We start from the raw sequence: 121,896 nt of genomic DNA, 5'->3' as shown, positions 1-121,896 counted from the left end.
TTCCATTTTTGGGCTATGATCTTTTTTCAACGATCTATAAATGCCTGGAGTTAATCTTGTGTCACGTCATAGCAAAAAAGCAAAACAAACAAACAAAAACCCCCACAAAGCATTCAGTGTTTTAGTTGAGCCATACAATATCGCCTCCCCTTCATACACTACATGAAGGGCAACGCACAGCCGACAGCATCACGACAGGTCTTCTGGGATTCATCTTGGGCATCTTTGGAGACTCCAAATCAGCTGCGAGTTCTTGGCGTGCGTCATTGCGCAGCAGCGCGTCCAGCCCATAGTTGGGAATCCGCTGACAGAGCACTACCAGTTGTTTGTGCGGGCATATGTACGCGCGGATCAGCAGGTGTTGTCTTTAAAAAAAAAAGAAAAGAAAGAAATCTGGATGGAAGTCGCTGTTACAGCAACGCCAGTCTGAGGGGAAACTCGACCATTGCGGACCCTTATTCCCAGGATGCGCGGACATGCGTGAAATGCTCGCGGCCATCGGCAGGTGCAGGTAAAGTTCGAGCTGAACAATTTTTGTGTTTCTTTTCCTTAAAATGTTGTGGTTTAAAAAAAAATAAATCTTTGTCTCGCCTGCATTTCGGGTGACGTCTCTTGTTTCGTTCCGTGCGTTTTTTCCCCTCACCAGCGCACCTCTGAATGGAGCGCGCCGAATAAAAGGCAGGCTGAGCACCAAAGTATGCTGACGATTTAAACTTTGATGTGCCGAGCGACCTCTTTACGCTCAGATGATATCTTAAACTATAAAGAAATTTCATCGATTCCACGCTTATCTCCATTTGTGTGTGAGTGTGTGTGTGCGCGCGTCTATATTCGTGCGCCTCTGGGCGTGTGTGCGTCTCCTTCCTAAATTCTGGCGCTTTAAATTAATTCCGTCTGTATGCGCTCCTGGTGCACCAGTGCGCAAAGGATTCTCTTCCTTGATGTGGATGAGGGTTGAGAGGTTAACAAGTTTTTGTTTAACCACACGAACCTCTTAATCGTTCATTGATTTTTTTTGTTTGTTTATTTACCCCCCTCCCCCCTTTAATTGTGTTCTGTTTTTTATTAATAGAACAAACTGTAATCAAGCTCAACAGCCAAATGAGTTGAAGTTATCACAGTGACAAGAAGGTGAAGGGCCAGAAACATGAATGAATAACAGACACCTCAGGTAATGTAACTGTGTCCTTAAATAAAGAGAGAGATGCTGGTAAATAGAAATGGTAAGAATTTATCAGCCACAGTGTACATCCATATCCCGGACGCACATTAGACACATCTTATCGAAAGGGGTGTCTAATTTGGCCAGTCCTTAGCCAACAGCCTTCTGTTAGACAGAAACACTTAAGCTGTCAAGTCAAAAAAAAAAAGAAAAAGAAAAAAGCTTCCAGCAATGATATGATTCCACTGCGATAAAAACTGTAATTAAAATCATGCTAATGCTCCATGAAGCCTTATGGTGAGTTTCCTCAAGTCCGCCTCTTAATTTCTCAAACTATATTTACCACAGTGATAATGCCTGTAATCAGAGGAACAAGCACAGATTGTACGGCACACTTAATTGGTATTTTTATTTATTTATTTTATTTTCTTTGTCTATAAACTGCCAGCTGCCTTTTAGATTCAGCACTCACGTTGAAGGCCGGCCATCACAGCAAGGCAGGGAAGGGAATGAGAGAGGAATGAGATTTACATAAACAGACTTGTGTAGAGATAATGGAAAGGCTCTCTGTTATCAACAAAACTCCAGAGCAGTGAAGTGGTATTTTCATTCCCTCTCAGATGGACAACTTGGATGATTTTTTTTTAAACTGCAGTCTCAAAACAGCAGTTTGAAGTGCTGGAGCTGATGTGCCTTATTGAGCATGTGACAGCAGGGTTTTTGTTTTCAGTTCTCTTTCTCTGTATTGATTTCCCCCGGCCTCTAGTTTTTTCTTTTACCTGATTATTGACTTCTTTCTGTGCTCTAGCAAGCTAAATGAGAGCATTACTGCAACTGGCGTGCTGTGATTCATCTCAATCATTTGGAGTACATCTCTCATACCAGGTGCAGACCCGATGATCCCATTTTTTCTTTTTTCCTCCTTTTTTTGGCACTGAATTCAAAGCAACACTTTAGATTTTCCAGGTTCATTTGCACCGCAGCTGTGGCACTCTCTGGTTCTCGTCTTATGGGAGTTTGCTTTGTGTCATCGTGTGTCATAAGTAATGTCATTAGTACTACAATAGACTTTCATGGCGTGCGTCACTCTGGTATTCTTGTGCTGTCACATTGTCTCGATGAGTCGTCAGATCAGTTGGTTTCTTTCCTTCAGGGTTTTCTTTGTCTACACTTGATAGAAACAGGAGTAAACACCAGAGGTGGGGTCTGGGTAGAGCAGAAGCTCTCCAGCACGCAGCACGTTTCAGTGGACTGTGACAGAGTCCAGCTCATTATTACTTGTTGGCATATCTTAGATTTAATCCATTGCTCTCTGTGCTCAACGTCAGCTGAAGGTTGTCTGCAGGTACCTGCATTCTGAAATATATTCTTTAAAACAGCTCATCCTTCAAATGAACTTTTAAACACTTATCTCAGGAGCCTGCTGTAAAAGAAGCACAAAAGACACGAGTTGATAGAGGATGTAGAATATACAATTTACTAAACACAACTGAGAGTCTTAAGTCTGATTTTAACTTTGAAGAAAAGATTTTTGTTTTTTAAAAAACAGCTCATACATTCTACCATCAGCATTAGGGATTATATTACCTACAGATGTACTTGATACAGTGTGGACAGTGGCTCTGTTTTAAATTGTGTACTCACATACTTTCAGCTCCTATTATGAGTGCATAAGTGCAGTCGCTCTATCAAGTACGACTACATGAAGTGCCTTAGGAGTACCAGGATGGTGTACTCACAATGGCAAAGAAATGAAGTGTGAAACACGCCCTCAGTGTTTGCTATATTGGTTATGTAGTGGAAAGGGAGGGGCCACCAACCAGTTTTTAGCCAGTGGAAGCAGTACGTGATTACTCGCTAGGTAGCTAATAGCTAGCACTGACATGTTTTTCAGGATTTGCAGACTAAAATCACACGTTCTGGTGTTTTCTATGTGTTAAATTGTCACTTTTTCTATTGATGGATTTACTATGTGCATTAGAGGCACCAGTGTCATCCATCCTCTCTCTGCTGCTTATCTGCTCAGTGCAGAAATCACAGATACTCTGCAGTAAGTGCTCACCTCACCACTATGATTAATCAGGCGGTGAAATTCATATGCAGTGTACTAATGAAAGTATGTACATATATGTATGGTCTTTGTGTACTAGTATATTGTGTTGAAAGTGGATGGTGTTCTTTTGAAAAACATCTTATTTAATTTTGTTTGTTTTAATTTTGTGAATGCAGGCAGAGGCGTTTGAAAGCTCTTCTTCTTTTCATCAGAAGAAAACATTTTGTATTTAATTTTATCTCAAAAGTTTAGTTCTGGGAAGGAAGTTTTATGAGTTTTTATAGTTAGATTTCAGTATTTCCAAATCAGTTCATATAGGTTTTTTTCATATAGCTTCATTGCTGGTTCTCTTTCCAAAAACACTTTTAGCAATACACACTCACCTCACATTTTATTAGGTACCCCTTGCTAGTGCTGGCTCGGACCCTCGTTAACCTTCAGTCACTAGTTGCTGGAGATTTGTTGGCTGCACATCCATGACATGACTCCCCCATCCCACCATGTCCCAAAGGTGCTCTATTGCATTGCATCTAGCAAATTTGGAGGTGATTTTAGGGCAGCGAACTCACTGTCATGTTCGAGAAACCAGTTTGAGATGATTTGAGCTTTGATATATGTGATACTCAGGTAGGCTGTGTCATATCAACAATGCTCAGCTGGACGTAAGGGCTTTAAAGTGTGCTAAGAAAATATCCCCCACACCATAACACCACCAGTAGCATATCAGAGCAGGCATTAGCAGCATTTTAGCTGTCCTTAGCTGACAGGAGTTGCACCTGGTGTGGTCTTCTGCTGCTTCAAAGTTTGATACAGTATGTTCTGCATTCAGAGAAGCTTTTCTGATTGTTGTTATTAAGTTACTTTTGCCTTCCTATGAACTTAAAGCAATCTGACCATTGTTCTGTGACCTCTGACATCAGCAAGGCTTTTTTGCTCATAAAACTGCCACACACGAGATATTTTCTCTTTTTCAGACCGTTCTCTGTACAACCTGGATCAGCATGTCTACTTGTTAAATGCACTGAGTTGATTCCATGTGATTAGTTGATCAGCTATTTGCATCAGTTGGATGGGTGTACATAATAAAGTAGTTGTTGAACGTATATTGAACAGCACTTTGTATTTTTTGAGTGTATAGCATGTTTTTGGTGAAGACCTCTATCATTAACGGTTGGATATCTCTCCACTTGTTCTGTTTATGGACTAAAGATGGTGTTACTCAGTCACTGGCTGGAAACCAAACTTAGCCTAACTGTTTATGAATACCTAATTGCTTATGCCCATGTATACGATTGGTGTACTACATTTTGGTTTCGTACTTATTCAAATATTCTTTTTCATTTTTTTTAATGATGATCATACAAGTTTAAACCACACATTATTTATCACGTTTTTGTTCAACATCAACTTCCATTTTTAATGACTTCATCGTCTCTTCCCACTCTTCCTCATCATCCACACCTCTGTCATCACTGCTGTATTTCCAAGCCTGCACATTTCTCTCCATAGTGTGTGTTTAAGCAGCAATGTTGCTAGCTCAGCCTAATAATAATGCAGATTTAAGGACACAAGAGACCTCTACTGTATGATGAGAAGTAGAAGTCAAAACTTCTAAACCTGCAGATGAAAGGGGGGAGGAGAAGCTTCCACCTGGATAAAGTCCAAAGTCCCTAATGTTTCTCTGCGACATTGCCTTTCTGCATTTGAAATAGACAGAGGAGAAAATGAGACTGAGGGAATATCTTTAAGGAGGTCAGAAGTCCCTTTTTATGTAATGAAAGATGTTAGTTAAATTGTGGTAGGCACCTTAAATAACCTACAGTGACAACATCACTAAGACACTTTGATGAGAGATGAAACTGTTCCACCACACAGTGAAATGTTTTATCACTCTGCTCCATCACTCAGACATTAGCGATTCTTTTAGAGCTATTTTTGTTTTAATGTACTTGTGGAATCTGATTTTAAAAAGTGAGGCTCTGAAAAACATGGAGCTGGAGTCTGTGTGAGGACAGCACACTCTTTATTAGACTTTTGTTTCTAGAGTCGTAACGTAAGAGCTTGACGTGCCCAGCACATTGGATTCATGTTGGAGCAGTTTTACATACATTTGACTTTAAATGTTCTCTTTTTTGCACCTAATCTTATGTATCATCTTGAAAGCTGTTGTTGTAGAGATAAAGCAGAAGTCCTTGATCTCTAGGGTACTGCCTATTGGCAACTTAAGGTGCTCTTAAGCTGCCAAATTCATGAAGATTTTTGACCTTTTTGTATTTCTTAGCAAATATATGTATGGTTATTGCAGGTTGAGATGTATATCTGTCTGAACCTGTGATGAACTTTGCAGTTTGGGCATTTTGTCCTGCTTTTTTCAGCAGCGACTCATACTGAAATGAAAAATGTGCCTGGCTATAACCTTCTCTGCAGCTTCTGTGAACTTGTCTTCTAAAAACTTGGTTTGTTTTCTTCTGGTACATTGCTATTCCTGCATGAACCCCAACTTGCTCTGTCATATGAAATTGCAAAGCAGGTGCTGTACCCAGGTGCTTAAGCAGGTCTGAGATTTATAAAACACATGTGCTTAAGCTACAAATGGGATTCTTGGAAAATGCATAAGCATGTATTTTATTTTTAATGTGTCTTAATAAATAGCTAGAGGAGCAAGTGTGATTGTATATTGGAAATTATTACAAATTTCCTACAACCCTGGTTTCAAAAATGTTGGGACGCTGTGCAAAATGTATATAAAACATTGACTTTTATTGATTTCTATGTGTAATTAGCATTGACAGGTGTAATGAATTGAGTTATTTGGATACATGTCAACACATAAAACAGCCAGTGACAAAAAAGGAGCATAAACACAGCATGACTTTTTAATTTTATAACCCTGTACGGTACACATACTCTCCATCATTTTTTAGGGGAATGAAATCAAGTTATTTTTTCAGAATTTTTATACTGGTTACTGCACTGTGTAAAATAAAATGGAGAATAAGGAAATATATATCCATGTAACTTAACATAGCCCACGACTTTATTTTTACTGTGTATATTGGTCTTTTTATAGGAAAAGAGTCTGAATCGTCATAGTAAAAAGGTACATGGCTACATTGTTTATTGTCTTTGGACTTAGCAACCCCCTTGATAACCAGTAACCAGTCAAGTTTTATAATAGTTACTTCAAATGCTTAGTGTCTTTGCCCCAGAAACGGTTTTCAAAGCTCATAAAGAGGTCACAATCCTGCTGTTCTTGACCAAAGTTAAACAAGACATTACAGCTTCCCTGTCAACAGCTTGTCCCACCAGAGCACTAAAGAAATACCGTGCTAATTAATGTTGTAGATGCAGTAATGAGTAGAAATGCCTGTCACCACACAGTTAAAGTTGTACATTCATGACCCTGACCTTAACCCTAACCCAGTCCACTGATGCAGTGAACAACCAGTAAAATGTATTTTATTAAATGAATTGTTGGTAAGTTTCCTCAATAATGTGAAGAGCACTGCAAGAATTAAAAAGTGGGATTTCCTATATAGAGCAGTGCGCTATGAAAAGTTTGACATGTGACAGTAAAAATCAGTCGTATCAGTTCTTCTCACTGTCTCCTACTAAAGCACAGAAGTGATTTTAATACGCTTGCTGCTGTGCTTAGCTTTTTGTATAGTTGTCATGCTCACTACATTTCAGAAAGCTTTTAGATCATCAAGTACACTTCAATACATCCTAAATCAACTTATTGAGCTTTCAGTCATTATAGTCCCAACCTAGAAACTGCCGTCTGCTGCGCTGCCTTCCTCTTTTTTGAAGAACTTTCTGTGGGTGTCTTGAAGTGTGATACACATACAATAAACACAATAAACACAAAGCCTGCTCACATCCTAATAATGGCACTGTACCAAAATTGGCTATTCACATAGAGAGTGCTTGCAGAACGGTCCACAGTGAATAAGAGTGAGTAATCAGTTTGCCGTTTAAAGATATCTGATAGGATAGACTACCTTGTTGGCGTAGATTTTTAATTCTCAACCAACACCATCACGTGCTTCACACACTTATAGTTAAGTTTTGTGAGCCAGCTTTCTTGTTTTGATGCACGTGTAGCATTTGCTCCATCCACAGTGAACAAGAAAGTGACGACTAGTTAGTGCAACATTATTTATACCAGTTAGTGACTCTTTTATACTCTTGCAACTTTGATATTTATTGCAATTTAGTGCAACAACGAGGTGAAGCAAAATGTAAAATTAGAAGAAGCAACACTGCCATGATTCACTAAATCACAGCTTTGAAGGATATAAATGTGAATAACTGGAGGAAGAGGAGAATTCGATATAGACTAACCGCTTGGAGGCCACAAAGGTTGACATGCTATTGACTCATTCACTATGCCTGGAATAAGTACCTTGAAGAGCAACAAAGGAGAGAAAACCCTTGAATTAGATAAAGTGACTCAGTTCTGCCTGACTTATCTTCTTTATTTGCTGCTGCCCTTTTCAAGTCGGCTCAAAATCAAATTGCAAACAGTCGGAGTCAGAGATGAAAGACAGGCATCACTTTGGGAAGCTGTTACCCATCATCCCACGTTAGGGTATCCTTTTTGTAGTGACTGAGTTAAGGCCGATGTCAGACCAGTCTGACGGACAAACAGGCTGAAGAATTGCCATAACTGATTTGAGATGTGGGGCCAGGTCTACCTAACTTAAGACATCAAGAACTCATTGTCTTGTCTCTTAAAATAACAGGTAGGGAGATCTTTAGTACTTAAAGTGGCAGCCCTGTATGTTCACAGTTCCACATCTGTATGTGTTTTGGTACGAGGTTTTGTACTGTGTTGTTGCTGTGAAATAAGACTACAAACAGCCTGTCTGACAGTGTTGTGTCATTTGTTTACATTTGCCCAAAGATAAAAAAGTTATCCCCAGACAGTGACAGATGAGTCCAAATACACCTGCTGAGAAAACCAAAACAAATCATTCTGCAGTCTTATCATTTTCTGTCTGACCCAATACTTCTCCTCACTGGGTAAGTGTGTGTGTAGAGCCACAGACAAAGTAAATCTCAGAAACATTTCATGATACACAAGTATAAACATTTGACATGACTGCTGTCGAAAATCTGACATTCATTTATTGTAATTCTTAAATCTGTTCTGGTAATAGGGAATGATCCTCATATTGTTAGATGATTAGAAATGATGTCATTACATTAAACCACAGTCATTTCTACAGCAAAAAAGCTATTTTGTAACATTTTTAAATCTTTTATATAATAATGTGATTATCCTTTTATTGTAAGCTGAAATATTCAAAACCTCCAAGGCACTCTCTTTTCATATATATTTAAAATGCCTTTATTCTCATGACATAACTATATTTAACCTATAAGTCCAACGTGTTCATCCGAAGCCTTCATCAGGGACAAGACAGGCGTCCATGAACATATTGAATTCTTTTCTATAGGTGTTTCACCAATAGAGGTAAATCCACCTTCAACTTCCACACAGGATGTGAGGGTTTTTTTTTTTGTTTTGTTTTTTACCAGTAAAGGGTCTTTATAAACAGGGGTGCACATAAGTGGTCATTCGCTGTCAAAATAAAAGACGCGTACCAGATAAGAAGTTGCAACGTTTGTGTACATATAGAGTGGGATTTTCACGGCATATTCTGCACCACAACTCTGTGCATTCATCATTTGTTTGAAGCCAGCTCACCTCCTGCAACCTCTTTTCCGAGAATACGCACTTCTTTTGCGGTTCGGACTCCTTCTGACATTTCTTTGAAGGTGGAGGAACACCAAGTAATTGCTTAAAGGAGCTTGCTTCTTCGACACCTTTAAGAGTTCTAAACAAATGTCTGTCCTCCTCCAGAAAAGCTTATGTACGCAAAAGTGTGTTGCAACTTCTTATCTGGTCTTTTATTTTGACAGCAAATGTGCACCTTATGTGCACCCCTGTTTATAAAGGTCATTTCTACTGTAGGCCCTTTACCTTACAAGGTCATCACCTGTTGTTGTTGTTTGGTTATTTAAAGAAATGAAATGTGAATGAATTGAATTAAAACGCCACCAGCAAGAGGACTCGTCCACAAACCTGGACAAATTCAGTCAAAATCAGACAAGAAAATGATTTCATTTACTGACCTATAATTTATAAATCCAAATTTCTTCCCTTTGGCTAAAGCTCTTTTGTATTTCTTTGTAGTCAGGGCTGGACTGGTAATCTGGCATTTTCAAGATGTAACGACGCACTTTGGGGCAATGAGCCGTCTTGAAGGGCTTCTGTACAAGCACTTACAGCGGCCCATTTTAATTACTGACACTGGATTACCCAAATCAGACCTCTTAACTCAACCGCCCGCACCTTTTGGAAAAAGTTTAGTGAGGAAGAAGTGGCTAAAAGGTGGAGCTGAAAAGCTGAGAGAAAACAATAAAAAACAAACTAATAATAGAATCCTCTCAAATTAGCTGACACGTTAACTGTCGGTGCTGCTGCACCAACAGTAGCACCAGCATCCAGAGGTGGGAAGTAAGTACAAATGCTTTGTTACTGTACTTAAGTAGAATTTTCAGCTATCTGTACTTTACTTATTTTTTATGTTTCTTCACGACATAACGTTTCAACAACATTTCTATCATCTCAACAAACATCAGCACACACACAAACCCATCGTGTGTAGTTACAGCTGCTGTGTTACTCAGGCAGAGAAACAAAAGAGAGGTAACTGCACTCAGAGATGGAGAAAGACAGGACAGGAAAGGAAGAAGAGAGGTTAAATTTAAAGGTAATGACTGCTCAGTGATACCTGATAAACTGCAGATTTAAATGTGTGATGTCATAATTTATATAAATACATTTTTGTGTCATATTAATATAGCAGAAGGTCCAGTTACCTGTGCATAAAAATGGATGGTAGAATTGTCCTTCAGGGAGCTACTTTTTACTTTGAGTGCATTTCAGAGCCTGTACTTTTTCACTTTTACTTTTTTTTTTTTTTTCTTTTTTTTTTTTCTAAATGACATCAGAAACAGCAGTATGCGACATTACGTGATGGCAGAGCTTCAGTTCATCCTTTGTCTTTTTTTTTTTTTTTTTTTTTTTTTTTAATAAATAGGACAGGGGGAATGAATGAGAGAAAGAGGGGGAGAGAAAGAAAGAAAACCAAAGGGGAGAAGAGACGGTGAGAAGGGGGGGGGAAGAGAGAGAAAAAAAAAAAGAACTCCTGGGTCACCTGTATGGAGAAAAAAAAAACAAACAAACAAAAAAAACAAACAGAGGAGACAGCAAACAACAAAGAGCAACATAATAATAGAGAAAACAAAGCACCATCACAATAAACTAGCTAGTCATAGATATCAATATTTACTAAATAATAAACGATATTGTGCAGCACGCAAGATAGACAGCGCACAGTGTGCTTTGAGGCAGCAGCCAAGAAAGCTTTAGTCCGCGTCTGTGAATACCCATGTGTGCATACCTGTGTGGATCAGCATGCTTGCATTCCAAAGGTTTCTCCATGTAATGATCTGCTAGGGAGTGTGGGGGGGCCACAGCCCCGTCCTCCAGGGTGTGAAGCGGGTATGGAGGAGATCAAAACTCCAGACATCCAGAGGCCCCCAGAACACAAGAGACCATGGAAGACCAACAGAGGGGCAGCCGCGCCACTGTTCCAGTAAGAGCTGAGGAGAGTCCCAGGTGAGGGCTCGCCCAGCAGTCGCGGAGCAGAAGTCAGGGGGAGGTACAGTGACGCGCCCGTGAGCTCCGCCGGCCCCCAGCTGTGCCTGAGTGACCGAGCCCCAGGCCGAGAGGCCGGGGGCACCCCACCTCCAAAGGGGCCCGAGCGAGCCCCAGGCCCCAGGCCCCGACAAGCGGCCGCCAAGGAGTGAGCCGGTGTGTACCCGGACGCCCACCCCCAGACACAAAGAACCACCAACACACCGACACCTGAGGGAGTCCGCCACCGGCAGGGGAAGTGGTGGTGGGTGGAGATAGGCCTCCAAACCTTGGAGGGCCTGAGGTGTCCCCAGAGAGGTGGCGTCTGATACCCAACCTGACATATAGACACAGACATACAGGCACACACAGATACAAACATCCATTCCCACCCTCATGCTCTCATGCACTCACTCCACACTCAACCAACGTGGAGACAGACATAAAGAGACGCTGTACACACAATCACACTCCCCAAGCGTACTCTACAAACCGGGTCTAGGTACCCTTGCCCCTGGAGGGGGGAATTGCACCCAGACCCAGGTGGTGTTACCCTTTTCCCTGCGGTGGGGAGAGGCAGACCACCCCGACTCCGCAGCAGCAGGGAGGCCCCACACCCCAGACCGCAGTCGGACGGCCAACTCCTCCTACTAGCCCTCCCGCTCCAGCAGGCCGCAGAGAATGGGGGTGGGAGAAGACTCCAAACCTCCCTCCACCCGCTCATTGTAGTGTTGATGCATATGTGTTCTAAGGTGCAATTAAAACCCAGGAGGGCATGGAGTTACCCGCCAAGGAGCAGCAGGTAAGCGCATAGTCCCTCCTGCTAGCCCTCAATGACTAAGTGTATTTAAAATTGAGAGGTGGGCAACGACGTCAGGGGTGAGGTATACACCCTGATGGTAATTTGGACTCCGTGATTGTGCCCACCCCCAAGATCCTATATGTATGTGTAATGAGAGTGTGAATAATGTGAATGTCTAAGTTGTGGGATAAAATTGAGGCAGAGGCAGCCAGAAGGGGACGGGGGGGGGGGGGGGGGGGGGGGTAGCCTCCTCTGCACCCTGGTGACATACCCCCACTCCAAGGCCCTGCATGTGTGGGTGGCTGTGGAGGAGCGGGAAGAGGGAGGCAGCTGGAGATGGGGAGGGAAGGAAGGGAGGGGCAGGTAACCCCTCCCTGGGGCCAGCTCCCCCGCTGACCCCAGTAGGCACTCCCACCCTTCGCGACCCGCCAGGGAAGGGGGGCCCAGGCCCATCAGTGCAGTAGCGCCCTCTGGCTCCACAGAGCCCTGGACAGTCCACCCAACCCCACCACAGAGAAAACTGCACCCACCCCACCATCCACACATCTTCCAGACTACATAAGACGGTAAACGCCCAGGCTGAGATCTTCCTCCACCTCTCCTGTATCCCCCCCTCCTGCAGAGAGTTCCTAAAGAGAAGAAAGCTCCTGCAAGATGTGACCATCCCCCCCACCAGTTGAAGAGCCCCCCAGGCGGCTCGACGCACCGGCGGCACCCTGCTCCAGGGCCGGGCCCCCATGCACCCACCCGCCCACAACCCCGGCAACACACCAACCAGGACCCAAGCCCCCGAGGCCCGGCCCGGGCCCCAGCCCAGAGACGGAGCGCCCCCATAACCTCACGCCCATCCTGGACCCACCCAGGGGCAGCCAGGTTGCCAGGTCAGTAACCCACGTCCGTCAGCACAGACCCTCCCCTAGCCCCGCTGCACGCAGCCGCGAGGAAACAGTCACCTGAGAGCCAACAGAGCCCCCAACCGGACGTGACCGCTACCCCGGGTTGAGCCCCCCAAGGAAGATGCCTCCGGGGAACCCCCCGACGCCCTAAGCCTGTCCCTACCCCCTCACCAATCACAACAGTGAAGGCGGGACCAAACTATGACCCCCCACCCCCACTAGGTGATGGAGCTGATAAAAGGGGCCCAGAGCAATTGATCTAATGTGGTGGCAGAGGCTGTGTCAAGACTAATGTAATCTAATAGATAATTTCTATATTGGTTAGAATTAAGATTATTTTTATTTTTCCAGTTCATGAGGACTGTTTTCTTGGCTATGCATAGGGCAGTGAAGATCATATGGGCTATATTCTTTTCTGAAGTGACATTATCTAAGCTGCCCAGTAGACACACTAAGGGGGAAGTTGGAATGTTACATTTCAGACACTTTGATAAGTCTTCACATATCTCGCGCCAAAACTTTTGCACTGGTGGACAGAACCAAAGAGCGTGGATGTAATTGTCTGGTGTATTGCCTTGACAGTGTGAGCAGTTGTTGGAAGATGTAAAGCCCATCTTGAACATCCGATGACCTGTATAGTGCACTCTATGAAGTATTTTGTATTGTATTAATTGCAGACTGGGATTTTTAATTAATTTAAAAGTTTTTAAGCAAATCTGAGACCAGAAGTTTTGGTCTAGGTTGACTGATAAATCTGCTTCCCACTTTGCAGTAGGAAGGGATATTGATTCATCTAATTTAGAAAGTGTTCTGTATATTTTAGATAATAATTTGGGGGATTTAAGAGTAAGAAAATGTGCCGCACTTAGTGGTGTTTGTAATTCAACTTGACTGAGGTTAAATTTCTTTTTTACTATGGATTTAATTTGTTGATATTCTAAAAACCTTGTCTTGTTGATCCCATATTGTTCAACTAGTCTGTCAAATGGAATAAATTCTGTTCCCTCTAATATATGTTCTAAGTATTTAATTCCTTTACAACTCCATTCTGGGAAATTAATCATATTATTGTTTTGTAATATGTCAGGGTTATTCCAGATAGGTGTACGTTTGCATGGGATTAATGAAGACTCCGTTATTTTTAGAAACTCCCACCATGCTGTTAGAGAAAAGCTGATGTTGATACTTTTAAAGCATTCATGTCTTTTGATGTTTGAGCTAATAAATGGTAGGTCTGAAATCTCTAGATCCTTGCATAGTGCCTGTTCAACATCTAGCCAGGGCTCAACTAAGAAGGTATGTTTTAACCATTCTGAGATGAACTGAAGCCTGTTGGCTAAGAAGTATTGGTGAAAATTAGGCAGATCTAATCCTCCTCTATCCTTGGTTCTTTGTAGCGTTTTTAAGCTAATACGCGGGGGTTTATCTTTCCAAAGGAATTTGGAAATATATGAATCCAGAGATCTGAACCAATCTTGTGATGGTTTGTTAGGGATCATCAAAAATAAGTAATTTATTTTTGGCAAGATCATCATTTTTATAGTGGCGACCCTTCCCATGAGTGATATGGGTAAAGATTTCCATCTAGTCAGATCGCCTTCTACTTTCTTTAGAAGTGGGATGTGGTTTAATTTAGTTAAGTCTGAAAGCTTAGGAGAGACATTAATACCTAAATATTTAATATTTCCGGATTGCAGTGGGGCAGAGGAAGAATTATGGAAGGAGCAGTTAATGGGGAGAACTGTAGATTTTGGCCAGTTAATTGAATAATCTGAAACTCTTGAAAACCAGTTTATTAAAGTAATTACCTCAGAGAGGTTTTCACTTTTACTTGAGTAAAGAAATTGATCAACACTTTTACTGGATTTTTTTAACACACGTATCTGTACTTGTATCCTTTCCAAAGAGTACATCAAATGGAAGCGCTTCTTAAAACAACTTGAAGTGATCCTCTTTTGAAACAGTCCTATTTTTATAGAGTTCACTGCAAACAGGTTTCAAATAGGTATTCCTGGTTGGCTGAATAGCTTTCCAGGGTACAGTAAAGTACTCTAAGGTACAGGCTGAACTGCTGTCAGGTGAGTGGGTATAATTTTGTATTTCAGTCTTCTATTATGTTGAAATTACTCTCCCACTAAGTCCACAAACTCTAATGGGCAGTAACTTAGTTTGATTTGCAGTAATGTATATATTGTTTATTGCTGTGTAACAGTACACTGGTCCAAAACCGAGACACTCATATATCTACGTATTATTTTTCTTTTAGCATAAATAAAAACTGAAATGATTTGACTTTATTATTATTGAATGGTGTTTCATAACTACCACATATAGAAAAAAAATCATTACATTAAAATAATTGGTAAATTAAGATAATGTTTAACCTACTAATATATGGGAGAGAGAGAGAGATAGACCAGAACAGAATGTGATAATTTAGCCCTTAAGCCATGACACATGCATAACATATAACTATAAAATATGAAAACCAGCTCGAGGCAGATGGCTATCCCTCCCTGAGCCCTGTTTTACCAGAGATCTCTTACCTTGAAAAGAAGTTCTTCTTTCCTACCCTCCCTTCATAATGCTTGCTCATAGGGGATCATTTGGTTTTTTCTGTAATATTGTACTGCACTGGTGCTCTGTAAATAAATACAACCAAGACATCAAAAATATATCTGCAGACAGTAACAGACGAATCCAGCTACTCTACACCTGGTGACAAAACAAAAACAAGTGATTCTACTATTTAATCTTTTACTTTATGACCCTATTGTGTATATTTCTGTGTATTTATTGTTCATCTGCGATAGAACTTGGATAAATGGCAGTCTGTCAGAATCAGAAACCAAAAAACATTGAATGCTGAACGGGAATAGTAGGGGATAGGTGTAAAAAGCACCTTTACAGTTCTGGACTGGAAATAGGGGGAAAGTTAACAGAATTTTTCTGTCATTTTTTTGTTCTTTAATAGAAAAAATGTTTTAATCATAAATATACTTTGATTGGTATGCAATTATGTTTTTCAACAAATTGATGCATTCTCATGAACTTCGAGTTAATCCATTAAAAATACACAGGAGCAGCACCGGTTTGTCCCGTCATCTTGAATACAGATGGACTGCCATTCTGTGTGTGTGTGGCTAGAGATAGTCTGCATATGAAGTACACCTCATGTTACACATGAAAATGTGCATAAACATAATTACACACAATATTATTCTATTTTTTTCATATTTATATCCTGTTCATAGCCTGTACATAGCTTGTGCTCACAGCCTGTACATACTTATAGTTATAGCATATTCATAACATACTTCATACCGTGTACATATTACATACCGTAATCGACCCATTTCTGTAATATACTTACATATCTATATTATTGCTAATATATATTGTAATATATCTATATCACTAAAGCACTTCTGGATGGATGCAAACTGCATTTCGTTGCCCTGTACCTGTGACATGTGCAATGACAATAAAGTTGAATTCTATTCTATTCTATGCTATTACTCATTGTCAGCAAATTAGATATGTTTTCACACAGCTGACAATAAGCTGGTTAAACAACAACAGCTGGTTATAAGCTATTATTATGCCAGCTAATGGCTGAGAAGCAGCTTGAATATATTTTCACATCATATGAGACTTTATTCGATAAGAGTTCAACAATACTCGATCCACTTCCAAGAAGGTTTCACGAACAGCAGCTAACAGTTGCTAACAGCAACAAAAACAGCAGCTCTTACCAACAGAAAAGTTCACGGGTATCAGACAGAAGTGAGCTTCACTGACTCGTTGACTCGTATTGAACTTTCACAAAGTTTTACAGCTTCCTCCTGAATAAATAAATGTGAACAGATAAAAACGTTGGACAACGCGCTTTTAGTCATTTTAAAGCAAAAATCGAACTTGTTTTAATCATCACAATGACAATCAAATCTCAGTTTAATATTGCAAGATAGTTTAACTGCGTGCAAAGACAAGAAAGAAGATTTAAGTTCTAAAAATATATGTATGCCCACTTCAGAGCACATGCATTTTTACATCAACAGACCAGACTTATGTATGAGTCATAATGGAAAGAAGTGAGAGAGAATTTTAAACTTCACTGCATTTCTGTCAGCTTCAGTCGTGTCATCGAGAGCAGAGACAGGAAGTCGGCCATACTGTGTCTTCACCATTCTTTCTGCATTTATGACCAAAATGGCTGAATAAGTACACATGTCCTCAGTGTCACTATGTGCGCAGAGAATAGGAGAAACCTAGTCCTCAATAATGTATCTCTGGATTCCCAGTTTCATATATTCATGTAGTATTCCCTTACTGTGTATGCATTATACATGTTTCACTGTAAAGCCTGTTGGGATTGAGGCATTTCTTACCTGCTTTAGAACTGTGTACCCTCTGCTATGCAATCCCTTACCTAAAAATGTAATGTTACCATCAACAGGATTTACTGTAGTTCAAGCTTGGACCAAAGTAAAGACACTTTTAACACCATAGCCACAGAAGTTTGCTTTCAACTTTACATTAAATATTTCCTTAGACCAACTTGCCATCTATGGCACGTTGGGTCTCGGTTTTTTCTGGTCTCTGAAGGGTTTCTGTGCGCTTTTATCTTAAAAGAGAGAGAGAGGGAGTGCAGGAGGATATAAGAAATGAGAGGACATTGGAAATTGCTTTATTACTTTTCACCCAAGCTCAGTGCCAGACTTGGAGGTGAGGTGAAATCATTAACAGGAGGCCATTATGCTGCCAAGAGAATATCCCTAAGGCAGACCAGCACAGTCATTCACTACTGTGTGATTTAGAAATACATCAGGAAAGAGTGTCTTACATTTCAGTGTTTGAGGGAATCTATTAAAGATAACCAAGTGGCACAGAGAAACCACCGTTACCTGGGTGATAAAAATCATGTGAGTAAAGAGAAAATATGTATTTTTGGAACCTCAGACTTTAAACACTTGGAACAGGAAAAAGGGGCCACACATGTGCCCCTCTGTGCTGCCTGCCAGCTGGAAAGCAAAGCTCCAGAAGTCACTGATCCTGCGCAAGTCCTGCCCTGCATCCTCGTTGAAATGCATAAAACTGTTTGGTCTTCAAAGCACAGCACAATCTATATTTCCTGACTGCTATCATTACTTGCATCCCATTAAACGGCATGTTATTCTCCATTGTGTGCCCCTTTTCCAGATAAACTCCACTTGGCATCTTCACTCCTCCAGCAGCCATGGCTCTCTCTGTATCTGGAGGAACCGTGTTCACTGTACTCCTCATTAGCAGGTAAGAAAGGACAACCACTGGGATCTACAGCCGCAAAGTCATCAGCCATGTCAGATTCTAATTTCTAACAACACCAAAGCTTTGTAGTCAATGAGCTCAGGAGGAGATACTTAGTCGCATCATTTTTGTGTAAACCATCAATACTCAATAACAACTCTTCATGCATCAGGCAAAAAGCATTGAAACTCCATGCCTACACTGATGACACTGCTGAGCAGAATCGATGAGGCAGCATCCAGCACCACATGGATGCAATTGGTGTTAAAATCCCTGCAGAGGTCGTATGGTGAGAATGATGGGATGCTTTGGTGCACATTTGTATGCTGTTGGGAACCAAAGCCTCTGCTCTTCTTGCAGTTTATTCTCAAATTATAGAGTGCACTATGCACATTCTAGATAAGACAAACCCTCTGGCTCATACTGAAAACAGCTATAAGATATGCTCTGTATAGTGCAGCACTTCTTTTCACAAAAAGCTATGGGATTTTTGTGTTGTGGCAGGTTCCTGCCACCTAAGGGCCTCATTTATTAAGCACTTCTAAAATATACATTTATATTAAAAATATAAGTCTGCTCAAAAGTCATAAATGGTGCACACAAAAGAAAATAAATCAGCTTTATACTATAAGAACACGAAGGCACTTTTCACTTTAGAAATCCCAGTATACCTGGAAGTGAAGTCCAGCTTTCTACATAACCTATCTAACCATAAAGAGCCAATGACAAGCCTATGTCATAGACTGTATATAAAAGATTTTTTTTTTTTTTTGATTTTGATTTTATTGACTTGACTATGCTGAAATCACTGACTGGATTTGGATTGTTAGCATACTATGTTTATTTATTTGTGTATTTGTAAGAGTAGTCAAAGTGCTAAGTTATAAGCTAATGCTAGTGTAAGCTAATGCTAGCAAACAAACTTCTTTTTAATAAGGTACTATGAGCTCTGCATAGGGTTGCCAACCGTCCCTTAAAAAACGGAATCGTCCCGTATTTCGAAACAAAAGTACACGTCTCGTATTGAGCTAATAAGGGACGCACTTTGTCCCGTAATACAGTGAGAATCAAAAGTAGTCTATAACTTTTAATGGAATTAACGCTTTGTTGGAAAACATAATTCCCAGCCCCTCTCCTGCTTTGTGACCAATGAGCTGACAGCACACTTATGACAATTCGAGTATGACAATTCAGATTATCTCATTGGTCGAGGAAAGGTCGCTTGCGGAGAAAATACCGGAAGACAACAGATGACCACAACAACAAGCATGGCCAACAGGGAAACAAACGCCGACACTGCGGTGCACGTCTCGGATGACAGTACACCTAAAGCTGGGCAAACACTGCGATTTTTTTCAGTCACGTTATTCAGCTCTTGCTCAAACTGCACGATTGACTCGCAGGGATTAGAAGTTTGCAGGTCACGATGCAGGGTCTCACACTATACGGCCCGATGCTCTGATGCGACCTGAGTGCTCACACTGTGCCAACATAACATGAAGGTTATAACAGAAAATCTGTCGCTCGCTCCGTCTTTCACTCACACAGACACACCACCATCAACTTTGCTAAATTGCTAATGAAAAACATGATCAGGCAGCTGTGATTAGGGTTGCCAACTCCCTGAAAAATAAATAAGGGACACCTCGTGGCCAGGGCCGGGCAACCCAGTTGTCTTCACCCTTCCCAGTGTGGTAGCTCTTTTTTTGTGTGTGAAATTATTTTTTAACCATTTGACTTGAACTTGATTTAAGCAGATGCATATTCTTTGTGATATGACCATATGGGAAACAAATGATCATTTAGCCATTTATTTTTAGCTCACAATGACAACATTAACACAGTAAAACAGGTCTCTTTCTTAAACAGAAGCCAGTCATGCTTAACTTTTGAGAATATAAGTAAATCTTTCTTTAAAAGAACTCTGTCCTGCTTAACTTAAAATTATATAAATTAATAGAAAGCAATAGAACGAAAAACATTCTTGTGCACATTTAGTGCATTTAGTACAATTGGCTTCAGTTGAGGTATTATTTCAGCTTTTCTAATGCTAATCAGCTGCTCCTGTTTGTAAACCCACTTGTTCCCATGATTACGCATCTTAACTCATCATCATTATTCATCTATGTATTACTTTTATGTATTAGTGATCTATTTGTTGTAATCATCTATCCTTGCAGTTGTTTATTACACAAAATAAATTATATTATTACACTTCTGGCCACATAGCCCTGATATTCACTGCACATGCCCATATTAACCTTAACCAGAGGGTTTAAAAAAAACAAACCAGTGTTTACATACCATATCTGCTTCTGCCGTGGCCTGGCGGACAAAAAATTGGTAAAGGGTTCCCCGAGCTTTCATGCCCCTCATGTTCTTCATGTGCCCACCAATAGAAGCATGCCTATGGAAAAAGTGCGCCGGCACACAGTGCAGTGCGCTTTATAGTGCACTTTTCCAGCCAGGTGTTTTCCTTTTCCCATTCCTCCCTGTACTTTTGCAGCCTTTTTTTTCTTTCTCTGAGCGAACAAACATTGCTGCTCTAATGCTGGGCTCACACTGTGCGATTTTTGGCCCATTTTGAGCCGATTTTTGAGTCGTGCGACCGATTTGGTGATCAGCCCGATTTTGGCCTTCATCGTGCGTCGTGTAGTATACGTGGGGTAACGAGAAGCGATTAACACCTCACGATCAGCTCCCGATCATCAATCGCTCGTGAGGGTGTCACCGCAGCTGCTCACGCGCAAACACGTAAACGTCGGTGAAAAAGACGTTGCAGCACAGCTGTGCAGCGTGTGATCTGGACACAAGCGATGGAGGCACAACTTGTAGAACTTTGGAAAGCTCATCCGAGCCTTTTCCATGTGGCATCACAAAATTATCACGACCACAACAACCGTGAAAATAGTTGGATTTACATTGCTGCTCAATCACAGCTGCCTGATCAATGTTTTTCATTAGCAATTTAGCAAAGTTGATGTGGTGGTGTGTCTGTGTGAGTGAAAGACAGAGAGAGCGAGCGACAGATTTTCTGTTATAACCTTCATTTTATGGACGCACAGTGTGTCGTCCGAGACTTGCACCGCAGTGTCGGCGTTTGTTTCCCTGTTGGCCATGCTTGTTGTTGTGGTCATCGGTTGTCTTCCGGTATTTTCTCCGTAAGCGACCTTTCCTCAACCAATGAGATGAGCGGTAATCTGACTTGTCATACTCGAATTGTCATAAGTGTGCTGTCAGCGCATTGGTCACAAAGCAGGAGAGGGGCTGGGAATTATGTTTTCAAACAAAGTGTTAATTCCATTAACATTTATAGACTACTTTTGATTCTCACTGTATTACGGGACAAAGTGCGTCCCTTATTAGCTCAATACGGGACGTGTACTTTTGTTTCTAAATACGGGACGATTCCGTTTTTTAAGGGACGGTTGGCAACCCTAGCTGTGATTGAGCAGCAGTGTAAATCCAACTATTTTCACGGTTGTTGTGGTCGTGATAATTTTGTGATGCCACATCGAAAAGGCTCGGATGAGCTTTCCAAAGTTCTACAAGTGCCTCCATCACTTGTGTCCAGATCACACGCTGCACAGCCGTGCTGCGCCGTCTTTTTCACCGATGTTTACGTGTTTGCGCATGAGCAGTGTGAGCGGCTGTGGTGAGACCCTCACGAGCGATTGATGATTGGGAGCTGATCGTGAGGTGTTAATCGCTTCTCGTTACCCCACGTATACTACACGATGCACGATGAAGGCCAAAATCGGGCCGATCACCAAATCGGTCGCACGACTCAAAAATCGGCTCAAAATGGGCCAAAAATCGCACAGTGTAAGCCCAGCGTTAGAGCAGCAATGTTTGTTCCCCTCAGAGAAAGAAAAGAAAAAAGGCTGCAAAAGTACAGGGAGGACTGGGAAAAGGAAAACACCTGGCTGGGAAAGTGCACGATAACACCTATAAAGCGCACTGCACTGTGTGCCGGCGCACTTTTTCCATAGGCATGCTTCTAGTGGTGGGCACAAGAAGAACATGAGGGGCGTGAAAGCTCGGGGAACCCTTTACCAATTTTTTGTCCACCAGGCCACGGCAGAAGCAGATATGGTATGTAAACACTGGTTTGTTGTTTAAACCCTCTGGTTAAGGTTAATATGGGCATGTGCAGTGAATATCAGCGCTATGTGGCCAGAAGTGTGATAATATCATTTATTTTGTGTAATAAACAACTGCAAGGATAGATGATTACAACAAATAGATGACTAATACATAAAAGTAATACATAGATGAATAATGATGATGAGTTAAGATGCGTAATTATGGGAACAAGCGGGTTTACAAACAGGAGCAGCTGATTAGCATTAGAAAAGCTGAAATAAAACCTCAACTGAAGCCAATTGTACTAAATGCACTAAATGTGCACTGTTACAAGAATATTTTTCGTTCTATTGCTTTCTATTAATTTATATAATTTTAAGTTAAGCAGGACAGAGTTCTTTTAAAGAAAGATTTACTTATATTCTCAAAAGTTAAGCATGACAGGCTTCTGTTTAAGAAAGAGACCTGTTTTATTGTGTTAATGTTGTCATTTTGAGCTAAAAATAAATGGCTAAATGATCATTTGTTTCCCATGTGTTCATATCACAAAGAATAGAATATGCATCTGCTTAAATCAAGTTCAAGTCAAATGGTTAAAAAATAATTTCACACACACAAAAAAAGAGCTACCACACTGGGAAGGGTGAAGACAACTGGGTTGCCCGGCCCTGGCCACGAGGTGTCCCTTATTTATTTTTCAGGGAGTTGGCAACCCTAGCTCTGCACATGCACATACAGATACCTGCTAATTCATTTCAAGTAACACACTAGAACAATAGTAGAATTTCACTCACCAAAATGATCCAACATCATCAGAACGCAGGTTGAGAGGTCCAGTTCAATAACTCAACAGAAGTGAGGCCTAGCAGACAGCTGCTGGCTACATGTCAGTCTCCACCCTGTTTTTATGCAGAGGGAAATTACCAACTGATACTAAAATAACTCTTCCAGGTTGTAAATATGTCGGTTTAGTGGTGTGCAGATCGGATTCTTCTGCCTGTCATAGTGGTACAAAATACGGCTGTATAAATGGCTCGCTCACTCGTGGAGTCATGTGTGGAGCTATTTCAGCTCCACAAACAGCCAAGACATGGTTTGCAAGGCCACAAATCTTGTGAAAAACAAACAAAAGTCAATTATAACACAGAATTTGGTGATGACTTGAGGAGGAGAGGGACAGGTACTGCTAGGGTGAGATTAGCATACACTATGGTGATGCACACTACTTTTTAGTATGATTTTCCAAACACATTAAGTTTTTCTACAAAGTATCGGTATCGGATCAGTATTGCTGATTCAAAGCTGAAATGTACTTGGTATTGGATGAGAAAAGAAATCAGTGGTATCACACATCACTAGTTTCTTAGTTTAAGTTTGGCCTTTTAAGATGGCATTTCCACAGTGGCTTCATTTTAAGCCTTGGTGGGTGCCGGCTGATATGCGCAGAAATGAGCTTATCAATGGTTCTTATAATCATTACTTTTTCTGGCAGTATCTGCGCATTAATCATGCAGCGTTATGCACAGTTGGCATTGCAACATTTACACATTCACAGCAATGAGGCTGATTGATTCACAATTTGACCAAATGATCTCTATAGTTAATGGTAGCCTGCTGGAATCTGCAAGTAAAAGTCTTGAGAGACTCTCAGAATAAGAATAAGCCCGTTCGGTTTACATGAAAAGGAGGAACCTATATTCATCTATACACTTCGATATTGATACAGTCGATGTCAAAGAAAGAGTTTCTTGAATCCACTTCGCTCATCCTGGATTTCAACAGCTGGACTGTGGACCCCCTCTACTCTCCTCTCTGGGGGTTGTGAATGGGATGGTGAGACACCACTGGAAACTGGAAACTGTGCTACTGTTGGCTTAAGACAAAAAGAATAGGAAAGAGTGAAGACGTGTTAGGAGGCAGCGGGAGAAAAGGAAAAGCAGATGTGGAAATGAGAGTAGTGATTTTTAATGTAGTATAGTAGTAATATAACTGGTAAACGGAGAGAGGAGGCTGGTATTATGGCAAAAAGGAAAGTAGAAATAATGTGTGCAGGGGATGTGGAAAAGGAAGCAAGGCCAGGAGCACTCGAGGTGGATCGAAGCTGTTCTACCATGGTGTAGATAAAAAGAGAAATGGAGTAGGAGGGATCTTGCAGAAAGAGTATATAAACAGTGCTGTGGAGGTGGAGAGTGTCAGACAGGATCACGAGTTTGAAGCTGGAAATCGAAGGGGTGATGTTAAATGCTGGCAGTATGTATGCCCAACAGGTTGGATGTCAGTTAGAAGAGAAAGAGGAATTTTGGAGGAAGTTAGGTGAAGTGTCGAGAGTGTCCCCAGGGGGGAAAGAGTGGCAATTGGAGGTGATTTCAATGGACATGTAGGTGAAAGGAACAGAGGTGACGATGACTGAGCGGCAGTATGGCTTCATGCCAGAGAATGAGCGCTACAGATGTGATCTTTGTTTTGAAAATGTTGATGGAGAAGTACAGGGGAGGTCAGGAGGAGCTTCAATGTATATGATAGGGTGCCAAAAGAGGATCTGTGATCATGTATATATGAGTCAGGAGTGGCTGAGAAGTATATGAGGTTGGCGTAGGACATGTATGATGACAGTGGTGAGGTGTGCAGTACCAGTGACAGATGGCTTTAAGGTGGGGCTGGGATTACATCAGGGATCAGCTTTGAGCATCTTCTTGTTTGCAGTGGTGATGGACAGGCTGGCAGATGAGGTCTGGCAGGAGTCTCTAAGGACTAAGGTGTAAGCAGATGATGTGATCTGTAATGCAAGTAGGGAGCAGGTGGGAGAAAGCCTGGAGAGGTGGAGGTATGCAGTGGAAAGAATAATGAAAATCAGAATGCATGCGAGGCAGGTGGAAAAGGAAACGTAGAAGCAGAAATATTGAAGGTTAATGAGTTTAAATAACTGGGGTTAACCATCCAGAGCAGTGTTGTTGGACATGAGAGGTGAAGAAAAGTGTGCAGGGTGGAGCGGGTGGAAACAAGTGTCAGGGGTGATTTGTGACAGAAGGATAGTGGCAAGAGTGAAATGGATTTAGATGAAGGATGGTAGTAAGTCCTGCTATGATGGTTTGTAGATAGTGGCACTGACAAAAACACAGGAGGCAGAACTGAAGGTGGCAGAGGTGAAGGGAGGAAGAAAGTGACAAGATGTTTTACCAGGAGTGACTAAAATGGACAGGATTAGAAATGAGTATATCAGAGGGGCAGCTCAGGTTGAGCAGCTTGGAGACAAAGTTGGAGCCCTGAGATGGTTTGGACATGTGCAGAGGAGGGATAGTGCATATATTGGACACAGGATGCTGAAGAGGAAGGCCTCAGAGATGATTCACTGATGTAAAGAGGATGCTAGGGATAAGGTGAGATGGAGCAAGGTGATCAGCTCTGAAGACCCTTAAAGGGAGCAGAAATTCAACAGGTGGGACAACTCTAAGTACAGTTGCAGTGGCTCAGTGTGGGGAAAAGAATCCCAACTCCAAAATTCCTAGCGTGAGCTCCAGTAGACTTTATAGTGTACAGGCTGTGATCAGCTGACCTGCTGCTCTTTGTGGATTTACAAAACTTAATGAACAACATGTCAACAATTTCACAAGCTGTCTTGGCTGGCTTCCATTTCCTACACTAGTAGTATACTGTATATTGTCTCATACTAGACCTACAGCTGGTATAAAGGTTGAATTCAGTGAATTAATCTATCCGTAAGTACTAAAGCCACTATGCACCAGTCCGACGCAGTGCTTTATTATATATTCGTCACAGTACAGCAATCTAATCTCTTTATTCCATCCAACTACTGTATATTTTCTTGGAACATTTAAATAACACAATTATTAAATAATTATTAAATAATATTAAATAACACACTGGAAATACAGCAGCTGGATCTTAGACTAACAACACACTGTGCGACAAACTGCACTCAAACAGTCTGTGTGTTTGTGTTTGCTGATAGAAATGCTACATTTGAAATTACCTGATGGTTAAAAAAACTTCCTTTATGCTCACACCTCTTCTGTAGTGCTAGCTAAATGCTAAATGACCTGTATTTGTATAGCGCTTTACTTAGTCCCTAAGGACCCCAAAGCGCTTTACATATTCAGTCATCCACACATTCACACACTGGTGATGGCAGCTACATTGTAGCCACAGCCACCTTGGGGCATACTGACAGAGGCGAGGCTGCTGGACACTGGTGCCACCGGACCCTCTGACCACCACCAGTAGGGAACGGGTTAAGTGTCTTGCCCAAGGACACAACGACCAAGACTGTCGGAGCCGGGGCTCGAACCGGCAACCTTACGATTACAAGATGAACTGCCAACTCTTGAGCCACGATCGCCAAGTACTGAAGCAACAACTTACAGACACCTGCACTCGTTCCTGCTTACTTTAACCGCTGAGTACTATAAATGATACAGATGAGTCAGAAGTAATAAGCCTGTATTAAAAATGTGAGGGGTAGAAAGTGCAGATATTTATGGAGTAATATATGGAGTAAAAGTAAAAAGTTGTCAGAAAAATAAATACTCAAGTAAAGTCCAGATACCTGAAAATTCTACTTTAGTACAGTAACAAAGTGTTTTTACTCACTTTCAGATCAGGTTTTATTTATTTTTTACGTTAACATAGCTAAACAAAGACAGTGACCATGTAAAATTAATGTGGTATCATGGCCACTGTGAACATGTAAACATGTGAACCAAAGTACAGTCTCAACTTGGCTAACACTGAGTATACCAGAAGAAGGCAGCTGCTGTAGCCTGACCTCTAGTGCAGAGCTTTGATGTTGAAACACACTATAAAAAGAGTCAGCCATCACTGACACCCATCCGAAACAATGAGAACGAGCTTAGCAAGCAGCTTTGTCCTGCTTTGGCTTGTGTTTGTGTTTGCAGAGGTGTTTCAGTGGAACAATGTGCATCCCAAAATGAAACGATGGGCTGAAATTTCAGGCGTTTGATTTGTGTTTTGCAGCATTGTGTTTGCAAGGCATATATGTAGGCCAGTCGGCTCAGAGTACCAAAATGACGAACGATTCTTGTGTGTTAGTGTGGCTCTTGCTTTTAGAGGGAAAGTGCTGTGGGTCTGTTAGGTTGTTGCAGTTCCATCTCTTCTTTTTGATCATTTGGCAGACCTTTGCATTACTCGAGTGACAAATCCAACCTCTTTTTTTGTTTTTAACTGCATTCATCTTGTGCTTCAGAGGCAAAGTTGTGTGAGTAATTTAACGATGAATAAAATTAATTTTGTTAAGAAAAGTACAAAATAAATACATCAGATAATATACATTTACTTGATTATTATTTATTATTAAAACAATCAAATATGTTCGCATGTCAGCTTATCTGCTAGCAATGGGTGCTTATGGGTGGGATGGTATGCCGATCAACTGGTTGTCTCGTTGTCGCAAAAACCTGATCCAACTTTCAGGATCTAAACAAGATCCAGTCCAAATTTTAGATTGATGTTTTCCTAGTATGAACAACATGGAAGCTCAGCGTCCCATCAGCAAATCCTTTTAGTGCTCAGCTCTCACGCTTTAATAGACAAAGCAAAACCTCTTAAGACCCACAACTGACGGCAAACCTTTATTACAGGTAACAAGCTGAAGCAGTTTGAGTCATGTAGGTCACACCGTCAGTTGGAATGATCTGTTTAGAGTCTGGAACATTTGGTGTTTTGCTTGTTGTTGAGGATGTGGTACACCACCAATGTAGCTGAGCCATAAGAGACATGCTTATTAATGCTTTACTGTCAGTCATGCCTCCTTTCATGTCCGTGTGGCACTTGGTGAAAATCCCGGCAGCACTGGAGCATCGTTTTTCTCCTGAAGTAAAAAGAACAAAAGGAGGAATTGAAGAGGAGAGACTGAAGATCACAGCTGAGTAGAAATAAATACAGTCATCTGTAGCTTTGTTTGGCAAATTTACTGACTGTTAGTTAACTGTTGCAATGCTGCAGACAGCACATACATATGTAGAAGATGATCAGCATGCTACGTATAACATAGCCACCCCAGTTGAAAACAATTGTTTTCTTTTAAATTGCAGTTATTAGAGGGCTTAAGTTAAGTTAAGCACAAGAAACAAAACATTATCTTTTTAAGTTAAGCTTCTGAAGTGGTTTACCCAACAGAATGCCAAGCTCTTTAACTGAAACGAGTTTTTAAATGCAGAAATCTAATTTTTGTTGTTATCAACAAATTTTTAAATTACCTGTTTTAAAAAACACCCTAGGAAAAACTGTAAAGCTAATCATGATGTTTTGATTAAGATGTCAAATTACAGTGATAGTTTTAGTGGTTGAGGTTGATTCATTTTTGTCTTCTCAGGCAAACCTGAGAGCTTAAAATAGTATGAGCACAATGGTATAAAACAAGTGTTCATTTCGTTATATAATGAATGAAAAAACTATAATTCTTAGTTTTAAACAGATTTTAAGACAGATTTCTGACTTCTTGTTTTGTTTATAAGTAAAATACATAAAATTGTTAACCACTGTAAATAACAATGGGCGAAGCGTGACGTGCATAGAATAGTCAGGTCAGCTATGACTGAGCAGTTGCTATTCATGTGGAAGGGTTTAGTCTAATAAGGACTGCAATCCACGGTAAAGCCAGTCCTTTATTCGATGAAGCAGCTTTAGATTAAAGGTTATATTTTTGATTTTGTAACCAGACGTAAATGTATTCCTCTGCAAGTCATTCAGCAACCCACATGTGCAAACACGAGCTCCAGCATCAAAGCGGCCAGGCTTGATTTCTCATTTAATCTGTTTCAATAGAGGCTTAATAATTTAAAGTAGCACCATAATACTGCATATAGGCACCAATGGTTTCTGTGCAATGGTTACAGAAAGGATGGCTAGAATTTTACTGAAACCTATTACAAGCAGATTAAAGGCTTACACTATGCTTTTCTTGATTTAACTGGAGAGACATGACTTACTCCTGTATAGAAATCCATTCTATGTCAGCTTTATTGATTATTACTTGAGAGATTAGTGTGTCCCTATGCTTGGATAATTACAGCACTGGACTGTCTCAAGGAAGACGCCACAAAAAGATACAGTTGTGAAGAAGTAATTGGCTTAAAGGAACATTGTATCATATATTTTGTTTTTCATTCACTGGAGAAACAAAGTATCATCCATTGAAAGGACTATATCATGTCTACTGTAAGAGGAGCTTTTGAGGTTGTGGATTAGAAGAAAAGAGAATTGCAAAGGTAGGACTTGAGATTATCTCAGATCCAGGGACTGGACCTCAACAAGTGGGAAGAGTGATCTGTAGCTGTGCTGCCTCTGACAAGTTGATGCTCGAGGCTGCTCACTGATGTCACTTCATTGATGTCAAGAGTTACCAAAATATAACACCACTGATGTTTCAGAGCTGATGCCACGGCCGATTAGAGCTTGACTGAAAGACAACAAACACATATGGGCAGACCTTAGCTTTTATACCAAGTGTCTTAAAACTACAAGCAGAATGCTTAAACCTGAGCTGTTTCCTTGTTTTGTAATCAAAGAATTGGTAAAAGCAATTAGTGCAAACATTTCTTGTCCACAAATAAAAGGTGGCAGGTTTTCAAATAATAGGCTCATTTGTTAAATGGTGAGATTGCATGGCTTTGAAATATGCTAACTGATGTGAATTCTTTGCTCTATTTCAACTATGTAAGTAAGGGTGTACTCACACTAGGTAATCTGTACCACGCCTGAGCACATTTGACCCCCAAGGGCCATTCGCTTTTACTAGTGCGATCTCAGCGTACCGTACAGTTAGGAAAAGCTTGTCTACTTGGACAGGCCAGCCCAGGCGTGGTGGTTCAGTTGTACTCGAGCGTAGTACACAGTGTGTGACAGATAACCATGCCCAAGCAAGGAGCTCATGCACTTCCTCGACAGCTGCCTACAAGAAAATCACTGTGTTAAGTAATTAACAAATCTATAAAGCATGTGAGAGGACAGCATGTTGCCGTTTCCAAAAGTGGCCCTATTTAAGCAACAAAATTCATAAAATGAACCCCATTGTGCCCTCCAGAGAGCTTTTCAGAAGTAAGTGTGTGTGTGTGTGTGTGTGTGTGTGTGTGTGCGTGACAGTGAGAGAGAGGAGTTGAAACCCTGAGACAAACTGAAGCATATTCAGGACTGGATCGTTAAGCACAGCGTTAGTGCAGGTCAGCAGGGAAGTGGAGAGGAGGGACAGTCATGGCAACTATTATTTTTGTGTGTGTGCATGTATATGTGTGTGTGTGTATGTGTGTGTGTGTGTGTGTGTTTGAGAGGGAGACAAAGAGGGGGAGAAACAGATTAACAAAGAAGGTGCTAACAGAGAATATACAGGGAATATTAAAAAAAACTCAGCTTCCTCTGAGTTAACTAATGAGGCTATTGAGTTCCACAAATATCACAAAATCCACTTTTCCTTTTCTTTTTTTAATAACAACAGCTGTTAGTAATTGTCTTGCCATGCAGAAGATGTTCTTTGAAATCCGTCATTTATCATCTTCTGCAGAAAAGCTGAACTTTAAACCAGTCTCTAAGTTTAACTATAGGTCCTCTATCTTAAACAAGATATTCTCTCTGTGCCATTTCCATTTTCAGAGTGCTTTGTCATAAGCTGTTTTCATATACTCACTACAACCCTTAACTCAGATATCAGCAGAGTGGCTGCATATGAGAATGCAACTATGTCAGGTGTTTCAGTCACACCTGACACTAAACTGACTTTAACCTACCTAGTACAAAGGGCTGATGTCCGTTTGGGCTCATGTGAGACCTGAGCAGGTAACTTTGTGGATGATTCACGTATCCTTCTTCATGCTATATACCTCTCGCCTAAACCAGAGTATTTCCAGGGATGAGAACAGGACAGTTTCCTGTGCTACGTGTGACAAAGGGCAGCTTTAAAAACAACACCTGATCTTTATTGTTCCAACATTATTCCAGAGCTAATATGCGAAACGGCAGACACCATCAGTACTGTTTTCTACTTCCTTTCATACATTTTGCTAATTTTTGCTTTTTAAAAAAAAAAAAAAAATTATCACTTCAGGTTCAAGAATACTGTTTAAACCCCTCAGCAGCACATATGTACTTGCCTGCACTGTAGCAGACATCGGGGAGTGATGTACAAAAATTAATGAAACCACCTCTACTATGACTAAGGATATGAAAAGCTGCTTTGTGCTTTTGGTTGTTTCTACCACTGGTGCTTTCTCCAAGAAACAAAAATGTTTTGATGAGCGATTTCAACTCTGCTCAGAATATTAATGCTACGCTGTGTGTTTTATTTTAGTTAATATATCCTCCTGGTAAAGCTCCAGATTCATTTAAAAGATGCAGTATGATGAAGTTTAATAAAATTGCTGTGGTGGTTCTCTCGTGCATATAGAAAATCCAAATCGCCAGAGAGGCTTTTAACTGTAAATCATTAAACTCCATACATTTAGTTAGATCACTTATACCTGCCAGAAGCAACGATCTCTTTGCACAAATGACCCCTATACAATGTTTAGTGGACATAATTGGTGGCAACGCACAACCACAACAATTTAAAACATTAAAATGTCAAAATAGATATACACTGAATAGCCAATGGCCACCAGGCACATCTGTTTAGCTACTCATTAAGCTAAATATCTGATGAGCCAGGTACATGGCAGCAGCTCGGTGTATTTATGTGTGTGGACATGGTCAAGGTGACCTGCTGAAGTTCAACCTTAGCATTAAAATGGGGGAGATATGATTTAAGTGACTTTGAACATGGTATGGTTGTTGGTCCCAAACAGTCTGGTCTGAGTATTTCAGAAACTGCTGATCTGCTTAGATTTTCCTGCATAACCCTCTCCAGGCTTCATGGACAATGGCTCAAAAGTGAGAAAATATCCAGTGAGCTGCAACTTTCTGGGTGAAAATGATGCCACAGATCAGAGAACAATGGTCAGACTGCTTCATGCTAATAGAAAGGCTACAGTTAGAACAGGTTCACCAAAATTGGACATGAGAAGACTGGAAAAAAAACTTTACCTGGTCTGATTTCTGCTGCAACACTGGATGATCAGAATTTAGCATAAAGAACACAAAAGCATGGATCCAAACTGCCCTGTATCAGTGGCTCAGGTTTTTGATGGTTCATTTGTTTTGGCATATTTTGGGTTCCTTTGTACCAACTGAACGTATTTGAAACACTGCAGATGCCTGAGTATTGTTGGTGACTATAACCATTCCCTTTTGGCCATCTTGTGATGACTGCTTCTAACGGGATAAAATATTGCATGTGTCTATAGGGAAAATAACATATTATCTAAAGTTTCTAAAAGTTGAAAAGTTACTGCATTTTCCAAGAGTCTATCGCATAAAAGAAGCATATTCCCTGCCTTGAGAGGGATAGTACTCTAGCTGATAGCTTATCCCATCGCACAACAGCTCGAAACTGAAGATCACAGAGGTTTTCTTTGGATCTCCCTCACCAACAAAATTTCTCCTCCTTTTTAAAAGCCTTTTGAAAATTGAATGCTTTGGTGGGTGTCTCATACAAAATAGGTTTATAGGTCTTACTTTCTGATGATCCTAGGATAACATTGAGAAGTAGCAGTGTAATTGAATCATTTGAGGGCTCAGAAGGTTCAAGACGAGGAGCTTCAAAATATTTTTCTGGGTTTTTACAAGCTGGCAGAAGAACACATTACTCATAAAATATAACAAAATAATCAATTATTCACCAGCAACACTAAAAAAAATCAAATAAATATTGAGTAAATATTAATGTAATAAATACTTTAAAAACCACCCTTTAAACTAGTGTTGCATATTTTGTGAAAGCTAAAATGCAGACACAGAGTACACTCAGTATTTACCACAGTGTTGCTGCCTCCATGTGAATTAGGAAGGCAAGAGATCGCCTGATGGTCAGATATAGTTGATTAACTGATCATCAGCAAATGTGAACACCAGTGAGAAAAACTGAACAAGTATGGCTTGTTTGGAATGGCCTCTTCTCTCTAAAAAGAACATGGCAGCACCACTTAGGTTTGGCCAGTTGCATCTGCACAAACTCTAAGACATCTGGAACAATTTCCTTTGGACAGATGAGACTGCAGTGGAGATGTTTGGCCATAATGCATAGCACCACATCTAACCATATAGAGCATAGCATTACAAACACCTAATACCAATTGTCAAACACGGTGGTGGAAGGGTGATGATTTCGGCTTGTTTTGCAGCAACAGGGCCTGGTCACTTTGCTGAGTCGACCATCAACTCCTTTGTATCCCAAAGTATTTTAATGTGAGGCCATCTCTCCAACAGCTTGGGACAAAACTGGGTGATGCAGCAGGACAGTGATCCTAAGCACAGCAGCAAATCTACAACAGAACCACTTAAAATGAAAAATGACCCATACGAAGTTCAAACTTCAGTGCACTTGAAATGTTGGGGGCCCTAGAAGAGCTGTGCATAACAAATGCCAGCCAATATCAGTGAATGAATGAGTGGGCCAAAATTCCTGTGAGAGACTGATAATCATACAGAAAATAATTACTCTGATCTACTTCAAAGTTATTGTTGATTAAAGTGGGTCTACATGATACCGGTTGGGATTCACATGCTGCTTTTGCATTCTGCCTTAGATTTTGTTAAGTAAATAATGACACAGGGCAATATGTCTTTAACGACTGTGAGAAAACACCCAGGAACTGTCAGCTATAGATAGGGACTTTACTTTTTTGGTTTTATGCTCCTGAGAAAGCAGTCCAAAATGAACAATAAAAAAAAGAAAGAAAAAGATTTGAATGTGATGTTTAAAAATGAATTATAAAGTCAGTCTGCAGCTTCCACTGAATTTTTGCAGTATTAGTGGGGACTTTCTAGTTTTTCAGCATATTCTTATATCCTAATTTCACAAACAATTTTCATTAGCCGAAATATCTAAAACGAACTGTGTAATAACTGCCTAGCACTAATCACCGAACACACAAAGTTAGCATCGAACTACTGTACATAATAGAGCATTTAGCTGCTTAAGAGCCAGATATTTCCCTTGGGTGTTGGCAGAGGACGATATTAAAGCGAAAACAATCCTTTTGCCTTCAAAAAGTCTTTAGAAATGTGACCGCAAATGAATGCCACTCTTTGTTATTCACTGTAATTATTATTATTTAGCTTTGAAACAAATTGCAATTGGTTTATGCTCACAACAAAAATCAATTATAAATAAATCTTAAAATAATTTAGTGAGAGAAATACAGCGGCTATATTTTCTGAACTGCAGAGGGTGAGCTGCCCTTGATGGAAAAGAAACTGCTCCAGCGTGCGGTGGAATAGCCAGCACAGGGTTGAATATTCATTTTTTTCTGGGTGTTTTAATGAATGATCTGCAGGGTCTTTGAGTGCATTTAGAATCCTTAATATTGTTGCTGCTCTCTAGAAACTAACATAAATGGTATTGTTCAGTTTTTTATCAAAATTTGTTGAGCTTCTTTTTGTTTATTTGTTTATTTGTTTGTTTGTTTTTTACCAGCGTAGAGATCTTGACAGGGTCACTGTGATATTGATTTCTAGGATGCCTTTGCCTCCCTTCTTCCCCTAATAATTATATTGTTAGTGTTAATACTGTTAACATTTAGCATACAATGTATGTTTGAAGTCTGGCTCAACAGTGGTGCTATGGCTCTCTGCCCCATCCTGCATGAATCCTCAGCAAATCCCATACTAATTCATTTTATGGTTATAGTAAGTTGGAAATAAGTTGGTTCTCAGGCCAGGCAACAGACGCAATCTCTCCTCCCCAATAGGACATGCATGGAGCAACTTTCCCAGGAGGCACCTTGGAGGAATCGTATGTCCAAGCCATCTCAACTGGCCCCTTTCAATGTGGAAGAGTAAACTCATTTCTGCCGATTTTAACTGCACTCTCATTATTCAATCATTACCCAGAGTTTATGACCATAGCTGAGGTGGGTACAGACTGATCCGTAAACTGGCAGCTTTGCTTTTCACCACAGCAAGTTAGTACAGAATCTGCAGCATTGCTGACGCTGAGGTTGACTGAAAGTTTTGCTCCATGGCCTCCCCAAACTCCTCCTACACCCTACTTTTTTGCTGCAGCAACTACCAGAGCAACACTCCTGGCCTGGCAGTATCTGGTCATCTCTGGAGTCCTACAGGCTAACCAAGCCCAGTATAACTGTTCAGCACGATGGATCCCTTTACCTCGGATGTCCACTCAGTGTTTTGGGAATCATCACCATGACAGGCACCAACCACCTTGGAGCCACAGCTTGGTTCAGCTGCCTCAAGGATGGAGATGTGGAACATTGTCCATTCGAATTTGATGTCACCAGCCTCTATTGTATTCTTTCGAAGTTCTGCATGTTCTCACAGACGTTCAATTCAATTCAATTTTATTTATATAGCGCCAAATCACGACAAAAGTCACCTCAAGGTGCTTTATATTGTACAGTAGATACAGAGAAAAACCCAACAATCACATGACCCCCTATGAGCAAGCACTTTGGTAACAGTGGGAAGGAAAAACTCCCTTTTAACAGGAAGAAACCTCCAGAAGAACCAGGCTCAGGGAGGGGCGGGGCCACCTGCTGCGACCGGTTGGGGTGAGAGAAGGAAGACAGGATAAAGACATGCTGTGGAAGAGAGACAGAGATTAATAACAAGTGTGATTCAATGGAGAGAGGTCTATTAAAACATAGTGAGTGAGAAAGGTGACTGGAAAGGAGAATCCCCGGCAGCCTACATCTATTGCAGCATAACTAAGGGAGAATTCAGGGTCACCTGGTCCAGCCCTAACTATATGCTTTAGAAAAAAGGAAAGTTTTAAGCCTAATCTTGAAAGTCTCCCGAATCCAAACTGGAAGCTGGTTCCACAGAAGAGGGGCCTGAAAACTGAAGGCTCTCCCTCTCTTTCTACTTTTAAATACCCTAGGAACAACAAGTAGTTCTGCAGAGCGAGAGCGAAGTGCTCTAATAGGGTGATATGGTACAAGGTCATTAAGATAAGATGGGGCCTGATTATTTAAGACCTTGTATGTGAGGAGCAGGATTTTGAATTCAATTCTGGACTTAACAGGACGCCAATGAAGGGAAGCCAAAACAGGAGAAATATGCTCTCTCTTTCTAGTCCCTGTCAGGACTCTTGCTGCAGCATTTTGGATCAGCTGAAGGCTTTTCAGCAAGTTTTTTGGACATCCTGATAATAATGAATTGCAGTAGTCCAATCTGGAAGTAATAAATGCATGAACTAGTTTGGCCTCTGCCACACTTCCGGTGAGCCCTCACCATATGCTTGGGTGCAAAAAGCCTGTCCAGCATCCCCTGCCATACTTACACAACCCCTGTTCGCAGCTTGACTTTTAAGCAGCTTTTAATTTGAGAGTTAGCCATTGTGATGGGGGAGATTTAAATAGCTATGTGTGATAGAGCTTCAATTATTTTTCTTTTTGTCTTGATATGAGCAACGTTTTGCTCTGAAATACAATCAAAAACTTAATATACTAAATATACTTTTACTTGTGGTTTATTCTTTCATAGTTTTGATGCCCTACACACAAACAGAAACCCCTATTAGAGAATGATTGATTGATTGATTGATCTGAACATACATTCTTACATTAGATTAATTATTTGCCCTTCTATGAGACTGGATAAAAATATGAACTAGACTTCTCTATCCCTAGTTTGTGCATTGTTAACTGTACAGTGATGTTACTGTTTTACTGCAAAACCACTAATAATATCTTATAAATTTGCATGACTCCCCCTGACTTATATAAGCTGACACTTTTGGTAGGAATTCATTAGCATGCTTATTACTCTCTTTCATCTGGTGTTAAAAAGAAAACACAACTAATTATACTGGTGATAGGATTTTTCAGGATGGTGTAATTTCCCACCTTTTTTCTTTTTTCTTTTTTAAACTCAGTAATGGCGTAACTCTGAAATGTCCAAGAAAATTTTCAGAGAATAATTAAAGTGTCACGGCGAGTGAGAAGAGCCGTGTAGAAAAGGAAAAGGAGGATCCACACGCAGGCAGTCGTGAAGGTGTAAAAGGTGATTTATTGGACACAAAAGGAGAGGCAAACGGCAACACGGAGAACTAAACTATACTGGGAAACAACTAAAACTACAAAGCACAAACCTGAATGAGAATGAGCAGAGGAGAATGATGATGGACAGCAGGGAGAACACACGGGTGAGACATGGTAGATACACAGACGGACCAGCAACTACAATGACGGCAGACATGACTTAAATACACAGAGAATCACAGGGGAATTACACACAGGTGGTGGACACAGCTGGGAATAATCAACAAGACGAGACAAAGGTAAAACTGAACACACTCACATGAGACGCAGACCATTACAATAAAACAGGAACAAGAAACCATCACACTAAGACACAGACTCGACATAGAGAGACAGACAGAAAATGGCACATGGAGCTAGACAAATACTAAGCAGACACAACCGAAGAACAAATCCTAAACACCACAGAAACATGAAACTCAAATAATAAACATCATCATCAACACTACAAGAGAACAAGAAAACAATCCCTGATGCAAACTAAAACCAAAACATAAAACTCAAACTACTGGGTCCAACGGACCCAGAACCGTGACATAAAGACTACCCATGGAGGGAGAAAATGTATCTGTGATTAGTTCCCATAATGAAAATCCAACTCGCTGAATGCAGTCTTGGCAGGATGGTGCCTAAAATTTCTGTCAGCAACACATTTCAGTCCATTTGATCCAATTTAATTTAGCCTCTTAGCAGCAGCAAAGATTTCACATCATTACATTTCACATTCTGCTCGCAGTTCAGCCTTTTGGAAGAATGTCATTTGTCTTCATGGCTAGTAGTTTTAAAAACACCTTTATGAAATTGCGTTTAGTTCAATTCAAAGTTAGTTCAGCTGGCTTTTAAAACTTATAACAGTACATTGTGATGCAAAAAGTACTCTATTTGCACGTACTTTATGTTTCTTGATGTTGTTACCTGCTGATTTCTTAGAGAAACCTATTAATCTTTTTCTCAGTAGGGAAGCTAAAAAATATGTAGAAGCATATGAAACTCTTCCCTTCAACAGATGGTTAATAGATGAAATCAAAAAGACAAGACTGCATATTTGGTTTTCTAATGTAAGTTCAAAACAGACTTTAAAGTGCCTTCTCCCATCTAGTTGACATTTCAAACAGTATGTTCACAGAATGCTCTTCCAAATCGGTAAATACAGAAATCAGAAAGACTTGATGCATCATATTTAATTTCGAACCTGCAATCATTTGACTCATCCTCAAGTCATAAGCATACCAAGTAAACACTAATCCTCTGTGTGCATATGCTGCACAATGGCTTCTTCCTGCCTACTATGAAGGGATAATAAAAGCACAGGTAAAGATGTTCCAGGTTTACTTTCTTTCATAGTAAACCTATCAAAACTATGTTCACATACATAAATATTTGCTAAGCTGTTGTGCAGAACTGGAAAGTATTTCCCTTGCTCTTTTTCCTTGCATACGTCAAGCAAGGCACCTGTCATTCAGAAGGTAGAGCAGGTTGTCAACTAACTGGAAGGTTCTTGGTCTGTATTGAGCAAGATGGTGAACCCTGAGTTGCTCTTGATACAGTGTAAGATAGAAAGCACTTAGATATACACAAATGTGCTTGTGTGAATGGGTGAAAAAGGCTTTTAGTATAAAGTTCTTTGAAAAGTGCTTTAGAACAACTAGTTCATTAACCAAGTTGTGAAAAACAGGAAGCTCAGCTTGGTTTCAGTCTGTTGTGCTGTCTCTTGGTTAGAAATCCAGAAATTTATATTCTTGTATTCTAACACAGTGACAATCCAAGAGGGAAAGAAAATGGTGTCAATCCCACAGTTTCATTGAGCAGACAAAGCACTTCTGGTGAGTCACTATGTTGCTAGTATGGTTCTGACCAATCAGAACATGAACACAGGACCTCTGAAGTTGTCTGTGTAGGTTCTTAATCATCCAAGTCATGGTAGTCTAAGGAGCTTGGAAAGAAAGCATCAGGACTTCTTTAAGTTTCTTGAAGAAATTTTATCACTCATCTGAGAAGCTTCTTCAATTCTAAAACCAAATGGTGGAGAGTCACTCTAGTAACTAATTACTATTTTCAAGTAACTTGACCAAAACTGGTTATTTCGCTATGCAGAAAATGTTCAGGTTGGACTTATGAACATGAGACTAACAGCAAAGCATCAGCGTTCCCTAAAGCTTGGTAGATTTGAGTCACATCAGGCTGTTTAATTACTCAAAAAATTCAAATGAAGACTGAAGTCCACTTCATTCAAATTTTTTAGTTTACTATTTAAATAGCCATGCAGGTAATTACCCCTTTAGGGAAAAACTTTGCTATCGGTAATAAAATATGGGTGATACATTCCTTCTAGGCCACAGCTTGTACGTTAGAAGTAGGAAAAAAAATCCACTGATTAAATACTGGATCATTTTTGACAGTGGTGGTGCTGTAAGCAATTAAATTCTGAATTTAAATATGTCAGAGGGCATTCAAAGGTGATATGGAAAAGTCTGACATGACACGTCTATTGTTGAAAATAAGAGCTTCTTTATATATATATATATATATATATATATATATATATATATATATATATATATATATATATATATATATATATTAAATCCTGACTTTGAACATGTTAAAAAATGTTAGGACAGGACTATGTTTGCCACTGTGTTGCATCAGTATTTCTTTTAACAGCACTCTCATGAATATAGGAATTGAGGAGACCTTTAGCTGCAGTTTTGAAAGCATCTTTGCTTCAGAATTTTAGCTGTTTAATAGTTCAGGGTCTACCTTGTCATCTCTTGGTTTTATGATGTGCCAATTAGTGATTAATGACAAATTGGATTATACGCTTGCATGTTTAGTACAGGAATGAGTTTGTTACATTGAAAGCAGAAATATTCAAAAATATTTAGCTAATATAATAATTAATAAATAATAAAAATAATAAATAATAAAATAATTAGCTAAATATTTAGCTTTTTCTCCAGTTGCAATTTTTTTTGTGGTGTTCGAGAATCCACAGTCTATGAGAGATAGCTGTCAGATTTTCAGGCTGCAGTGTGAAGCAAATTTCTTCAGGTAAAATTTGAAATATTGACTGGTTAGAACACAGAACAGTTTTTCTACATCCTCTTAATTTAAGTTTTCATAACAGCTCAGCTGATCACTGTGCCAGACTATATCAGCATCATTTGACAAATCTTATATAGGGTGCTGCAATTTACCCAGCCCACAGCTGCACATCTGCAAGCTGCTTTCCAACCCACCTGCACCCAGACTCCTCTTTTTCCTTTTATTTTTGAGGTAATTACTGCTAAATCTGTTTTCACTAATGCCGGCTTTGTTCTGCCTGAGGTCTCTCTGCTCTGTGCCTTATGCTTTCACATATGTGTGTTGACGTCCCAGAACAGGCAGATGCTGCAAAGCATAAATGACAACAGATGGAATTAGTCATTTTTTGATGATCTTATTTAAATTATATTATGTACCAAAGATAATGCAGTCACCAAATTATTCAAATTAACACGTTAAAATATAAAATAAACAAATAAATTGAATTTCTTTTATATTTTGATGTAGTTCTTAAATTGTTCAATGAAACAGAGTGATAAAGTGATTTACAAGTCATTACATTGTTTTTTGTTGTCTTTTTTTGACAACTTATACAGCACACCAGGTTTTCAAAAACCTGATTAATATAATTGAATGAGCAAAGGAATTATCTTTTGGAATTAAAAATGTGCTACACGTTGGATCCAAATGCTAGACACAAAGAAAGGATTGTTAAGAGGGGTTAAAATGGGATTTTGTAGGTGGTGGAACGTAGCAGTGCAGCAAAGGGCTGCAAAAAAATTACTTAGAGCTCTAGATGTCTGTGATTCATAATCTAACTTAACAGTGAGCCTGGAAACCATGCTCTGCACCAGTGCAGCACCATGCATTACTGTAAACTTAACAACAAAGATGCAAAGTAATCATTCTAACTAGACTGTTTTGGAATAGTTTTGGAAAACTATTTCTCTCCCTTCTCTTTTTCCATCTACGTGAGTTATTGCACAGTAACATTTTTTTTCGACCAGAAAATCCAGCTAGCTAGTTGCTGAAGTACCACAACTATATTGATTCCGCATGCAGAATCAAAAGAAAAATAAAAGGATACTTCAAGGGTAAAATTGGGAATGTGGGATGACAGCACCTGGAAGCAATACCAAGAAAAATTAACTTGCTTGATTATTTTTTCAATAGCAATCAGATTTAATTAATGCTGGAAGACAGTTTTGTATCGTTCTGGCACACCCTGGTCTTTAGTCATTGCAATTCATGATTAGGGGAGAGGCTGAAGGCAAAGTTGGAGAATCCAGTAGTAACAGAAATAAGGAGGGTTATAGAGGCTGGAGTTGGTGTGGGTGAGGAGTGAGGTAAAAAAAAAAAAAACCCACTTCAGGCTGTGGAAGCTTAAAGTGGTTTGCAGGTGGGCATGGAAACACCACAGAGGCAGGTGAGGATCCTGGAGCATGAGAGAGAGGTTAGAAATAACTAACACTAGGACTGGAAAATCAATAGAAGCAATATATGCCTTGAGTTTGTTACCACTGTGGTTTAAGCTAAAATCTGGCAGAGAGTAGATGGAGGATCTGGGCACATATACCCCTCGCAGATGAGTGGGTAAGCTGAGCGGGTAAGCTGAGCAGCTCAGTGGGCTGATTATGGTGTACAACATGGGCAGAGCTAGGACAAGACTAACGGGACCATAATCACACTGGGAAGAAGAAAACACAAGGATATACTAGGGCATCTTCCAGGACAGGCTGTGGGATAAGGTCACATGATGACATGATGATGAGCAGATAGCAGAGCTGTGAAGAATATAAAGCCAAAAAACTGACCAAATGTATCATAGAAATTTTGTTTTTTCTTCCAGTAGTTAATACGAAACTTGTAAACTAGATTGTTTCATAGGTTTCCTGTTTTTAAGGTTTGAGGCTACAAAACTATTTAAGGCAGTAAAAAGAGTATACATACATAAGTCATGCACTTAAATAAAGTCACGTGTTTCTGATGTCACATTTTTTTCTGAGATTCATATGACTTCAGTAGGCTTATGAAGACAGTAAGTGTTCTGCATTCGGCACCAGGGAGTTCTTCTATGCTCCCATGTGGAGAGGCTTAGGGAGCTGCCTAGGATAGCATGAAAGACAGAAACAGCTGCTTTTATCCACACAAGGCTGCGACATGAACTCAGGAGGGCTTTTTTTTCTTCTTCGTGCCTCATTGCCTGCCTCTGCATCTCCAAGTCTGTAGTGGCTGAAGGGTCTGAGGAGGCCCAGAAAGTCCCTGATGAGCGAGGGAATAATCTCTGTATATGAAAGCAGCAGCTACTTTCCTCAAATCCCATTTCACAGTGCAAAAAAATGAATATTCTCTGCAAAAGAAGAAAAGACACTTAATGCAGCTCGACAGGCGTAGCATCCAGCGTGAGTCTAACATTGCGAGCACACCTTGAGGATTCGGATAAGGCCACATGTTTTACCTGTTTCCCCCAGCAGCATGTCAGAAGACAATGGATGCCTCTTTTCACTCAGAGCCTACTGTCAGCTCTTTATGTAGAGAATTTGAACCAGTTTTTATGGTTTTCCGATTTAGTCTGGTGCTATGAATTAAGGCGCAAATGCCATTAGCTGTCATTTGAATATGAATATGTTTAATTCTCTGACCCTGAAGGTCAGCTGAGGACCTGCTTTTTCTATGTGCCGAAAGATTTGAAGCAATCCATCAGTGGCGACATTCTGCCATGTTTTTTCAAGCTTTTAATCACCAAGTGTGATGAAATGCTTTGTAGTATTGGCTTGATTAATAGTACGAGAAAAGAAACTACGTAGTAACATGACATTGAGTCTGTGGTACTGAATGACAAATGGATAAAGTCGTCCCATGAAAATGTATTAAAGAAATCATTTCAATGGAGCTGCATCCTCGCCTCGTCAAATCCCACTTAGCGCAGCCGATTTGTAGATAAATGAGGAATGAAGAATCCAATTGCTCCCTCTGCAAGTACAGAACACACATGTTGTTCTTCTTTGTGAGGCCTGAGCGATGTGGCACACCGATGGCCTTAGGGATTTCGGCAGCAGAGACGATGCCAACTGAGGGAGTCTGGGGAACAAGGAAGGGCATGAATCAATGAAATAAGAGTGAGACGCGTGTTTTTGAGTTGAGCATACTGCGGAGTGGGTGGGAGGATGGGAAAAAAAAGAATGAGAGGGGGGTCCACAGTGTATGTTACTCAGCTCTCTGCAGGGGTTATGTTCAACTGAATTAATCTGTTGTGAAATGTGCAAGTACTGCCTGGACTGATGCCTTGTGTGCCGCAGAGATGGGGAAGAAGAGAAAGAGGATAGGTGGGGAGAACTGTGGGGAGGCTCACTCATGAAACAGGATCTGAAAAGATGAAATCACCCACAGGGTGGAAGAGGCCCTCATTCCAAACCACCCTGCTATCCATGCATTACTGAATCCATACCACTGGCACACATTAATAAGAAAATATGTCATGGTGGTGGCAACAGGAACAAATCAGGAACCTACTAAAAATGAATTAACCAGCTATCTTGAGGACATTTTGGGTGGTATAGTATTAACACTAAGCAAGTCCAACGTTTACTGTAACGACTGCAAGTGGATAGGTAGGCGGGGTGGGCGTTCCCTGAAATGAATTGCCAATGCCAAGCTGCAGCAATCTGTAAGATACAGTAGTGGCTCTGTCATGATTTAGGGTAACATTTTAGCCACTGGTGTTGGTTATCTTGTAAAAATTGATGGAATTATGAACGCATAGAAGTAGTGTCACATTTTTAACCACGATACAATACCATCTGGACAATATGTGGTTGGAGGCAGGTGACGATATTCTGAAACACACTGACAGCGCAGTAAAAGCGTACCTGGACAGAAAAACAGCCCGGGCCTCAACATTGTTGAGGTAGTGTGGGATCATCTTGACAGAGAGCAGATCAAAAGGAAGCCAACATTCAAAGAAGAGCATTGAATGTCCTTCAAGGAACTTTCAAAACTAAGAACTGAGGGTCTATGAGCTACAGATACAGGGAGGGTGAGGATTGTCAGTGCCACAATCCACGATGAAACATGAAGCATCCGTGAATACATCAGGAAGAGGCCCTCTGAGATAAGCTGCTCCAAGAATGCCTCAGGCGATGAAGATAGATGAGTGATGAGGAGCAGGAGACACTATTATGGACAACCAAGCCGGCATGGGATGTATCATTGACAAATAGAGGAATTGGCTGACACCAAGCAATCCTACTGGTAGGAAAGACCATTTTAAAGGACAGTAAAGAGGCTCTGAACATAACAGTGCAAAAACAGGCCCTATAAGCACCGGATTCATAAAGGCAGAAATCTACCACAGCTAACAGGACCGGAGACACATTGTAGCTGGATGTAACATGCAAGCTGGGAGCATGAACACTAATTTGTGCCCCATATGAACAACATGTCCCCAAGTTCTGATAGAAGACGCCCCCAAAGGTGGTTGAGAACAACAGGGCTAAAGGTTAGGTCTGAGTTCCAGACAGATAAGGAGCTGCTGGCCAACCAACCAGACATAGTGGTTGCAAAGAGCAGAAGACAGTAGTTGTGATAGATGTAATCTATGCAATCTATACAATCTCAGTGGATAGTAACATCAGGAAGAAGGTGCATGAGATAATAGAGAAGTATTAGGGACTGGAGCAGATGTGGAAGGTAAAGTCCAAAGTGGACTCAGTGGTAGTAGGAGCATTAGGAGCTATAACCCTGAAACTGGAATTGTGACTCCAGCAGACATAAAGCACAACAATCGGAGGTCTCTGCCCAGAAGAAACTCGCTGGCCTCTGGTGATGCACTGACTTGCTTAAGTCATAAAGATACAGTTAGGTCCATAAACATTGGGACAGGGACAGCTTTTTTCTAATTTTGTTCTCTACATTACCACAATTAATTTTAAATGACACACCTCACATGCAGATGAAGTGCAGACTTTCAGCTTAATTCAGGGGGTTGAACAAAATAATTGCATAAAACTAAGGAACTAAAGCATTTTTAAACACAATGTCTTCATTTAAGGGGCTCAAAAGTAAGTGGATACATTAAATAACGGAAATTAAAATGTTCATTTCTAATACTTGGTTGAAAACCCTTTTGCTGCTAATGACAGCCTGTTTTGAACTCATGGATATCACCAGATGCTGGGTTTCCTCCTTTTTAATGCTCTGCCAGGCCTTTGCTGCTTCTGTCCAAAGTTTAGTCTTCGGCAGCTGAAATGCTCAATTGGGTTAAGATCAGGTGTCTGGCTTGGCCGTTCAAAGATATTCCACTTCTTTGCTTTAGTAAACTCCTGGGTTGCTTTGGCTGTATGTTTTGGGCCATTGTGCATCTGTATTTTGAAACACCACCAGTATGTCTCTGAACACCTCAGAATTCATTCGGCTCCTTCTGTCCTGTGTCGCATCATTCGGCTAGAGGTTGAGCTTGGTTTCATCTGTCCAAAGAATGTTGTTCAAGAGCTTTGCAGGCTTGTTTTTGATGTTTTTTAGTGAAGTCCAATCTAGCCTTTCTGTTCTTGAGGCTTATGGGTGGCTTGGACCTTGCAGTCAACACTCTATATTTACTGTCATTATGTCTTCTTGTAGACTTGGATATCGATACGCCCATCCTACTGGAGAGGGTTGTTTACTTGGTTACATGTTGTGAAGGGGTTTCTCTTCACCATGAAAACGATTCTGTGATTAATCCAACACTGTTGTCTTCCGTGGACGTCCAGGTCTTTGTGCATTGCTCAGTTCACCAGTGCTTTCTTTTTTCTTTGTCAGGATGTACCAAACTGTAGATTTTGCCACTCCTATTGGCAGTATTGTAGTAATTTCTCAAATGGTTTTTCACTGAATGATAATGTCACAATAATATCACTGAATAATCATAAAAACCCTTTTAATACTATATAAGCACAGTTTCCAGTTTTTGCTTTTTCCCACAGAAATGCCATGAAAATGTCATGCTCACTTTGTCGTTACTTTCACTTGATATCTGACCAGCAGTTAGTTTAAGGAGGCGACACATTTTGAAAGCAATTTTCTGTTTGGAACTTGATTTTTTTTTTTTTTTTTGAAACATTAGAAGGTCATATTGTGGTTGCAATATGTAGGTTAATTGTGTTCTTCATGGTGTGACTCAGTCAGATTTGTTAATGTTGTGAGAGGGAGATAGGCAGAGAGATGAGGAGGGGAATAAAGAAATACGACTGAGAGAATAAGCAAACCAAAGCTGCTCTCATTACTGAGAACAGCAGCAGATTTTGATCATGACAAACAAGGACGGACTGAACATTGCTTCCTCCTCTCGCTTTCCTTTCCACCAACTTCACAGAGGCAAGACATGATCATTTGTGACTGGCCAATTAGCACATTAGAAGGTGTTGTTTAGATTCATAGTGTCATGTGTCGGTGCTGATAATGTCGTCGCTAGGTGTGTCATGACAGATAAAGCCCTCAGAAATCAGCTGCTCACATGCAGTATTGATACTCATGTTGACATCCCTGAGTGAGCAGCTGAAGCGGTAACCTGCTTTTAGATACCACTGTCAGTGTCCATTACTTTTCCATAAAGCACTTCTCCGTCGAACAGTGTTCTTTGAAATTCTCCATTCTTTTCTTGCTCTAACATTTATTCACTATGCTGAGTAATTTAATACCTTTTTATGAAGGAGTTTGTATCAACTTTGAAATAGCACATTTCGACTAGTCGGGATTCAGTTTATCATGATATTGATAGGGCCAGATAGCACAAGAAAATTACTTTGAATCTGTGCATATTAGAAACCATGAGGTGTGTGGTGCTTACCCCCGCATACCCTGGACAATACAGAGATGATTACGCCAGGACATTGTAAGCCACTTACTTTCTTCTAATGTAGGACATAGCCAGAAAAAGGTTACATTGGATGTCCAAGCAATGGAGGTGCCTAAGTGAAGGCAGGATACAGGCCACTTGCTAGCTACACTTTTACTGATAGCAACTGAATATTGCTATTTTTACAGTGATGCAGCTCAGCTCAACTGGACATCACCTGGCCTTTGAAGTGGAGCAGTAGCAAGTTTAAGCTCACACTGCCTTAGATATTTACCCTCTTACATGCACCTCTACCAGTTAATGTCCTGAAAAGTGGGAAGAGCTGCGATACACATGTGGCTCCTAAAACTCAACCAACAAAACAAATGTAACCGCCCAAAAAAACAACAACTTGTGTGTGTGTTTTTTTTTCCAAAATGGCCAAAAGGGCCACCATAGAAAATGGCTATAGACAGAAAAACAGATCCACACGTGCAGCCACCTCAAATAAAACCTGAAAGTGTTTAGCTTGATGGAAGAAGCTCTGCTGGTACGTTCACCGTGACATATTAAGTGTTGGTGCTTCTGGGCTAATGTAGCAGCTCTACTTTTTTTTTTACTTTGCCAGATCACCAAAGATGGGCTAATGGATGCACAACACTTATATGCAAAATATGTTGTTTTAAATTTATATCGCTGTATATACATATATATTAAAGCAAAGCTTAAAATTACTACTTAGTATGGCAGACCCTCCTCTTCTTAGTTCTGGGTATTCAACATGTCATCCTGTTATTCTTGATAGGCAGCCCGGTCGGCAGGTGTGTTTGGTCTGTCAGCATGCGTTCTGGGAAAATGTGCATTCCACACACTGTGTTTTCATCTTGGGAGAGAGAAACCCTACAGTACATAATGATGAGCGATGTTTGCTTGTTTGTTGGTGTGCGCACACATGCATCTGTGTGTGTGGTTGGTACTGCAACACACAGGCTCCTGTTTATATGATAATGCTGCCTTGTACATAAAAACACAAAGATTATTTGTAACCATTACTGGCCTTGGTCATTCCTGAAGCATTCTAAAGATCTACCTTTGTTTTTTTTCACTGTCAGGGCTCAGTGGATAGCGACTGTTTGGCAGGCTGGAGACCTCAGGTCTCATCCCCGCCTGCAGATGAAGGTTTTAGACAGCCAAAAGTTAGAGTCTGGGGATTTATAGAGATGGATGGAGTGAAAGGAGCTGAGAGCTCTTAGCACACGTTCTGGTCAAAGAAGCTGCGTTTCATTCTTAGACTGTAAAACCCTGACGAACATCAAAGCTGGATAGCTCTGTCACTATCAGTAAGTGCAGTGCTATGGGACTCAGTATAATATATAATATAAAGGACTAGAAGTCTTATATTTTTTGTGTTTGGTGCATTTTTTAAACAATACAATTTTAAAAGATTTTCTTTAACAAACACACACAGACACACTTGAGTAGATGAAAAGCCATTTGTAAAGATAACGAGGGACACACTGGGTGATACAGACTGATAATGCTGCATGCCAAAGGCAGAGTGCTGTCTCTACTGTCAGTGACGTGGCTTTCTCATGCAAGGATGTTTTAACCTTCCTCTCGTGTTAGCTTTCTGTTATCATCTCTTATGTTAGCGGGTCGGTTTTGACCCGTGAATTAAATCAGCTATAAAATATACTAAAAACAATAAGTTATCATCCAATTTGTTTCTCATCTCTTGGTTACCTTGTTAGGCTTCCTTATCCATGAAAATGTTGGTTTTAATACTTTTGGTGTGGGCATCTGGGTCTTTTTTTGTCACTATACCCCTCGATTTCAATTAAAAAAAATTGTAAAATTAACCTCAAGAGAATCATATTAATAAATAAAAGGTTTCTGTGTTACCTGAGTATTACTGAGGGGTATAGGACACATCTCTTAAATAAATCTGTTTTATTGATTTTTTTCATTTTAAGATTAATAACTAAAATGACATCGATGGTGTTACGGGTCAATTTCGACCCATAGACATTTACATCAAGAAAAGACAAAAAAAGTGTTTTTTTCAGCAGTAGACCTTTAATATAAACTGAAAAAAAGAAAAAGTCCTCTCCTCCTTTGTTTTGGTTATAGCCGTGGGTAATTGTGGGCTTTTTATCACTTCCCAATGATACAGCTTCACCTCAGTTTCCTTTGTGAAGTTCTTGTCCGAGGTCATATCTGGTAAAAAATAAAATAAAATATCACAGCTGATATTGTGATCCTGCAGTCCAGTGGTCATATGGAGGACCACACATTTTCATTGTTTCTTCTCAGGGGTGCCACTCGCAGCTTTGACTGTGAAAATCTGTACATTCCAGGCATAGTTGGTTTTTGCATCACAGGCTTCCCAGATTTTTCTGCCGTTTTTCCCTGGCTTACTGGGTATATATTGCCGGTAGGGGCATTTTCCTCAAAAAGTGGACAAGACGTTCATCCACTGTCACCTCTGGCCCTGGGATGAACATCAGTGGAAGAAGCTGCACCCATCTCTCCCAGACATCCCTGATGGGAGCAAGCTTGTCAGACCTCGGTCTGGTCTCTCTGTTGTCAAATCTGAGGACTCTTGAATCAAAATGATATCAAATGTGTGAAGTGACATCGTTGCCCAGAAAATGTTTCTGCCTGTCGATGCATCCCATAGACGATCAGTGGCCTCATTGCAGCATCTGTACACTCCAGCAAGAACAATGAAAGCATCCAGGTATTCCTCATCATGTCGCCATGGACTTTTTTTTCCTTCAAGGTTTATCATAGTAATGATGATTCTTTCTAGTGACAATGGCATAAATATCTCAAAACATCTCTTGATGTCACTGACTTTGGTCAGAGCAAACCTTGTGATTCCAGGGGTCATTTTGATGACATTTGCAGCAGCTGCCCTGCCATGTACATCATGAGGTACTGAGCTCCAAAAGATCTTACCATTTTTGGACTTGAATCTTTCAGCAGGAGTAGCTTCAGCACCAGCGACCTCCACCTCTGATCAGATGTGTCTGTGTCTTCTGGATGATAGTCCACATTGTCTTCCTCCTTAGAAACCTGCCCATCTGAATCGCTATGCTGCTCTGTGTCCTCTCCTTCATTTTCACCAAAAATATGATCCAGAACTTAGCTCACTGTGAATCTTCTTCTCATTTTTTGTATGCTGCAAATTGTAAATGTGCACTCTGGAAGTCAAATGGCCACTCAAATAGTGAATTCACCTCACATGCCCGTGTTTATTTTGTTCTGTTTTTGTGCAGGTATAATGCAAAAAACATGCAAAATAAGAATACCCTAAAGCTCATATGATTAGGAGAGGTGCTTGCTGTAAGTGTTTTAGCTGACAGTGCACTTATGATTTCAGTTTTGGCTTTAATTATTGCTTTATACTCATAATATTATACCTGGGTCGAAGCCGACCCTAACAACACAAAGGTCATAATTTCAACTAGGGCATTTTATAATTTTGTGAAAATATTTTTTTTGGTTTTATTTTGTAGAAATAGAGGTTCCTGACAAAGTCAAAAAGCCTTGAAACAATAAACAAATGTATGTGATTTTTTTATGCATTTGAAATTTAAAATGGGTCGGTGCCGACCCTAACACGAGAGGAGGGTTAAGCTGAAACAACAGGGTACACGTCACAAGAGTGAGACATTATGCAGCATAGCAACAGTGTGCTGGGAGCGAGTTACCTCGCTGTCTAAGCTGATTTGACACAGTCAGGTGAAGCAAGTTCTAAGTTTTCTGGGGAAGACTTTTTCTTGGCTATACAACAGTTGTAGCAAACCATCTTGCTCTTAAGCCATAAGGTGGACTCTAGTAAAAAAACAAAAACAAAAACAAACTATTCTCTCAAAGGGGAAAAGGGTGATGACAAACAGTTTCTTTAGATAAGGATCTGGACACAGAGACAGGACACACTGTCACAAAATAGTAAGTTACTCTATCTTTGTGAGACAGTGATGAGCTGTGCTGTTGGTCTACGACATTGGTCCAGATTAAATTATTCCTACAAACAATGAATGGATTAGACATATGTACGAAGGAGGATTAGGGCCACTGAAAAAAAAACGTGGGCACGTCTTTTTTTTTTCTTCTTTTCCAGAATTCTGAGAAAAAAGTCAGAATTCTGACTTTTTCAACAGAATTATTTTTTCTCAGAATTCTGACTTTAATCTCAGAATTTTGAGAAAAAAGTCAGAATTCTGACTTTAATTTCAGAATTCTGATTTTTTTCATCAGAATAATTTTTTCTTAGATTTCTGAGATTAATTTCATCAGAATTATATTTTCTCAGAATTCTGACATTTTTCTCAGAATTCTGGAAAAGAAGAAGAAGAAAAAAAAGACGTGCCCACGTTTTTTTCCCCCAGTGGCCCTAATCCTCTTCCGTACATATGATTACACCCTGACTTTTATTTTTATATTTATTTGCAATTTGTGTAGTGGAATTCTTTGAGGTCAAGCAAGGCAAGCACTGATCGTTCCAGTGAAATCTAAAAATAAATGTCTATTTAAACCCAAGTGAAGCAATCTCTCCTTGTACACATCAATTAGCATTCTGTCCCATAATCTTCTTGCATTGCCTGTTTGAGCCTTCCTTTAAATTACTGCCATCTTGTCGCCATAGCCGGCTTTTGTCTATGGAAGCAGGCTTGATTCTGCTTGGCTACCATGTGGTGGCCACATGGTTGCCACCACATGCTATTGTATTTGTACATAGATACGGTCCTGCTAAAAATATTTCTTAATATTTTAATATTTTAATAATTCTTGCATTGAATAACTCAAAGTCAAGATTTGGATGATTTGCAGTTCAAAGTAACCCTTATTTATCTTATACTAGGTCTTGAGGAAGCACTTTAATTCAGCTTCTGTCTGAAACAAGCTATTTTAGCCTCTTTCACCCTTCCTTAAGTTAATATTCTCCTGATTGGTTGCCCCTTGCAAACAGAAGATCTTCCGCTCTCACAGCCAGAGCTGTGTGTCTGAGATAACCACATTAGGGCTATCAGCCCTCAATAATGTCAAAGACAGCCAAGAGGAGAAATAACAGATAGAAATTGAGTGGTTTCGAGCAGTCTGAGTCTGAGCTTTTGCCTCACTGGAATTACTTGTACATAGACTGATTTTTTTTTTTTTTTACCATTTTAGTGGTTCACAGTATATACAACAGGGAAAACACAATTAACCTAAAGCTACCACTTATTGCATTTCTCATTCATTCACATAAAATATACCATATTACCTCAGATTCTGTCCTTCACTTAACATCAGCTACCAAAGGTAGCCGACTTGTTATAATTTCCTCCCTGTAATTAATTGTACCCTGTTAAAGATACTGGATTATGCTGTTTATACAAACTCAACCTCTTGCATTTCTCATAAATTAAAACCTTCAAGTTTTTTTCGTGGATACAAACCCTGCTTAATGCAACTTTTAGATGAAACATTGACCATATTTGTTGTGGAAAACAACAAACACGGTAAATGTTTTAAATGGCTGTTTTATTATTTGAACAATTGTTAAAGAGGTGGATTTGAGGCAGAAAAGAGATAACAGTTAATCACATTATTACTTGCACCTGGTTAATGTATGTAAACACATCATTTTAGCAGCAGGGGCTAATAACTTTAGAGACGAGGCACTACTGAACAGCCCTTCAGTTGTGGTTTTATGTAAAAGTTTTAACAAATATTTAATGGTTTTCCAGAAATTGGATACAGATAATTAAGCCCACAAGAGGATTAAGCTCTCCACTGCCTCCATGACTTTTCATCATTATGGTTCAGAGTGTATGGAAGTATTGGATGAATTGCTTAAGGTCTGCATATTCCCCACAGGCTTTCATCTGGCCAAAATACCATTTTCAATTTAGCCTGACTGAATACATGCAAAAATGACACTGACATCAACTGCGGCTGGACTTTTGTGTTGAATGCAGATTTGGTGTGCTAGCATGAGCCGTGTTAAATTGCCCTTTGATAACAAGTTAAAATGATAATAAAGGCTTTTAACTCATGGTGCTGTCTCACAGAGATCTCATTCTCTTATCGCATGAAATACAATGATTAAGTCTCCTTACGCCTTACTTACAAGTAAATTAAGCTATAGTAGGTTTCATGTAGCGCTGCACTGCAAACAAGTTACACACATCTTGAGATGTTTTGATGATTTATATTCAAACCAATTCACAAACCTTATCAGAGGAGGGCTACAAGGTGGTGTACAGTACACCTGGTGCTGGGAGTGTAGTGTCAAGATGGGCATCTGGTGTGAAATGTTTGTCAAATATCTCTAAGAATGAAATGTCCACACTGGATCAGCGGGAGCTGGGCTACTTTTGAAAGGTTCATGGATGCAGTAAAAGAAGATATGCGGAGCACTGACAGAAGAGATGCAAGGGACAGGGCAGATGATCCGCTGTGGCCACCTCTAAAGTGAGCAACCAAAAGAAGATTAAACAAAGATTTAAACAAAGACACCACATAAACTGTGCCCAAAAGGGTTAGATATTGCTGGAAAAGCACACTTCTTTTTAGGGGTCTGAATAGTATGGGACCAGTTTCACTGCAAACACGGATCATTTTGATCCTAGTTCACTAAATTGTTTAGAGTAAGAATACCAAGGTATAAGGATTTATTTACACTGTATTTTTAATACAGTGCCTCATGAATGTGCTGATAGTGTAAGAAATGGAGCTCATTTTGCTTCACTATTGTATCGCTTCTTGTCACACGTTTGACTACCGCAGCGCACAAGTGACAGAGGGAACTCTGAAATGCTGCCAGGGCATGGAGATGAATGTTTTCTGCCTCTGCACATGGTCTGATCTGTCTTGCTTCAGTCCCTCTTACATCATTGCACATGCCCTGGGGCTTTCTCTCTACAGAGCAGGCGTTCTGTATTTAGAGCCTGATTTATACACAAACACACATACCACTAGGGAAAGCGCAATGAGTGCCCCCCGCATCCCCCATCCCTGCTGCCACAATTGCCAGCAATATAATCATCTTCCCACACTTCACTGTGCGTTTAAGGATAGCATAAAAAAAGAAAGGGAAAAAAACAACAACCTATGAAAGCAAATAGTAATTTCAAATTCGTAGGTGGATGGAAAAGCAGATATGGCTGGTTTAACATTTTCTTGACCCATTCAATTTAAAGAATTTTTTGTTTGTTTATTCATTTCTTGCATTTTTTTTTAAACTTCCAAATCTCCATTTAAATCTTCTTTCTTTTACTCCCTCCCTGCATGGCTGGTAAGACTTGCTGTGGAACTCAATCGATACCCTGCAGACTCTGTGAACGCCAAAGAAGAATCCATCTGGTAAATGCACAACGGGAAGAGAAACGAAAAATAACTCTTATTTCTGCTTTTTTTCCCCTCTCCCCCCCTCTGTCTGTCTTTGTTCTCAGGTTGTTAGAGAGCTCGTTGCTCAACGCAGAAGTGAAGGAAGGAGAGATTCTGCCTCCTACCATCCAGAGGCTGATGAAAGGATACAACAAGTACCTCAGGCCTTTCTTTGACAGTAAGGGAACTGCAGACACAGGCAGCCATGGAAATGACAGAACACCCAGGGGAAATCTGCGTTTGACAGAGAACGAGATGGGTTCATAATGCAATTTTGTGCTTGCGTGTCCCATCTCAGATAATATATGCTGACATACATACATTAAAATTTACGCCAGTTTAATTTAGCTTTGAAATTGGTGTACTCCATTACTTTCTGCGTACAGGCATGGAGGTTTAACCATGTTATGAAGCCCTGAACGCGCATACACAAGACTTACTTTAACACATACAATACATGGTCTTATTTAGATTCCAGTTTCCACCAGGTGACCAATTTGTTTGCAATAGAGGAACAAAGTCTGCCACAATGTGTGCTTTCAGAAGAAGAACAATGTTATGTCATTCCCCGCAAATCCCTCGCTACAGTTATTGTTCTGAGCTCCGGGAATCCATCACAATGTGATTATGGTTTGTTTACTCGCTGTTTGATCTGTAATAACACCTTGGACTTTACCAAGGCGAATGCTATTCAGCGTAATCACCAGTCCTCCCGCCTGGAAGCACAAGCTTGGCACACGGTAATGGTAAAAGCGCTAGCAAAGAGACATATTCACACACCCACACGCGCATATGCCTTTGCATTTCAGGCACTGCTGGAACCTCCATTAATTTTATTCATTCTTTTACATTTGCATTTTCTTTGCCACAAAAACAGTTAAATTTGGTTAAACTTTGCAATGATTCACTTCTCATCTGGGCCAGATAACCTCAAGCACAGCCAGCAGGTCTGCACAATGCCGTCTGAGCGCTTATTTTTGGCGTTTGAAGTGGATTGCCTCCTTACTCAAAAACTAATAATCATCATTTCTAGCACATAAACACCCTTAAAGGAATAACTGAGCATTTTGGATAATCACTTTCTTGCCTGGATTTAAAGGAGAGCCACACTCTCACACTCTGTTCCTTTAATACTAAACTCCACAAGAAACACTTTTATACAGTAGATTTACATGCATCTCATTGGCACATACAGTATCTGCAGTATGACACCAGACTCATTTGTGTGTCTCTGAGGAAAAAAAATGACTGATAAGTAAAAGGGAAGGAGAATAGAAAGATGAAACACGGGAGAGCAGCAAAGTTACCCTGTCTTTGATGGTGAATCAGGAAGAATTAATTCCCTCAAGGAGGTTCACACTCGACAGACTGCAGCTGGTGGATAGAAGTGGGGGTCTTTAGCATTTTTAAATATGCTGTCCTCCAATAACCTTACATTATATAACACAATGTTTTATTATGCAACACTATATATATGCCTGTGTCCTCAAAATACCCTTTTATGTCATCACACTCAGACACAATCTAGAAAAAGGTCAGAGAGAGAAATTTTTTAGCCCCACTTTTGCGTTCCACAACAGTTCAATATAAAGCAGAGAGGGTGTGACACGTTACTTATTTTTGAAGGCAGCTCTCAAGCAGTAGCAAGCTGCCGGTTCTGAGCGCAGCTGCTCCCGCCTTGCCTGGCTATGACGGATGAAGCTGTGGTCGATTATTTAGTTATCGTTTCAAGTTCAGCTGCTGTTGTCGTATGATAGCTACTGCTTGAAGTTAGGGTGCTTCCAAGACAGATGTGCTGCTAGTACAGCATAAAAATTAAGGAATACAGACCATTTTAATACAATTCTTAGTCAGCACCAATACACACACAATAACTTACAATTGCAGAAAAAAGTTCATGATTTTATATATTTATCTATAACCCTAATCAGTTAAATGGTTTCAAGGGAAAAAAAGCTATCCAAAACATATGCGCATATGTATACAGGGAGTGCAGAATTATTAGGCAAGTTGTATTTTTGAGGAATAATTTTATTATTGAACAACAACCATGTTCTCAATGAACCCAAAAAACTCATTAATATCAAAGCTGAATGTTTTTGGAAGTAGTTTTTAGTTTGTTTTTAGTTTTAGCTATTTTAGGGGGATGTCTGTGTGTGCAGGTGACTATTACTGTGCATAATTATTAGGCAACTTAACAAAAAACAAATATATACCCATTTCAATTATTTATTTTTACCAGTGAAACCAATATAACATCTCCACATTCACAAATATACATTTCTGACATTCAAAAACAAATCAGTGACCAATATAGCCACCTTTCTTTGCAAGGACACTCAAAAGCCTGCCATCCATGGATTCTGTCAGTGTTTTGATCTGTTCACCATCAACATTGCGCGCAGCAGCAACCACAGCCTCCCAGACACTGTTCAGAGAGGTGTACTGTTTTCCCTCCTTGTAAATCTCACATTTGATGATGGACCACAGGTTTTCAATGGGGTTCAGATCAGGTGAACAAGGAGGCCATGTCATTAGTTTTTCTTCTTTTATACCCTTTCTTGCCAGCCACGCTGTGGAGTACTTGGACGCGTGTGATGGAGCATTGTCCTGCATGAAAATCATGTTTTTCTTGAAGGATGCAGACTTCTTCCTGTACCACTGCTTGAAGAAGGTGTCTTCCAGAAACTGGCAGTATGACTGGGAGTTGAGCTTGACTCCATCCTCAACCCGAAAAGGCCCCACAAGCTCATCTTTGATGATACCAGTCCAAACCAGTACTCCACCTCCACCTTGCTGGCGTCTGAGTCGGACTGGAGCTCTCTGCCCTTTACCAATCCAGCCACGGGCCCATCCATCTGGCCCATCAAGACTCACTCTCATTTCATCAGTCCATAAAACCTTAGAAAAATCAGTCTTGAGATATTTCTTGGCCCAGTCTTGACGTTTTAGCTTGTGTGTCTTGTTCAGTGGTGGTCGTCTTTCAGCCTTTCTTACCTTGGCCATGTCTCTGAGTATTGCACACCTTGTGCTTTTGGGCACTCCAGTGATGTTGCAGCTCTGAAATATGGCCAAACTGGTGGCAAGTGGCATCTTGGCAGCTGCACGCTTGACTTTTCTCAGTTCATGGGCAGTTATTTTGCACCTTGGTTTTTCCACACGCTTCTTGCGACCCTGTTGACTATTTTGAATGAAACGCTTGATTGTTCGATGATCACGCTTCAGAAGCTTTGCAATTTTGAGACTGCTGCATCCCTCTGCAAGATATCTCACTATTTTTGACTTTTCTGAGCCCGTCAAGTCCTTCTTTTGACCCATTTTGCCAAAGGAAAGGACGTTGCCTAATAATTATGCACACCTGATATAGGGTGTTGATGTCATTAGACCACACCCCTTCTCATTACAGAGATGCACATCACCTAATATGCTTAATTGGTAGTAGGCTTTCGAGCCTATACAGCTTGGAGTAAGACAACATGCATGAAGAGGATGATGTGGACAAAATACTCATTTGCCTAATAATTCTGCATTCCCTGTATATATATACATATACACACAGCCACTGCCACTTCGAATACACTTTGTTTTTGCTTTGCAGATCATTGTATTTGAAATTTTGAATGTTTTCCCTTTCCCGTGTTTGTTTTGTTGATATTCTAATAGTTTTAAATTAAAGAAAGGTTATAAGAAAAAATAACTGGCCGTAAGTTAAAAAGTGATTATTCTCCCCCCCCCGAGGACACTTTCACTAGCCAAACCCAGGTGTGATTACCTGTTGAATCAAGAAAACACTTAAATAGCACCTGTCTGACAAAGTGAAGCAGGCTAAAGGATCTGAACAAAACATGACAGAAACACAGCATGGCACGGTCTTAAGAAACTCAAGGACTGATGAGAAACAGTCCCTCACATCTATCAGTCTGGAAAGGATTACAAAGCCATTTCTAAAGCTTTGGGACTGGCTTTGGGAATTACGTTGAAAGCCATTCTCCACAAAAGGAGAAGACTTGGAACAGGTGAGAATCTTCGCTGGAGTGTGGGCCTCCAAAAAAATGACTCCAGGAATCATTCAGATCTCATAAAAGAACCCTGGGTAGCATTTACAGAACTGCAGGCCTTACTTGTTTCAGTTATGGTAAGTGTTCATCATTCAGAAAAAAGAAAGTGACTCTGCAAAAATGACATCCATGGGAGAGTTCGAAGGCAAAACCACTGCTGACCAAAAATATCCCAACGGATTGGTTGGTCAAGATGTTTTTGGCAAATGTGGCAAAAACATCTCGACCACTCTCAAGACTTTTGGCAAAATATTCTCTTGACTGATGAGACAAAAGATGAACTTGTTAGAAAGCTTGAATCCTGTTACAGCTGTCGTAAAAGTAACTGTAAATGATAGAAACATCAATTCTGCTCTCTACCATAAAATCCCGACAGTAAATGTCCAGCCATCAGTCATGGCCTGAAGGTCAAGCCCATTTGGGCAGGATAATGATTTGAAACACACTAGCAAGTCTATCGTGAATGGCTCAAAAACTTCCAAAACAAAGTTTTTAGAGTGTCCTAGTCAGAGTCTAGCCTTAAATCCATGCTCAAAACCTCTCAAATGTGGTTAAAATTAAATAAGTCTGTGAAGAAGAGTGGGCCAAAATTCCTCTACAGTGACATGAAAGACTCATTGCCAGTTGATAGCAAATGCTTGGTTGCAGACTTGCTGCCAATAGTGGCACAAGCAGTTACCAGGTTTAGGGGGCATTTAGTTTCTCACATAGGGCCAGATAGGCTTGAATAGCATTATTCCCTTATTAAATGAAATCATCTTTTGAAATCTGCGTTTTGTATTTATTTTCGTCGTCTTTGTCAAATGTCTTAGGCTAAAAGTAAAAAAACATCATCAAATCAAATTCGACCTGATAAAATGTGAGCCTTTGATTTTATCTCACAAATAAACATTTCTGGTTAATATTGATCAGGCCTCTAACACATCACCTTAGAACAATTTTAAAGCAATACATTCAAGTTTGGGTTTCCTCACATGACTGGTTTGCGTCAGGCCTCTTGTCCAACTCCTGTTGGATTTAAGTGATTCTGGAGCTTCGAATCTTTGGTCTTCTTTAGCTGTATTTTGGTAGAACATCTTGTGTTCTGTGCACTGTTTTCTTGTCGCATTACCCACACTCTCTTAAAACTGAGATCATTTGTTTCCTGACATAATTTGATCTGATTCAAAATGCTTTGCTTCATCAGTGATGGTAGCCTTCTTGCCCTTGAGGCAGCCAAACAGCCCTGAAAAAATTATCCTCCCATCCCCGTGTTTTAGAGATGAGATGCTGTAAGGGTTTGATGATTTAATACAGTGAAATCCATTACAACAAACAGTTGTAGAATGGTCTGCCCAAAAGCTGGCTGGATGTCTGCATGATGACAGCAAACTGCATGGTTAGAGATGGTTTTTTAATATTTACAGTTTTTTTGTTTGCAACAGTATCCACAATTCTTTTTCTGAAGACCTGAGAAATCTATTTTGTTAATGCCATGATCACTACCTTAAAACTTGATAACCTTGCAAGCTTTTGCCACACTACTGTACCTTTGTATGATAAAGTGTTGCTAAACTGCCTTGGTCATATAAAACAGGTGCCGTGGGACCCTCCTCCACCTGGATTCTGTGTGCCGTGTGCGTGAAAATTACAACTGGCACCAAAAACTCTACTTAACATTCTGCTGCAGTGAGGCTCCAGCATTGCCTTTAGATTTGCATCTCTTATGCCATGTTGCTGCTGTAACCCTTTAACATAAAACATAAGAACTTTTTAAATTGTCACATGAAAATAAGATAAGAAGCGTGGCCTTAAATGTGAATGTTTCACAGCCAAAATTGTGAGAACTAAAGCCCAACTGTGGCTACAGCCACACTCCCAGTGGCAGCTGTGTCATCCCAAGGCTGCACTCATAATGAGATCTTCAGTCTGTTTTGGCAGCGGTCAGTGGGAGAGGTGCTAAACTCGGTCCTCTGGTTTTCTTTCTAAATTACTTGTGTCTGTGTAGACACAGCTGAGTGGGCAGTGACACTCACAGCACTCATAACCAGCTGAGGTCAACCTGAATATATAATAATGTGTCATGATACAGCTCAGCCTTTCTCCATGTGCCACAGAAAAAGTTATTTTCAAGCAAAACATAGACTTTAGTTTGTCTGTCAGTCTGCCAGATAGACTATTAACAAAGATTAATGTAGACTAAAAGTGAAGGGAGTAAGCAGTGTGTGAACATAGAGCAGTATGTTTTTGAATGGTTTCTTCTTTTTTTCTAGATGGTCCGGTAACAGTGGGTATGAGTTTGGACATTGCCAGCATTGACACCATTTCAGAGATCAACATGGTAAGAGTATCACACTACTGAGTTCTGAAATTAAACAATGAAAACATGCACTACCAATCAAAGTTTCTTAATTAATGGTCTTTCCTTTAGTTTCACTACTTTCTACAATGTAGATAAATACTGAAGACATTAAATATATAGAGCAACATATATGGAATTATGTAGCAAAGAAAAAATTGAAAGAAAAGTCTAAATATGTCTTATATTTTAGATTCCTCAAAGTAGCCACCCTTTGCTTTGCTGGCAGCGCTGCAAACCCTTGGCCTTCTCTCAGTAAGCTTCATGATGTAGTCACCTGAAATGGTTTTCACTTCACAGGTGTGTCTTGTCAGGGTTCATTTGTGGAGTTTCTTGCCTTCTTAATGGGCAAGTCAGGTTGGCACAGCTGACAGCCCTATTTGACAACTGAATTCTTCTTATGGCAAGAACCAATCAGCTAAGTAAAGAGAAACCACAGTCCATCATTGCTTTAAGAACTAAAGGTCAGTCAGTCCAGAAATTTGCTAAAACTTTGAACGTGTCCCCAAGTGACATATTCAGTCAAAGTCAAAACATCAAGCACTACAACAAAACTGGCTGACACGAAGACTGGAAAGGAAGACCAAGAGTGCTGGAAAATGGACTGGTTCTTATATAGCGCTTTTCTACTCTTCTGAGCACTCAAAGTGCTTTACACAACTTGTGCATTCACACAAGCACATTTTTCCTAGGTGCTTTCTAACTGACATTCACACTCCGATGGATGCATCAGAGAGCAATTTGGGGTTAATATCTTGCCCAAGGATATTTGGCATGCAGACTAGGGGAAGCCAGGAATCGAACCACCAACCTTCCAATCAGTAGATGACCTCCTCTACCACCTGAGCTACAGCCACCCCCAAGTCACCTCTGCTTCTGAGGATAAATTCATCCAAGTCACCAGCCTCAGAAATTGCATCTCAGATTAGAGCCATGCAGAGCTCCAGTAGCAGACACATCAACTGTTCAGAGGAGAATCAGGCCTTTATGGTCAAATAACTGCTAAGACACTACGACTAAGGAAAAGCAACAAGCAGAAGAGATTTGTTTGGGCCAAGCAGTACTAGGAATGGATCAGACAAGTGAAAATCTGTGCTTTGGTCTGATGAGTCCAGGTTTTAGATCTTTGGTTCCACCCACAGAAAAGATGATTGGATGGTCTCTACAAGCATGATTTTTTTTTTTTTTGGCCTGTCCCGTTTGGCTCTTTTGCCATCAGAATTGTTGTCTAAAGGCAAAGAAAGATGCCCAACGGATTTACTTTACCAAACTGACCATCCCAGCCTTGCCGTAATGGTCCATTTGATTCACCTTTTATTGTTTATTTTATTTTCACTTACTGAATACGGGACAGACTCTACAAGCATGATTACCACCGTGAAGCATGCAGGAGGAGGTGTGATGGTGTGGGGTGTTGACACTGTTGGGGATTTATTCAAAACTGAAGGCACAATGAACCAGCATGTCTACCACAGCATCCTGCAGCGACATGCCATCCCATCCTGTTTGCGTTTAGTTGGACCATCATTAATTTTACAACAGGGCAATGACCCCAAACACATCTCCAGGCTGTGTAAGGGCTCTTTGACCACGAAGGAGAGTGATGGTGTGCTGCACCAGATGGCCTGGCCTCCACAGTCACCTGACCTAAACTCAGTCGAGATGGTTTGGGATGAGATGGATTGCAGGGTGAAGGCAAAAGGGTCAACAAGTGCTCAGCATCTCTGGGAACTCCTTCAAGACTGTTGGAAAACCATTTCAGGTGACGACCTCATGAAGCTTATCACAAGAATACCAAGAATGTGCAAAACAGTAATGAAAGCGAAGGGTGGCTATTTTGAAGAATCTAAAATCTAAAATATGTTTTCAGTTTCACACTTTTTTGTTTACTACATAATTCCATATGTGTTCATTTATAGTTTTATAGTTGCCTTCAGTGAGAATCTACAATGTAAATAGTCATGAAAATAAAGAAAAACCATTACCAAACTTTTGACTGGTAGTATCGATACATTTCATGGGTCCCTAACTAATAAACCACAAAGGTTAAAACTGATTAAATGCAACAAGAAACTGTGCAATGCAGGTCAGAACACATCATTTTTCCGAGTTTATTGATCAGTCTGTCTGTATTGTGAAATGTTTGAAAAAGCATCATACCTGTTAGCAGTTATGAAAAGTTTATTGCCTTTTTCCTCACTTCTTTTAACCTGATGTGTACACGTTTTTTTGGTATGACCACCTTTATTCTTCAAAGCTGTCTGAACTTTCAAGCTTTCTCAAAATTTCTACAAGTAGTCTTCTCCAATAGTTCTCCAAGCTTCCTGAACTACATTCAAAGCTTTTCTTTGGATGTCAGCTGCCTTTTATTCTGTTCGTTGTTAAGATGATCCCACACCGCTTCAATAATGTTGAGGTCCAGGATCTCTGGAGGCCAGTCCATGACTGATAGCTTTCCACTGTGTATTTTCTATACAAATATACTGTGCTGCATTGGCCTTGAGTTTGGGATCATCGCACCGCTGAAAAATTAAGCTGTTGCCAATCAGATGCTTTCCAGATGGTATTACATGGTGGATCAAAATCTGATGGTATTTTTCTGCATTTACAATTCCAATAATTTGAAAAGATAGGGTTAAGTAGAGACCCACTCTTGTATCCCTCTTCTAAACTCCTCCATACATATTGATGAAACTTTGAATTTGTATTCATCACTCTATTAGACCTGTTGTCACTTATTTTCAGCTCAGTTCTTGTATAATTGGCATACCTCAGCTTTGTCTCTCATGTTATCCTCCCTAAGAATTGCTTCTTGATGCCACTATTCTGTTAAGATAATTTATTTCGCTTCAGCAAATAGTGTGGTGGAATAACTCTGAGGCCCTGTGTCAGGTCATTGCTGGACCTTTTTTTTTACTGCTTCTTAAGGACACGGCTTTCAGTAAATGAAAAAAGAAGCCAAAACCCAGAAAACAACTTTGAAATACCTTTAGGAAGCCTAGTAAACTATTGCTTAAGACCACTTTAAAAAATTACCAGAAAGTCTAGCTCCTTGGAAGAAAAACTTAAAGAATTTTATGCACTTTATATTTTTGGATTGCATTTTGGAACTTACATATCTGAGGACATGTAAGGTCAACAGACATAGATAATCATCCCCATGCTGGACCTTCAATGAAGCAACTTAAAATTAAAAGTAGGGAAGACAGAATTTAAAACATATTTTCAAGAGTTAATCCATGTTTAAAAGAAAAAATCTTTATCAAAAAACTAAGCTACAAAAGTTTCAGTATACTGGAAGTGCATACTCGTTTTGCTCATATGAGATTGGACTTTCTTGACTAAGAGTGGTCGACCAGCCTTAATTAAATAGTGAGTGCAACAATGACTTTCCTTTGGGAATGGTTCATTCCTGCAATGCTTGCTTTGTGAGAAAATTCTGCTTACAGCTAGCATGCAACACATGAAAATGGTTACATTGTCTCACATGATGCAACAGTAAGACTTTGAAAAATAATGTCATGAAGAAAAAAATAAGTTCAGTGTGCTAAAAGAACAGAACAAACTTGAACAGAACTTGCTGATTTGAAGCAATGTTTTGAATTACTGCTGTTTGAGGCACATAAGGGCTTTGGGCTATGTAAAAATTGCAAAAATTGTAAAAATACAACAACACTGAGCTCGGTTTGCAAAAACATGACTTGTCTGTCAGCACATTACTGACATGCTTTGTAAAAACAGTGTATCAGCTCTGCTAATGACCTGTTCGGGCCTCATTACTGCAGGACTACACGGCTACCATATTCCTCCGCCAGCGATGGACTGATGAGCGCTTGGTGTTTGAAGGCAACAAGAGCCTGAGCCTTGACGGGCGACTAGTTGAGCTCCTCTGGGTCCCAGACACGTTTATTGTTGACTCCAAGAAATCCTTCCTCCATGACATCACTGTGGAGAACAGGCTGATCCGCATCTTCCCCAACGGGACTGTCCTTTACGCACTAAGGTGGGGTAACAAATAAAGATTGTGCGTTGATGGGCTTGTTCTGTTTATTGTTTTCTGCTTTGACAGACAATGAAAAGTAGTCCGGGGAATGGATAGGAACATTGGCTGAGGGAAGAAGCGTGGGTTGAATATGAGATAATGTGATTGCGAAGCAGGGAGTTTTGTCAATTCTATTACTTGTGTATTGGATTGTATGAGTATAGGACCATGTGATTTGGCAATACAAAGAGCTGTGGGCTATCAATGCAACATAAGTCCTGTTAGGATCTGGGAAACAGATATTGTACTGTGTGCAAGGCTTAAGATCTGATGGGATCTTGGCAGGCTTCTCAAATTTGTATTACCTTTGCACTCATAGATACTGAGTCAAGCAGGCAGCTTTTTTAAAACTGTGGTGAGAGGGATTTAAACAGCCTACTGTGTTACTGTCACATGCTGTAACCTCAACTCATCAACAGATTGAGGAGCTGTCCATGATCTGGATTTGACTTCATTGACTCAATTCTTTTGTTTTTTTTAATTATTCTTCGATATACAGTTTGTGCGGAAAGTATTCAGTGCTTAACTCCTTCCAGATTTGGTCATTTTACAGCCTTATTCCAAAATGGATTGAATGTATTTTTCACCTCACAATTCTACACACAATGCCCCATAATGTCAAAGTGGAAATAAATTCCTTCAAACTCATGCAAATTTATTAAAATAAATAAATAAAACATGTACATAAATATTCACAGCCTTTGCTCAGTACTCTGTTGACCTCTGACAACAATAGCCTCAAGTCTTTTTTCAGTATGACACTACAAGCTTTGAACACTTACTTTTAGGCAGATTCATTCTTCTTTGCAGAACCTTGCAAACAGTGGATGGGGAGTTGGGGAGGTTGTTCAACAGGCGTTCAATTCTAGGCTCTGGCTGGGGCATTCGACAAGATTCACAGAGTGGTCCAGAAGCCATTCCTTTGTTATCTTGGCTGTGTGCTTACGGTCATTGTCCTGTTGGAAGATAAACCCTCATCCCAGTCCGAGGTCCGGAGTGCTCTAAAGCAAGTTGCCATCGAGGATATCTCCGTACATTGCTGCATTCATCTTTCCCTCAACCCTGACTAGTCTCTCAGTTCCTGATGCTGAAAAACATTTCTGCAGCATGATGCTTCCACCATCGTGCTTAAGTGTAGGGATGGTATTGGCTAGGTGATGATCGCTGCCTGGTTTCCTCCAGAAATGATGTTTGGCATTCAGGCCAAAGAGTTCAGTATTGGTTTCAGCAGACCAGAGCATTTTGTTTCTCATGGTCTGAGAGTCCTTCAGGTACCTTTTGCAGACTCCAGGCTGGATTGTGCTCTGAAATGCACTGTCAACCATAGGACCTTATATGGACAGGTGTGTGCCTTTCCAAATCATGTGCAGTCAACTAAATCGACCACTGGTGGGGTATGTGGGTGTTATGTTATAGTAACCTGAGTTAGGTAGTCTCTCTTCACAGTCCATCCGTATATAGTACAGTATTTTAAACGTGAACATGAGTTGTGTTTCTTTTTAAAAAAAAAAACAAGACGTGTCATCCTTAAGTACAGCGAAATTCAATTTCTTGACTTATTGTTGGGAATAAATAAGAGTTTCTCCAGTCTTCATGGACCTTTGCTTTCAATACAAAGAAGTGCTTACCGTCTACGCTTCAGTGTGGCAGAAAAATGTGGAGGAGGATGGTGCTTCACAGTCAGAGAACACGACTAGTGAGAGTAAAACAAGCCAGAAAAGATAGTCAGGAGAGAAATGACCACCTTGGGGAATTGGAGCTGTGAAAAATGACAGAGTGAAGTGAGAAATATGAGGTGCTGGAGGAAAGGGACAGCTGTGGTAAATGTTTCAGTGCTGTGCCTGGAGGGAATACATGAGAAAGCACTGAGATGATTGTAGCCAAAGGTTAAGCAATTAAAGGAAAAGCTAATTTGAAAAGGATATTGTATGCCACTTTCATGCTTTCAAAGTCTCCAGGAATAACAAATATCATTTGCCGTTGGTAACCTTTTTCATGGACTTAAATAACATTTCTGTTGTCTAGGATTACCACCACTGTGGCTTGCAACATGGACCTGACCAAGTATCCCATGGACAAGCAGACCTGCACGCTACAACTGGAGAGCTGTAAGGCCACTTTATATTTAAAGAAAATCTGATCTTTGCTACCTGAAGCTGTGGCAGAGTTGTTGGTGGGTGGGCATAATTTCAAGTAAATCCGATCAAAACAAAGGATGAAATGGATCACTTTCATGTTCTGCATTGGTTGTGTGTGTGTGTGTGTGTGTGTGTGTTTGTAAAACTGCACGAATGTCACACATCATACATAAACTGGATTTACTTCAGTCTTGATGAAATGTTTCATAAAGGACATAACTGCTGCTGTGAAAAAAAAAGAAAAATACAGCTAGTGCCTCGGGTTACAACTGAACCACCTATAAAAACACTGCACAATGAAAGTCAAGAAAATGAAAATTTAAAAAAAATGCAACGAGAGGAAAAACAGCCAGTGGTTGAGGTAGGGAGGATGCTATGGTCTGCAACAATGATTGCCTGAAGGTGCTTTTTATTTGTACGGTAAAAACTCTGCAATATTAGAGCGAAAACCATAACAATGAGATTATCCCTTATGAGCAAGCACTTGTTGAAAGTAGGGAGAAGAAACTCCCTATTAACAAGAAGAAACCCCCAAAGGGTTAGAGCAGTGGTTCTTAACCTTGTTGGAGGTACCGAACCCCACCAGTTTCATATGTGCAGTCACTGAATCCCTCTTTAGTGAAAAATAAAATGTGATTTTTTTTTTTTCTTTATGCTTTATCCACCATCAGGCCGGGGTCTTTCTGTGTGGAGTTTGCATGTTCTCCCCGTGTCTGCGTGGGTTCCCTCCGGGTACTCCGGCTTCCTCCCACCGTCCAAAGACATGCAGTTTGTGGGGATAGGTTAATTGGATAATCCAAATTGCCACTAGGTGTGAATGTGAGTATGAATGGTTGTCTGTCCTTGTGTGTTAGCCCTGCGACAGACTGGCGACCTGTCCATGGTGTACCCCGCCTCTCGCCCTATGACAGCTGGGATTGGCTCCAGCACCCCCCGCGACCCTGAAAAGGATAAGCGGTAGCGAATGGATGGATGGATGGATTTTTTTTTCCAAATTCAAGACATAGATATGTTTTTTACTGGTGCACAAAATGAGCCGCGCATGTCAAGGCGGAGGCTCTGCCGAACCCCTGAGACTGACTCACCGAACCCCTAGGGTTTGATCGAACCCAGGTTAAGAACCACTGGGTTAGAGGATTAGAACTGTCCAAACTAGTCTTATTGTTACGATGTCAGATACAGTGCTCCCGTAAATGCCGCTGCTTTTTTCATGGTGCTCTTTCGTAAAGATACACCAAAATAAATTACTAAATTTTTGTGCAAATTCAACACGGAAGATCTGTAATCACTCATTTTGCTGCTTTCTTGGATATTCGGCTGCTAATCTGTTCTTTACATCACTACCACTCAAAACACTCAAACTCAAAACTGACATCATTACACTAGTCCAGTTTCTTTGAGCCAGTCAGCCTCTACTCCATGTGGTTTAAATTTCACTGCTTTACCATCATTCTCCCTTTCAGACTCGTTCATGCACCTCAGGTCCATCTAAGCCTTCATCTTCATCTTGACCATCACCAATGTCTAGACCCTGAGGGATACAACCTTAAATTTTGTCACTGCTGGGATCCCATTCTGGCATGATGGCATCGTCGGAGTCTAATCATGTTTTGCTTTAGGCACCTAAGTGCTTGGTTATATTAGGAAAAGGCTTGTGGCTTGGGTTGATATACAGCCATATTTCAACAACATCAGTTGCACTTTGTGGGCTAGGGTTTGGTCAAATGTACCATAAGAGAATGGTAAGAAAAATAGTAATAATAGGTGACATGAAAATAAAAATAACCCTCACCCAGCTGTTGTTTAAGACCTACTTTTGGCTACTCATTGGCAGATTTGTACACCAGATGCCTTTCCTTATTGGTATAGTGACTTAGACAAGTAAAACCTTTCTGGTTCAACCCAGAGAGGAGAGGCATACAGTATAATCCAAGCCAGTGGTAACATTGCTGTAAGTGCATGAAGTCTATTACAGCTAACAACATTACAAATACTTTACTTGTGGTTGAAACATACTAAAGTTAGCAGAAGCATTGTAATGAGCAAAAATGGCAGACTGGGGCAGCTGTGCATTCTTTGTTTGAAAAGATAGCAATGGAAAAATATTTTCCATGGTGACATCAGTAATGTAAGAAAAGCCTGGACAGCTAAGACAGTATTTCATAGAGGAGCACTGTTTTAATAGGGGTCCATGTCCACATAAAGCACTTTTTGCACTGGAAATGCCTGTCACCTCATTTTTATAGCACTTCTCTTAAGCTCTCATTGTTGCTAGGTTACAAAATCCTTCTTTCTAAAAGTTTTCTTTTTCCACCATGAATTACTCTGTTGATATTGTAATTCGTGCCCTCCTTTTCAGCACTGTCAATGCTCAGCTTGATATGATTTGTATAGAAAATCTATGCCATCTTTGCACACAGACCCTAACGTACTTTGGCAAAAAAAAAGAGCTAAAAGAAAGCAAAAATTACAAAAACATGGCATGACAACAGTTTGGTAGACAGATCCACATACTATCAGGGTTTCTCATTTAATTCATTTTTTGCACACTGTATTGTGCTATGAACTAAATGTTAAATGGAAAAATCATTTTCTGCATTTGTCTACCCTTAATAATGAAAAAGTAAAAACATCCCATTTCTTTACAGCATTTCCAATTCAGAATCTCAGGGCGGGGCTGGATACAGTCCCAACTATGGTTAGCTCTTAATCAGTGTTCCCTCTAATTTTTCATGTGTCTGAGCAAACACACAAACTCCCTGAGCGGTCCCTTGGACCACTGTGAGCAACAGCAGACGTGTGCACTGTGGTCACGCTAGCATCGACTCCATCCAAGTCACATGGTTTATTAAAATAATCAAATTAAAGCATTTACATTTATGTTAGACTACTTTTAATTAAGTGCTTTAGCCCACTTACAATGAAAATTAATAAATAAATCTTGTTCATGACCTGTGTGGTATGTTAACACTATTGGAAGTAAAAACAACTTGAACTCCAATTTTGAAAACACAACTTTCTTTCTTTTCTTTTTTTTAAATAAAGCTCTGACTTGTATTATGAGTATGAGTCTGTGGTCTGGGAGAGAGTCTGTAACTCTCTGTCTGCAAAATACAGTATATGATGACCAATGTTGGGCAATTAATTATATAGTTACTTCTTCAAAAAAAGTTTTTTGCAGCTGTTTACCTAAAAATGCTGCCAAGGCGGTTTTTTTAAAATAAACATTTCAAACTATTTACAGAACAATCAGCTGTTCTGCATCAAATCTGATGCCACACAAATTATTTGTGCCACTCCAAAACATAATTTCTGTCCACTATGAGATAAAGGAGAACAACAGCCTGCAGGCCTGACAACAGGAGATGTATCACTCCTGTAACATTCAGCAGTCGCCTCATTGTTCTGACACACACAACCAAACTATTGACTACACTACACACTAACTACACAAGATTTGAGCTAAACATCTCTTGCATCTCAAAACACTGCAGTCACTCCTAAAACTTCCCCCCCTTCCTAAACAATAAATGCCATGTTGGCATATCATTTTTTGATTGGTCGACATGGTACATTTTTCGACCAATAGGAAAGGGTGGAGGTTTTTGTGTTGTCATTGCTCACAGGCTTTCGAGCGTTTTCCTTATAAAACGCAGTTTTTTACCGTTTCTTCCCGCAGTAAATATAAACAACGACAGTATTCAGGAAGAAAACCAAACGTTGCATATATTTTTTATCATAACTCTGGTTTTACTTGGCCTATGAACACAATTTAAAAACTGGTATAAAGTCCACACTTTTTCCCTCAATTGTTCCGTCTGTCCTGCTCACATCTCCAATGGTTGTACACGTTGTCACTAACATGGCTTCACTCCACATCAGCCACGCCGCTTTGCTAACTAAAACACCGGTAAGGACGCTGCCATAGCCTGTCAACGATGTTGATTAGCGGCGTATATACGAATGTGAATCGCATCATTGGCTGGAGCACCCAGTCACCGGTCACTTACTGACTCACAATGCAGAATGAATTGTTAACGTATTTATTTTAATTGCAATTCAGGTTAGGTTAGATTTTTTGTGCGCAGACACCGTGCCTGCAGTGCGCGATTGCGCTTAGTGGCAGGGTACACCTGCCCTTTATCACAGTCTATCACAGAGCTAAAACGCACAGACAATCATTCACACATATCATCAATTCAGAATCACCAGTTACTGGGGATTTTTTTCCCAGACAACATTTAAAATATAAAACATAAAAATAAAAACAGGTGATGGTGCTGAAGATGTTAAATTATATCACTGGGAGTGACCAGAATAGACGAGATAAGAAATAATATATATGAGGGACAGTCCAGGCTGAGTGGTTTGGGAACAAAATTAGAGAGGCAAGACTGAGATAGTTTGTAAATGTGCAAAGGAGGAATAGTGGATATATTTGAGAAAGGATGTTGAAGATGGAGCTGTCAGGCAGGACTAAAATAGGAAGACCACAGAGAGATTCATGGATGCAGTGAAGGAGGACACACAGAGGGTTGATGTGACAGAGGTACCTAAATCATCAGCTCTCCTCCACCGTGCTCCACAGCTGGTATCAGGTGTTTGTGCTGATATATTGCATTTGGAAAGACAATACCAAAGTGAAGGCGCTTGATCGTAATGCACACCGACACATTTGTAGAAAACTAAAGGATATGGTTGTGATGTTGATGTGATGTTGCAAAGCATGCGCTGTCAAGTTCTTTTTATCGAGAAGACGCTTTCTTCTGCCAACCCTTCCTAACAAGCCAGACTTGTTCGGTCTTTTTCTAATTATGCTGTCATGAACTTTAACATTTAACATGCCCATTGAGGCTTGTTAGTCTGGGCTATATTTGCTGATATGTCCGCTCCTGGGAAGATTGAAAGCTGTCCTGAATGTTTTCCACATGTGGATACATTTTCCCAGTGTAGAATGATGGACTTTAATTTTTTTGGAAATGGCCTTGTGGCCATTCCCAGACTGATGGGCAGCATGAATTGCTTTTTAAGATCACTGCAGATATCGTTCCTCCTTTGCATTGCATAACCCACAACTGACTGCTTCAGACCAGTGAACTGACAAAACTTTTACTATTATAGATGTGGTGTTACTTGCTGAAGATCAGTTTGATCATGAACACCTGGCTGCTACTTTCCCTCTTAATTCTTGTGGAAACAGTACAGCTGTACTTAATTTTTCATGCCCTGCTTCTGCACTTGAACTTAGCTTTTGTTAAATCATGACTCGGTGTAATATGTCGGGCTTTGTACTTCGTCTGAGGTTGCTAAGGACCAGATTTGTATTTATTATGGCCTGATACATAAAAAGCTGACAGGGGGTATACTTTCTTTTTCACCACGCATGTCCATTCAGGAGAATTATTAAAGCAAACAGAATGAATCTAACAATAGCTGGCGTGCCACAGCAAAATTCATATAAATTCAAAGGGGCTTTTAATGCACAGTTTCAAGTTTATTCCTAAAATGTCAAACTATTCAGTTAGACTTTGAATAATCTTAAAGCCACAGTCATTATACTGCAGGGTCAGTTAGGGTCCCTCGAACCAAAACCATCTAATCCTACAAATCCTTTAAATGTACCCTAATAACTGTGGAATGAAAACCTCTGCCACAACACTGCAAAAATTCCTCGCTTTTTAAAAAGTGTACATTTTTCGTGACACGTTGCTGAAAATGGGAGACCATTTTTCCTAATTATGACACATTTTCATTGCCTTGTGCAGTAAATGGTTGGAAGAAAAAGCCTTCCTCACACCTCTCCACTATTTCCACCTGCTCATCTACTGTCTTTGCTTCCCAGCTTGCTTTTGCTCCATGCTATTAAATGACGGCAGCTGGGCTAAGCTAAGTCAGATCCCTGCCAGAAGCCCACCAGGACCTCAGTGCCAAATAAAACATTTAGCTGGAGCTCCAGTGCCACTTGACAGCAGGCATAAAGGCATCTGGAGGTTAACGTTAGGTAACTGAGAGGATGATGGATCCTTCCTTCACCGCTTTAATAATTCCAGGCTAAATATCTGCATCTGTTTCCTTCTGTCTCTCTCTGTGTCTGTATGCCCCCCCCCCCCCCTCCCCCTTTGCCATTTCGCTCTCATCGTGCTTCTCTATCTCTGCTGCTTTCTCTCCATCTCTCTCGCTCTCTCTCTCCCCTCCTGTCCTCCTCTCCTTCAATCTCTATTTCCCGCTTGCTTGGTCTCTGTGTCTCTTTATGAAGATGTATATTCAAGGATTTATTTCTTTTAATGCTGTGCCAAAAGTGGATCCTCTGCACAGGAGGAGGCTTTAAAGAGAGCGTCGTCGTGGGAGGGTGAGGGGCATTTAAATTAAGATTGCGGTAAATATTTTCCGCATTCTGACAGCAAAAAGAGTCAAAAGAAAGTGACGGCCTTTTGTAATCATGGCTGTAAGTCAAATTTTTGTGGGGACGCTTTCAAAAAAATACAACACTCTTGGCTGCTTGCTACAGGGCACTGAATGTAACTCTTTCCATGCTATTGCACAGCTTGCCACTGACCATCTGTGTCTCTTAATTTGTACAGTAACGATAGGGCTTTAGGTCAGAAGAATAATGAATTCCTCTACCAAGAGAATTACAATGAAATATAAAAAGGTGAATTTATTGGACCTTTCAGGTTCAAAGTCACCACTGCCCTTCATTAGGAAAGCTATGCTTCTAGTATTGTGGCTCTGGTCAATAATACATGACTCCATATGGGTTTAAACAGAGAGAATTAATGAGCGTTTCATGCAAGGCAGATTACTGAGGTGCACACCAGCTTCTGCCAACAGCGTGTCTTCACGCTTTTGTTATTCTCTTGCTCCCTCTGCAGATAAATGAGAAAAATACACCTAAGAAGTTAAGCCTTATTAATCACACTTTATCCTTATTTTTTTCTTTTTTACACGAGAAACACTAGTTATTACTAACTGATACGATTACACATTGTTACATTGCTCTGTCAAAGGCGCAACCACACTTAACCGTGGCATCTTTGATCATATTAATTTTGCATGTCTTCTTTTTCCAAGCTTTATTTGGGTTATCTAGGCTCTCTAGGGCCCAGTGCAATATGCATGATTAGTCTGTTATGGTAAGAGGCAAGAGTTAAGCTCTTCAGCAGGACCCTCCCCTCCACACACACACACACACACACACACACACACACACACACACACACACACACACACACACACACACACACACACACACTCACACTCATTTCAGCATAAGTGGCATCAGAGCTCATCAACCAGTTATTGCACAAATCATTAAACCGCTAACTGTTCCAGAGAAAAAAATTGTTTGTGTGTGTTTTTTACAACACTGATATTTAAAAAATTAAATTTCAATTCTGCCTAATTTATTATGATAATATCATAATAAATTGTGTAGCTGTTCTTGTTATATGCTTTTTGCTTGCAGACTCTCCCACTGCTTCCATGCACACAATCATTAAAGTTACAGATAAATTTCACTGATCAAATTAATTATTTTATCCTGTATAGTAATTAGAGCAGCTTTCTTCATTGTCATCTTTTCTTCTCTTTAGGGGGTTACAACATAAATGATGTTATGTTCTACTGGACCAGAGGAAATGAGTCTGTCAGTGGTTTAGACAGTCTCCAGCTGGCTCAGTATACAGTAGAAGGCCACTACACATCTGTCTCAGAGGCCATCTATGAAACTGGTAACAATGATAACCAAAACCATTGTTTAATTCTTTAAAAAGCAGTGTTTTGTTACTAAAGACTATTGTGCATTACATCAATACATGTAAATGTACTAAATTTTAGTGTATTTATTGTCTTTCTTCTTACAGGCAATTATCCCAGGCTTGTCTTCCACTTTGAGCTGAAGAGGAGCATTCTGTACTTCATCCTGGAGACCTATGTCCCCTCTAGCCTGCTGGTGGTCCTCTCATGGGTTTCATTTTGGATTTCCTTGTCTTCTGTTCCAGCACGTATTTGCATAGGTATGGGATAATCCATTTTTCTGTTCATTCAATCATCAGAATCAGATTTAGAACATTTCTTTTTGAGCAAATGTCATATATTTTTGCACTGCAACTTAAGCGTTATTATTGCTGCTGTGTCCTGCTCTCTGTCAGTCATCATAGTAAACCTAAAGTGACTGAGATGCAATCAAAGTGTAGACTTTCATCTTTAGTTAAGAAGTTAAATGCACCATCTGCAATTTCTGATGGGCTCAGATGTAACCGGACAAATTAAAATGCTTATTTTTAACACTGTGTTGAGTATTGTTTTGTAATGGTTGCCAACTGATGGACCTCACCAGAGGATTCACAAAGGGATTTCTCCTTTGTGATAGTTTTGACTTTTGGAATTTTCAGCTTTTACTCAGTGAAGCTGAGATCAGGGACTTACTGGTAGGTAGTGTTGATTTTCAGTTTGTGATTTTAGATGATCATTTCTTGAAGTTGTATCTAGTGGAAACATCTAAGCATGTAAATTTTCACAGTAAGTGAACCTGGACTGGTTTAGTCTCACCCGGACCTTACTCCCCCCCCCCAAGCCTTGCCTCCACCTGTAAAATGACTCTGTGAGCGTAGCTCCGTAATCCTCCACCTTAGGGTGCCTGCTCTGGAACCTGGTGTCGGGTTCCCTGGCTGCTCCCCCATCTGGCTAAAGAGACTTTTTCCTTTTGGACTCTGCTGCCGCACTCGTAGTGTGACTCTTGTTTTATGTTTTCATGTCTTGTGACTATTGCTGAGATAGTTCTAGCCTAGTTAGTGCTTCGTAGTTCTGCTTTTGTTCATAGTGTCCAAATATTCTAGTATTGTATCTAGTAACACTGAAGTTTTTGCCTGCCATAGAGTGAGTTCATTCAGTTTCTTAGCCCCCTGAGTTTGTACCTCCGAGCCTCCATGTGGTGTCTGAGTCCTCTTCCCTGTATTGGCCGCCCAGTCGTGACAATCATTTGCTGTTACATTCATTGCACACTAAGGTCAGCAGTGAGATTACAAGGTGCAACTCAGTGCAGGGTTCGACTTGGATAATACTTATGGATTGTGTTGTCCATTCAAATATCCCGCCTCGTTTCATTTTCTTTACAAAGTATGTCAGCATATTGCCAGGAAACACGAAAACCATCACCTGAGTTTCCATTGGTAAAACTGGTGCTATGAAGAGCAAAAGCTGGATTATTTTTGTATTTTTATTTTTTTGTTGAAATGCATTGGGTTATCAACATTTAGCTTTTTATTGGCATTTCTGCATTTACAACCAATAACTCCCGTTCAAAGCTGACCTTGGCCTGAGGCTAAGTTAAAAAAAAAAACAAAAAAAAAACGTGGTTTTCTTTTTAGGTCTTTAGTGGTTCATCAAAGAATCCTACTTGACCACTGTCTGTGTTCTGTGCCAGGAGTGACCACAGTACTGACCATGACAACTCTGATGATGGGAGCCCGGACATCACTACCCAATGCCAACTGCTTCATCAAGGCCATCGATGTGTATTTGGGGATCTGCTTCAGCTTTATCTTCGGAGCACTTATTGAGTACGCTGTGGCCCACTTCTGCACCCTCACTCACGCTGATGCACACATGCTCATGGTGAGATACTCCTGGATGTACTTACATTAACTGTTGATTGTTGTGGTCATTACTGTTGTCACAGTCATTGTGTTCATCATGGTGGTCGCTGTCATTATCATCGTCATCATCATGTCACCATGAGCATTTTGGGGTAAGTTGGATTTCTCGGATGTAAACGCATTGTGTTTTTGTTTTAATTCAAACCTAATCTTTCTTCTCTATCTTGCAGTACGGCCACCGAATGTACGACTTTGATGATGAAATGAACGGCATCGTCACCACCATCTCCACTCACTCCAACAGGGCCAAGAGGCGCAAGGAGCCCGCTGCAACTTCTCCTTCAGTTCCCGCCTCAACAGAACTCGCTGTCAGGCCCTCTAGCCCCTCGGGCAGTGAGCCCAAGCCTGAGGCGGCACCTCCAGAGCACACCAACTGGTGCCTCACTGTTCTGGCCACCCTCCGCAAGATTCTGCGCGCCATACACTGTTGTCATGTGGAGAACCCCCACCATATAGACAACTACTCCAGAGTCACCTTTCCACTGTCTTTTGTCATTGTTAACCTACTCTACTGGACATATTATCTGTACTTTTAGCATTTGTTTAAGTGCTGCATATGTCCAGGAGAGTTTAAGATGGAGAGTGTTAGTAGACAATAAGTGTACCTTACTGTACATACGTACAGTAAGTGTAATTCAGGTGTGTTTTGGGTTGAATGTGTAAAACTTCTACATTTGGACTCATGAGCGAGGTCGCATTGTCATATGGGATTGTTCTGGTGGAAAAAGGGAATGCTCATAATTGCAGCTCCATTTTAAATATTAATAAGTATTCAAACTATGACATTGCTTAAAATTTGATGGAATTGGTTTTGATAAAAATTGGCCTACCTGACTATGACATGGTGATATTTTATAAATTCTGTCACGCTTTAATATTTATTTTAGGATGGAGCTGTAATTGAAGGCTTTATGACAGAATTCACCTGTGCTATTGAGTGTGAACAAATTCACATTCCACTTTGAGTCTCTTTTATGATGGATTGATCATTGATATTTTACAACTCCTGTTTCTGCCTGCAGGCACAACATTTAGAGTGAAATAGCAAAAGTAACAGATGGCAGAAGAGGGCTGAAAACGACAGGCAAGGGAGGTGGAAAAATCACTACAATGGAGCATGTGTTGAGAAATATAAACCTCCAAAGGACGAGCTTTCTACTCATTGTTGAAAGCTCTCATTCTTCTGTGTCCTTGTGTGAGTTATTTTTAATTCACTGCAGTACTGTTTCTCCCAGCCTGCATATGACCCTTTTTTCATTTCTATAAATGTAGTGGCCTTGGATACCTTCAGTTGTATTCTGGAAATCTGGCTATCGTGAACAGTTTAATGGCACTTGTCACGGTATGAATCTGTTCTGCTATTTCATAAAGGGAAGCACACCTGCACACTCCAAGATATGGAAGTCCAAAGGGATCCATGTTAAATAAATAAATATCAAATTACAAATGAAAATTCATGTTAATAAATAGAGTGAGATTTTATATATATATGTGCTCGGCCTTTAGATGTAGAAATACTCTTTACTTTTGTTAAATCCCAGCCTAGAGTATGCTAGCCAGCCAACCAGCTAGATTAGCTTCTCAGTCTTCTCAGTCCAGATTGTTATTTTCTTTTTCATCAAATTGCTAGATTTTAGAGCGCTGACTAATCTTGTGAGTTCAAAAATAAAATAGGCTTTTAAACATATAACTGCCAGCTAGCAAGACTGTTGTAGGAACATAATTTCTATAGTCATGTGAAAAAAAGAAAAAAAAGAAACGTTCACAGGAGTCTTTACACAAAAGTGTTCTAGAGATAAATTCAAGGCCACCTGGAAGCTAAAGCTTGGCTGGAATTGGGTCATTGAACAGGACAATGATCACAAGATCACCAGCAAGTCTCCAGCAGAATGGCTGGAAAAGAAAAGAACCAAGGTGTTTTGACTGCACAACATTCAAACTTGACTGAAATGCAGTAGTGGCACCTTAAGAGAGCTGTAACGGAACTAAATCAATATTGTACAGAAGAGTGGGTCAAAATTTCTCTGTAAGAGGCTGAAAAAAGTTCATACTGAAAATTATTATTTAATTTTTCACATGAATAATATGTTGTCTTCTTCCACAGCAGTTTTAGTAAGAAAAAGTATTAATATCTAATGAAAAACTTAACATGAAATAAAGCGTCATTGAAAATGGCATCCTGTAAATCACGTTGTAGAACAAAACATTTCTTATAAATTATAGTAGCTTAATTTTAATAGTGTCTGAAATAATCTCATTAGATCATCTGTATACTTCAGTTTATTTGTATTATTATTTATTTATATTGGAGCTTTTGGGTTTCCATACTAACTGGCAGGCATAATGGAAAACACAGGTGTAAATATAAAGGACAGCAGACATATACCAATACAGACAGGTACTATGTTACAGTGATAAATATATGCAGTATTTCTCTCTCTATGGGTTGGCTGGTAGTGTTTTCACTGTGGTTTTTCAATGGATCGGACAGTTAAAGTGTTAAAATTTTTAAGATGGATTTAAATATGAAATGGATAAAATATTTAAATAGGATGTTGTCATCTGAAAGTTATCTAAATGGAAAATACATAGAAATGTTTGAGGTACTGTTGGGTCAGAAGTTTATATACACTCAACGTTGGCATGGATGTCAAGGTAAGTTTGGGGTTTTAATCATTTGTTTGAACTGCTCTTTTTCCAGGGTGGAATGATTGTGTATATGATACATCTTTAATAACTTTAAAAAGCAAGACTTTTGTGCAGTAGCGTAAACCACAAATTTTCAATGGGGCTGAGATCAGAGTTTTTGGGAAGCTCATTCCAGATGTTCAGTGTTAGCCTGCTTTGTCCCATCCAAAACCTGTTTTGATGTGTGTTTGGGATCATTGTATTTCTGTTGTACATCCAGTTGTATCCAAGTTATAATCATCTCCTCCTTTCTTTTTTGTTCTATCCACTTTATGGAATGTATTAAGACCCTTGGCAGCACAACAGCCCAAGAGCATGATGCTAGCACCACCGTGCTTGGCTAGTAGTATAGTGTTCTTAGCTTTAAAAGTCTCACATTTTTTTATTGTGGCTAAATAGCTCATTTTTTGTCTCACTAGACCATAAAACCTTTCTCTAGAAAGCATTTGTATGTGGGCAGCTGGAAAATTGGATGTGAGCTTTTGAGGCAGAGGCGTTTTTTTTTTTTTCAGATAGCACCCTCTTAGTCCATGGTGATATCAAACTCACTTTACTGTCGATAGTAACGCTGGTGTCCCAGCGTTTCCAGTTCATTGCAAGCTTCTTTCTTAGTGGTTTATTAGTTGTTCCTAAACATCCTAACTAATTTACTCTCATTTAAAGGTGAAACTTTGGGCCTTCTTTCTGACCTTGGCAAATTAGTGAAACATTTGAACCTCCACTGATATAAAGTTGATTGACCTGACAATCTTGGAATCTGCAGTTTATAGAAATGGTGCCAAGAGACCTTCTTGACCAACTTGTGTGAATCTACAATTCTCTTTCTCAGATCTTCTCTGAGTTTCTTGGACTTCCCCATTTTCATGAGTACTGGTCAATTGAATGAGGGCTGTCAAAAAAAAAAACTTTTTGTCAATGATGATCACGAACGAGAAGTTAATAGGCCTTGGCCATGTCAAGTTAAAAGACATCGGAGAACCTTGAGCGGCACTTTGAATATTTGAATGCATGCTTTATATTTGAGCCTTTATGTATAGGTTTGAGGCTGTGCAGATTTGCAAATATCTAAAGAAATTCAAACACCCAATTCTTGTTTTTTTTTTCTTTACAATCATTAAAGATGTTGTACAATCATCCCACCTTGGAAAAGACAAGTTTAAAGAAAACCTTAAAAACACAAAATGACCCTCATGAACATTATGAGTGCATGTAAACGACTGTACTCAACTGTGGAACTCTTCAGTTTTGTAAACTGTTAACTCTCAACTGTTTCAGTTGAGATGATACAGCACATTCTCTGTCAGCGTTGTGAACCAAAGAACCAAAGACTTCAATTTAATTCAAACATTCCTCTTCGTTTCCCTTTAGTTCCCAAGAGATTTTTCAAGTTATGTCATGTTTGTTATTCATTGAAGAACTCTGAAATAGCATGAAGTTCATATTTCAGATAGAAAACAGGATTCAGTTGAATATCAGAGGTGCATGTTTATTTATTGCTCAGTACTCAGTATTGCTATGACATAATATCACTCATTTAATATGAAAACTGGTACAAGTTTCACCATGATACAAGTCTCAGAGGTTCCATTTCTAAGAACTACTTCTCAGTGTGCAGTGACGAGCTAAATTGTTCATATTTGAATGTGCTTCATTTTAGCTTCTACTTCTCCTTTTAACCATTTTTGAATATACCATCAACTACCAAACATTTTGATTGATCTTTGTCTGATTATAATACAAAAGTAGGATATTTTTTTGTTTATGCTCTTCCTGCATGATTGTCAATCGTATCTTTTGTTTTTTGTTGGGGTTTTTCCGTTGCTTGATTTGTTTTGGTTCAACATGATAGAGAGGAATCATCACTAAAGAGTAAGAAAAGACTGTTTCATGAACAAGATGTATATTTTCATTTGATTTGGGCTCTCATCTGAGTTTAAAGTAAGAATCTGCTCAAACTTCTGTTTTCTTTTTCACTTTTTTTCAAAACTTTGAAAGAAATGAATGATCTGTGACTGTGTTCTCTGGACGCACTGATCTGGGGGAAAGGTTAACGTGATAAAACATAGACTGCCGGGTTTTATATAATATGGCACCACAGTCATAGTTCTGATAGTAATCTTCTCAGTGAAAAGTACAAGAAATGAATGCCAATATGGAGCCAAAGAACCACAAAAGCAACCACTGAAGCATCTTGTCAGTGTGGACGCACAGAGTCGTAAGGTTGTCCTAAGGTATGGCTCCACAGTTGCAACTACAATGTAAATGCCTGTTTGCTCTAAATGGACAGCATTGTTGACGGTGAAGGTGCAAACAAGATCGTTTGGACATGTTTGGAGCAACAGTTGGACTGCCCCCCCCCCCCCTTCTGTCCTTTTGTGGGACCTGTCAATCTTCCAGGAGACACTGGCTATTATAACAGCCTCACAGTTCTTGGGACATCTTCATGTACAATCTATTTATACACTATAGTACCATGTTAATATAGACTTCAGTTTCCTTATTGTAAATAAATAGTAACACTATGCATGTTTAGTCTGTGTATGAATATGAATGATAGCAATAAAAAAAAGAGGTTTAACGTGTTCATTGTTGACACTCTTTATACAGCTATAGTATAGTAACTATAGTAACTATAGTGTTGTGTATGACTATGGCATCATCAACCAACACAGCAGTCTGAAAGTCGCATCATTTTCCAGAATCAAAATTACAAATGCAGAATCAGAGACCAGCTAGCCTTCAGACATGCAAATGTGTTTGTGTTGCAGATGTTTGGAATGCCCTCCAGCTCCCTTAGCTCTGACTCAGCAGAATACCGAGTGAGGTCGTCTCTCTCTCTCTCTCACACACACAAACACACATTTCTTTAAAGGGGCGAATTCAGTAGGTTGCTTTTCTTTAAAGACATACCAAGCCACTTTGCTGTTTGGTGCTTCCAATTGGAAATTAACTGAATTTTTAAAACATTTTCATCATCTAGAGTAGAGAATTTGGGCAAACTATTAAATAAGTCTTCAACCAACTTTTTAAAAAAAAGTCCAGATGCTTTTCTTTCCAAGCTCCTTATACTATTAAATAAATTATTTTTTATTAAAAGGGTGAAGAAAAAAAGTATTTCTGCAGCAGAGTCCAGCTTTGGAGGACTGAGTGTATATGTTTGTGTTCTTTGTAAATCTAAAGACTTTTTCATACATGCATTACGCTGCACTGCTTGTACCACAACAAATCTATTAGAAGTTAGAACTACAGTTGATGTAGATGTACACAGTTACTCACAAAAAATAAACATAAATGAGATCTAAACAGGGTCGAACCGGGCAAAAGTCTTTCATATACTGTTACAGTAATATTAAAATGAAAATTGGTGGATATTTTAAATATTTAACTTTATTTTCCTCAGGGCATGAATGATAGGATTGAATGTCTGACCTCAATTTTTTATCTCTGTGCTGGCAGGTGTAAAATGCTCTAATGTTTCCAATATAAGTGTTCATAATCCTCACACTGTAAATCCTGATCCTCTACTGGATCAATCTCCCAGAATCTAGAAATCCCTTTAAAAGAGATCATGATGTGACGCGTATCAAAGGTGCAGATTTGGGCCTCTCCGTGGCAGATGTTTTATGTTCTCTGATCGGGAATGACCTGCTCAGTGATGAGAGGGAGCTTGAATGCCTTGATGATACCCTCTAAGCAAAATTTTGTGTCGTAGCCCTGTGGTGCTCACATGGTTGCTAAATGAAGCTGATAATATCCTTGATATTGTTTACACCATGTAAATAATGCAGTCTTCTTAAATAACCATGAACAATGCAGACTTGAGGCAGCTTGCATGTCCCCGTGTAGCATTCATCATGAATAGCATCGCTTGCAGAGATAAAACTGATTGGATTTGACCTATCTGTGGCCCTGAAGATGAAAATCTGATCCAATCAAAGCTGACATGGCTTTGCAGTTGCACTTCAGCACTCAAGACTCATGGTTGCCAGTTTGACTCTGTTAGGCATTTTCTGCAGCTTCAGGTTCTCCTCCACCATTTATATATCGTGGGTTTCCACAGTGACACAGACTACATATCTTCAGCAGGAAGTTCTCTAGAACATTTACAAGAAAAAAAGTCACGTCTTGGCTTTGACATATCCAGCAAAACATTATCACAACCTTTTAGCATGTACTGAGAATACTGAAAGATGTCAGAACAAGTGTGCTCCAAGCAGCATTCAGTCAACTAGCACCAACTAACAACACGAAGCATGCGGTCATATAACTACATGCAGCACCATAATGCATTCACAAGAGCTGGTAAACAGCATGTTATAGTGAAGATGTGGAAACAGTAACTGGCTCTTATGATCCACTGTTTGATTCTCAGGAGACTGAGATGTTGTTTGAGCGTGAGCTAGCTAAAATAGTACAAGTCTATCAGTTTAATTGCATTTAAGTAGTGACTAATCACAACAGCAGTCACCTCATGGTCTACAGAGAAACCCCAACAATCAAACAACCACCTTTGAGCAAGCACTTGGAGACAGTGGGAAGGACAAACTCCCTTTAAACAGGAAGAATCCTCCAGCAGAACCAGGGTGGAGCAGCCTAACCAACCAATTAGGTTGATGACAGCAACATAAAAAACAAACAAACAGAGCACACAAAGAAATACTAGAAACAAGGATTTTACAACCCTTACTCATCAAAGGGTTTTTCTATATTGCTCCTTTTATAGGCAAAAAGAAGCGCATAGTGGTCGATCAAAAATAATGTTTAAATTAAAGGTTTTCTGATGAGAGTTCAGTTCCAGGTATTTGTTTTAATGCATCATACAAAAGGTAAAATTAAGTTCATTTTATAAGTTAAGATCCATATCAGAGCTGAATAAGGATGCAAAGCGGGGGCTTATTTTGTGATCAACAAGTTATCAAAGTTATGTTAAAGTGAAGTGATCCACCCACTGTTACATCCAATTTCAAAACAGCGTTGGGTGTAACAGTTCCATAGTAAAGTATTTTTGTCATCACATTATATTTTTCACTTTTCTACAGTAGATTGTATTTTAATACTGTGGATGAAGTAATTACATTACAGTTACAATTATGTTGTTACTTGTGTTAAACCAGTTTCTCAACTGGACAACAATCTCTGTAAAAATAACATCTTTCCTTACAGTCAGTGCATCCTTTTTTTAGGGTGGCTGTATGCCTCTCGGAACTATCGCTTATATCAGTTTAAAAACTGATAAGATGAGTCATAGTGTGAAGCCTGTTACCCTCCCCACAGGACTTGGAGCCTGAATCTGGACTGAATGAGGCTGAGAAGTGGAAGGTTATCACAACATCAAAACACATCTCAGGGTGGTAGATTCGAGGATGTAGCAGCCTGAGTGAGAGCAATACAGCATTTGTCTCGACAGAAAACTCCCACGGGAATATAAAATAATGTGTGCAATTGTTTTTCCTCACAGTCTGTGGAATATCAATAGTGGTCCAATCAGATGGAGTGTAGCAGGAGATAGAGGCTGCGAGTAATTGCAATCTAGCTGAGCAGATAAATGTCGTTTGGGTTTACTGACAGACAATTGAGCATGCATTTTAGAAGAATGCAGCGAATTGATGTGAACATTTTTGATGCAACAAGAATTCCTGCTTTGTCTTTAAGTCCAGCCACACTGGCCACTTTGTGTCTCTGCATCCAAAACCCTTTAAAGATCCTTGAACGAGAAAGGTGTGACATGTCCGTCATTAACTAATTCTGTAAACAGTCACACTCTTTAACCTCCTCAAACCATGGCGTGTTCCTTTCTCCTGCCACCAGGGCGTGGTGCTCAATGTCGCCACGAGATGGCGGTATAGAACCACGATTAACCATCACACACATCCACTGCAGTGCGAGAAGAGCTGCACTGTGCAGCAAACCATAAAAAGATTGACTCGCATGTTGGTGCACTGAGAAATCGCTATTATAAAAATGTACTGACCCGCTCCCCTCTAATATTTTAAGCCAATTACATGTGTGGAACTTTGTTGTTTTGCTGTTGTGCAGGTTTAGTGTTTGTGTCTTCAGGGAGCCGCAGGTTACAGTGACAAGAGAAGACATGATGCTCATTAAAATGGGGTTCAGCTTGTGTGACGGAATGGTTTAAGCAAATTATGAAGCTGAAAATATGACTGCAGCGTTAATAAGAATCTTAATGAATTGACAAGATTGATTGGTTTGAAGTTGCTCGTTTATATTTTTTGATGTATAAAACTGAAATGAATCCTTCATAGAAAGAAAAGAACTGTCAAAATGCTGCTCCTGCTGCTGCAGTATTTACCCTTTATAAGAATTTCTTACTATGTTTATGAAATGAATAAGCTTGCATCCAGTTAATGAACTGATCACCATAATAAGCATCCTCATTGGTGTGATTGCTGATTGCTATGCAGTCGCAATTACGCTCATGTTGTCTTTTTGATTTTTTTTTTTTTGCTAACCTGCAGCTCAAAATTTTTCATTTTATTGATATGCATGCAATTTGATGCTGTTTGCTTCGTTTTCATGCATAAATCTGCATTTTTCATGAGATATCCTGAAAATCACGAAGGCACTTTGCTGCTAATTCATATGCTAAACTGTGCACAGTCCTTTGCACGGTTCTTTTTTCAAATGATTTAATTAAATTCCCTGACACTCATGCATTAGTCACTGTATACTGCATGACTAATTTTAATAGTATCGCATACTGATTTGTACCTGGGCTTTCTATGATAACATATACAGTTTATTTAGAGTTAGATAATGCATTAAGGTCTTTGGAGGATCATTCAGTCTACTTAAAACACAAAAGACAAGTTTGAACCTTTGACGTCTATAGTGAAGGAATCTGAACCCATTATGGTTTTTGCTGAGATTGTTTACGACTGTTTCCCTTAGAGGGAAAGGTCACTGCAAATCATCACACACTTGTTTTGAGTGATCACTTTTATCCTGTGATGAAACATTTGTATCCTGTTGTGTGTGCTGGCTATAGATCAACATGTTAAACCCTTCTCTCTCCATCAACATTATCAAAACAACAAATGACTGAATATATTTTAGAAAAATGGTCTTTCATCCCTTCAAGAGAATTACAGCGACTTGAAGACTGGCCAACACTTCACTAAGACATGTTCAAGGGGAACAGTAACCCTTCGTCACCCATATTATTATCTTTTTAAATGCCCATAACTGGAACAAAATTATGCAAAGTTCCACTGACCACAATTGTAACTCACCACTGGCATTCAGTAAAAATCCAGTCTGAACCTGCTTATTACTGCACAGTGACGAGGTCTGGATGAGCTAATTATTAAGACGTATGGGTTATTATTATCATTATGTCTATAATATGCTGTCTAAGGTTCACTTTCTAAGGTGGCCCCATCATTCTCACTGTACTGTACAAGAATATAGGCTAGCACACACCAGTGGAATTTTTAAATGATCACCACTCCACACTCATTGAAGTATTTGATGATACAACCGTGTGTAAAATAAAGTTTTCCCAGGACTCTCTGCAGTCTCATAAAAAACACACAGCTTATGATTCATCAGCTTGTAGAACAACCTTTAGCAGTAATAACTTGAAGTTCTTTATGACTTTAACCGTCTCCTACATCATTATTTACAACATTGATTTAGTTCATGGAGGTTTTGAAAAATTAGTTGACATCTGGGCTTTGACTGGATCATTGCAGGACCTTGATTGTTCTCTTTTTCAACCATTCTGTTGAAGATTTGATGTTATGATTGGGATCACTGTCCTTGTTGCATCACCCAATGCGGGCCAAGCTGAATCTTTTGAACAGTTGGCCTCAAATTGGTTTTTGGTTCATGGTCAACTCAGTGACTGCAAGGCACCCAAATCACCTCATGGGGACCCCTGCTTTTCAGAAAGAAGAGGTTTTCTCCTAGTAATCCTTCTAAGCATAACATTTACTTACTTAAGGCCTGTATAGTCTGAGATGTAGCTGAGATGTTGATGCTTTATCTTTTTAAAAATATATCTATAAACATTTCTTAAGAATTCCTGAGCGTGCCAAGAGTGTAGCATTGTGTTAACATACACCTGAATGCTTCAGCAAAACGCTGCTTTTACAGGGGCAGTCACACATGCCGATGATCACTTAATTCAAGTGCATTAATTTGATTACTGCTACATATCCTTCTTAATTCATATAGAAGCAGTGAGGATATAGCCTGCTTAGTTTTTTAGAGTAAAGTATATACATGTTTTCTTGTGTGCTTTTACTGTAATGCATTGCAATCTATTGTAGAAATCAACTTCAGCTGCATCTGCAACTCAGTCAGTACCAAAAATCAGGTAAAGCATTATATAAAAAATAAATAAATCATAAATCAGCTTCTCAGTAAATACCTCATTAGACGCAGTTTACCTGAAACGATTAAAAAATGCAAAACCAGAATCAATAATTCTTGCTGAGCAATCAATCAGTGAAAACTGCAATTTAAATATTACTGACTATATACAACCAAGTGCCTGACAATTAAGCTGAATTATAACGATAAGGAAATTATACAAGAATATAAGGATTTTGACAGCGAGAGGGGGGAAAACCAGCACGTTAGAATATAAATATAATTAAAGCTGCAAGCAGCGTTATGAGGGCCCTCGCACCCCCGGCGTGTCGAGCCATGCCCAACACCTGAAACCAGCACGTCCGATCTGATGTCACATTGATGGAATTCATGCATTTAACCACCAGCTAACATTTCAACTCATTCATTCATGATTAGTTAGTCGTTCCACTAGGTGGCGCTCTAACCATTATGTACAAATGGCATAACAAACATTTCCGAGCTCGAGTCTCATCACGCCTATGAGCTTTGGGAGAGATTGGACATTGTGTTTTTGAGTGACAGCAGATTAGTGCTTTTTGGCGAGTGATTGAAACTCTACGTGCCGCCATGACCACCCCGTTTCCCTGAACGGAAAAAGCTTCGCAATTTAACATCACAAAGGTCTTTAGATTCTACACACTGAAGAATGCTTCAATATGATGAAATCCCTTGGAGGAGTTCGTCAAAGTATGAAGCCTGAAAAGAGGGGAAAATGTCGCCAAAATTACACATTAATTTTAAAATGGCTGACTTCCTGTTGGATTTGGGCTATTGCTCCAAGAGACTTTTTTGTACATCTTGATATTTTCCATAAGCTTACCAGGTTTCAGACTCATAGATGAAACACAGAGCAGGGGCTGTTGTTTTGAAATTTTGTAGGGGGCGCTGTGGAGCAATTTCGCGCTATTCAATGAAAATGATCACATGACAACAAAGCCTTCATCCATTTGGAGGTGTGGGCCAAATTTCAAGCCTCTATAAACTTGCAAGCCCCTCAAAAGCCACTTCATCTTTCATGTTGAACAGCGTTGCCACCAGGGTGCACCGTTCAGTTTAAAGTCACAATTTTTGCACTGAAGCATCACGAGGGACTGATGGTGATATTCACCGCTTTTGAGGTGGCCACGATGAACCTGTGAAAATCAGTACAACAAAATTAAAGCCATGACATTTCCTGTTGCCACTAGGTGGCGCTGTACGTATTCCCGACAATGGGCACATCAATCTGTTCAGGGCGGGTCTGACATCATGCCTGTAAAGTCTGGTACTGAACAGACTGGATTTCATTGAGTTATACTAATTTGTTTCTTCATGGCGTGACATCAAAGTTCGCCATGCTGCTGGGGTCACACCCTTTTGCGAAAAGTCACAGTTTTCACTGTAACCCAAGACCAACTCCTTAAGGCTTTCCTGGAGAAATTTGAGGCTGCAGATGTCACCCATCACAATACTGTACCCCAAAGTGTAAAACATGACATTTCCTGTTCCCACTAGGTGGCGCTGTCCCTGGTGTCAAATATGGCAGTTGAAATATGTTCAGGGGTGGAGCCTTATCATATGTGTTCACTTTGGTCAAGGTCAGAAAATGTATGACAAAATGAGAGGCAATAAGATTTTCATGGCGAGTCATCGAAATTCGCCATGGCGCCACGGCCTCATAGTATTGTGAAAACTCAAAAGCTCCGCAATTTAACATGGCCCAGGTGTGTAGTTGACACTGACCAAAGATGAAGCTTATACAACCAAATCCCAAGGAGGAGTTCGCAAAAGTTCGAGGCATGGAAATGGCAAAATTAGAGCCAAAATGTCACCTTCTCTTCCAAATGGCGGACTTCCTGTTGGGTTTGCATCAATGGGCCCACAGACTTTTTTGTTCGACTCGGCATGATACACATGTGTGCCAAATTTCATACATGTAGCTCAAACCATGTGGTCGTAGGGCTGCATTTAACAAGGCATAGGTGGCGCTGTAGAGCCATTTCCCAGTGCTCATATGTAAAACCATTAAAATACAAAATTTTTCACCAGACCTGGCATGTGTGCAAAATTTCATGAGTTTTTGAGCATGTTTAGGCCCTCAAAAAGGCCCTTGTTTGGGGTGAATAATAATAATAATTAAAGCTGCAAGCAGCGTTATGAGGGCCCTCGCACCCCCGGCACGTCGAACCACTGCCAACACCTCAAACCGGCACGTCCGATGTGATGTCACATTGATGGATTTCATGCTTTTAATCACCAGCTAACATTTCATCTTATTCAACCAGGATTATAGTCATGCCACTAGGTGGCGCTCTAACCATTATTGACAAATAGCATAACAAACATTTCCAAGCTCGAGTCTCATCACACCTGCGACCTTTGGGAGAGATTGGACATTGTGTTTTTTAGTGACAGCAGATTACTGCTTTTTGCGAGTGATTGAAACTCTACGTGCCGCCATGACCACCCCGTTTCCCTGAACGGAAAAAGCTTCGCAATTTAACATCACAAAGGTCTTTAGATTCCACACACTGGAGAATGGTTCAATATGATGAAATCCCTTGGAGGAGTTCGTCAAAGTATGAGGCCTGAAAAGGGGGGAAAATGTCATCAAAATTACACATTAATTTTAAAATGGCTGACTTCCTGTTGGATTTGGGATATTGCTCCAAGAGACTTTTTTGTACACCTTGATATCTTACACAAGCTTACCAAGTGTCAGACTCATAGATGAAACACAGAGCAGGGGCTGATGTTTTGAAATATTGTAGGGGGCGCTGTGGAGCCATTTTGCGCTATTCAAGGAAAATGGTTACATAACAACAATGCCTTCATCCATTTGGAGGTGTGTGCCAAATTTCAAGCCTCTATAAACTTTCCAAGCCCCTCAAAAGCCACTTCATCTTTCATGATGAACCGCGTTGCCACCAGGGTGCGCCGTTCAGTTTAAAGTCACAATTTTTGCACTGAAGCATCACGAGGGACTGATGGTGATATTCACCGCTTTTGAGGTGGCCACGATGAACCTGTGAAAATCAGTACAACAAAGTTAAAGCCATGACATTTCCTGTTGCCACTAGGTGGCGCTGTCCGTATTTCCGACAATGGGCACATCAATCTGTTCAGGGCGGGTCTGACATCATGCCTGTAAAGTCTGGTACTGATCAGACTGGATTTCATTGAGTTATACTAATTTGTTTCTTCATGGCGTGACATCAAAGTTCGCCATGCTGCTGGGGTCACACCCTTTCGTGAAAAGTCACAGTTTTCACTGTAACCCAAGACCAACTCCTTAAGGCTTTCCTGGAGAAATTTGAGGCTGCAGATGTCACCCATCACAATACTGTACCCCAAAGTGTAAAACATGACATTTCCTGTTCCCACTAGGTGGCGCTGTCCTTGATGTCAAATATGGCAGTTGAAATATGTTCAGGGGTGGAGCCTTATCATATGTGTGCTCTTTGGTCCAGATCGGAACATGTATGACAGAATGAGAGGCAATAAGATTTTCATGGCGAGTCATCAAAATTCGCCATGGCGCCACGGCCTCATACTATTGTGAAAACTCAAAAGCTCCGCAATTTAACATGGCACAAGGGTGTAGTTGACACTGTCCAAATTTGAAGCTTATAGGACCAAATCCCAAGGAGGAGTTCGTTAAAGTTCGAGGCATGGAAATGGCAAAATTAGAGCCAAAATGTCACCTTCTCTTCCAAATGGCGGACTTCCTGTTGGGTTTGCGTCAATGGGCCCACAGACTTTTTTGTTCGACTCGGCATGATACACATGTGTGCCAAATTTCATACATGTAGCTCAAACGATGTGGTCGTAGGGCTGCATTTAACAAGGCATAGGTGGCGCTGTAGAGCCATTTCCCAGTGCTCATATGTAAAACCATTAAAATACAAAATTTTTCACCAAACCTGGCATGTGTGCAAAATTTCATGAGTTTTTGAGCATGTTTAGGCCCTCAAAAAGGCCCTTGTTTGGGGTGAATAATAATAATAATAATAAGAAACGGAGCAGATACAATAGGGCCTTCGCACTCTCAGTGCTCGGGCCCTAATAATAATTAAAGCTGCAAGCAGCGTTATGAGGGCCCTCGCACCCTGGCGTGTCGAGCCACGCCCAACACCTAAAACCAGCACGTCCAATGTGATGTCACATTGATGGAATTCATGCATTTAACCACCAGCTAACATTTCATCTCATTGAACCATGATTATAGTCGTTCCACTAGGTGGCGGTCTAACTATTACTGACAAATGGCATAACAAACATTTCCGAGCTCGAGTCTCATCACACCTGCGACGTTTGGGAGAGATTGGATATTGTATTTTTGAGTGACAGCAGATTACTGCTTTTTGGCGAGTGATTGAAACTCCACGTGCCGCCATGACAACCCCGTTTCCCTGAACGTAAAAAGCTTCGCAATTTAACATCACAAAGGTCTTTAGATTCCACAAACTTCAGATCGGTCCAATCTGATGAAATCCCTTGGAGGAGTTCGTCAAAGTATGAAGCCTGAAAAGAGGGGAAAATGTCGCCAAAATTACACATGAATTTTAAAATGGCTGACTTCCTGTTGGATTTGGGATATTGCTCCAAGAGACTTTTTTGTACATCTTAATATCTTCCATGAGCTTACCAAGTTTCAGACTCATAGATAAAACACAGAGCAGGGGCTGATATTTTGAATCTTTGTAGGTGGCGCTGTGGAGCAATTTCGCGCTATTCAATGAAAATGATCACATGACAACAAAGCCTTCATCCATTTGGGGGTGTGTGCCAAATTTCAAGCCTCTATAAACTTTCCAAGCCCCTCAAAAGCCACTTCATCTTTCATGTTGAACCGCGTTGCCACCAGGGTGCGCCGTTCAGTGTAAAGTCACAATTTTTGCACTGAAGCATCACGAGGGACTGATTGTGATATTCACCGCTTTTGAGGTGGCCACGATGAACCTGTGAAAATCAGTACAACAAAGTGTAAGACATGACATGTCCTGTTGCCACTAGGTGGCGCTGTCCGTATTCCCGACAATGGGCACATCAATCTGTTCAGGGCGGGTCTGACATCATGCCTGTAAAGTCTGGTACTGATCAGACTGGATTTCATTGAGTTATACTAATTTGTTTCTTCATGGCGAGACATCAAAGTTCGCCATGCTGCTGGGGTCACACCCTTTTGCGAAAAGTCACAGTTTTCACTGTAACCCAAGACCAACTCCTTAAGGCTTTTCTGGAGAAATATGAGGCTGCAGATGTCACCCATCACAATACTGTACCCCAAAGTGTAAAACATGACATTTCCTGTTCCCACTAGGTGGCGCTGGCCCTTATGTCAAATATGGCAGTTGAAATATGTTCAGGGGTGGAGCCTTATCATATGTGTTCACTTTGGTCAAGGTCAGAAAATGTATGACAAAATGAGAGGCAATAAGATTTTCATGGCGAGTCATCGAAATTCGCCATGGCGCCACGGCCTCATAGTATTGTGAAAACTCAAAAGCTCCGCAATTTAACATGGCACAAGGGTGTAGTTGACACTGTCCAAATTTGAAGCTTATACGCCCAAATCCCAAGGAGGAGTTCGCAAAAGTTCGAGGCATGGAAATGGCAAAATTAGAGCCAAAATGTCACCTTCTCTTCCAAATGGCGGACTTCCTGTTGGGTTTGCGTCAATGGGCCCACAGACTTTTTTGTTCGTCTTGGCATGATACACATGTGTGCCAAATTTCATACATGTAGCTCAAACGATGTGGTCGTAGGGCTGCATTTAACAAGGCATAGGTGGCGCTCTAGAGCCATTTCCCAGTGCTCATATGTAAAACCATTAAAATACAAAATTTTTCACCAGACCTGGCATGTGTGCAAAATTTCATGAGTTTTTGAGCATGTTTAGGCCCTCAAAAAGGCCCTTGTTTTGCCTGAATAATAATAATAATAATAATAATAATAATAAGAAACAGAGCAGATACAATAGGGCCTTCGCACAGTCAGTGCTCGGGCCCTAATTAAAGCTGCAAGCAGCGTTATGAGGGCCCTCGCACCCTGGCGTGTCGAGCCACGCCCAACACCTAAAACCAGCACGTCCAATGTGATGTCACATTGATGGAATTCATGCATTTAACCACCAGCTAACATTTCATCTCATTGAACCATGATTATAGTCGTCCCACTAGGTGGCGCTCTAACTATTACTGACAAATGGCATAACAAACATTTCCGAGCTCGAGTCTCATCACACCTGCGACGTTTGGGAGAGATTGGATATTGTGTTTTTGAGTGACAGCAGATTACTGCTTTTTGGCGAGTGATTGAAACTCTAAGTGCCGCCATGACCACCCCGTTTCCCTGAACGTAAAAAGCTTCGCAATTTAACATCACAAAGGTCTTTAGATTCCACAAACTTCAGATCGGTCCAATCTGATGAAATCCCTTGGAGGAGTTCGTCAAAGTATGAAGCCTGAAAAGAGGGGAAAATGTCGCCAAAATTACACATGAATTTTAAAATGGCTGACTTCCTGTTGGATTTGGGATATTGCTCCAAGAGACTTTTTTGTACATCTTAATATCTTCCATGAGCTTACCAAGTTTCAGACTCATAGATAAAACACAGAGCAGGGGCTGATATTTTGAAACTTTGTAGGGGGCGCTGTGGAGCAATTTCGCGCTATTCAATGAAAATGATCATATGACAACAAAGCCTTCATCCATTTGGGGGTGTGTGCCAAATTTCAAGCCTCTATAAACTTTCCAAGCCCCTCAAAAGCCACTTCATCTTTCATGTTGAACCGCGTTGCCACCAGGGTGCGCCGTTCAGTGTAAAGTCACAATTTTTGCACTGAAGCATCACGAGGGACTGATGGTGATATTCACCACTTTTGAGGTGGCCACGATGAACCTGTGAAAATCAGTACAACAAAATTAAAGCCATGACATTTCCTGTGGCCACTAGGTGGCGCTGTCCGTATTTCCGACAATGGGCACGTCAATCTGTTCAGGGCGGGTCTGACATCATGCCTGTAAAGTCTGGTACTGATCAGACTGGATTTCATTGAGTTATACTAATTTGTTTCTTCATGGCGTGACATCAAAGTTCGCCATGCTGCTGGGGTCACACCCTTTTGCGAAAAGTCACAGTTTTCACTGTAACCCAAGACCAACTCCTTAAGGCTTTCCTGGAGAAATTTGAGGCTGCAGGTGTCACCCATCACTATACTGTACCCCAAAGTGTAAAACATGACATTTCCTGTTCCCACTAGGTGGCGCTGTCCCTGGTGTCAAATATGGCAGTTGAAATATGTTCAGGGGTGGAGCCTTATCATATGTGTTCACTTTGGTCAAGGTCAGAAAATGTATGACAAAATGAGAGGCAATAAGATTTTCATGGCGAGTCATCGAAATTCGCCATGGCGCCACGGCCTCATAGTATTGTGAAAACTCAAAAGCTCCGCAATTTAACATGGCCCAGGTGTGTAGTTGACACTGACCAAAGATGAAGCTTATACAACCAAATCCCAAGGAGGAGTTCGCAAAAGTTCGAGGCATGGAAATGGCAAAATTAGAGCCAAAATGTCACCTTCTCTTCCAAATGGCGGACTTCCTGTTGGGTTTGCATCAATGGGCCCACAGACTTTTTTGTTCGACTCGGCATGATACACATGTGTGCCAAATTTCATACATGTAGCTGAAACGATGTGGTCGTAGGGCTGCATTTAACAAGGCATAGGTGGCGCTGTAGAGCCATTTCCCAGTGCTCATATGTAAAACCATTAAAATACAAAATTTTTCACCAGACCTGGCATGTGTGCAAAATTTCATGAGTTTTTGAGCATGTTTAGGCCCTCAAAAAGGCCCTTGTTTGGGGTGAATAATAATAATAATAATAATTAAAGCTGCAAGCAGCGTTATGAGGGCCCTCGCACCCCATCGCGTCGAGCCACGCCCAACACCTACAACCAGCACCTCCGATCTGATGTCACATTGATGGAATTCATGCATTTAACCACCAGCTAAATTTTCATCTCATTCAATCATCATTATAGTCGTCCCACTAGGTGGCGCTCTAACCATTACTGACAAATGGCATAACAAACATTTCCAAGCTCGAGTCTCATCACACCTGAGACGTTTGGGAGAGATTGGACATTGTGTTTTTGAGTGACAGCAGATTACTGCTTTTTGGCGAGTGATTCAAACTCTAAGTGCCGCCATAACCACCCCGTTTCCCTGGACGTAAAAAGCTTCGCAATTTAACATCACAAAGGTCTTTAGATTCCACACACTGGAGAATGGTTCAATATGATGAAATCCCTTGGAGGAGTTCGTCAAAGTATGAAGCCTGAAAAGAGGAGAAAATGTCGCCAAAATTGCACATTAATTTTAAAATGGCTGACTTCCTGTTGGATTTGGGATATTGCTCCAAGAGACTTTTTTGTACATCTTGATATCTCCTATAAGCCTACCAGGTTTCAGATTCATACATAAAACACAGAGCTGGGGCTGTGGTTTTGAAATTTTGTAGGGGGCGCTGTGGAGCCATTTTGGGATATTCAATGAAAATGATCACATAACAACAAAGCCTTCGTGACATTGGAGGTGTGTGCCAAATTTCAAGCCTCTATAAACTTGCCAAGACCCTCAAAAGCCACTTCATCTTTCATCGTGAACAGCGTTGCCACCAGGGTGCGCCGTTCAGTTTAAAGTCACAATTTTTGCACTGAAGCATCACGAGGGACTGATGGTGATATTCACCGCTTTTGAGGTGGCCACGATCAACCTGTGAAAATCAGTACAACAAAATTAAAGCCATGACATTTCCTGTTGCCACTAGGTGGCGCTGTCCGTATTTCTGACAATGGGCACATCAATCTGTTCAGGGCGGGTCTGACATCATGCCTGTAAAGTCTGGTACTGATCAGACTGGATTTCATTGAGTTATACTAATTTGTTTCTTCATGGCGTGACATCAAAGTTCGCCATGCTGCTGGGGTCACACCCTTTCGCGAAAACTCACAGTTTTCACTGTAACCCAAGACCAACTCCTTAAGGCTTTCCTGGAGAAATTTGAGGCTGCAGATGTCACCCATTACTATACTGTACCCCAAAGTGTAAAACATGACATTTCCTGTTCCCACTAGGTGGCGCTGTCCTTGAGGTCAAATATGGCAGTTGAAATATGTTCAGGGGTGGAGCCTTATCATATGTGTTCACTTTGGTCAAGGTCAGAAAATGTATGACAAAATGAGAGGCAATAAGATTTTCATGGCGAGTCATCGAAATTCGCCATGGCGCCACGGCCTCATAGTATTGTGAAAACTCAAAAGCTCCGCAATTTAACATGGCACAAGGGTGTAGTTGACACTGTCCAAATTTGAAGGTTAAGAAATGAAACCCCAAGGAGGAGTTCGCAAAAGTTCGAGGCATGGAAATGGCAAAATTAGAGCCAAAATGTCACCTTCTCTTCCAAATGGCGGACTTCCTGTTGGGTTTGCGTCAATGGGCCCACAGACTTTTTTGTTCGTCTTGGCATGATACACATGTGTGCCAAATTTCATACATGTAGCTGAAACGATGTGGTCGTAGGGCTGCATTTAACAAGGCATAGGTGGCGCTGTAGAGCCATTTCCCAGTGCTCATATGTAAAACCATTAAAATACAAAATTTTTCACCAGACCTGGCATGTGTGCAAAATTTCATGAGTTTTTGAGCATGTTTAGGCCCTCAAAAAGGCCCTTGTTTGGGGTGAATAATAATAATAATAATAATAATAATAATAATTAAAGCTGCAAGCAGCGTTATGAGGGCCCTCGCACCCCCGGCGCGTCGAACCACGCCCAACACCTAAAACCAGCACCTCCGATCTGATGTCACATTGATGGAATTCATGCATTTAACCACCAGCTAACAATTCATCTCATTCAATCATGATTATAGTTGTCCCACTAGGTGCACCACCTAGTGGGACAACTATAATGCACCTCTAACCATTACTGACAAATGGCATAACAAACATTTCCTAGCTCGAGTCTCATCACGCCTATGAGCTTTGGGAGAGATTGGACATTGTGTTTTTGAGTGACAGCAGATTACTGCTTTTTGGCGAGTGATTGAAACTCTACGTGCCGCCATGACCACCCCGTTTCCCTGAATGTAAAAAGCTTCGCAATTTAACATCACAAAGGTCTTTAGATTCCACACACAGGAGATTGCATCAATCTGATGAAATCCCTTGCAGGAGTACGTCAAAGCACGGTGCCTGAAAAGAGGGGAAAATGTTGCCAAAATTGCACATTAATTTTAAAATGGCTGACTTCCTGTTGGATTTGGGATATTGCTCCAAGAGACTTTTTTGTACATCTTGATATCTCCTATAAGCCTACCAGGTTTCAGATTCATACATAAAACACAGAGCTGGGGCTGTGGTTTTGAAATTTTGTAGGGGGCGCTGTGGAGCCATTTTGGGATATTCAATGAAGATGATCAGATGACAACAAAGCCTTCGTCACATTGGAGGTGTGTGCCAAATTTCAAGCCTCTATAAACTTGCCAAGACCCTCAAAAGCCACTTCATCTTTCATGGTGAACAGCGTTGCCACCAGGGTGCGCCGTTCAGTTTAAAGTCACATTTTTTGCACTGAAGCATCACGAGGGACTGATGGTGATATTCACCGCTTTTGAGGTGGCCACGATGAACCTGTGAAAATCAGTACAACAAAATTAAAGCCATGACATTTCCTGTTGCCACTAGGTGGCGCTGTCCGTATTTCCGACAATGGGCACATCAATCTGTTCAGGGCGGGTCTGACATCATGCCTGTAAAGTCTGGTACTGATCAGACTGGATTTCATTGAGTTATACTAATTTGTTTCTTCATGGCGTGACATCAAAGTTCGCCATGCTGCTGGGGTCACACCCTTTCGCAAAAACTCACAGTTTTCACTGTAACCCAAGACCAACTCCTTAAGGCTTTCCTGGAGAAATTTGAGGCTGCAGATGTCACCCATCACTATACTGTACCCCAAAGTGTAAAACATGACATTTCCTGTTCCCACTAGGTGGCGCTGTCCTTGATGTCAAATATGGCAGTTGAAATATGTTCAGGGGTGGAGCCTTATCATATGTGTGCTCTTTGGTCCAGATCGGAACATGTATGACAGAATGAGAGGCAATAAGATTTTCATGGCGAGTCATCGAAATTCGCCATGGCGCCACGGCCTCATAGTATTGTGAAAACTCAAAAGCTCCGCAATTTAACATGGCACAAGGGTGTAGTTGACACTGTCCAAATTTGAAGTTTATAGGACCAAATCCCAAGGAGGAGTTTGTTAAAGTACAAGGCATGGAAACGGTAAAATCAGACCCAAAATGTCACCTTCAATCCAAAATGGCGGACTTCCTGTTGGGTTTGCATCAATGGGCCCACTGACTTTTTTGTTCGACTCGGCATGATACACATGTGTGCCAAATTTCATACAAGTAGCTCAAACTATGTGGTCGTAGGGCTGCATTTAACAAGGCATAGGTGGCGCTGTAGAGCCATTTCCCAGTGCTCATATGTAAAACCATTAAAATACAAAATTTTTCACCAAACCTGGCATGTGTGCAAAATTTCATGAGTTTTTGAGCATGTTTAGGCCCTCAAAAAGGCCCTTGTTTGGGGTGAATAATAATAATAATAAGAAACGGAGCAGATACAATAGGGCCTTCGCACTCTCGGTGCTCGGGCCCTAATAATAATAAGAAACGGAGCAGATACAATAGGGCCTTCGCACTCTCAGTGCTCGGGCCCTAATTAAAGCTGCAAGCAGCGTTATGAGGGCCCTCGCACCCCCGGCACGTCGAGCCAATGCCAACACCTCAAACCGGCACGTCCGATGTGATGTCACATTGATGGATTTCATGCTTTTAATCACCAGCTAACATTTCATCTTATTCAACCAGGATTATAGTCATGCCACTAGGTGGCGCTCTAACCATTATTGACAAATAGCATAACAAACATTTCCAAGCTCGAGTCTCATCACACCTGCGACCTTTGGGAGAGATTGGACATTGTGTTTTTTAGTGACAGCAGATTACTGCTTTTTGCGAGTGATTGAAACTCTACGTGCCGCCATGACCACCCCGTTTCCCTGAACGGAAAAAGCTTCGCAATTTAACATCACAAAGGTCTTTAGATTCTACACACTGAAGAACGCTTCAATATGATGAAATCCCTTGGAGGAGTTCGTCAAAGTATGAGGCCTGAAAAGGGGGGAAAATGTCATCAAAATTACACATTAATTTTAAAATGGCTGACTTCCTGTTGGATTTGGGATATTGCTCCAAGAGACTTTTTTGTACATCTTGATATCTTACACAAGCTTACCAAGTGTCAGACTCATAGATGAAACACAGAGCAGGGGCTGATGTTTTGAAATATTGTAGGGGGCGCTGTGGAGCCATTTTGCGCTATTCAAGGAAAATGGTTACATAACAACAATGCCTTCATCCATTTGGAGGTGTGTGCCAAATTTCAAGCCTCTATAAACTTTCCAAGCCCCTCAAAAGCCACTTCATCTTTCATGATGAACCGCGTTGCCACCAGGGTGCGCCGTTCAGTTTAAAGTCACAATTTTTGCACTGAAGCATCACGAGGGACTGATGGTGATATTCACCGCTTTTGAGGTGGCCACGATCAACCTGTGAAAATCAGTACAACAAAGTTAAAGCCATGACATTTCCTGTTCCCACTAGGTGGCGCTGTCCGTATTTCCGACAATGGGCACGTCAATCTGTTCAGGGCGGGTCTGACATCATGCCTGTAAAGTCTGGTACTGATCAGACTGGATTTCATTGAGTTATACTAATTTGTTTCTTCATGGCGTGACATCAAAGTTCGCCATGCTGCTGGGGTCACACCCTTTCGTGAAAAGTCACAGTTTTCACTGTAACCCAAGACCAACTCCTTAAGGCTTTCCTGGAGAAATTTGAGGCTGCAGATGTCACCCATCACAATACTGTACCCCAAAGTGTAAAACATGACATTTCCTGTTCCCACTAGGTGGCGGTGTCCTTGATGTCAAATATGGCAGTTGAAATATGTTCAGGGGTGGAGCCTTATCATATGTGTGCTCTTTGGTCCAGATCGGAACATGTATGACAGAATGAGAGGCAATAAGATTTTCATGGCGAGTCATCAAAATTCGCCATGGCGCCACGGCCTCATACTATTGTGAAAACTCAAAAGCTCCGCAATTTAACATGGCACAAGGGTGTAGTTGACACTGTCCAAATTTGAAGCTTATAGGACCAAATCCCAAGGAGGAGTTCGTTAAAGTTCGAGGCATGGAAATGGCAAAATTAGAGCCAAAATGTCACCTTCTCTTCCAAATGGCGGACTTCCTGTTGGGTTTGCGTCAATGGGCCCACAGACTTTTTTGTTCGTCTTGGCATGATACACATGTGTGCCAAATTTCATACATGTAGCTGAAACGATGTGGTCGTAGGGCTGCATTTAACAAGGCATAGGTGGCGCTGTAGAGCCATTTCCCAGTGCTCATATGTAAAACCATTAAAATACAAAATTTTTCACCAAACCTGGCATGTGTGCAAAATTTCATGAGTTTTTGAGCATGTTTAGGCCCTCAAAAAGGCCCTTGTTTGGGGTGAATAATAATAATAATAATAAGAAACGGAGCAGATACAATAGGGCCTTCGCACTCTCAGTGCTCGGGCCCTAATTAAAGCTGCAAGCAGCGTTATGAGGGCCCTCGCACCCCCGGCACGTCGAGCCACTGCCAACACCTCAAACCGGCACGTCCGATGTGATGTCACATTGATGGATTTCATGCTTTTAATCACCAGCTAACATTTCATCTTATTCAACCAGGATTATAGTCATGCCACTAGGTGGCGCTCTAACCATTATTGACAAATAGCATAACAAACATTTCCAAGCTCGAGTCTCATCACACCTGCGACCTTTGGGAGAGATTGGACATTGTGTTTTTTAGTGACAGCAGATTACTGCTTTTTGCGAGTGATTGAAACTCTACGTGCCGCCATGACCACCCCGTTTCCCTGAACGGAAAAAGCTTCGCAATTTAACATCACAAAGGTCTTTAGATTCTACACACTGAAGAATGCTTCAATATGATGAAATCCCTTGGAGGAGTTCGTCAAAGTATGAGGCCTGAAAAGGGGGGAAAATGTCATCAAAATTACACATTAATTTTAAAATGGCTGACTTCCTGTTGGATTTGGGATATTGCTCCAAGAGACTTTTTTGTACATCTTGATATCTTACACAAGCTTACCAAGTGTCAGACTCATAGATGAAACACAGAGCAGGGGCTGATGTTTTGAAATATTGTAGGGGGCGCTGTGGAGCCATTTTGCGCTATTCAAGGAAAATGGTTACATAACAACAATGCCTTCATCCATTTGGAGGTGTGTGCCAAATTTCAAGCCTCTATAAACTTTCCAAGCCCCTCAAAAGCCACTTCATCTTTCATGATGAACCGCGTTGCCACCAGGGTGCGCCGTTCAGTTTAAAGTCACAATTTTTGCACTGAAGCATCACGAGGGACTGATGGTGATATTCACCGCTTTTGAGGTGGCCACGATCAACCTGTGAAAATCAGTACAACAAAGTTAAAGCCATGACATTTCCTGTTGCCACTAGGTGGCGCTGTCCGTATTTCCGACAATGGGCACATCAATCTGTTCAGGGCGGGTCTGACATCATGCCTGTAAAGTCTGGTACTGATCAGACTGGATTTCATTGAGTTATACTAATTTGTTTCTTCATGGCGTGACATCAAAGTTCGCCATGCTGCTGGGGTCACACCCTTTTGCGAAAAGTCACAGTTTTCACTGTAAACCAAGACCAACTCCTTAAGGCTTTCCTGGAGAAATTTGAGGCTGCAGATGTCACCCATCACTATACTGTACCCCAAAGTGTAAAACATGACATTTCCTGTTCCCACTAGGTGGCGCTGTCCCTGGTGTCAAATATGGCAGTTGAAATATGTTAAGGGGTGGAGCCTTATCATATGTGTTCACTTTGGTCAAGGTCAGAAAATGTATGACAAAATGAGAGGCAATAAGATTTTCATGGCGAGTCATCGAAATTCGCCATGGCGCCACGGCCTCATACTATTGTGAAAACTCAAAAGCTCCGCAATTTAACATGGCACAAGGGTGTAGTTGACACTGTCCAAATTTGAAGCTTATAGGACCAAATCCCAAGGAGGAGTTCGTTAAAGTTCGAGGCATGGAAATGGCAAAATTAGAGCCAAAATGTCACCTTCTCTTCCAAATGGCGGACTTCCTGTTGGGTTTGCGTCAATGGGCCCCCAGACTTTTTTGTTCGTCTTGGCATGATACACATGTGTGCCAAATTTCATACATGTAGCTCAAACAATGTGGTCGTAGGGCTGCATTTAACAAGGCATAGGTGGCGCTGTAGAGCCATTTCCCAGTGCTCATATGTAAAACCATTAAAATACAAAATTTTTCACCAAACCTGGCATGTGTGCAAAATTTCATGAGTTTTTGAGCATGTTTAGGCCCTCAAAAAGGCCCTTGTTTGGGGTGAATAATAATAATAATAATAAGAAACGGAGCAGATACAATAGGGCCTTCGCACTCTCAGTGCTCGGGCCCTAATTAAAGCTGCAAGCAGCGTTATGAGGGCCCTCGCACCCCCGGCGTGTCGAGCCATGCCCAACACCTGAAACCAGCACGTCCGATCTGATGTCACATTGATGGAATTCATGCATTTAACCACCAGTTAACATTTCATTTGGTTCAACCATGAGTATAGTCGTCCCACTAGGTGGCGCTCTAACCATTATAGACAAAGGGCATAACAAACATTTCCGAGCTCGAGTCTCATCACGCCTGCGACCTTTGGGAAAGATTGGACTTTGTGTCTTTGAGTGACAGCATATTACTGCTTTTTGGCGAGTGATTGAAACTCCACGTGCCGCCATGACCACCCCGTTTCCTTGAACGTAAAAAGCTTCGCAATTTAACATCACAAAGGTCTTTAGATTCCACACACTGGAGAATGGTTCAATATGATGAAATCCCTTGGAGGAGTTCGTCAAAGTATGAAGCCTGAAAAGAGGGGAAAATGTCGCCAAAATTACACATTAATTTTAAAATGGCTGACTTCCTGTTGGATTTGGGATATTGCTCCAAGAGACTTTTTTGTACATCTTGATATTTTCCATAAGCTTACCAGGTTTCAGACTCATAGATGAAACACAGAGCTGGGGCTGACTTTTTGAAATTTTGTAGGGGGCGCTGTTGAGCCATTTTGCGCTATTCAATGAAAATGATCACATACCAACAAAGCCTTCATAGATTTGGAGGTGTGTGCCAACTTTCAAGCCTCTATAAACTTTCCAAGCCCCTCAAAAGCCACTTCATCTTTCATGGTGGACCGCGTTGCCACCAGGGTGCGCCGTTCAGTTTAAAGTCACAATTTTTGCACTGAAGCATCACGAGGGACTGATGGTGATATTCACCGCTTTTGAGGTGGCCACGATGAACCTGTAAAAATCAGTACAACAAAATTAAAGCCATGACATTTCCTGTTGCCAGTAGGTGGCGCTGTGCGTATTTCCGACAATGGGCACATCAATCTGTTCAGGGCGGGTCTGACATCATGCCTGTAAAGTCTGGTACTGATCAGACTGGATTTCATTGAGTTATACTAATTTGTTTCTTCATGGCGTGACATCAAAGTTTGCCATGCCGCTGGGGTCACACCCTTTTGCGAAAACTCACAGTTTTCACTGTAACCCAAGACCAACTCCTTAAGGCTTTTCTGGAGAAATTTGAGGCTGCAGATGTCACCCATCACAATACTGTACCCCAAAGTGTAAAACATGACATTTCCTGTTCCCACTAGGTGGCGCTGTCCCTGGTGTCAAATATGGCAGTTGAAATATGTTCAGGGGTGGAGCCTTATCATATGTGTTCACTTTGGTCAAGGTCAGAAAATGTATGACAAAATGAGAGGCAATAAGATTTTCATGGCGAGTCATCGAAATTCGCCGTGGCACCACGGCCTCATGGTATTGTGAAAACTCAAAAGCTCCGCAATTTAACATGGCCCAGGTGTGTAGTTGACACTGACCAAAGATGAAGCTTATACGACCAAATCCCAAGGAGGAGTTCGAAAAAGTTCGAGGCATGGAAATGGCAAAATTAGAGCCAAAATGTCACCTTCACGTCCAAATGGCGGACTTCCTGTTGGGTTTGCGTCAATGGGCCCACAGACTTTTTTGTTCGTCTTGGCATGATACACATGTGTGCCAAATTTCATACATGTAGCTGAAACGATGTGGTCGTAGGGCTGCATTTAACAAGGCATAGGTGGCGCTGTAGAGCCATTTCCCAGTGCTCATATGTAAAACCATTAAAATACAAAATTTTTCACCAGACCTGGCATGTGTGCAAAATTTCATGAGTTTTTGAGCATGTTTAGGCCCTCAAAAAGGCCCTTGTTTGGGGTGAATAATAATAATAATTAAAGCTGCAAGCAGCGTTATGAGGGCCCTCGCACCCCCGGCGCGTCGAGCCACGCCCAACACCTACAACCAGCATGTCCGATCTGATGTCACATTGATGGAATTCATGCATTTAACCACCAGCTAACATTTCAACTCATTCATTCATGATTAGTTAGTCGTTCCACTAGGTGGCGCTCTAACCATTATGTACAAATGGCATAACAAACACTTCCAAGCTCGAATCTCATCACACCTGAGACGTTTGGGAGAGATTGGACATTGTGTTTTTGAGTGACAGCAGATTACTGCTTTTTGGCGAGTGATTGAAACTCCACGTGCCGCCATAACCACCCCGTTTCCCTGAACGTAAAAAGCTTCGCAATTTAACATCACAAAGGTCTTTAGATTCCACAAACTGCAGATCGGTCCAATCTGATGAAATCCCTTGGAGGAGTTCGTCAAAGAACGATGCCTGAAAAGAGGGGAAAATGTTGCCAAAATTGCACATTAATTTTAAAATGGCTGACTTCCTGTTGGATTTGGGATATTGCTCCAAGAGACTTTTTTGTACATCTTGATATCTCCTATAAGCTTACCAGGTTTCAGACTCATACATAAAACACAGAGCAGGGGCTGTGATTTTGAAATTTTGTAGGGGGCGCTGTGGAGCCATTTTGGGATATTCAATGAAAATGATCACATAACAACAAAGCCTTAAACACATTGGAGGTGTGCGCCAAATTTCAAGACTTTTTAAACTTTCCAAGCCCCTCAAAAGCCACTTCATCTTTCATGGTGAACCGCGTTGCCACCAGGGTGCGGCGTTCAGTTTAAAGTCACAATTTTTGCACTGAAGCATCACAAGGGACTGATGGTGATATTCACCGCTTTTGAGGTGGCCACGATGAACCTGTGAAAATCAGTACAACAAAATTAAAGCCATGACATTTCCTGTTCCCACTAGGTGGCGCTGTCCGTATTCCCGACAATGGGCACATCAATCTGTTCAGGGCGGGTCTGTCATCATGCCTGTAAAGTCTGGTACTGATCAGACTGGATTTCATTGAGTTATACTAATTTGTTTCTTCATGGCGTGACATCAAAGTTCGCCATGCCGCTGGTGTCACACCCTTTTGCGAAAAGTCACAGTTTTCACTGTAACCCAAGACCAACTCCTTAAGGCTTTCCTGGAGAAATTTGAGGCTGCAGATGTCACCCATCACAATACTGTACCCCAAAGTGTAAAACATGACATTTCCTGTTCCCACTAGGTGGCGCTGTCCCTGGTGTCAAATATGGCAGTTGAAATATGTTCAGGGGTGGAGCCTTATCATATGTGTTCACTTTGGTCAAGGTCAGAAAATGTATGACAAAATGAGAGGCAATAAGATTTTCATGGCGAGTCATCGAAATTCGCCATGGCGCCACGGCCTCATAGTATTGTGAAAACTCAAAAGCTCCGCAATTTAACATGGCACAAGGGTGTAGTTGACACTGACCAAATATGAAGGTTATGAAATCAAACCCCAAGGAGGAGTTCGCAAAAGTTCGAGACATGGAAATGGCAAAATTAGAGCCAAAATGTCACCTTCTCTTCCAAATGGCGGACTTCCTGTTGGGTTTGCGTCAATGGGCCCACTGACTTTTTTGTTCGTCTTGGCATGATACACATGTGTGCCAAATTTCATACATGTAGCTCAAACGATGTGGTCGTAGGGCTGCATTTAACAAGGCATAGGTGGCGCTCTAGAGCCATTTCCCAGTGCTCATATGTAAAACCATTAAAATACAAAATTTTTCACCAGACATGGCATGTGTGCAAAATTTCATGAGTTTTTGAGCATGTTTAGGCCCTCAAAAAGGCCCTTGTTTCGCCTGAATAATAATAATAATAATAATTAAAGCTGCAAGCAGCGTTATGAGGGCCCTCGCACCCCCGGCGTGTCGAGCCACGCCCAACACCTAAAACCAGCACGTCCGATGTGATGTCACATTGATGGAATTCATGCATTTAACCACCAGCTAACATTTCATCTCATTGAACCATGATTATAGTCGTCCCAATAGGTGGCGCTCTAACTATTACCGACAAATGGCATACCAAACATTTCCGAGCTCGAGTCTCATCACACCTGAGACGTTTGGGAGAGATTGGACATTGTGTTTTTGAGTGACAGCAGATTACTGCTTTTTGGAGAGTGATTCAAACTCCACGTGCCGCCATGACCACCCCGTTTCCCTGAACGTAAAAAGCTTCGCAATTTAACATCACAAAGGTCTTTAGATTCCACACACAGGAGATTGGTTCAATATGATGAAATCCCTTGGAGGAGTTCGTCAAAGAACAATGCCTGGAAAGAGGGGAAAATGTCTCCAAAATTACACATTAATTTTAAAATGGCTGAGTTCCTGTTGGATTTGGGATATTGCTCCAAGAGACTTTTTTGTACATCCTGATATCTCCTATAAGCTTAACAGGTTTCAGACTCATACATAAAACACAGAGCTGGGGCTGATGTTTTGAAATTTTGTAGGGGGCGCTGTGGAGCCATTTTGCGCTATTCAATGAAAATGGTTACATAACAACAATGCCTTCATCCATTTGGAGGTGTGTGCCAAATTTCAAGCCTCTATAAACTTGCCAAGACCCTCAAAAGCCACTTCATTTTTCATGGTGAACAGCGTTGCCACCAGGGTGCACCGTTCAGTATAAAGTCACAATTTTCGCACTGCAGCATCATGAAGGACTGACGGTGACATTCACCGCTTTTGAGGTATCCACAATGAACCTGTGAAAATCAGTACAACAAAGTGTAAGACATGACATTTCCTGTTCCCACTAGGTGGCGCTCTTCATATTCCTGACAATGGGCACATCAATTTGTTCAGGGCGGGTCTGATATCATGCCTGTAAAGTCTGGTACTAATCAGACTGGATTTCATGGAGTTATACTAATTTGTTTCTTCATGGCGTGACATCAAAGTTCGCCATGCCGCTGGTGTCACACCCTTTTGCGAAAAGTCACAGTTTTCACTGTAACCCAAGACCAACTCCTTAAGGCTTTCCTGGAGAAATTTGAGGCTGCAGATGTCACCCATCACAATACTGTACCCCAAAGTGTAAAACATGACATTTCCTGTTCCCACTAGGTGGCGCTGTCCCTGATGTAAAATATGGCAGTTGAAATATGTTCAGGGGTGGAGCCTTATCATATGTGTTCACTTTGGTCAAGGTCAGAAAATCTATGACAGAATGAGAGGCAATAAGATTTTCATGGCGAGTCATCGAAATTCGCCATGGCGCCACGGCCTCATAGTATTGTGAAAACTCAAAAGCTCCGCAATTTCACATGGCATAAGGGTGTAGTTGGCACTGACCAAATATGAAGGTTATGAAATCAAACCCCAAGGAGGAGTTCGTCAACGTTCGAGGCATGGAAATGGTAAAATCAGAGCCAAAATGTCACCTTCAATCCAAAATGGCGGACTTCCTGTTGGGTTTAGGACATTGCCATAATAGACTTTTTTGTTCGACTCTGAACATTATATAGGTCTACCGACTTTCAAACATGTAGGTCATACCCATACCGGGGGCTCGCGTTTTTCATTTTTCTAGGTGGCGCTACTGAGCTAATTTTCCCTGGCCATATCTGAGAACATTAAAATACGTAAATTTTCACCAGACCTGACGCGTGTGCAAAATTTCATGAGTTTTCGAGCATGTTTAGGCCCTCAAACGGCCAATTCATTTGCCGAAATAATAATAATAATAATAATAATAATAATAATAATAATAAACAGAGCAATTACAATAGGGCCTTCGCACTGTCAGTGCTCGGGCCCTAATAATAATAATAATAATAATAAGAAACGGAGCAGATACAATAGGGCCTTCGCACTCTCGGTGCTCGGGCCCTAATAATTAAAGCTGCAAGCAGCGTTATGAGGGCCCTCGCACCCCCGGCGTGTCGAGCCACGCCCAACACCTAAAACCAGCACGTCCGATGTGATGTCACATTGATGGAATTCATGCATTTAACCACCAGCTAACATTTCAACTCATTCATTCATGATTTGTTAGTCTTTCCACTAGGTGGCGCTCTAACCCTTATGCACAAATGGCATAACAAACATTTCCGAGCTCGAGTCTCATCACGCCTGCGACCTTTGGGAGAGATTGGACTTTGTGTCTTTGAGTGACAGCATATTACTGCTTTTTGGCGAGTGATTGAAACTCCACGTGCCGCCATGACCACCCCGTTTCCTTGAACGTAAAAAGCTTCGCAATTTAACATCACAAAGGTCTTTAGATTCCACACACTGGAGAATGGTTCAATATGATGAAATCCCTTGGAGGAGTTCGTCAAAGTATGAAGCCTGAAAAGAGGGGAAAATGTCGCCAAAATTGCACATTAATTTTAAAATGGCTGACTTCCTGTTGGATTTTGGATATTGCTCCAAGAGACTTTTTTGTACATCTTGATATCTCCTATAAGCTTACCAGGTTTCAGACTCATACATAAAACACAGAGCTGGGGCTGTGGTTTTGAAATTTTGTAGGGGGCGCTGTGGAGCCATTTCGCGCTATTCAATAAAAATGATCACATGACAACAAAGCCTTCATCCATTTGGAGGGGTGTGCTAAATTTAAAGCCTCTATATACTTTCCAAGCCCCTCAAAAGCCACTTCATCTTTCATGGTGAACAGCGTTGCCACCAGGGTGCGCCGTTCAGTTTAAAGTCACAATTTTTGCACTGAAGCATCACGAGGGACTGATGTTGATATTCACCGCTTTTGAGGTGGCCACGATGAACCTGTGAAAATCAGTACAACAAAATTAAAGCCATGACATTTCCTGTTGCCACTAGGTGGCGCTGTACGTATTCCCGACAATGGGCACATCAATCTGTTCAGGGCGGGTCTGACATCATGCCTGTAAAGTCTGGTACTGAACAGACTGGATTTCATTGAGTTATACTAATTTGTTTCTTCATGGCGTGACATCAAAGTTCGCCATGCTGCTGGGGTCACACCCTTTTGCGAAAAGTCACAGTTTTCACTGTAACCCAAGACCAACTCCTTAAGGCTTTCCTGGAGAAATTTGAGGCTGCAGGTGTCACCCATCACTATACTGTACCCCAAAGTGTAAAACATGACATTTCCTGTTCCCACTAGGTGGCGCTGTCCCTGGTGTCAAATATGGCAGTTGAAATATGTTCAGGGGTGGAGCCTTATCATATGTGTTCACTTTGGTCAAGGTCAGAAAATGTATGACAAAATGAGAGGCAATAAGATTTTCATGGCGAGTCATCGAAATTCGCCATGGCGCCACGGCCTCATAGTATTGTGAAAACTCAAAAGCTCCGCAATTTAACATGGCCCAGGTGTGTAGTTGACACTGACCAAAGATGAAGCTTATACAACCAAATCCCAAGGAGGAGTTCGCAAAAGTTCGAGGCATGGAAATGGCAAAATTAGAGCCAAAATGTCACCTTCTCTTCCAAATGGCGGACTTCCTGTTGGGTTTGCATCAATGGGCCCACAGACTTTTTTGTTCGTCTTGGCATGATACACATGTGTGCCAAATTTCATACATGTAGCTGAAACGATGTGGTCGTAGGGCTGCATTTAACAAGGCATAGGTGGCGCTGTAGAGCCATTTCCCAGTGCTCATATGTAAAACCATTAAAATACAAAATTTTTCACCAGACCTGGCATGTGTGCAAAATTTCATGAGTTTTTGAGCATGTTTAGGCCCTCAAAAAGGCCCTTGTTTTGCCTGAATAATAATAATAATAATAATAATTAAAGCTGCAAGCAGCGTTATGAGGGCCCTCGCACCCCCGGCACGTCGAGCCACTGCCAACACCTCAAACCGGCACGTCCGATGTGATGTCACATTGATGGATTTCATGCTTTTAATCACCAGCTAACATTTCATCTTATTCAACCAGGATTATAGTCATGCCACTAGGTGGCGCTCTAACCATTATTGACAAATAGCATAACAAACATTTCCAAGCTCGAGTCTCATCACACCTGCGACCTTTGGGAGAGATTGGACATTGTGTTTTTTAGTGACAGCAGATTACTGCTTTTTGCGAGTGATTGAAACTCTACGTGCCGCCATGACCACCCCGTTTCCCTGAACGGAAAAAGCTTCGCAATTTAACATCACAAAGGTCTTTAGATTCTACACACTGAAGAATGCTTCAATATGATGAAATCCCTTGGAGGAGTTCGTCAAAGTATGAAGCCTGAAAAGAGGGGAAAATGTCATCAAAATTACACATTAATTTTAAAATGGCTGACTTCCTGTTGGATTTGGGATATTGCTCCAAGAGACTTTTTTGTACATCTTGATATCTTACACAAGCTTACCAAGTGTCAGACTCATAGATGAAACACAGAGCAGGGGCTGATGTTTTGAAATATTGTAGGGGGCGCTGTGGAGCCATTTTGCGTTATTCAAGGAAAATGGTTACATAACAACAATGCTTTCATCCATTTGGAGGTGTGTGCCAAATTTCAAGCCTCTATAAACTTTCCAAGCCCCTCAAAGGCCACTTCATCTTTCATGATGAACTGCGTTGCCACCAGGGTGCGCCGTTCAGTTTAAAGTCACAATTTTTGCACTGAAGCATCACGAGGGACTGATGGTGATATTCACCGCTTTTGAGGTGGCCACGATCAACCTGTGAAAATCAGTACAACAAAGTTAAAGCCATGACATTTCCTGTTGCCACTAGGTGGCGCTGTCCGTATTTCCGACAATGGGCATATCAATTTGTTCAGGGCGGGTCTGACATCATGCCTGTAAAGTCTGGTACTGATCAGACTGGATTTCATTGAGTTATACTAATTTGTTTCTTCATGGCGTGACATCAAAGTTCGCCATGCTGCTGGGGTCACACCCTTTCGTGAAAAGTCACAGTTTTCACTGTAACCCAAGACCAACTCCTTAAGGCTTTCCTGGAGAAATTTGAGGCTGCAGATGTCACCCATCACAATACTGTACCCCAAAGTGTAAAACATGACATTTCCTGTTCCCACTAGGTGGCGCTGTCCCTGGTGTCAAATATGGCAGTTGAAATATGTTCAGGGGTGGAGCCTTATCATATGTGTTCACTTTGGTCAAGGTCAGAAAATCTATGACAGAATGAGAGGCAATAAGATTTTCATGGCGAGTCATCGTAATTCGCCATGGCGCCACGGCCTCACCGTATTGTGAAAACTCAAAAGCTCCGCAATTTAACATGGCACAAGGGTGTAGTTGACACTGACCAAATATGAAGGTTATGAAATCAAACCCCAAGGAGGAGTTCGCAAAAGTTCGAGGCATGGAAATGGCAAAATTAGAGCCAAAATGTCACCTTCTCTTCCAAATGGCGGACTTCCTGTTGGGTTTGCGTCAATGGGCCCACTGACTTTTTTGTTCGTCTTGGCATGATACACATGTGTGCCAAATTTCATACATGTAGCTCAAACGATGTGGTCGTAGGGCTGCATTTAACAAGGCATAGGTGGCGCTCTAGAGCCATTTCCCAGTGCTCATATGTAAAACCATTAAAATACGTAATTTTTCACCAGACCTGGCATGTGTGCAAAATTTCATGAGTTTTTGAGCATGTTTAGGCCCTCAAAAAGGCCCTTGTTTCGCCTGAATAATAATAATAATAATAATTAAAGCTGCAAGCAGCGTTATGAGGGCCCTCGCACCCCCGGCGCGTCGAGCCACGCCCAACACCTAAAACCAGCACGTCCAATCTGATGTCACATTGATGGAATTCATGCATTTAACCACCAGCTAACATTTCAACTCATTCATTCATGATTAGTTAGTCGTTCCACTAGGTGGCGCTCTAACCATTATGTACAAATGGCATAACAAACACTTCCAAGCTCGAGTCTCATCACACCTGAGACGTTTGGGAGAGATTGGACATTGTGTTTTTGAGTGACAGCAGATTACTGCTTTTTGGCGAGTGATTCAAACTCTAAGTGCCGCCATAACCACCCCGTTTCCCTGGACGTAAAAAGCTTCGCAATTTAACATCACAAAGGTCTTTAGATTCCACACACTGGAGATTGGTTCAATATGATGAAATCCCTTGGAGGAGTTCGTCAAAGAACGGTGCCTGGAAAGAGGGGAAAATGTTGCCAAAATTACACATTAATTTTAAAATGGCTGACTTCCTGTTGGATTTGGGATATTGCACCAAGAGACTTTTTTGTACATCTTGATATCTCCTATAAGCTTACCAGGTTTCAGAATCATACATAGAACACAGAGCAGGGGCTGTGGTTTTGAAATTTTGTAGGGGGCGCTGTGGAGCAATTTCGCGCTATTCAATGAAAATGATCACATGCCAACAAAGCCTTCATCCATTTGGAGGTGTGTGCCAAATTTCAAGCCTCTATAAACTTGCCAAGACCCTCAAAAGCCACTTCATCTTTCATGTTGAACAGCGTTGCCACCAGGGTGCGCCGTTCAGTTTAAACTCACAATTTTTGCACTGAAGCATCACGAGGGACTGATGGTGATATTCACCGCTTTTGAGGTGGCCAAGATGAACCTGTGAAAATCAGTACAACAAAATTAAAGCCATGACATTTCCTGTTGCCACTAGGTGGCGCTGTCCGTATTTCCGACAATGGGCACATCAATCTGTTCAGGGCGGGTCTGACATCATGCCTGTAAAGTCTGGTACTGATCAGACTGGATTTCATTGAGTTATACTAATTTGTTTCTTCATGGCGTGACATCAAAGTTCGCCATACTGCTGGGGTCACACCCTTTCGCGAAAACTCACAGTTTTCACTGTAACCCAAGACCAACTCCTTAAGGCTTTCCTGGAGAAATTTGAGGCTGCAGATGTCACCCTTCACTATACTGTACCCCAAAGTGTAAAACATGACATTTCCTGTTCCCACTAGGTGGCGCTGTCCTTGATGTCAAATATGGCAGTTGAAATATGTTCAGGGGTGGAGCCTTATCATATGTGTGCTCTTTGGTCCAGATCGGAACATGTATGACAGAATGAGAGGCAATAAGATTTTCATGGCGAGTCATCGAAATTCGCCATGGCGCAACGGCCTCATAGTATTGTGAAAACTCAAAAGCTCCGCAATTTAACATGGCACAAGGGTGTAGTTGGCACTGACCAAATATGAAGGTTATGAAATCAAACCCCAAGGAGGAGTTCGTTAAAGTTCGAGGCATGGAAATGGCAAAATTAGAGCCAAAATGTCACCTTCTCTTCCAAATGGCGGACTTCCTGTTGGGTTTGCGTCAATGGGCCCACAGACTTTTTTGTTCGTCTTGGCATGATACATATGTGTGCCAAATTTCATACATGTAGCTCAAACGATGTGGTCGTAGGGCTGCATTTAACAAGGCATAGGTGGCGCTGTAGAGCCATTTCCCAGTGCTCATATGTAAAACCATTAAAATACAAAATTTTTCACCAGACCTGGCATGTGTGCAAAATTTCATGAGTTTTTGAGCATGTTTAGGCCCTCAAAAAGGCCCTTGTTTCGCCTGAATAATAATAATAATAATAATAATAATAATAATAATAAGAAACGGAGCAGATACAATAGGGCCTTCGCACTCTCGGTGCTCGGGCCCTAATTAAAGCTGCAAGCAGCGTTATGAGGGCCCTCGCACCCCATCGCGTCGAGCCACGCCCAACACCTACAACCAGCACCTCCGATCTGATGTCACATTGATGGAATTCATGCATTTAACCACCAGCTAACATTTCATCTCATTCAATCATCATTAGTTAGTCGTCCCACTAGGTGGCGCTCTAACCATTACTGACAAATGGCATAACAAACATTTCCAAGCTCGAGTCTCATCACGCCTGCGACCTTTGGGAGAATTTGGACATTTAGATTTTGAGTGACAGCAGATTACTGCTTTTTGGCGAGTGATTGAAACTCCACGTGCCACCATGACAACCCCGTTTCCCTGAACGTAAAAAGCTTCGCAATTTAACATGACAAAGGTCTTTAGATTCCACACACTGGAGATTGGTTCAATATGATGAAATCCCTTGGAGGAGTACGTCAAAGAACGGTGCCTGGAAAGAGGGGAAAATGTTGCCAAAATTACACATTAATTTTAAAATGGCTGACTTCCTGTTGGATTTGGGATATTGCTCCAAGAGACTTTTTTGTACATCTTGATATCTCCTATAAGCTTACCAGGTTTCAGATTCATACATAAAACACAGAGCTGGGGCTGATGTTTTGAAATTTCGTAGGGGGCGCTGTGGAGCCATTTTTTGCTATTCAATGAAAATGATCACATAACAACAAAGCCTTATGCACATTGGAGGTGTGCGCCAAATTTCAAGACTTTTTAAACTTTCCAAGCCCCTCAAAAGCCACTTCATTTTTCATGGTGAACAGCGTTGCCACCAGGGTGCGCCGTTCAGTATAAAGTCACAATATTCGCACTGCAGCATCATGAAGGACTGACGGTGATATTCACCGCTTTTGAGGTGTCCACAATGAACCTGTGAAAATCAGTACAACAAAATTAAAGCCATGAAATTTCCTGTTGCCACTAGGTGGCGCTGTCCGTATTCCCGACAATGGGCACATCAATCTGTTCAGGGCGGGTCTGACATCATGCCTGTAAAGTCTGGTACTGAACAGACTGGATTTCATTGAGTTATACTAATTTGTTTCTTCATGGCGTGACATCAAAGTTCGCCATGCTGCTGGGGTCACACCCTTTTGCGAAAAGTCACAGTTTTCACTGTAACCCAAGACCAACTCCTTAAGGCTTTCCTGGAGAAATTTGAGGCTGCAGGTGTCACCCATCACTATACTGTACCCCAAAGTGTAAAACATGACATTTCCTGTTCCCACTAGGTGGCGCTGTCCCTGGTGTCAAATATGGCAGTTGAAATATGTTCAGGGGTGGAGCCTTATCATATGTGTTCACTTTGGTCAAGGTCAGAAAATGTATGACAAAATGAGAGGCAATAAGATTTTCATGGCGAGTCATCGAAATTCGCCATGGCGCCACGGCCTCATAGTATTGTGAAAACTCAAAAGCTCCGCAATTTAACATGGCACAAGGGTGTAGTTGACACTGACCAAATATGAAGGTTATGAAATCAAACCCCAAGGAGGAGTTCGCAAAAGTTCGAGGCATGGAAATGGCAAAATTAGAGCCAAAATGTCACATTCTCTTCCAAATGGCGGACTTCCTGTTGGGTTTGCGTCAATGGGCCCACAGACTTTTTTGTTCGTCTTGGCATGATACACATGTGTGCCAAATTTCATACATGTAGCTCAAACGATGTGGTCGTAGGGATGCATTTAACAAGGCATAGGTGGCGCTCTAGAGCCATTTCCCAGTGCTCATATGTAAAACCATTAAAATACAAAATTTTTCACCAGACCTGGCATGTGTGCAAAATTTCATGAGTTTTTGAGCATGTTTAGGCCCTCAAAAAGGCCCTTGTTTCGCCTGAATAATAATAATAATAATAATTAAAGCTGCAAGCAGCGTTATGAGGGCCCTCGCACCCCCGGCACGTCGAGCCACTGCCAACACCTCAAACCGGCACGTCCGATGTGATGTCACATTGATGGATTTCATGCTTTTAATCACCAGCTAACATTTCATCTTATTCAACCAGGATTATAGTCATGCCACTAGGTGGCGCTCTAACCATTATTGACAAATAGCATAACAAACATTTCCAAGCTCGAGTCTCATCACACCTGCGACCTTTGGGAGAGATTGGACATTGTGTTTTTTAGTGACAGCAGATTACTGCTTTTTGCGAGTGATTGAAACTCTACGTGCCGCCATGACCACCCCGTTTCCCTGAACGGAAAAAGCTTCGCAATTTAACATCACAAAGGTCTTTAGATTCTACACACTGAAGAATGCTTCAATATGATGAAATCCCTTGGAGGAGTTCGTCAAAGTATGAAGCCTGAAAAGGGGGGAAAATGTCATCAAAATTACACATTAATTTTAAAATGGCTGACTTCCTGTTGGATTTGGGATATTGCTCCAAGAGACTTTTTTGTACATCTTGATATCTTACACAAGCTTACCAAGTGTCAGACTCATAGATGAAACACAGAGCTGGGGCTGATGTTTTGAAATATTGTAGGGGGCGCTGTGGAGCCATTTTGCGCTATTCAAGGGAAATGGTTACATAACAACAATGCTTTCATCCATTTGGAGGTGTGTGCCAAATTTCAAGCCTCTATAAACTTTCCAAGCCCCTCAAAAGCCACTTCATCTTTCATGATGAACTGCGTTGCCACCAGGGTGCGCCGTTCAGTTTAAAGTCACAATTTTTGCACTGAAGCATCACGAGGGACTGATGGTGATATTCACCGCTTTTGAGGTGGCCACGATCAACCTGTGAAAATCAGTACAACAAAGTTAAAGCCATGACATTTCCTGTTGCCACTAGGTGGCGCTGTCCGTATTTCCGACAATGGGCATATCAATTTGTTCAGGGCGGGTCTGACATCATGCCTGTAAAGTCTGGTACTGATCAGACTGGATTTCATTGAGTTATACTAATTTGTTTCTTCATGGCGTGACATCAAAGTTCGCCATGCTGCTGGGGTCACACCCTTTCGTGAAAAGTCACAGTTTTCACTGTAACCCAAGACCAACTCCTTAAGGCTTTCCTGGAGAAATTTGAGGCTGCAGATGTCACCCATCACAATACTGTACCCCAAAGTGTAAAACATGACATTTCCTGTTCCCACTAGGTGGCGCTGTCCCTGGTGTCAAATATGGCAGTTGAAATATGTTCAGGGGTGGAGCCTTATCATATGTGTTCACTTTGGTCAAGGTCAGAAAATGTATGACAAAATGAGAGGCAATAAGATTTTCATGGCGAGTCATCGAAATTCGCCATGGCGCCACGGCCTCACCGTATTGTGAAAACTCAAAAGCTCCGCAATTTAACATGGCACAAGGGTGTAGTTGACACTGACCAAATATGAAGGTTATGAAATCAAACCCCAAGGAGGAGTTCGCAAAAGTTCGAGGCATGGAAATGGCAAAATTAGAGCCAAAATGTCACCTTCTCTTCCAAATGGCGGACTTCCTGTTGGGTTTGCGTCAATGGGCCCACAGACTTTTTTGTTCGTCTTGGCATGATACACATGTGTGCCAAATTTCATACATGTAGTTCAAACGATGTGGTCGTAGGGCTGCATTTAACAAGGCATAGGTGGCGCTCTAGAGCCATTTCCCAGTGCTCATATGTAAAACCATTAAAATACAAAATTTTTCACCAGACCTGGCATGTGTGCAAAATTTCATGAGTTTTTGAGCATGTTTAGGCCCTCAAAAAGGCCCTTGTTTCGCCTGAATAATAATAATAATAATAATAATAATTAAAGCTGCAAGCAGCGTTATGAGGGCCCTCGCACCCCATCGCGTCGAGCCACGCCCAACACCTACAACCAGCACCTCCGATCTGATGTCACATTGATGGAATTCATGCATTTAACCACCAGCTAACATTTCATCTCATTCAATCATCATTATAGTCGTCCCACTAGGTGGCGCTCTAACCATTACTGACAAATGGCATAACAAACATTTCCAAGCTCGAGTCTCATCACGCCTGCGACCTTTGGGAGAATTTGGACATTTAGATTTTGAGTGACAGCAGATTACTGCTTTTTGGCGAGTGATTGAAACTCCACGTGCCACCATGACAACCCCGTTTCCCTGAACGTAAAAAGCTTCGCAATTTAACATGACAAAGGTCTTTAGATTCCACACACTGGAGATTGGTTCAATATGATGAAATCCCTTGGAGGAGTACGTCAAAGAACGGTGCCTGGAAAGAGGGGAAAATGTTGCCAAAATTACACATTAATTTTAAAATGGCTGACTTCCTGTTGGATTTGGGATATTGCTCCAAGAGACTTTTTTGTACATCTTGATATCTCCTATAAGCTTACCAGGTTTAAGACTCATACATAAAACACAGAGCTGGGGCTGATGTTTTGAAATTTCGTAGGGGGCGCTGTGGAGCCATTTTGCGCTATTCAATGAAAATGATCACATAACAACAAAGCCTTATGCACATTGGAGGTGTGCGCCAAATTTCAAGACTTTTTAAACTTTCCAAGCCCCTCAAAAGCCACTTCATTTTTCATGGTGAACAGCGTTGCCACCAGGGTGCGCCGTTCAGTATAAAGTCACAATTTTTGCACTAAAGCATCACGAGGGACTGACGGTGATATTCACCGCTTTTGAGGTGTCCACAATGAACCTGTGAAAATCAGTACAACAAAGTGTAAGACATGACATTTCCTGTTCCCACTAGGTGGCGCTCTTCATATTCCTGACAATGGGCACATCAATCTGTTCAGGGCGGGTCTGACATCATGCCTGTAAAGTCTGGTACTGATCAGACTGGATTTCATTGAGTTATACTAAGTTGTTTCTTCATGGCGTGACATCAAAGTTCGCCATGCTGCTGGGGTCACACCCTTTCGCGAAAAGTCACAGTTTTCACTGTAACCCAAGACCAACTCCTTAAGGCTTTTCTGGAGAAATTTGAGGCTGCAGATGTCACCCATCACTATACTGTACCCCAAAGTGTAAAACATGACATTTCCTGTTCCCACTAGGTGGCGCTGTCCTTGAGGTCAAATATGGCAGTTGAAATATGTTCAGGGGTGGAGCCTTATCATATGTGTTCACTTTGGTCAAGGTCAGAAAATGTATGACAAAATGAGAGGCAATAAGATTTTCATGGCGAGTCATCGAAATTCGCCATGGCGCCACGGCCTCATAGTATTGTGAAAACTCAAAAGCTCCGCAATTTAACATGGCACAAGGGTGTAGTTGACACTGTCCAAATTTGAAGGTTATGAAATGAAACCCCAAGGAGGAGTTCGCAAAAGTTCGAGGCATGGAAATGGCAAAATTAGAGCCAAAATGTCACCTTCTCTTCCAAATGGCGGACTTCCTGTTGGGTTTGCGTCAATGGGCCCACTGACTTTTTTGTTCGTCTTGGCATGATACACATGTGTGCCAAATTTCATACATGTAGCTCAAACGATGTGGTCGTAGGGCTGCATTTAACAAGGCATAGGTGGCGCTCTAGAGCCATTTCCCAGTGCTCATATGTAAAACCATTAAAATACAAAATTTTTCACCAGACCTGGCATGTGTGCAAAATTTCATGAGTTTTTGAGCATATTTAGGCCCTCAAAAAGGCCCTTGTTTCGCCTGAATAATAATAATAATAATAATAATAATAATAATAATAATAAGAAACGGAGCAGATACAATAGGGCCTTCGCACTCTCGGTGCTCGGGCCCTAATAAGAAACGGAGCAGATACAATAGGGCCTTCGCACTCTCGGTGCTCGGGCCCTAATTAAAGCTGCAAGCAGCGTTATGAGGGCCCTCGCACCCCCGGCACGTCGAGCCACTGCCAACACCTCAAACCGGCACGTCCGATGTGATGTCACATTGATGGATTTCATGCTTTTAATCACCAGCTAACATTTCATCTTATTCAACCAGGATTATAGTCATGCCACTAGGTGGCGCTCTAACCATTATTGACAAATAGCATAACAAACATTTCCAAGCTCGAGTCTCATCACACCTGCGACCTTTGGGAGAGATTGGACATTGTGTTTTTTAGTGACAGCAGATTACTGCTTTTTGCGAGTGATTGAAACTCTACGTGCCGCCATGACCACCCCGTTTCCCTGAACGGAAAAAGCTTCGCAATTTAACAACACAAAGGTCTTTGGATTCCACACACTGAAGAATAGTGCAATCTGATGAAATCCCTTGGAGGAGTTCGTCAAAGAACGATGCCTGAAAAGAGGGGAAAATGTTGCCAAAATTGCACATTAATTTTAAAATGGCTGACTTCCTGTTGGATTTGGGATATTGCTCCAAGAGACTTTTTTGTACATCTTGATATCTCCTATAAGCTTACCAGGTTTCAGACTCATAGATGAAACACAGAGCTGGGGCTGTGGTTTTGAAATTTCGTAGGGGGCGCTGTGGAGCCATTTCGCGCTATTCAATGAAAATGATCACATGACAACAAAGCATTCATCCATTTGGAGGTGTGTGCCAAATTTCAAGCCTCTATATACTTTCCAAGCCCCTCAAAAGCCACTTCATCTTTCATGATGAACCGCGTTGCCACCAGGGTGCGCCGTTCAGTTTAAAGTCACAATTTTTGCACTGAAGCATCACGAGGGACTGATGGGGATATTCACCGCTTTTGAGGTGGCCACGATGAACCTGTGAAAATCAGTACAACAAAATTAAAGCCATGACATTTCCTGTTGCCACTAGGTGGCGCTGTCCGTATTTCCGACAATGGGCACATCAATCTGTTCAGGGCGGGTCTGACATCATGCCTGTAAAGTCTGGTACTGATCAGACTGGATTTCATTGAGTTATACTAATTTGTTTCTTCATGGCGTGACATCAAAGTTCGCCATGCTGCTGGGGTCACACCCTTTCGCGAAAACTCACAGTTTTCACTGTAACCCAAGACCAACTCCTTAAGGCTTTCCTGGAGAAATTTGAGGCTGCAGATGTCACCCATCACTATACTGTACCCCAAAGTGTAAAACATGACATTTCCTGTTCCCACTAGGTGGCGCTGTCCTTGATGTCAAATATGGCAGTTGAAATATGTTCAGGGGTGGAGCCTTATCATATGTGTGCTCTTTGGTCCAGATCGGAACATGT

The 121,896-nt window shown here is 41.0% G+C and overlaps 1 protein-coding gene across 2 annotated transcripts; it reads left to right on the top strand.

The window, feature by feature from the left end:
• The first annotated feature begins 225 nt into the window (after nucleotides 1-225).
• LOC146695882 (gamma-aminobutyric acid receptor subunit pi) lies at nucleotides 226-81,861 on the top strand. Of its 2 annotated transcripts, XM_085478357.1 has the most exons (11): nucleotides 226-511; nucleotides 1,073-1,171; nucleotides 17,827-17,916; nucleotides 54,423-54,535; nucleotides 60,668-60,735; nucleotides 64,539-64,756; nucleotides 66,821-66,903; nucleotides 74,526-74,663; nucleotides 74,796-74,948; nucleotides 76,358-76,548; nucleotides 76,760-81,861. In XM_085478357.1, exons 3-11 carry the CDS (start codon nucleotides 17,864-17,866, stop codon nucleotides 77,123-77,125), a joined length of 1,383 nt encoding a protein of 460 aa, XP_085334483.1. In that variant the 5' UTR covers nucleotides 226-511; nucleotides 1,073-1,171; nucleotides 17,827-17,863; the 3' UTR covers nucleotides 77,126-81,861. The 2 variants fall into 2 exon arrangements, with proteins under 2 accessions (XP_085334483.1, XP_085334482.1); XM_085478356.1 differs by lacking the exon at nucleotides 1,073-1,171 and having other exon boundaries at nucleotides 227-511.
• The last annotated feature ends 40,035 nt before the right edge of the window (nucleotides 81,862-121,896 follow it).

This window comes from Copadichromis virginalis, linkage group LG13 (genome assembly GCF_057382275.1).
Source record: "Copadichromis virginalis isolate Kocher_CV1m ecotype Utaka linkage group LG13, C_Virginalis_male_GT1.1, whole genome shotgun sequence".
NCBI lineage: Eukaryota > Metazoa > Chordata > Actinopteri > Cichliformes > Cichlidae > Copadichromis > Copadichromis virginalis.
This window is presented reverse-complemented; position numbering and strand designations above follow the sequence as displayed.

Excerpts from the sequence above, each read along its gene's own strand:
- LOC146695882 (XM_085478357.1), top strand. The coding sequence starts at position 17,864 with ATGGCTCTCTCTGTATCTGGAGGAACCGTGTTCACTGTACTCCTCATT. Across the intron at positions 17,917-54,422 it reads ACTGTACTCCTCATTAGCAG|GTTGTTAGAGAGCTCGTTGC; the intron begins GTAAGAAAGGAC and ends CTTTGTTCTCAG. Across the intron at positions 74,949-76,357 it reads TCCAGCACGTATTTGCATAG|GAGTGACCACAGTACTGACC; the intron begins GTATGGGATAAT and ends GTTCTGTGCCAG.